General features: G+C 32.5%; 2 protein-coding genes and 1 long non-coding RNA gene across 4 annotated transcripts; 1 reads left to right on the forward strand and 2 right to left on the reverse strand.

The window, feature by feature from the left end:
* Positions 1–50,772: 50,772 nt before the first annotated feature.
* On the reverse strand, positions 50,773–118,204 carry LOC127721418 (perlucin-like protein). Of its 2 annotated transcripts, none has more exons than XM_052228141.1 (6): positions 118,054–118,204; positions 70,386–70,430; positions 69,988–70,014; positions 62,870–62,964; positions 54,892–54,976; positions 50,773–51,083 (listed from the first exon to the last, which is right to left on the reverse strand). In XM_052228141.1, the coding sequence occupies exons 1-6, from the start codon at positions 118,106–118,108 to the stop codon at positions 50,863–50,865; spliced, it is 528 nt and encodes a 175-aa protein (XP_052084101.1). In that variant the 5' UTR covers positions 118,109–118,204; the 3' UTR covers positions 50,773–50,862. The 2 variants fall into 2 exon arrangements, with proteins under 2 accessions (XP_052084101.1, XP_052084100.1); XM_052228140.1 differs by lacking the exon at positions 118,054–118,204 and adding an exon at positions 72,573–72,823.
* LOC127721421 (uncharacterized) lies at positions 87,325–95,892 on the reverse strand. The gene is made up of 3 exons (XR_007991247.1): positions 95,724–95,892; positions 87,790–87,834; positions 87,325–87,395 (listed from the first exon to the last, which is right to left on the reverse strand). It is a non-coding gene; the product is annotated as an uncharacterized LOC127721421 (long non-coding RNA).
* LOC127721417 (uncharacterized) lies at positions 98,766–105,929 on the forward strand. Its single transcript, XM_052228139.1, has 2 exons — positions 98,766–98,914; positions 99,466–105,929. The coding sequence occupies exon 2, from the start codon at positions 100,834–100,836 to the stop codon at positions 102,109–102,111; it is 1,278 nt and encodes a 425-aa protein (XP_052084099.1). The 5' UTR covers positions 98,766–98,914; positions 99,466–100,833; the 3' UTR covers positions 102,112–105,929.
* Positions 118,205–125,678: the final 7,474 nt, after the last annotated feature.

Below are 125,678 nucleotides of genomic sequence, written 5' to 3' on the forward strand. Positions count from 1 at the left end.
ACGATATCAAGTTTTCAGGAATTTCTTATATACAGTGTTTATAGCCTCGAGCCTCCTTAAATCAATATACATCGATGCTAAATTGATAACCTTTCAGAATAAGTTTATTCAAGAGATCAATGAGATAACTTGGATCTTAGCTATTCTATAAGATAATTTTGCGCTATTATCGTCGTTGCAAGAGTGTGCAATGTACTTCGGTCTATACAGAATATTTACTTGCTTAAATATTTAATCCAGTACAAATCGTGCTGCCACGAGATTTTATTTTCAAACGGTCCGCATTTGTAGAAATCAGTTATTTCATACTTCAAAAGAATGTTCTAAAATTGGAAGAATAGAAATGTCATGTATATTCTATCAAAATACACACGGTTGAGTTCAAACTTTAATTTCCTCAAGATATTTAGTTGTTTTGAGGCTTTTTTTCTATCATTTATATACCTACATGGAGTTATGTCCTTTCAGAACGATAAGTTATTCTTTTGAAGAAACAACACGGACAATACCAAGTTTCAATGAAAAGTGATTCAAGGCATAAAACAATGACTTGTGTCAAGTCATTATTTAACCCGATTATAATGCAAAGTTTAGTTTGTTTAAACATCATTTGATAGTTATCGTGTGTTGTTGTCAACTGTGGGTTTTCTATACATGTACAGTTCCCAATTTTAAAAAAATATTCATTAAAGGTTTTAGTCAGAAATATTTACTCCTTTACTCCATTTTTAAAATTGAAATGGTTGTGTTGTGCAAGAACACGTCTTTTACGCACAATTATATGAAAACAAATTATGTAATATTCCATCCTGATTCTTAATTTTTAAAGAAAAACTATATTGCGAAACGATAAACAAAAACGATTTTTCTGATTAAGTTTCTTTTAAATTGTTGAAAAAATAATGTTTTTTGCGGTACAAATGCCATAGAACCAGAGAAAAAAAAACACCGCCCCCTTTTTATAACATAATCAACTACTTACCAAGTTACTTGTATTTTTTCATATATCGAAAAAAAGTAAAATATCAAAAATACCAAACTCCAAGGAAAATTCAAAACGGAAAGTCTTATCAAATGGCAAAATCAAAAGCTCAAACACATCAAACGAGTTGTTTTATTTACTGCTTCATGTAATTACAGGAAAATAAAAAAAAAAAGAATAAACTGTTCAGTAATCACTAACATTTATATCTAGATTAGTAAGCTTTACTTCATTTAGCCGTTCGTCGTTGTAATGAGAAAATAATATCCTGCTGTAATGTGATAGGTTAAATGGGATGCAATTTCCTGCAAATCGTTGCAGAAAAATAATAATTTTTGACGGTATATAAGTCAGATACGTCAGATTATCGTAAGGAGGTCTTTCTTTGGACAATCCTGACACCCCAAGGTGTGTTATACGAACGTTATACCTTACAATATGCGTTATCTATAACAAAATTATTAGGGGTAGTTTACTCACAGTCAGAACTTAAGTAAACGCCAGGCTATCACGTACGAGAAGATATATATTGTGCCAGGTAATCGACGATGTTTAACAGTTAGCATATCCGTTAGTTTTAGTTTTACCGGAACATTTAACGGAGACATTAACGGGCGCGTTAAATACCGATGGCTTAAAATTAACGGAACTTAACGGAGATATTAACGGGTTCGTTGGTTAGTTCTTTCGTCTGTTTCTTATTTCGTTTGTCAATGCTAAAATGCTTAGCTAATGATTTTTTATTCCGAGCATTATATTTACAATTGGATTTATTATTATGAATAAAATGAAATATGGATTATGTCGAAACACCAATCCAAGAACTTGAAATAAGCAGATCCATAAAATATTAACTACCACAACTTTTAAACGTCTTGATGCACAATAAACCTTCAAATACATACACGATGCACATAGAACTCCAAGACAATAAAAAATCCAGAACTAAAAAACAATTTAGTTATGTTTGGAAATAAATCCATTTTAGTTCAATATCTGAGTATGCTGCGTAGACAGGTTAAAGATGAAGGGCTAGAATTGACCCCAATATTTTAATGTGTTTTTATGGATCATTGGATGCGGCCAAGGCTTTCCTCAAGCTGGTAGGCCGAAAAGCGCACAATCATTGTATTTAGACAATAACATAAAAGGCTTTAGAACACTACAATGTACTATTATGAAGAAAGTTTTTTTCTTAGCATTAAGGCTTTTGAAATCGATCTATCTAAGAACCAAATTGTGCCCCTTTTATATTACATGATTGAAATTCACATTGTGCCAAAGGTGAACAAATATGTTGTATATATAATGGAGCAACGTCTTTTTCATTTATCTCACTGAGAGTATAGTATCCCTTTTTAAAAAGGTAGGGATAATTTCCTCAGTATTTGTTTTATTCACAGAGGCAAATCTTAAAGTTGTAACACTCTATTGAAATTTGAATATTAAGATAAAATTGAGAATGGAAATGGGGAATGTGTCAAAGAGACAACAACCCGACCATAGAGAGTCTTTATCATGTACTTAAATCATTTTTCAACAGTTTTACCTATTACTATAAAATTAAAATATCATGTAGCGCTACAATTTGTTGAATGTAGTTACAATATGGTAAATGTTAAACATTGTTTAATGCTTTTGGATAATTTCACATCGAAAGAAGCCAAATAAATTTGTATTCGAAAGACAACATATAACTTTACTTCCAACAGAAATGTGGCTTTGCTAATGGATGTTCTGTTTTCCCCTTTTGAGAACAACTACATAGTATCTGTCAAAATTTCGGTTGTGGGCTACTTTTAGGCGTTCATAACTTGGTAACCTGTTTACAAATTAACTATTAGTTTGTTAGATTCGCAAAGTTCATACAAGGAGATGAGATATTTTGAATTTAGGTAAAGATTATATGAAATTAAAAAATGGCCTTAATGTGAAATGAATTAAGGAGAAATTTGCCATGCCATTTTGAGATCCCTTTCAGTCATTAACTTCAGTTGTTGATCGTTATAAAAGAATTCTCCAAAAATGTACTGCAATATTGCTTCTGATATAAATTTACCAGTAAATACAGTTTAGTTTTCAACAAATTATAACTTTGTTTCTAAATGAAAGGCAGTTATAGAAATCAAAATTTGAACTCACAACAATCTAGTTACAATGGAAGACATCAAAAGCAAACGATAATTATTGATTATGTAATACATGTATAGATTTAAGCTTGTAACACCTTTTTTGAAAGATTACAACATTGTCCCTGCTACACTGATCAACAAGGAAACAATATAAATTATCCGTAATCCACCACGGCTTCTAATTCAATCTTAATTACGTTAGTCTTCTCTTTTAGTTATCTATGTTTTTTAAAAGCAAAGTTAAATTCAGCAGTTTAATGACACTAAATACATAAAAATCTACATGTACATAATTGTATGAACCGACGATAACTGCTCACTCTGTTCAGACAAAAAGGTTTTCTGGTCTATTTTCATCACCTGGTTTACGATACATGTACTAATATACAGTACCCAAATCATTTATTTAAAGTAATATAGAACTCCGGTAAATCGCTAATTTAGACGGCTCGATAATTTCCCGGTTAACAGTAGTTGATATTTGCATAAGGGTATAATTGCAGATCCGAAAACTACATAAAATGATTTAAATCTATGATTTTTCATTTACCTTTCAACAAATGTGTAGAAATGTTATATAAATCTTTGTACAGAAGATGAAATAAACGCCCTTAGCCATATATGGCACAACGTTTTGGAATTTAATTTTAGACTTTTACTTTGTATTTGATTTGGATTTACGCTGATTTGATTCGAGCGCCACTGGTAGGTTTTGTATTTAAACTAAACCCGCCTCTGATGTACCAAATTAAGAATAAGGTATTTGTAATCTGTTTCAATTAGTGATGACATAAATAACATTTCCTTTCACAGTGAAAATTATCATTAAATCATACTCTGGGATAATTTATATTTGTTGATTTGTTGAATATCAAACTTCGTCGATTTCTTGGGTAAAGATGAACCACGAATTGAAATAATCAACAAATATAAATTGTCTCAAGGTTTCTATGAAAAACCACGAAATTCAATATCGACGAAGATACATTTTTCTCAATCCGCAAAAACAAATATTTCTTTGCGCTTTTCTCATCAAATTTGAAATACTTAAACAATATACTCTCTGCTTCACATCTTGATTTTCTCTTGAAACAGATGGTGTTAAAAACTGGAAATTTAGATATGTGAGATAGGTGATGATTTTTATTTTCCATTGTCAACTTCCAATCATACGATAGAAGCACACCGCGTGCCCTTGTCTATGTAGTTCATACGTGTTTCTCGTTTCTCGTTTTTATATAGATTAGACAGTTGGTTTTTCCGTTTGAATGGTTTTACACTAGTAATTTTTGGGGCTCTTTATAGCTTGCTGTTCGGTGTTAGCCAATGCTCCGTGTTGAAGGCCGTACCTTGACCTATAATGGTTTAATTTTATAAATTGTAACTTGGATGGAGAGTTGTCTCATTGGCACTCATACCAGATCTTCCTATATCTATTTACATATCCTAATTTGCTACGGTATCCCGGGGTTGGATCTCCTTTTGGTAATTTAACTTACAAGAGCGTATTATTTATTCAAATAAAATTGAGAACGGAAATGGGGATGTGTCAAAGAGACAACAACCCGACCATAGAGCAGACAACAGCCAAAGGCCATCAATGGGTCTTCAATGCAGCGAGAAACTCCCGCAAAAACTACTCCAGCAAGGTATTGACTAAAATTAAAATTTTGGCTAAGCGATTTCTACGATAGCCATCATTTATTGGTTGGATGTCTAAATTTCTAAATTAAAGACTGGCATATTAGTCCCGTCCTAGGTTTGGTATGCCAACCCCATTAATATGACGTTAGCACCAGTTTTCAAAGGTTTCAATCTTTCTACTGGATGTACTTTTGGAATTTTGTGAAAAAGAGGTCGATACTAGGAGGGAAACGAGAGTTGAATGTTTCACTATCGATGCTATCGCTCGAATTAGAGTAAATGCGACTGAATTGTTTTTTATTCAAGTAATTCTATGTTTAAGACCTGCTTATATTAGACTTGCAATGAACGTAGGAATGATTAATTAGGAGGGTTGTGCTCTGAAAAACTAATTTAGTTGTAATGTATGTCTGTGATGTATGTTTACACAATTTTTTTTTGTTAAAATAAATATTTACATATCTTTGATATTTAAGGTTTATATTTATTATATCTTTATTTTTAGAATACGGATCCTTTATAGCTTGACACGTCCAACTGACAATTGTATGTTTTTGAAGATTGTTAATGTTGACTTATTGGTGTATTTGCTTATCGTTTTCTATTCATAACTTTATATCATCTCGATTTCCTGTAAACGTTTTAGTAGATTGTAATGATGATGATCATTTATATGAATATGGCAATTGATGATACTCTGAAGTCTTATTAGAAGAGTATGAGGGTGGGATTAGAGTACTCAATTACTTTTTTTTCAAAACACGTTAATGATCAACATTTTTCATCGTTTGACGCTAATGGTACTCAACAAGTAACGTGTGACTGATGGCGACGAATTGATATACTAAATTCATAGAAATAGCAGAATAAAGGGGGTGTTTGACGATGGACGATACAATAATTTCCTGCTCTCATATATGTTAATTGACAAAAAAAAATCTTTTTTTCTTTCTAGGAAAATACTATTGTTTACACTTTCACCTTTTTAGTTTATAATTGATGGTTCATGCATGGAAGTTTTTTCAGAAGTATGTGTCGCTTGAGACAAGGACAGTTTCTTGTTCGTACATTACAATTAAAGTCAAAACAAATTGATATAAATATAGCAGAAACTCTTTAGGAATAGATCAAAAAAGTTACCGCATTGTTCATTCATTCTAAAGGAAATTTTAAATTAAAAATGGGTGAACAAGTTGCAATTGATCGTATATATAATCTACCGGGGTACAAAGAAGCATCAAAATTATGGAATAAAAAAATTGCTGACCTATTAAAAGCAAGAAGAAAAAGAGATATATTATTTGTGGTCCTGGTACAGTTGATTTGTTTATCATTGGCAGTTGCATCCATTGTCAATGGTAAGAATGTTTCAATCTTTAACATATTTTCAATTACTAGTATAGAAAACTTTTTGTTGTTTCAGGTGCACAACAAGTTCACAACCATTTGGCTTTACAGGGAACTTGGTAGGTTAAAAAACAACATATGGAAAGGCAATAGTATTTTTTAACATACTGAGAGATCCAAATATAGAAAACAAATTGGGATCAAATATGTACTGTTTTTACTTTAATAGAAATGATAATTACCTTATCTAAATTGATTTTTTTTCTTAGACATACTCTTGCAAATTGATATATTCTAAGTAGATATCTAAGTGTTAAGAAAAAAGACGAAATTTGGACTTATAGTGTTTCTGCATTTTATTGACAACCACACTCTTACTGTTATGTTTAAGCTCTAAGGCCACATTTCACGTAACACTGAAAGTTCTTATTTTTGTATTGTCATTGTCTTGCAGTGATGCTTATATTTGCAATCAAGATTAAAATCTATGTATTCCACAGAAGGACAGACGTCTTCACAATTGAATTAATAAATATCAAGGGAAAATATATATCAAAATAATATTAATTGAAGTAACAATTCACAAATAAGAGACACACGTAGTTAACAGATTGATGTTCAAATCTCATCAATCTATTCAGAAAGTTTAAATGAAGGTAAAAACAAAACTGAAGGAATTGCATTAACTCCAAATGGAACTAACTGGGGTGCAACGATGGTGTAAGCATCTCCTCCTATGCATGCGCCATCCATCATACGACTCTGCACTAGTCTAATTGTCAAAATAGGAAACAGGACAACATTTATAAACCTACAGACTTGACCGCTAATATGTCTCTAGATCTTTGGTCTGTACATACACCCATTAAAACAAGTAAGTATACAGATACTTCAGCAATTTCAATACATTAAATTATTACATTTATTTTCTAAAATCTATAAATATTAGAATAGTCGTTTGTATAATTCATACTCATTGTGTCCTATGCCTTATCTTCAAATAATAACGTTTTATCATTTTCATGATTCCTTGGACTGGCATTATTACATTTAAGCGCATTTACAATCGTGTTTTAATTCATCAAAATGTGACTTAAATGTATATTTATAGTAAATAAACACAATTTCTAAATATAAATAGACCAGGAAGATTACCAGAAAGTTGCCATTAGTAAACCAATTTTGATCTGAAACGGTTATTTTGATCTAAAGAGTCATGAAAAGACTAAATAAATTACTAAATCATTTTCTGTCTTTCGGTCAATTTTTAGACTGTTTCACTGTGGTAAATTCAGTACAGTTCATTCAATTTTCTTTTGATCTCACGCAGCTTTTTGGTAGATGACATGACACATATTTGTCTGAATGTGTATGCATAATATCTTAGCTCTCTGGAAATAGGTTTTTCCAAATTTTTCTCAACTATGTCTTAATTTTCTTAAATTGATCTTATATTTCTTCTGACAGGCAAAAGTAAAATGTACAAAGGTAATTATGTTCCCACCGAAACTCCTAAAACCAATACAAAGTACAAGAAGGCAGAATTCGTATTAATGTATAAACAAGACAAACATGGCCGTGGGTTACAATATTATTTATCTGTTCCGATCTCACACCGCTTTTTGATAGATGATATGACAAAAATTTGTCTGAATGTGTATGCATAATATCTTAACACTTTGAAAATGAGTTTTCCCAACTATGTCTTTATTTATTTATATTGTTCTTATTTTCCTTAACACTGTCTAAATTTGTCCCAACACATTCTGAACATTCTTAACTGTGTCAAAAAACTTCTGAATACGTATATTCGGAACTGGCCGAATGTATTCTGTAGTAAAAATATGTATGATTTTCTTTGCCGGGGAATTTCAAGTTATAGTTCATTTAAATATTTCAATATATATTAGCGAAACCCAATTTGCATGGTCTCTACCAAATCAGGACAATTCTTATGACCATTGTTTTTATTTAGAATCAAGAATTGAATTCAAATGCTCATGTTGTTTTATTTTTGTTTATTAGATTTAAACAATACATATATACTGATAGAAATAACCTGCGAAATAGAAATTTGATGGTTGTAAATCGTGAATAGAAAAATTGCATTGTCCCCTCCCTCGAAAGATGAATGGTTGTAACAACTCAGCTTTGCTCTATTACTATGATAAAAGTATCAAAAGTTGGCAGATGCCAAAAGAAGAAAAAATATTTAACATATTGTTTAAACCTAAACAAATAAGGGTCTGTAAAGACGAATTTAAAAGGTAGAAAATGTATTAAGATAACTTCAAAATATTCAGAATATTTTAGGGTAAAATCAGAATATTCAGAATCTGTTAAGAAAAAAATCAGAATGTTGAGATTCTGTTTAGACCAATTTAGAATGTTTAGAATTTAGTAAGAAGAATTCAGAATGTTAAGAATATATTGAGTGTGGGAATGTGTGCACTTATAACGTATTATAATACTAAATGTATTATCATGCGTTAAAAGTGCCAAAAAAAAATATCAAAAAAAAACTAATAACAGGTTTCAGTAATGACAAATAATCATCTATAATTATAAAACTGGATGAGCTAAGGGACTAACACAATTTGCAAAATATCAGATCAATTAATTATATTCAACGTTATATGTAGATGATATTAGTATATCATTCGGTTATTTAACATTATATTTTTATTGTGGATGCTTTGATAATATCCGAAGCCTATTAGCAACAATAACAAACCAACTGTGGTGTGTTTTAAACCTTCGAGAACTGAATTAATCATGCATTATATAATTTGTGCATGACTGGAAAAAATGAATTTCTTCAGAATAATATATAAAAAAATTAAAAAAGTCCTAATACTTTTAGAAGATATAACGAGTTCATTTCATCAACATTACAACCAACATCAAGTTCAATTCATGCTAAACCCTTAACTGTGTGATATAATAGAAAAACAAAGAATATGGGGTATCCATCCATGACACAAACGCAATACATGCACAGCATATAAAACACACAAAGAGCAAAGGAACAGCGCTTTTATTGCTGTTATTCATCTCAAAATCACAGTGAGGCCTTCAACACAGAGCAAACAAACTCTCACCTCACTGCAAGTTTTACACGGCCCCTAGCGGAATTCTTTGCAAAAATAATTTGGATAGACTTTGTAAGATGCAACACCGCCTAATCGGGCCCTGGCAAAATAGAACATACTGGAAAGTAGTACATATTTGAAACAAAATAGTTCCTTCGCATAGGTGTAAATCTAAAACTATGTAGCATATATTTTAGTACTAAAGGTATTAGACGAAAGATGAAGGACTGCTGATCCTTGTTACTTCTTAAGAAGAAAGATAAGAAGTTAGCAATATCCTTTAAATTTACGTTCCGCTACATAGATGATGTTCTCTCATGAAATAGTACAAAACTTGGTGACTATGTTGAACGTATCTATCCCATCGAACTAGAGATAAAGGATACTACAGATACAGTTAAGTCTGCCTCATTTCTTGACATAAATCTAGAAATTGACAATGTTGGTCGGTTGAAAACAAAACTTTACGACAAAAGAGATGATTTCAGCTCCCCAATTGTGAACTTTCCATTTCTATGTAGCAACATTCCAGCAGCGCCTGCATACGGAGTATATATCTCCCAATTGATACGATATTCCCGGGCTTGTATTTCCTATCATGATTTCCTTGATAGAGGATTGCTGCTCATAAGGAATCTATTAAACCAAGAGTTCCAAATGGTGAAGTTGAAATCATCCCTTCGTAAACTTTATGGACGCCATCACGAGTTGGTTGACCGTTACGGAATAACCGTTTCACAGATGATATCGGATATGTTCCTTATGTCGTAACTACAATACCCTTCCCTTTTCACGAATGTGACTTACCGACTATTTACCGGATTTGTAACAACTAAGCAACACGACGGGTGCCACATGTGGAGCAGGATCTGCTTACCCTTCCGGAGCACCTGAGATCACCCTTAGTTTTTAGTGGGGTTCGTGTTGCTTAGTCTTTAGTTTTCTATGTTGTGTCATCTGTACTTTTATTTGTCTGTTTGTCTTTTTATTTTTGGCCATGGCGTTGTCAGTTTGTCTTCGATCTATGAGTTTGACTGTCCCTCTGGTATCTTTCGTCCCTCTTGTAGAACACATATTTTACTGATAATTTTGAATAATACAAAAACGTATGAATGAATTCTAAAATTGAGGGCATATATTGCCTGTTTTTTAGATATGAAGTGCCTGGTTTGGTGTATCCAAAATTCTGGTAACTAGTGCAGTACGGTCTGATTTATAAATACAAGTATATTGATCCCGTTTCCATAAAATGTTTTGAAGTGAATAATTTACCGTGGATAGGAATGAGTACCAAGAATAGGTGGTGTGCGTCTTATTAAAATTTTAGTACTCAAACTGCCCTAAAATTGAGAGAATGATGTGGTATACAAAAGAGAAGTTATCTTAAGGATAAATACACCATAACTTTAAAATACAGAAGAGCATACATATCAAGCACGGGGAAACTTTCTACGGCCTCCACACTGCACGATATGCATTTAAGTGTTGCATACGATCAAACCAAGGTAGATATCCGAAACGGACGGATGAACGAACTGAAAGACGACGAACGTATGTACAGACACACAGACCAGAAAAGAAATTGCCCTTCCACTTTGGTAGGCGGGGCAAACAAATCTTTTATTTATATTTACGACCTTGTATTTTCTATGAACTATAACTCCAATGTAACATTTAAGTCGACCTGAATTAGCACTCTTTACAAAATCTTGATAAAAACATCAATCGGCGAGTTGTAAAGCGGACTTCTGTTAAGTATATGCTGATAATAACACCTGACAATAAAAATAGGTGAAGTGACAAGTACGTCCCATAACGGTCAAAATAAAATAAACAATAATCAAGGTGAAAAGACTGTTCTTATTTTATGTATTTCCTTTTCTTTTTAATTGCAAAAATCCCATCACATAGTAAATTTAGTGTATACTTATATTATGGAATTTCAAAGATATGTATCACATTAATGTATTTTTTAATATTATAAGTTTTCCTATTTGCATCGACAAGTTATCGATTTTTTTTCATAATTGTTCACCAAATGTGTGCGTTAAAATTTTTGAAGAGACGATTTGCACTTGTTTTAGAACACGTTATTAAGTAGCTTCCTAGAAAGTAAAAACCATCTAACAATGAAAACCTAAAAAGAAACGCAATTCGTAAATATCGATAATAATATACTTATTGGGCTGGTGTCATCAGAATGATTTTTTTTCTTGCTGTTAAATCATGGACTTGTTCGTATTAATGAATATATTTAATGAGCAGTTGCTATTACTTTCAATTAAGAAACGACAAGACATTGAGTGCGGCAAAGGTTAGTGTTATAGTGCATCCTATCAACTAACTATATAATAATGAGGTGAAAAAATAACGTGAGATATTTAATCAAACAAATGAAAGCCCTACCTTATACAATGATCAAGGGGTTTGTTATACTACCTTTTGTGCAACTCATGTGTGAATTTTATATAGAACACCCATGACATTATAAGTGACCGAACCAGTACAATGTTGTGATCAGGGGAGCAGTTCAAGGAACCATGTGATTGTATTTGACAGTAGTAAGTAAGAAATCTGTGGTCGTGTGACCAATAGATATAAGAAGATGTGGTATGAGTGCCAATGAGACAACTCTCCATCCAAGCCTGCATTGTAAGATTTAAGTTTTGAACTTTGAATGCTGATTTCAACAAATAAACACCTTTATTTACTAGACCTTTCTCTCTGTTTTACACCAGGAGCTAACAGTCATTTGACACAGGAGAAAAGTCAGTACGACAATAGTACGAAAAAGTAAAATAACACGAATAACCTTTTAAATTTTCCCATTGTGGTAATACTATACATGTAAGCTCTGTTTGTTAATCTCAACTGTTAAAGTATATCTTCATTGTAGATTTTTTCATTCCATCAAAAGTGTAAAACACATACCGGTATTAGTGAAGGCATTTGACCTAACATTCTGCAAAGTGAATAAAATTTTAATCCAAGAAGTAAATTTTTCAAAATTTATTATTGAATATGCAACTTCACCCTATCATGCTTATGATTCAACATTCAACAACGCTTGATTTGTCAAGTTTAACAAGGCCAATTTACAGTTATATCTACTTATTTCGCAGTCTTCAAGATACAAATTAGCACTATTTAGTCCGATCTGAGAAAAAAGTCAGGTGTTACTTAGACAAATTCCTGTTGGAGTTGAGTGTCACAAAAACAAACGTTATCCGTAATGAGGTGACGGAGAAAAAAGTTAAGAAAGATAGCAGTTACATATTTGGATAGTTTATGAACCAATTTTTATAGAAATATTAAAGTTATAAAAAATTTTGTTTGAAGTATTAACAATGGTTTAAACATGTCTATTTGAAAAATGGTATGCACGATACATTGTTTAAACAGGGCCGCAGTCGTTTTGTTTGAAGTGTTAACGATGGTTTAAACATGTCTCTTTAAAAGCTGTATTAACATTTCATTATTAAAACAGGTCCCCAGTTAGCTTCAACTGGTTTGTGACGTCATAAAAAAGTTGCGTAATTTCAGAACTTATCGGGATTTGAATAAATTGCGATACGGTCTACTAGAACCACATGCCTTAGGGCACAGGCAACGCCAAATAACATTTCCCGAAAAGGGGCTTCATAAGCCATATAAGTTTTGATACAATTTATGACACGACAGATTTATCGTTGAATATGCAAATTCACCCTATCATGCTTATGATTCAATATTCAACAACGTTTGATTTTGTCAAGTTTAACAAGGCCAATTCACAGTTATATCTACTTGTTTCGCAGTCTTCAAGATACAACGTAGCACTATTTAGTCCAATCCGAAAAAAAACCCAGACAACTTTGGAGTCAAGTGTTACAAAACAAACGTTTTCCGTAATGAGGTGATAGAGGAAAAGTTTAGAAAGATAAAATTTAAGTATTTGGATAGTGTATGAACCAATTGTTTTACGAAAATTAAAAGTTATAATTTTTGTTTGTTTGAAGTGTTAACAATGGTTTAAACATGTCTATTTTAACAGTTGTTTGAACAATACTTTGTTTAAACAGGGTCCCAGTTAGCTTCAACTAGTTTGTAACGTTACACAAAGTTGTGTCATTTCAGAACTTTTTTGGATAAGATTAAAAAACGATATGGTCGACTATAACCATATGACATAGGGCACAGGCCAGTAAAAAGTTAACCGATAAATGACATCTTATGAAAAAGGGCCTAACAAGCCATATAAATCATTAGTAGACGATGTAAAATACTTACTTTACTGTACATCCTTCTTTGTTAACATGCATTCTTTTACAATCTTTCGCGTATTTGCTGGTCCTTTTCTAGTGTAAAATAAGTGTAAAACAAGTGCGTAACTGCTGGAAAAGCTACTAAAATGAAGATCGTTATCTATAATTTTCGACTTGCGTTTGTTTGATAATAATATATTGTCTTTGTCTCCTCATCGGCACGAAAATGTTTCTTTTTCCCAAACGTATATGCATTTGCAACAATCAAAATTGAAAACAGACTTTATAAAGTTTAAAACAAAGTGTAAATTTTCAATTACAATTCTCTTATTTAAGTATTTTTATGTCGATTATCTATAAAAATCTAAATTAATCATAATTGCTAGTTACAACAATAAATATGACTTACGATATCATTGCGCAACATCCTATGTTTTAGTGCGAAAATTTAAACACCCGATCAGCCTAGATTCTTAAAAAACAAACGTAAAATAGGTATGGCAGACAGAAACCAACAAAAACTTGATGACCGGTCCCATTCTTGAAAAGGAGACAAAATAATATGAAGGGGATAAACAAAATATTTGCGAGACCTATATCCGCACCCTAAACTACAACAGTTACATAAAAACGCAACAGAAGCACAAATCAGAAAAAAAAAATGGGCATGACTCATCTTATTGGTACTGATCACAAAACAACAAACAAAGAGACAAGGACACATATCAGCTTTCAAAGAGTACTTGCAGTAAGCAAAAACAAGTTCGACGCCATATTATAGGTACTGAATACACCATGATTTCTCAGAATAAAATAATTGTTATGTGCTATTTCGACACGATTACAAGCTCATGTAGTCCGACTGATTTTGTTGAATTTTGTGTTTTAGGATAACTCTCATAGAAAAGGAGGATTCCTTGTAAAAACTGGCAATGCCGTTGAAAATTGGTTCTTGCAAACATATCTAAAAACTGGTGAGTAACGTTTATGCTATTGGTGAAAAACACAATGCACCAGTAAATTCTTGTATGAATATTCCTTTTTTATTAGTTCCAAAAAGAAGATCACATTACAGAACGAAGAAAATAGCGATACTAAAAAATATTGAAATTACAAGAATATACCTGCATATCATTTAATCTTACAAAAAATGGATTCTCCAGTCTAAGCAATTTTGAAACGTCAATCTAATGCAATTTGCCGCTTGCACGGAAATCGTTGCATGTGGAGTATACCACTGTACATGCTTTATTAGAATCCATGCGTGTGGACTTTCTTTTATAAAGAAACCATCCATAGCCATCGTATTGGATTTTACTGGGTTTTGAATTAAGAACAAAACGAGAAAGAATACATTCAATGATTCCCTAACATTGATGATTATATTTCAATTTCTTTTAAAATCTCTACACCATCCCTTGCGTTCTTCAAAATTTGCCTCCCTGTGGATGATTAAACCCTTAAAGAAGGTATTCTCCATATTAACATGTCTTAGATGCATGATCTTTTTTTATTAGTTGTTATTTGCTTTGAACTAGCTGTCAGTAACTGCGAGTATTCTCAGATCTGTACTCGGTGTCTTGTTTGTTGTGGGGATGTATAAGTACCCTACCACTTCCACTCTGTCTTTTTGTTAGATGTATTTCTGCTTTATATCGATCTGACGAGTTAAGCCCTTTTCAACTGATTTTTATAGTTCGTTCTTATGTTGTACTGTTACATCACTATACCAGGTTAGGGAGGTTTAGCGCCTTCAAACTAGTTTAACCCCGCCACATTATATATGTGTCTATCCCAAGTCAGGAGCCTGTAATTCAGTTGTTGTCGTTTGTTGCTATATATCATATATGTTTTTCGTTCATTATTTCATACATAAATCAGGCCGTTAGTTTTCTCGTTTGAATTGTTTAAATTTGTCATTTCGGGGACACGATTCTTAAAGAAAATCCCATTTTGTTTGGGAATCCGACAATTCATCGATTAACTATACGGACTGGTCATCTGGTGAACCTAACGATAAATTCAACAACGAGGATTGTCTTCAATTGAGTAATAGGGTGGACTATAAATGGAATGATTATCGATGTACATAAGTTAAATCGTATATTTGTGAGAAACAAATAAAAATCTTTATGCTCTACCCACATTTGCATTTACACAATACTTATTATGAAAGCTAAGTATCGTGTCAGTGATTTAACTATTGGTTTTATTTGTTAACTTTGTTTAAACCTAAGACCTGAGACCTGATGCATCGTATTGCCCAACTAAATGACCAAATGAAGAGCTTTAGAATACCGATCAATGATGTTATAGATTATATATGTGTAAAGCGCGGACCAATTGAGACAAAACTGGACAGATCATATTATTCATAGTAATCTGTAATCGTAATCGATTGTAATTGACTACATTTTTTACAAGTAATTTACAGTAATCTGTAATCGACAAAATTTTCAATTACATGTAATCGTTATTTAATCGATCACAGCAAAATGTGATTTGATCATCGATTATTTTTCGATTAAATTTCGATTACTTAAGTAAAAAAGATTGATGAGATATAACTTAGTTTAAATGAAAATAGACAGTTTTTAGTATAATAAAATAGAATGAATATATTTTATAATTTTATGACAAGTTCAGATCTGTTGTCTCAAGCTGTATTATGTTCCTATAGATTTCCCAAACTTTACTGTTACTCTAGCTTTTGAAACAAATGACTTTCAATTCTTGTCAATACTTAAAGACCTTTTATATTAGAAAAAAGAAATATATCAACATTGAATAAACAAGCTTACGTTATTTTCCTAATTTACATTGTAGTAAAAAGATTATTTGTATCAAAATTCACAAAGCTAAATTTTCAATAGGAGTTGGAGTTTTACTATAGAATAGATAAATATTTGATTCATCATACTTTTATGATATAAAGATTAAGAAAGGATACAACATCATATTGACAATGAACCAATGCTGATATAAAAATTAAGAAAGGATACAAAATCCTATGGACAATGAATGCATTGAAATTTTTTTTCCATAATTATAGATACAAGTATCACATTTGGACACTAAAAATATATATTGCTTATAATTTTGAAGGATTCTCAACTGCTACTTGTCTTTACTGATCAGATGAATGAACACTTTTAATCAATGATATGAAGACTTGTTGTCAGGTTATTAAAGATTGCATATTTTGGCTTTAATATTGATTCATTTATAGGGACTTTGCATCGGAATTAAACACATTTATTCTAAAACCAGTTGTTGGCATGACACGGGTTATGTTCTTCTCATATATTTTATGACGGTATAATACTAAACCCCTAACAGGAGGGATTGTGCCTGATATTCATATGATGAAGACATAATCTTTCAATCAGTTTAATTGAGGTCTGGAGCTGGCTTGTCAGTAACTGCTAGTAGTCTGTTGTTATTTATGTATTATTGTCATTTTGTTTATTTTCTTATATTTCCTATTCTGACATCGGACTCGGTATTCTCTTATACTGAGTTTTACTGTGCGTACTGTTGTGCATTTGTTTTTACTACATTAGCTAGAGGTATAGGGGGAGGGTTGAGATCTCAAAAAACATGTTTAACCCCGCCGCATTTTTGCGCCTGTCCCAAGTCAGGAGCCTCTGGCCTTTGTTAGTCTTGTATCATTTTTAATTTTAGTTTCCAGTGTATAATTTGGAGTTTAGTATGACGTCCATTATTACTAAACTAGTATACATATTTGTTTAGGGGCCAATTGAAGGACGCCTCCGGGTGCGGGAGTTTCTCGCTGCATTGAAGACCCATTGGTGGCCTTCGGCTCTTGTCTGCTCTATGGTCGGGTTGTTGTCTCTTTTACACATTCCCCATTTCCATTCTCAATTTTATTTTTATTTGTTTTGATTTCTTCCGAAGAAGTTACTGTATGAAGTCAGCCTCATAAGATCAAAGGAACAAGTCGGCAATGAGAGGTGCACAGTTGGTTCCCATGGGAATGTTAAGTGTTTGTTAAAAATACGTCCTTCAAACGTAACAATTATGTTGTCAATCAAGAAATCAAGCATCTTGATAATGTCAGTTTCAAAGCATTTTTTATTTGAATCAGAGTGATTTTTTACAAAGTACGATTTATCCCTCCCTAAGGCAAAATACTTGTATCTACGTTGGTCATTTCTTTTTATGAAACAACACAAGACCAACTCTTTCTATTTGTCTATTAGTTTGGAATGGGGAATACTTGTGTAAAATGTAGAAAAGTAAAATGTTTTAAAACTATTGCAAGAAGAAAGTGTCTTAGATTGAATGTCCTCTAAAAGATCTTTGGAATTTTAGTATCCACATCTGCTTCACGCAACTTCTGGAATAGGTAGTATATATAGCTACTCATCTTTGGTTGAAACTCCGAAGAAACATAGAACAGACCTATGATTATCCAGGATTTCCTCCTTGCTACGTGTCGTGGAGTATATGTTGAGTTTTCAAGTGAATTGTCAATACCTAATTCATTTATGAAGCAGTTTATGTAATATGATTTACACATAAAAACGATATTGTTTGGAGCTTTATCTGCAGGGACAGCACCATATTTTTCATGGAGGTATGACAGGTGTTTTGCAACATGTGGGTCTTTAAAGATTGATGTAGCATGGGTATTCATAGAACCATTCAGGTTTTTAATTCTGATTTGTATCAACGACCTCACAGCCTTAATCCATCCGGAAAGAGTATATACGTCTTCTTTCTCTCGTTAAACCAATTATCTGACATAATTCTTGACCGAATCTCTCAGTATTTTGAAGTTGTGTTTCCAATTGAGTGTAGGATCACGATATGTTGGGCCTTTGAATAATACATTTCGCAGATAAGTGTTATTGACAATGTTTACGTCACCAGTAGTGACGTGGCCAGTCGGATTATATATGAATGGATAACTAGCACAAGTGCAATCAGGAGGTTTCGACTTGAAGTCGTCAATATTGAGATCCTGCAACACGTCTTTGTAATAAAAAATTTGCAATTGGTTTGGTATAGGTATATGAATTGATAGGCACAGACTGATCTTTAAAAAAGGGATATATGTTTGAGTGTACTGAGTTTTGTGAAGGATATGTTGATGGCATCGAGACCTTTGTTGGCAAAAACAAGTTTAAGAAAGGGTCTTTTCTCCTTTTCATCTTTTCCAATGCAAACTGGTTTGAAAATTCATTGACTGGCAATATCCGAGATGATAGTTGTAAGTGTGTATTGGTTTGCATGGGGGTTTGTAACAGTGGTTTCCAAACATAAGTTGAAAAGAGAATGAAGTCTTGAAATAAAGCTTCGTGAATGTGACGAGTACCTAACGGCTTTTGTATAAATGGCAGCAGGTCATTAAAAGAGATATCATGGAGAGTATGTGATGTATAATGACAATGACCACGACTGCGTCTTCATTGAAGGGTAGAGCTGCAAATGTTCATCACATTCACCGAGCTACAAGTATGACTGGACAGAATACCTATGCCATCAATTTTGTAATTGTAACCACATGGTGTCGCAGATCCCAATTGTCGAATCCAGTAATCTTCTTTTTGTCTACAGAGAGGTGTTACAAAATGAGGATTGTGAGTCCTGTTCTATACTTTTTTCTATGATGCGAACTTGCATAGAAAGGATTGAATGATCAGGCTAATTAAAATGCTGGTAAACAATGTCATTTGCATTGTTGTTGGTGTCTGATCTATGGCCGCATATACGTTTATTAAGCCTCCTTTTCGTTTCACCGACATATACCGGTACCAGATGGATTTCAAATACTCCTTTATTTGTCACGCCAGTCCATGGACTTCTAACCTGACCGTTGCCATTTTGTGTTTATACGTCAGTGACATCATATTGATGGGGGGAGATAACTCGTGTAAAAATCAAGAGACTCAAAAGGTTTTTTTTACTCGTGAATTAAAGGGTAATCCATCGCACATTATTGATTTTCAGGGTATTTCGACATTCCTTGCATTAAAATGACAATTACCCAAAAGTATGGAACGCCACAGCTGTCTTATGTGGTACTCTGATATAACGTTATGTTGTTTTATTATTACTTGGTGATATTTTGTCTTTACATTATATGGTTTTGACATTACGTTATGATGTTATGATATAACTCAATATGGAATAGTCATTACTTCATGATATTTCGATATAACATGATATGGTTTCGTATTGACTTGATATAGTTTTGTCATTACTTAATATGGTTTTGTCATTACTCGATGTGGTTTCACAATTATTTAATGTGGTTGTGTCATTAGGCAATGTGGTTTTAACATTACTAGATGTGTATGTGGCTTAACGTAATGTAGTTGTTTCATTACATGATGTGGTTCTGTCATTCTTTGATGTGGTTATCACATTACTTGATGAGGTAAAACTCAGGTTCTATTTTTAAACCGATTTCCATATTTCTAATGTGCTTCGGATGAGTGTCGCTATCCATTGAGTTAACGTTCAAATTAAAGTTCGATTTGTTGTTCTGAGTTATTTGGTATGAAAAAGGGGAACGGCAGACAAAAATAAAAAAAAAAATTGATCATTTGAACATATACGAATATCAATATTTTATTTTTATAAATTGAATTCTCTGATATACCTCGCACTAATAGAAAAAAAACTTTTTGGAATATCTGTTCCACAGGTGACGACGAATATGTTCCAATTGTAGTAATCACAATCCCGTCCTCTTTTTCTCGAATGTGACCTACCGAATTAGACCAAATCAATCGGTTTGTACTTTCACGAATAATACGACGGGTGCCACACATTTACTGAGGTAGGATCTGCTTATACTTCCGGAGCACCCGAAATCACCCCCGGATTTTGATGGATTTATATTGCCCAGTCATACCGATCTATCGAGTTAAGCCAATTGCAACTGATTTTTACAGTTTTTTCTTATGTTGTGCTGTTACACTATTGTCCCAGGTTAGGGTTAAGGCTGAGCGCTCACAGACATGTTTAACTCCGCCACATTCTTCATGTGCCTGTCCTAAGTCAGGAGACTGTAGTTTAATGGTAGTTGTTGGTTCATGTTTGTCATATTTGTTTTTTGTGAATTGTTTTGTTATAAATTAGGCCGTTACTTTTCTCGTTTGAATTGTTTCACATTTCCACGTGGTGGCCTTTTATAGCCGACTATACGGTGTATTGAAGGCCGTACGATTGCCTATACTTGCTAAAATATACACTGAATAAAACTCTGATGGATAGTTGTCTCATTGACAACCATACCACATCTTCTAACTTTATTTAGATTTCTATGTTGTGTTTTGTATACTGTAGTATTGTTTATCTTTTGTGCGCTTACTATACCCCTCAGCCCTCTTTTCGAAAGCCCGAGTAAAAGCCCTCGATCATCGATAAAAAAATTTAAATACGAACTAATATTTAGTTCGTATTTTAACTCGAAATCTTAATCTAAATGAGACTCAAATTCGAAGTCTAACTCGAATTCTACCTCAAAAAGTGACTCAAATTCAAAGTTGAAGTCGAAATGTAACTCGAACTCTGCCTTCAAATGTGACTCAACACGAAACTCAATGCTAACACGAACTTTAATTCTAATTATGCCTTGAATTTTAACTCGAATGGTATCCCTAAATTTAATTTTAACTCTAACTGGATGGATGGCCACACTCATCCGAGGCACATTAAACATGGAAATTGGTTCTAATAATAGAACTAGTTTTTTCCCAAATGGTCACATGATTTTACCTCATCAAGTAATGTGATAACCACATCAAAGAATGACAGAACCACATCAATTAGTAGAACGAACACATCATGTAGTGTGAAATCGTCAAATGTTGAAACGTCATTATGTAATGTTAAAGCCATATAAAGAATTGGCAAATCATCATTACGAAATAACAAAACCACATCATGTAATGAAACAACTACATTACGTTAAGCCACATACACATCAAGTAATGTTAAAACCACATTGCCTAATGACACAACCACGTTAAATAATTGTGAAACCACATCGAGTAATGACAAAACCATATTAAGTAATGACACAACTATATCAAGTCAATACGAAACCATATCATGTAATATCGAAATATCATTAAGTAATGACTATTCTATATTGAGTTATATCGTAACATCATTACGTAATGTCAAAACCATATTATGTAAAGACAAAATATCATCAAGTAATAATAAAACAACATAACGTAATATCAGAGTACCATATAAGACAGCTGTGGCGTTCCATTCAAAATAGTTCATATTGATCCTGTACGAGTCTTCCTTCAGTCGATCGTGTTTTTCCTCAGTCAGCTTTTGGTGGTTAATTTAAATCGTTGGTTAATAAAGGTGTCATGCAATGGGTGTTTTAATATTTACCTTGTTTATTGTCCTCGTACAGTCGTATTGGGGCTCGATCAGCTGTTACTCCCCAAACCAATACAGGTGACCTCGATCCAATACCACTGTATTTGAACATAAAACAGGATAAATATGAAACACCCATTTAATAACACTATAAAAGGACCTGCCATATTGTGGGAGTGTCTTATATTTACTACATGAATGTATTAACTGTCACATTTGATAATAGATTATGATCATCCCAACATTATGACAGGTCATACAGTTATATTAGGAAGTAAAGAATATCACAGCACTAGTAAGAAATGTTAGCATAAGACAAACAGTTCACAGCAGAAGACATATCAAGTTTTGCCTATGCAATTATTTGTTTAACAATAACGTTTGACTTTAGATATGTTCAAATTTGTCTTTAAATCACGTTTTGGGTATTTGAAATTATTTGTGGAATCTAATGAAATACATGTTTAGCTTAAAATAATTATTTGTTCATTTTTTGTTTAAAATCTGAGAGCTAACAATATTGTCGGTTGAATAGTTGTCCTACTCAATAATAAGTCAGATAGGACAATCGATAGGAATAAGGTTGACCAGGTTGTTGTCCTACTCAATAATAAATCAGATAGGACAATCGATAGGAACAAGGTTGACCAGGTTGTTGTCCTACTCAATAATAAGTCAGATAGGACAATCGATAGGAATAAGGTTGACCAGGTTGTTGTGGTGCCATTTTTCTGTTACTCGTTTCCAAGAGACATTGAAAAAAAAGATAATCATTTGTATAAATGTAATCTTATGTAATATTTTGTGACACCATTAACTAAATGCGTCGATGTATGTATCATCCTGATTCAAACGAATTATTGCACAAAGTAATCATAAATAAATACATGAACATAAAACGAGTTTCTGTTCAACCCAAAGTTCGAATAATTTAAATAATAACACTTAAAAAAGTTATATAAAATCCTTTATTGCTTTGATAGTTTTCGTATTATTAACAACTATAAAATGATAGTTCCAAGTATATGCATTCCATTAATTATATCTACATTAGTTCAAATATGAATTAACTTTTTTTTTAATAAACGACTTTACTACTTTGTTTAACATTGTACTAACCAAATGATTTGCCAAGTACTTCCTTCATTTGACGCAATGTTCAAGTATACACTTTTATTAAGATGACATTTGAGGATAGTCGGACGTCTGTTCGGAAGTATGTGCCTCTTTGTTGCAATTTAATTCATTTATGGTTCGTGGAAAATTGTCAAACCTTTCTCAATGAATTTGAAGCTTAAATGAAATTTCTACAAAATAAGAAAAAAATCTTTTCTTCTTCGAGTACAAATAACTTAAAAGCTTAGGAAGTATGAAGACAGATTAAAGAAGCGACGTCAATGTTTAAAATGGATGAACACGTTGAGCTTGTCAACATTTTATTTTACAAACCAAAAACTTGCAAACCCGAAATGATATGCGACATAGTATGTAGAACAAGAAACTTGATGAAATCCATAAGTTGAGCATGTTGTTAAGAAAAGTGATTAATTTCAGGCTTTATTATAGACTAGTTCCTTTCTCTATTTGAACTGTACACGTATACCTAACAACAAAATTATTTTCATTTACATGTGTTTAAAGTAATTGCAAATGGCTGATATTTTTGTTTGAGCATATTGTTTTTCTTAAATTGTTTAACATTTCATAGCGATATAACATGTTACTTTTATTATTCTTCCCTTAGTTTATTTATTTTGTATTTCCATTGTATCATAGATCAAATATATTTGTTCAGTGTATGTTCACTGGTGTTAATATGTCCTTTGATTGAGTTAAGCCATTTCAGTTGATATCTTATAGTGTGTCTTTCTATGTTGTGATGTTTCACTATTGTTTCTGTTTGCACCTGTCCTAAGTCAGGAATCTGGTGTTCAGTAGTTGTCGTTTGTTGATGTGGTTCATAAGTGTTTCTCGTTTCTCGTTTTTTATATAGATTAGATCGTTGGTTTTCCCGTTTGAATGGTTTTACACTAGTAATTTTTGGGGCCCTTTATAGCTTGCTGTTCAGTGTGAGCCAAGGCTCCGTGTTGAGGACCGTACTTTGACCTATAATGGTTTACTTTTATAAATTTTGACTTGGATGGAGAGTTGTCTCATTGGCACTCATACCACATCTTCTTATATCTAGTTAATATGCATCTCACTAACACATGTAACATTTCAGTCTTTGTTTATGAATTTGAATAGTATGCATATTTCAGATTTTATTTTCATTTAAAGAATTTTGATACATTGAAATACATAATTTAGTTAATTGGCCTTAACAAAAAAGATACACTTTTCATTGACGGTGTTGGCTTCAAGACTTCGTAATTGTTACATCATAAAAATCTGTACGTGGACAGTAAAAAGTGCAAATTCATATACCGTATATGTCACTACAATACAATAATACAATAATGCATAATCTGTATATTTCAGTAGGTGTGTAAATCCTCGTTGGATGTTACGTCAAAATTTAGATTTCTAAGTCTGAGCTCTCGGATATCTGCTTAGCTCTATCAACAACACTCCTTAAAGACAAAGGCAGACGAGTGAGGTTCTACAACAGTTATGAGTAAAACCATCAATTCATTTTACGGTTTTTATTCCTCAATCGCGTATTCAAAAGTCTAATAAAATCAATGAAATCAACAGCATAACTACAACATCAACTTCAAATACTAATAGCGTATACATGTTATTTGTGTAAATTACAAAACATTTCTAAGAATGATACTTAACATTATTAACGATAAACATCATTTGGTTTGTCATTCAAATGTATGAGCATAACGCGGTACAAAACTTTTATTAGTAAATGATATAATCCAATAATGATACTTGAAACCAAAATACAACGTTCATATTACCTTTGCCTAACTGTTATCACAAATGTTATATATATTTTGAAGGTACATAAAACTGACTCGTTAAGTTAACACACATGGTATACTGTGAATCCATTATTTTTTGTGGGAAACCAAAAGAGAGGCAAAAGATACCAAAGTGACATTCAAACTTATAAGTCGAAAATAAACTGACAACGCCTTGGCTAAAACAGAAAAAGACAAACAGACAAACTACAGTCCACAAAACACAACATAGAAAACTAAAGACTGAGCAACACGAACCCCACCAAAAACTAGGGGTGGTTTCAGGTGCTTCGGAAGGAAAAGGAGAACCTGCTCCACATGTGAAACCCGTAGTGTTGCTCATGTAAGTACAAACCCGGTAATAAGTCAAATTTCGGTAGGTCATATTCGGAGGAAAGGGGATTGGATTGTAGTTAGGACAATTGGAACATATCCGTCGTCATCTGTGAAACAGATATTCCATAACGGTCAACCAACTCGTCGTGGATTTCCTGGGTAAAGGTGAACGAAAATTTTCATCTTTCGAGGAAATACACATTTTCTATTAGCTAGTATTCAGGTTTTGGTAAAACCACGAAATCAAATATCCAGGAAAATACAATTTTACATCAGGCGTACGAAAATAAATGAATCCACAGTAGCTATATAGTTCGAGAGATAAACACTTTATAATGAATTGTTTTTCTAAATATCATAAATGTAGACAATGAGCACTGTTTGTTTGTCAATAATATTTTTTTGTTCTGCATTATTATTTAAAAGGGGAAGTAACTATGTATGACTAACTGTAATTGGAACATAATTCAAAGGAGAGGCAGAAAACTCCATATGTATATTTCAAACTAAAAGACAAATTGGAGAGTTGGTCCTGCTTTGTTTCATAAACATGGATCATGGATCCAACTGTGCTCCTATTCTTGCTGATGTTCCTTTTTTCATATGAGGCTGTCTCCATACAGGAGCTTCTTAGCAAGAAAGAAAAGGAGTTAGCATTATATTTTCCGCTATATAGATGAAGTTATCTTACTAAATATTCAAAGTTTGATGACTATGCTGAACGCATCTATCCCATCGAACTTGAGATAAAGAATCCAACAGATACAGTTAAGTCAGCCTCACATCTTGACTTACATCTAAATATTGACAATGAGGTCGATCAAAAAAAAACTTTCCGACAAAAGAGATGATTTCAGCTTCCCTATTTTTAAACTTTCCATTTCTATGTAGCAACATCCCAGACTGCATATTAAGTATATATCCCCCAGTTGATACGATAAGTCAGGGCTTGTACTTCCTATCATGATTTCTTTGATAGAGAGTTGCTGCTCGCAAGGAAGCTATTAAACCAAGAGTTCTGAGTGATGAAGTTAAAATGATCCCTTAGTAGATTTAACGGACGCCATCACGAGTTATGGAATATCTGTTTCACAGGTGACGACGGATATGTTCCAATTGTCGTAACCTAAAATCCGACTCCTTTCTCCCAAATGTGACCAACCTAATTAGACTTATCACCGGGTTTGTAATTTATTGAGCAATAAGACGGGTGCCACATGTGGAGCAGGATCTACATACCCTTCTGGAGCACATGAGATCACACCCGGTTGTTGACGGGGTTCGTGTTGCTTAGTCTTTAATTTTCAATGTTGTGTTTTGTGTACTGATTTTTTTGGGGTCTTTTATTGGCATGGCATTGTCAGTTTATTGTCGAACTATGAGTTTGAATGTCTCTTTGGTATTGTTTGCCTTTAAGCGTTTAGTCTATACAAAACGCAGTAGTGTTCGAGTCTCTTTTTCAAACTCATAGATCGAAGAAATACCGACAACGCCACGGCAAAACAAACTAAAAATTATCGAAAGACAAACAACAGTGTAAAAGAAGTCTACAAATTGATGGAAATGAATAAACACAGACAACATACAAATAATTAATGGAAGGAGCTAGCATTAAGTGGTAAAGTGCATGAAATCTTTGGACAAATTTCATGTATGTATCACTATTTTACGATTCTGTTTTTTACAAAAATACATTATAAGCATTTCAGTTGATAGAATATCGATACGATTAATTTTCAATCATGCTTTTAGTTTTTTTCATTTGATTTGTATCTTCTTAAAACATTATTGAATATCGGGAAAACCTCACCAAAGATACGAAGTTTTTATTTTTTACGACTTTTAAGCGTTTAGTCTATACAAAACTCAGTAATGTTCGAGTCAAAACAATTGGAAAAACCAAATCAATTAAAAATTTGAAAAGCACTAAAAACAAAAAGTTCCAAAAAGTAATGCCAAATCCATTTAAGGCCATCTGTGCCAAGGAACAAACCCTTAGTATTTCGACTGCTTTTAAAGTTTTATGAACATGCAGTATAAAATAAAACAACAAAAATACCGAACTCGAAGGAAAATACAAAACGGAAAGTCCCCCACCAAACGGCAAAATCAAAAGCGCAAACACATGAAATGAATGGAAAACAACTGTCATATTCCCGACTTGGTATTGGCATTTTCAAATGTAGAAAATGGTGAATTGAACCTGGTTTTATAGCTAGCTAAACCTCTCACTTATATGACAGTCGAATTAAATCCATTATATTGACAACAATGTGTGAACAAAACAAACAGACATAATAGGTAAAAATGTCAAAAACTGGGGTACAATAGTCATTATTGTATTATAATCTTAATCACTATAAAAAACAAAAAAACTATGTCAACAAAGAAAAAGAAAAATTTCATATAGACAAATCACATAAGCAACAATGACAGTATAATTACAAAATAAAATGACGTATCGATAACATTTCATTTCACCACAGGATAGTTGACTACTTGACGCAAAAGATTTATAAAGTGTTAATTTCATTTACTTATGAAACTGTCGGGTATAAAACGTCCACCAGCAGGGGGATCAATCCAACGTTGTTAAAAATCATCAAAAATACACCAGCCTGATGACTTTGTACAGTATTCGCGTTGTTTGACTGGTCAGTGAAGCTCGAGTCAAACCAGTTGGAAGACCAATATACAACTTTTGTCCCTGATTTCACATAAATTAATCACATCGACCCGTGGAATCTTGTAATCTCATTTCGGACACACCTTACGATGTACTAGTAATCTGAAATATACATTTTTCTTGCGAAAAAGAGAAAATGACCCGAATCAATGAATGAAATTATGACATTTATAAGTAGATGTAGTAATAGAAATTTATATGGTGCTTATTAAAAAGGAAGTAGTGCTGCAAAATAAAGGCAACAGTAGTATACCGCTGTGCAAAAGTCATAAATCGATTGAGAGAAAATAAATCCGGGTTACAAACTAAAACCGAGGGAAACACATCAACTATAAGGGGGAAAACAACAGAAACACTGAAGTGAACAAAAAAACAAACGACAATGCAACACACACAGACACGAACTATAAGATAACAACTGCCATTTTTCTGACTTGGTACAGGACATTTTAAGAAAAAATGGTGGGTTGAACATAGTTTTGTGGCTAGCCAAACCTCGCGCTTTTATGGCAATATTAAATATAACACAAAAATGACAACATTACATGACAGGAATACAGTACAAATAAATGCAAGAACATTCAGGACAGAGAAATAAACAAATAAACAATATAATAGTACATTTCGAAATGCTAACCACAGAATAAAAACAAACACGTAAAACAACATAGGACAGCACACAAAAACAGCACAACAGAACCACGAACAGTCTTTCACACGACTGGATCAACGCCACAAAAGTGACGTCACAGGTATATTTCTAAAAATTTGATACAGTTCAAGATCAGGTTTGTAACTATGTCGTTTGATGTATTTTATAACAATTACAAGAATATTAATACAGGATTGTGTTAACTTAGTAATTAGATAATTAATTGTATTATCTAGCTATGTCGGTAAATCAAACTGTAAAACAAATAAATCGTGTACATAAAGTTGCTTTAAACTAAAATCTTATAAATGAACTGGGTGATTGATTATCTTTACTTTAACATACGAATAGAAAATAAAAAAAATAGAATGATAAGATATTTAACAATATCCGATCAGAATTACAAATACAACATCATCACTAAATACATGAATGTTGGATAAACAAATAACGTGGTACGTCTTATAACAATGCGAATTCACACTCAGCAAAACAGTCATATTCGGGAATATCATGTTCGGTACTAAAAAGACCAGACAACGTAAATGGTAAACCACAATCTAAGACGTGGTAAAAATGTCCTTAGTTAGTTTAGACACAGACACATCGTATGGATCAACAAATTCGGGATGGTGTCCATAAAATTTACCGAGTGTCATTTTTAACCTTTCCTCCTCATAACTTTGTTGGAGCAGTTTCTGCGTAAGGAGCACACTCCTGTATATGAAGTCCGTATAGTGTGAACATGCACGAGCATAACGTATCAACTGAGATATGTAAACACCATACGATGGGGCAGAGGGTATGTTACTGCTGAGAAATGGGAAATTGACAATTGGGAAGTTGAAATTGTCCCGTTTGTCATAGATTTTAGTGTGAAGTCGTCTATCTGTGTCAATATTGAGGAAAAGATCAAGGTATGAAGCAGTCCTTCTAGTATCAGTAGTATCCCTAATTTCAAGTTCACTGGGATATATGAGATGTAAGTATTGGCTGAAATATGGGCTATTCAGTGATAGGACATCATCAATGTATCTGAAAGTAAAATTAAAGAATTTCGCAAGGTGCTTTTTCTTTTTGTCTTTTAGAAGGTTCTGAATGAATTCAGCTTCATACGAGTACAAAAACAAATCGGCCAGTAGGGGTGCACAATTAGTACCCATTGGAATACCGACTGTCTGTTGAAATATCAATCCTCCAAACTCAACAAATATATTGTCGATCAAAAAGTCCAGCATTTTGATAATATCATCTTCAGTATATTTTCTGGTAGATTCAGTGTGGTTTTTCATAAAATAAGAATTATTATAACCCAACACAAGAAATTTGTATCTACGATTCCCATTTTTATAGAAAAAGCTCTGTTTAGTGAGATAGTGAAGTCGATCTTTCAATTGAACACTGGGAATAGTAGTGTAAAGCGTTGAAAAATCAAAGTCTTAATGTTGCTGCAAAATTGCAGAGATTGTGATCTAAGATTAAGCAGTAGATCGTTAGAATTTTTAAGAATCCACATCTGGTTAACACCATTGGCAGAATATATCTCATCACAATATTTTTGAAGGCCATCTTTTACTGTATAAAGAATAGTAGTCAGTACTTTAGAAATATGTTTAGTCAAACATTTTGATGATCCAGCTATGTATCGTTCTTTATATGGAGTTTTATGAAGTTTTGGTATCCAGTATAATGACGGTAAATTTTCTTCGTTTTCTTTGATGTTGATACCAAAAGAAAGAAGGACAGATGTGTGATTTTGTAAAATTTCATCCTTTGTAAATGATGTTAAAGAATATTTAGGATTATCGGTTGTGCTGTTTATTCCAAGCTCTGTTGTGAGACATTTCAAATAATGGCTTTTACATATAAAGACAATATTATTGGAGGCTTTATCTGCTGGAACAACGACATATTTGTCATGCAAAGAGGATAAAGCATCCACAACCTCCGGATTCTTGCAAGATTTTTATACAAGTGACTCTTATACGCATTCGTATTTATTCAACGTTCAAAAAGATTTGTGTAATCGGATGATATTGTGAGAACTTTTACCTTGAGAAATGACACATTCTTACTCCAACTTTGATTAAAGACAATTAAAAGATTCTTAAATCAAAATTTTGATCAAAATCACAGCATATTATTTAATATGTAAATCCTCTAAACCGTTATATATGCTGAGACGAATTCAAACAAGTTTGTATTATTTTTTTCAGACATAATATTCTTACTAAGGTTCAACAAGTATTTGCTTGTAATGTTTAGTGTCAAATCCTTAGAATTAAGATTACTCAAAGTTTAAATTTTTGTTTTTTTTTAATCGGAAATTGAATTAACTCAAATCATGGACAGAAACATGTGACCACATCGACATGATTACTGTGAATCAAATGATTCCCTACGCAAATTAATCTTCAATATGTTCGTGATACAGAATTAAGGTAAAGTCCATCACATTAAGACAGACCTGTAGTTGATATAAGGGATGTTTTCCCATAACCGTATCACAGAAAGAAGAAAAATGGTTTTGGATGTATCTCAACCTTACCTAATGATAAAGACTTGCACTTCATCCCCTCCTTAGATAGCTAATGTTGAAGACTTACACCTCATCCCCTCATTAGATAATTAATAATAAGACTTACACTCCATCCCCTCATTAGATACCTAATGATAAAGACTAACACCCTATGCCCTCCTTAGATACCTAATGATAAAGACTTACACCTCATCCCCTCATTAGATAGCTATTGATAAAGTCTTATACCTCAGCCCTTCCTTAAATAGCTAATGATAAAAGCTTACATCCTACCCCCTCCTCAGATACCTAATGATAAAGACTAACACCTCATCCCTTCCTTAGATACCTAATGATCAAGACTTTTACATCATCCCTTCCTTAGATAGCTAATGATAAAAGCTTACACTCCATGCCCTCTTCAGATACCTAATGATAATGACTTACACTTCATCCCTTCCTTATATACCTAATGATAAAGACTTACACCCCATCCCTCCTTAGATACCTAATGATAAAGACTTACACTTCATCACCTCCTTAGATGCCTTATGATAAAGATTTACACCCCATCCCTTCCTTGGATATCTTATGATAAAGACTTACACTTCTTCCCCTCCTTAGATACCTAATGATAAAGACTTATCTCATCTCCTCCTTAGATACCTTATGATAAAGACTTACACTTCGTCCCCTCATTAGACACCTAAAGATAAAAACTTACACCCCATCCCTTCCATAGAAACATTATGATAAAGACTTACACTTCATCACCTCCTTAGATACCTTATGATAAAGACTTATACCTCATCTCCTCCTTAGATACCTTATGATAAAGACTAACACCTCATCCCTTCCTTAGATACCTTATGATAAAGACTTACACTTCGTCCCCTCTTCAGATACCTAATGATAAAGACGTACACATCATCTATTCATTAGATACCTGATGATAAAAACTTACACTTCATCCTTTCCTTAGATACCTTATGATAAAGGCTTACACTTCATCCCTTCCTTAGATACCTTATGATAAAGACTTACACCTCAGCCCTTCCTTAGATACCTAATGATAAAGACTTACACCTCATCCCTTCCTTAAATACATAAAGATAAAGACTTTCACCCCGTCCCCTCCTTAGACACCTAATGATAATGACTTACACCCCATTTCCTCCTTAGACACCTAATGATAAAGACTTGCATCCATGCCCTCCTTAGATACATAATGATAAAGACTTATAACTCATCCCTTCCTTATTTACCTAATGATAAAGACTTTCACATCATCCCCTCCTTAGATAGCTAATGATAAAGACTTACACTTCATCCTTTCCTTATATACCTAATGATAAAGTCTTACCCCCCCCCCCCCCCCCCCCCCCCCCCCCCCCATGCCCTCCTGAGATACATAATGACAAAGACTTACAACTCACCCCCTCCTTATATACCTAACGATAAAGACATACACTTCATCCCTTCATTAGATACCTAATGATAAAGACTTATACCTCATCCCCTCCTTAGATACCTTATGATAAAGACTTACACCTCATCTCTTCCTTAGATACCTTATGATAAAGACCTACACCTCCACCCTTCCTTTGATACTTGATAATAAAGACTAACACTTCATCCCATCCATAGTTACCTAATGATAAAGACTTACACCTCATCCCTTCCATAGATACATAATGATAAAAACTTACGATCTGTCCCCTACTTCGGTAGCTTATGATAAAGACTTGCACCCCATTCCCTCCTTAGATAGCTAATGATAAAGATTTACACTTCATCCCCTCCTCAGATACCTAATGATAAAGTCTTACACTCTATCCCCTCCTCAGATACCTAATGATAAAGTCTTACACCCGTGCCCTCCTTATGTACCTAATGATAAAAACTTACACATCATCACCTCCTTAGATATCTAATGATAAAGATTTACACCCTATCCCCTCCTTAGACACCTATTGATAAAGCCTTACACCCCAACCCATTATTATATAACTAATGATAAAGACTTACACTTCATCCTCTTGTAGATACCTAATGATAAAGATTTACACTTCACCCTCTCATTAGATACCTAATGATAAAAACTTATATACAAATTAAGCAAGTGTATGATATGTCAATGTAATTGATTAATTTTAAATCAAAATAAAATAAAAAAAGTCTCAATTGTCAAAATGACTAAAACAATGATATTTAGTATGAATTGTTTTACATTTTGTCGTGGCAGGACCTTGTATAGCTTGCTATACGTATGGGTGATGTGCATTGTAGAAGGCAGTAATGTTTGCATAAAAGTTCTAACACCTACTTCATTTCGTGCCTGGTAGAAAATTGTCTCATTGGTGATTGTTTTACAATTCTTTTAAGTTTTAAATGATTGGTTGTGTTAATTTCCTAATTGATTTGACAACTGGACTTGACATTCTAAACCGGAAGTATCCATTTTCTATTGTTGTGCCTGCTTTTTTATTCCTGAGGTCGTTTACATCTAGTACGACGAAATATAATGCAAAAAAAGGATCAAAATCAAGTGCAATTCATCCCACCCTGTCCTTTCAACAAATATGTTGCGATTAAAAGTCAAGCGCTTTAGACATTTCTTTGTCAGTAAAATGTTATTGTAATCTTTTTAAACAAGATGAAAATAAAAAAGATGTAGTGTATGCTCTAACACAAGGATGCTCTGAGCCATATATAACATAACGTTTAGAATTGTTCGTCTTTACCTCAAAAACTTTTTGAAACAAGTCCTATTGACACTTGTATATCGTAAAAACTGTGAATGATGACTTCCAGATGTATTTTGATTATAATATGTGTCGTTGTACTATTTTGAATAACCAAGGAGTTCACACAATAACTTGAGGTAAGTTGACTAACAGGTAAAGCTTATGATTCAAAACTAGTAAATATTTTCCATGGAAGTTATTGCACCGATAATTGATTTATTAATCTAAAATTTCATTGAGGACAACGCCAGAGCATTGGCTAAACGAGAAGAAGTTGAACTTAACACTCTGTCAGAATGGGTCAAATCAATCAGGTCTCTGATAAAACGTCGCATTCATAAGTTGTAAAACTGTGTGAATGATAGACCAAAGTCCTTTTTCAGAGACAAAGAGGCTGTGAAATGTCTATAATCTCTTCACGATAAGTGTGTTGTTGTTCCTGTGGACAAAGCTTCAAATACTATTGTCTTTGTATGTAAATCTACTACGGGTGTCTTGTTAAAGAATTGGGAATAAATGAGCACTTCGGTAATCCCACATAAAAAAACATATCATTTGACAAGGATGAGATTTTGGCGAATCATAAGTCCTTCATGGCTTCAATGAAAATTACATTGAACAGCAAATCGGAGGACTTACCTTGTTTGTATTGGATACATAAGCTTCACAAAATTCCGTACAAACAACGGTACATTGCCGGCTCATGTTCGACTAAAAAAATGTCCATTAGATTGACAAAAATTCTGTCCCCAGTGAAAAAGGGTATTCAGAGATACTGTGAAACTGTTTACTCGCGTAGTGGTATTAACCATATGTGGATTCTAAAAACTCTAAAGAACTTCTGCATACTTTTAAATTTCGATCTTTTTTCTGAAATTAGGTCTATCAAAACTTTTGATTTTTCAACCCTGTATACCATCATTCCCCATGTGAAACTGAAAACTCGTCTTAAAGAAATAATCCACAATGCTTTTAAACATAAAAATGGTAGCATACGCTATAAATTTATTACTTTGGGATACCATACGGCATATTTTGTTAATAGTGAACAAAAAGGTAAAACATGCGACACAGAGGAACAAGTGATCAGTATGCTGGAGTTTCTTATTGACAACATATTTGTTGAATTTGGAGGAAGACTTTTTTTTACAAATTGTCGGCATTCCTATGGGAACGAACTGTGCGCCTCTCTTTGCCGACCTCTTCTTATTTTCATATGAGTCAGATTTCCTTCAGACACTTGTCAAAAACAAGAAGAAGATCAAAGAAGCCAGATCATTTAATTTCACATTCAGATATATTGAATGTGTTCTTTCCATAAGCATTCCAAACTTTTCTGATTAGATTCCATTAATATATCCCCCAGAACTAGAAATTAAAGAAACAATAGACACGGCTTCCTCCGTCTCATTTTTAGACTTATACCTCGAGTTTAATATACGCGGTCATCTCAGTATCATAATATATGACAAATGAGACTATTTTAATTTTGAAATTATCAATTTCCCCCACCTTAGTAGCAATATACCAACTTCACCTGCATATGGGATATATATTTCCCAACTTTTTCGGTATTTAAGAGCTTGCAGCTGCTACTCAGACTTTGTAAAACGTGTAGAAAGTTGATCAACCAGGGATATGTCAAAGAACGTCTCGTCCTTTTTCTAAAAAAAGTTCATCGGAAGGTACCAAGACCTTGTTGATAAATATCCCGTTTCTACCTTACAAATAATACACGATGGTCTTGAAGTATAGATTCTGGGTACTGACGTTGTTTATCATCTTAATAACGTGTTATAGTATCCTTTTGTTGTCTTTATGAATATTACTTTTACTGTTTAGTGTGTTTTTGGTGACATCCAATTGATGTGGCTCTGTACTTATACATACCGTCATAGTGTAATTGTTATATGTTAAAATATTTGTATTTTGCTAATGTACTTTATCTATATGCCTTTTTGTGTTTCTTTGTTACATATGACGTGGCTCTGTACTTACACATCCCGTTATTGTGTTATTGTGCTATGGTATATTTTTGTATTCTTGTCTTTCATTTTTGCTAGTGATTAAGATTATAACACAATGTTGACTGCTTTTCCCCTATTTTTGACATTTTTACCTATTATGTCTGTTTGTTTTGATCACACATCTTTATCAATATAATGGAATGTTATGCGACTGTCATACAAGTGAGAGATTTAGCTAGCTATAAAACCAGGTTTACATGTATGAGGGTGGGATTGAGGTACTCGATATTACAAATAACGGAAGCATTTGTTGTTAAAAAAACGTTAATGATCAAAATTATTCCTCGTTTGATCCTGTCTGTGCTCAACAAGTACCGTGTGACAAGAAGCGACGAATTCTTTCCCTTATAACATAAGAAAGGAAATGTTTGACGATGGACGGTATAATCCTCTCCTACCCTCATTTACATGTATGTCACTTTACAAAAGAAAATGTCCCAACGTGTCCAATTGAAAATGCTTTTGTTTAGACTTTCCGTAAATTAGAAAAACCTATATTTCAATTTAATATCAAGGGAATTTTCATACATACTGCGTAAAAGCTACAGCTAACATTTCAAACATTTATAAGAACAATTAAACAACTGAATAAAGACTTAACATAGTAGTTGAAAATGAGTGAACAAGTTCAACTGGGTAACATTCTAAATGCTGAATACTGGAATAAATCAGAACTTCAAAGTAGAGATAGTATAGAAACTAATGCGTGGAATGATAAACTTGCTGAAATTCGTAAAGAAAGTAGAAAAAGAGATTAACTAATTTTAGCCCTTACTGTGATATTTTACTATTTTACTATTTGAGTTATCTCCCCTTACATGGCTAGTTGACAATTTGATTCGAACAAACAAATATAGATGGTATTTGATAAATCAGTTTGAATAATGCAATAAATCACTTATTTTTCTGTATTCAAACAGACAGTCTAACCCATTAATTGCCAATCTGTCTCAAAATGTGCAGATTCAAGCAAAAAACTAGACCTATTGTGAACTGATATTTTACAACCCCAGATGGCGGTATACAGTAAATCTACTTTAAGATTAAGAATTATCGTTTCTCCTTTAAAACAAATGATTCCGAAATTCTGCTTTTACCCTTGTTATGTGTTTAAAAGAAATCATTAATCATTAACGAGAGGAAGGGGGGCAATGGGGGAGGGGGTCGAATTCTCAAATTTCCGACGAAATTACTAGTCATTCCCGATTCCCGAGAATAAACAGCTCAATCCCGAATTTCTGGAAAAAGGCCCGTCCGCCCATGATAAAAAAAAAAGCTTACCTTCCAAGTATATGACAACGACTGTAACTGCAACTGAAAAACTGGAAATTTGGGAATTCGATCCCCTCCACCCTTCCTCTCGTTAATGATATCTTTTAAACACATAACGAGGGTGAAAGCAGACATTTCGGAATCATTTGTTTTTTAAAGGAGAAACGATAATTTTTAATCTTAAGGTAGATTAACTGTATACCGCCATCTTGTGTTGTAAAATAGCAGTTCACAATAGGTCTACTTTTAAGACAGATTGGCAATTAATGTTAGACTGGTTGTTGGAAAACAGAAAAATAAGTGATTTTATGCATTATTTAGACTGATTTATCAAATACCAAATATATTTGTTTCTTCGAATCAAATTGTCTACCAGCCATTTATGGGGAGATCACTCAAATAGTATTTTTTTTTATAAAAGGAATGATAGAGAAATTTTCAATTTTTACTTGTAGCTAGAAAACAAGTTTGGTGACACCATTTTTTCTTTTTATTTCCTTAAAGCATATTTTAAACCCTAGTTTCTCATATTTTGTTTCAAACATCTATCTTATAGATTTCTTTTTATTCACAAAAAATGATTTTAATGAACAATCTATGCAAATTTTGGGCAACTTTGCACGACTTGTAGCTTGAAAAAAAAAGCACGGTGACCCATACATTTGATAACACTTTTGAAAAAAGCCTGAAAAAATATACATTTTGGCAAAGTATAAGAAAATTCTATCTAAGGAAATATATACCAATAATTCACCTTAAATCAGAAAAATTGATTAGCAAGACAAATAAGATCCATAAACCAGGTAACAATGCAAAAATAAATCGTTGAAATACGTCGTACATATGTTTGAGCAAACCTGGTAACCGGTTTGAATAAAATAAATGAAAGTTCACTTCATTCATACATAAAGAACTAGTAATGTTAATATGAATGTTATTTCTTGATATTTTAGAGTATACAGAAAAGAATTTGGAACTAGAAAAACAGATACAACAATTGGCATTGAATAATTCCGGTTTCAAAAGACAATCTCATTTGTCTTATCGATTAGGTAACTACAATACGTTTTTGAATCTGATGTTATTTTTTTATTATACTGGTTTACTTTTTAAATAGATTAATTCTCTTGGCGTAACGTGGGCTTAACTTATATAATTGTTTGTAATTTAAGGGAGTTTGCAATTTACTGGACAAACTAAACATGTTAAATGTACATTCTTTATTGGTTGCCTTATATTTTTATCTCAAAGCAAAATCAATTTAGCTGCACTGTGTATTCAACAAGTTATTATACAAATTATTCATGACTCTTTTTGCGAAAAACAATTTTGTCCGGTAAAACAAACTCAACATGCCAGGCTTATAACTGAGTACGCCAGATGCCCGTTTTGTATACAAAAGACTCATATGTGACGCTAGAATCAAAACGGTTGACAGGCCACATCAAGTACTTAATGTATCTCAATTCGCTTTTATTTTTATACCTTTTATATGAAAAACGTATACAGTACTGTCAGCTACATAAAAATGTGAAACAATTCAAACGAGAATTTAGTGTCCTAATGAAATACAATTTACGAAAAATAAAAATAACAGACATGAACCAACGACAACCACTACTATAGCATAAGCATTCGTTTAACTTTCGTATCAAACGTGATTGTATTTTCTGACGTGGTGTGGGAAATGGTATATACACGTGCAAGATTCCCATCTATATTTTGCATCATCGAAGAGTTTTAGTTTCTGAAGTTTTTGCAAAAATTTAACAATTACAAAATCGTATATTAAGAACATTGCCTTGGCCTTGTTGTATTATTGAAATTTTGTTAAAGAATGTCACCTTCTTGCTGCTTTCTTCTATCTTTGGTGAATGTTGTTTTAATATTCAAATTGAAGAAAAAAAAACAGACAACAGCATAGCCAAATCAGAATAAGACGAACATCCAAATCAAATGAACATTCACAATACACTACACAGAGAACTCGTAGCTTAACGTTAAGGGACAGCAATTACTGTTCATTTAGTGGGACCTGTATTATTACACAGTCATAAAAAGTCATATATTCATCTCGACAACAGAATGTTTACTAAATTAATCATATGATGACATGCTCTACATAATAATAAAAGGTAGCAGTGGCTGTGGAAATTTTCTTAAAGGTGAAAAAGTCTCTAGAGACGAAAAGGGTCTTGGTAGCCATAAAGACATTGCTGGTGATAAGGGTAGGCAAGGTGAAATAGGAAATAACGGCGAACACAGGGTTAAAGTGAAATTGATGACACAGGCTCTGCTTGAAGTAAGGGACAACTCGGAGATATAGGTGCATTATGAGGAAATGGTACGAAAGTATCAAATGGAGAAAAGGGCAAGAAAGGGACCAATGGGAGAAAATGGTGCAATAGGTGCAAAAGTTATGGCTGGTGACAAAGGTATAATTGGAGCTGAAGGTCCAGGTGGACAAAAAAGGGAAGTCGGAGGTAAAGGCACAGTTGGTGCAAAAGGTCCAATTGGAAACAAGAGTGTGGATGGTGAAAAGGGCATGATGGGTGAAATGGGCCAGACTGGTTTAGTTGGACCTACCGGAACAGAGTTTTGACTGGAGAAAAAGGACCAACTAGCGATAAAGGGCCGAAAGGAGAAATTGTTCTTGCTGGTCTAAAAGGTGAACATGGCGAAAATGGTATCAAAGGCGATAGAAGTTTAATGGGAAGTATGGGTCCAGTTGGAGACAAAGGACAAATAGGTCAGAACATCAAAATCACTTAAAATGAACATTAGAAGAACATGTTTTGTTTTCCATGTTTTCCAAAGTAATATATTAAATATTAGTAGTATAAAAAATATAATAGTATTTTGTAAGGTCGTATATGATAAAAGTTATTGTTTACTATTCCATTATAAAAAGTAAAATAACAAAAATACCGAACTCCAAGGAAAATTAAAAACGGAAAGTCCCTTATCGAATGGCAAAATCAAAAGCTTAAACACATCAAACGAATGGAAAACAACTGTTAACAGAAGGCTGCAGATCCATTATTAATAAATGACAGATCATTGTTTTTTTTCTTTGAACCATACGTCAAATATCTGATAAACAACTTATTTTGCTTGAATGAATGAGAAAGAAAAACACAATTATTAATACCAGTGTTCTATATCATGAATTTAAGACAGACAGCTAGATACCATAAACAAACTTTGTATACACAGGCCAGAGTCTGAGCTAGATTTGCTATTTGATATCAAAACTAAACTGACGAAAAAAGGTCATTTATTCAAAATCATAAAATGCAAAAAATACATTTTGCAAATAAAACATTTGACATAAAAGTTCATATTTAATATGAAATAATAATACATAATTAATACGAAATGACATCAACTAATATCATATCAATTGAATAAATGACATAGAATAGCAAATGTGGGGAGAAAAATCTGCCCCACAAATAAACATAATATACATATCTACTTCAAAAGATAACATTAAGGGAGGTATGTGGGTTGGAATTTTTAACAAATTGTTAGATAAGAATCACAAGTTAACACATCAAATGCTGATGATAAAAGGAAGTGACAACAACGCACTTACACGTGAACTCGTGCTGACCCCGCAAGATCATTGACCAATAAGAAAGATGTAATCTAATCATGCACTGTTCATAAGTGAAATTTCTCTGCACGTGAAAACATGTTATCTAATTTCAACAATTCATCGTTTGATTAAGTAGGACACTCTGACCCTTCGACCAGACTAGAGACATCATAAATTTACAGTATAAATAGCTCACTCTTTATTTAAGTCTTAGTAATAAACAATTAAAACAGAATTATCTTCTCTGCTGTCTTAAATTATTTTATTCAGCTTAATTTTCAATTAGCAAATAAAATTGGTTATATCTGGCAATTCTAGTTATTCTTTGCTAATTTGTAATGACAGATGACTTCATAGAAATCCACACAAAGAAACCGAAGAACATCAATTACTCGCTCTTTTTTTAATTTTTAATTGATCATACAAATTAACTGTTAATAAACATTTTAATTTTTCTACCCCGGGAATAGATTATCTTAGCTGAAATTGACAAAATTTTTCAAAATTCTTGGTCCTCGATGCTCTTCAACTTCGTATTTCATTTGGCTTATCTTGCTTAATTTTTTCGTACTTAATTTTAAGCTTAATATTTAGGACGAGTTTTTTTACTACTAGAAGATACATTTCAATGAATGTTTAGCCTATCAATGCACCCAGTCTCACACCGTTTGTAGTCATGATATTCCTTGTAATATTATCTTCACCTCGTCTTTTCAGTATAAACATGAACCTACGATACTAGTCATTACATGAGTAACACGACGGGTGCCACATGTGGAGAAGGATACGCTACCCTAACGGAGCACCAGATATCAACCCCGGTTTTTGGTGGGATTCGTGTTGTTCTGTCATTAGTGTTCTACATTGTGTTTTGTATAATGTAGTTCGTCTTTTGGTCGTTGTTTGCCTCGACATTGTCAGTTCATATCAAATTATGAGTTTCATTATCTCTTTAAAATCTTTTACCTCTCTTTAATATTAATAACTTAAGATGATACAGATGGATGTGAACATTTCTCCGTTTGAATAATTTGAAATATCATGTATAATGTTTTCATTTCAAATTACAGGAGCACGAGGACAAACTGGTGAAAAGGGACAACCTGAAGAATCAGGTATCATAATACATTGTAGATAATCATGGCAAACTGAATAACTTAGTTTTCTTTCAGAAATAAAATTTATTATAAACTTTGAGAGTTAAGTTAAGAGTTAAACTACAATTTAATGAAAACAAGGTGCGACAGTAACCGAATAAAAGTAGGTCATAACGGTGGCATTAACAGAGAAAGACTGCAAACAAAATAAAAAGGAAAACAATTAGAAAAAATCACTACTTTTGAATAATAATTCCGTTAGTTTTGTACTAAAGTTTGTCTTTTTATTAACCAATGAAAGAAATAACCTTCAAGGATTTGCTGTTATTCAAATTATAAGCGAAATATTGAACAACATTTTAGAAATCGTCTTGCTCAACGAGATTTAAGTTAGGGATTTACACGTGTTCGTCCGATTTGTAATACTGATAATTTACTGCACATCTTTTCCCCCTTTTAAATTCTTGTACCCAAACATTTCATGTTGTGATGATATACTTTTGAATTTCAAAAAGAAATACAACTATAAGTTTCATCTTATTCTTGCGAAAAATGTATTCTGGTTAGTAAATGCTGTTTTATAAAGACAAGTCTTATCCTTCTAATACAATGTCTTTGACGCCGTGTCTTTAAACAAAATGAAGTTAAAACATTTGTGTTTTTTTTCAAGCAAGACGATAACCTGTGGTTCCGGATAGGAACAGTTTATTGGAAGTTGTAATTACTTTCAATTCAGATCCAAAAAGGCATGGAATGATGCAAAAGTGAGAAGATTAGTATACATTGCTTTACGTTTCTGTATATTGACTATTGACGATGACGTCATTACTTATAGTTTATTCAATGATATGTTCTATTGCAATTTACATGTAATCCGATTGATATGTGCAGGTGCAATGAACTGATCCGTATATGTCATTCATATTTTTTCATCGAGCTGAGAAATTCAATGTAAAACAATTGTTTGAAAGACGTATGGCGCAATTATTACATAAGTGTTAAAACGTTACTACAAAAGGAGACAAATTTAAAACGTGGACAAGACTGGTATTTCAGCGTGAATTTGTGAACTTGCGTACGGCAGCTTAACAATTCACTTTTTGTTCACAGTTTAAAGACTATTATCTATATAACTTCACTGTTTATATATATTATAGATTAGATAGGTCAAAATCCAGGAACTAAGATTATGAAACCAAATGAAATGAAAACATAATTTTCAAAATTATCAAATAAAAATTTGATCATTTAAATAAACTTTGCAGTTTTGTTGCCTTTTTACAAGATTTGTTGGAGATAGAAAAAAATCAAAGCCATTACTTTTGAATTTTCCAACATAATTGGAATGTTGAAATCAAAAAAAGGTATGGTCAAGAAATTGAAAGAAGCACTAAACAAATAGTTATATGAAGAGAAGCTTAGTATTTTACCAGTACAAAACTATGGATAAGGTCAAATAATGATGATTTACCAAAGTTTAAACTTTGGTTATAATATCTGTTAGTGGACATAAATCATGATTGAAATGTTACGACTTGTAATGTAATTATTTGTTTCTGAGTATATACATTTTAATTTAATATCGATGAGACAAGGTGGTCGTAACTCTCCTTTATTATTTATATTGGAAGTAGTTGCTTGTAACATCCGCTTAAAATAGAAATGAGGGTGGCAATTACAATGGAAAACGACCATGAAGATGTTACACAAATAATCAATAAAAGAAACAAAATCAATTAAATCAATTGAAATCTTTCATAACAGTCGGTAAGTACAAAATAAAATTATAGTAAATACAGCTTACAAACCCCTATATATCACTACTTGAAAACCCCTGTTTACTATCTATTTTTCTAGTAAAATGATTTATTTTTTTTTGTTATTTATTAGCGAATATGCAATAACTCTGAGTTATTAAAATCCGAAAATGAATGGCATTTATACAAACTGGGGAAAACACAAATATTCTGATGAATTGCAAAATTAACAGAAACGAGAAGGAGAAGATATCCAGTGTGTGTGTGGGGGGGGGGGGGGGTATAAAAAACACAGGTAAGATAAACACATACAGTACCATTGTCATCAACATAAAGGACAAACATACAGTACAACACTTCTAAGAAAACTAAACACGAGACAGCACAAAACCAACACACACCAGGTGTGATATCTGGTGATTCGTAAGGGTAAGCAGTTCCTGTTTTACTAGGTACGGATATGGTTTTGTGCTGTATATATTCTAAACGGCATTTATATAAAAGATCATTTAAAGAAACATCATGAAGAGAGTTTGATAAATATGATGATAACTATGATTGTATCTACGCCGAGGAGCGAATAAAAAATATGTGCATTGAGGTGCAAATAGAAGGCCTATTGAAAATGAAAAAAATAATATTATCATTAAGCGTATTCCCTTTGTGTTTGGGTGATTTTATTTTCGTTTTAAAGAGATTTCATTGTGATATTTTTTTGAAATTTTATTGTCTATTTTTTATTGTAAAACATAATTTCTTTCCAAAATATTGTTGTGGTGCATAAAAACAAAGATTTAGACAAAACTGAACCCATAATAAATAATTAAGCAGCAATGTTTAGTTATAGTCTACAAAAACTTAACCCTGCACTCTTCGGTCAAATTCTGTTAAACGTTTACTTATAGATAAAAATCCAGGTCACGTGTGGATAGGTCTCATGATTCTGTTCGAGAATCTCGTTTTATATAGGAGTCCGACAATACAGTGCTAACATATACCTAATGGAACCCAGGTAAACCTAATAATGCTGGTGGAGAAGACTGTGTGCATATGAATTGTGGTGATACGTATAATATGAATGACATTCATTGTTGACATAAATTTTCATTTATTTGTGAGAAACAGTAACACAAATTATGCTTTTATTCTCAAGTTTTTACTCTGTAATATAATAAATGCTCAATAGTTATTCCTAGTTGATCAAATGCTTTCTTCTTCTTCAATATTCCTAGTTATTTAGACTATCATGAAATTTATAAAGTGTTGTTTTCATTCCCTTAATAATATGTTTGTTATTCTTTATTTCTTTCTCATATTGTAACCGGTCGTGAATGTCATATTTTAGACATATATTTCTATTATTTGTAGGTACGTTTTGGTCAAATATCTCTTTAAGTTGTATCTGTTTATACATCCCTAAATGAATGTTGGAGCAATCCTGAGTAAGCCCGAAAATTCCTATTGACGCACGAAGTTAATAAAATGTTATTTGTCATTTATTCATTCCAAATTGTGTATTTTATCTATCATAAATAGAAATCTAATTCAATAAAAACAAATCAATTACTTGCAAACAAGTTGAACATGACGAATAAAAAAAAACATTTAGTTTTCTAACATTCACAAAATAGTAAACTGTACTTAGTTAAAAGATCTGAATTGCCTCAAATCATGAAAATAGTGAATGAATAAAAAAAAATAGAGAAGAACAGCAATGCACACTGAGGTAATTGAAGGTAAAACCATTATAGAATATCCATCACAAAAAAGACTACAAATATTTTCACTTTTTGTTTTCATAATCCATTGTTTTCTTTCCTAGTTCAAGACATCATCGAATGCATCTAATCATCGGATGTTCGATTCAATCATGCGACCTGTTGGATGCCTTGGTTGTTCAAAAACGTTTTATTCTTATAAAGGAGGGTTTGCGATGCTCCATCTTTAGTTTTCTGTTTGATGGACTTTAGTTTGTCTTTTTGACTTGTTGTGTTCCATAATGAGCTCATTTTACAATGTTTACAGTATGTTCATACCTCATTTATCCAGTTGAAAAGTAAATCAATGACGGAACTGTGATTAGACTTGCATATTTCAGATCTCATATTTGCATTTTGTTAGATCACTGCCATATGGTCTGCATCAGCAAAGTTATTTTAGTGTTTCAAAACAAAAGGATTGACCGTTTTTCATAAGAAAATGGCCATCATGGTCATGTGTCAAGATTTTTGGCAAAATGTTAAGCAGAAAACGTAAAACTTTTTCAACGCATCAAACCTTGCTTCTTTTCGCGTTCATGCCATTTCTTAATTTTTTTCTCTTGATTTGAATCTTCTTAAAATATTACTGATATTTGAATGGATAGATAAAACCTGATTAAATATACAAGGTTTTTATTTTCTTACGATATACATGTATGCGCATTTAGTCTTCAGAAGACCCACCATCGAGGCAAAACAAATGGGAAACCAAGTCAATTATAAATTTGAGGAAAATTGAAAACAGAAAGTTCCAATGGGAAATGCAAACTCCAGTTAAGGCCATCTATGCCTAAGAACATATCCTTAGTATTTCGACTGATTTCAAAGTTTTATGAACATGCAGTAAAATTTCCGAAAAGTGACGTATCAATGATATGTCAAGTCAGCACAAGAGAGTTGACGTCTTGACGCCAAAAAATATAAAGTGGTATTTTCATAGACTATTGATACTGTCGGGGATAAAAAGTCCACCAGCAGTGGCATCAGCTCAACGTTGTAAAAACTAATAACAGTCTCATTACTTTGTACACAATTCACCACTTCTTGACTCGTCATTGGAACTCGAATCAAACCAGTTGGAAGATCAAAATACAACTGTTGCAACTAATTTCAATTGATTTTATTGACCAACAGGAATCTTGTAAACTGATTTCGGACATACCTGATGATGTAATCTGAAATATATATCTGTAAATAATGAAAAACACAATGACATTTATAAGTACATATGTAACATCCACCCAAACGTTATTTTGTTATTGAAAATAGGGAGACCGAAGGATAGTAGCTCTTTTAAGAATTAAAGTTCCACGATTTGAAGGAAAATTGGCACACGATTTCAAAGAAAAAGTGCGGGCGCTGCCCCATTTGAAAATTCTCTTGTCAGAACGCCAGATCACTGTATCAGATAGATTTCCTAAATTAATTTTGTTTTCATCTCTGTTATACTATGTACGTTTTCCACAGATATTAATATAGTTCTTCTGTTTGCCTATTGAATTAAAGTTGCACATTTAAAATACAAAAATGTAGCTTCAATTCACATTTTAAACATCTTCTGCAATTTTACGAAGTCTCCGTTTTGGATTCTCTTAGTTGACCTCATTATTTTCTTTTAATCTTGTGGAATTTGCCAAACATTTATCTGCGATGATAGCCTTTGATAGCGGTTTTTTTTCCTTTGGACTTGAGCAGAAACCCGACATCTATTGACTAAATTTGCCATCGACTCTACGGACGTCATTGAAAAAGTAAAATAACAAAAAACCGCACTCCAAGGAAAATTCAAAACGGAAATTCCTTTATCAAATGGCAAAATCAAAAGCTCAAACACATCAAACGAATGAAAAACAACTGTCATATTCTTTACTTGGTACAGGCATTTTCTTATGGTTTTATAGGTAGCTAAACCTCTCACTTGTATGACAGTTGCATTGCATTCCATTATATTGCTAATATTTGAGGACATATAAGTGCTTAAAATCTTGCGACATTATCTCGTCATAAACTGGGCACGTTTCGGCGGATAACAGTTGTCAAACACGCTTGTTGGAAAAGAATTGGACAGGTTTGGGCAATATATGATTTTGTGGACACTTCTGGGCGAAATAGACACGATTGGGGAGTAGACACGTTTATGGGGACCGATATGATTGAGAGTGATACACATACGCATGTAGTAATCGATATCTACAGTGTGATACACATCAAGGAAAAAGTGTTAGCAGATTCTTATACAAGTGACTCTCATATAAGATATCGTATTTCATCAACGTTCAAGGAGATTTTATGTAATCGGATGATATTTTAACATAAGCAACACGACGGGTGCCACATGTGAAGCAGGATCTGCTTAACCTTCCGGAGCACCTGAGATCACCCCCAGTTTTTGGTGGGGTTCGTGTTGCTTAGTCTTTAGTTTTCTATGTTGTGTCGTCTGTACTATAGTTTGTCTGTTTGTCTTTTTGTTTTTGGCCATGGCGTTGTCAGTTTGTTTTCGATCTATGAGTTTGGCTGTCCCTCTGGTGTCTTTCGTCCCTCATTTAAGACAGTACTGTGACCTTGTTAACAGTGAAATGAGACAATCGTACTACGACGTTGATTAGAGACGATTGAAAGTTGCTCTTATCAATACTTTGATCAAAATTGCAGCATTGTATTCAATATATAAATCAGCCGAACCTTTGTATACGCATCATTCTTTCTAAGAGACAACAAGTACAAAATGTTTAAGTTATATAAGTGTCAAATGCTGGAACGAATGACCAAAACCTTTCATTCTTAAGTTTTTAATTTGTTCGATAGCAAGCACTCAAGTTTAAGACAGTATCACACGATCATATCGACATGGTAACAGTAACTGTGAACCATCTAATTTTCCTGTGTATTTAATCTTTAAATATTCGAACAATGATTGAACTACCGCAAATAAGTAAATCCTATTTAGGCAGATATGCAGTTGATCAACGGAATGTTCATCACATGATTAAATAATAAAAATCGTTTTAAAAATATTTCAACCTCACAGACAGGATGAAGGTTTTTGCAGACCAAGTGCCATGAACATCAAAACTTGTATTTCATAATGTATAATTATCAACTGTCACATGAATGGTACACTTGATTGTGACTGACTGACTTATAGTGTTAAAGGGTGGCGAAAGATACCATAGGGACATTCGAACTCATAAGTCGAAAATCAACTAACAACGGCATGGCTTAAAAGAAAACAAAGGTGACAAGCAGTATTCGTGAAAAGACTTTCTATATTTGACTTGTTGAATCTTTTATTAAGTAATTAGAAATAACATTTTATAGATTTATTGCTTCAGAACATTACTGGATATAACTTTACAATAAAACACTCATACCTTACATATTGAAATCCACGGGTGTTTGAACACCTAACATGTTAACTTTACGACAAAAGAGATTATTTCAGCTTCCCCATTGTGAACTTTCCATTTCTATGTAGCAACATTCCAGCAGCGCCTGCATACGGAGTATATATCTCCCAATTGATACGATATTCCCGGGCTTGTATTTCCTATCACGATTTCCTTGATAGAGGATTGCTGCTCACAAGAAAGCTATTAAACCAAGAGTTCCAAATGGTGAAATTGAAATCATCCCTTCGTAAATTTTACGGACGCCATCACGTATTGGTTGACCGTTATGGAATAACCGTTTCACAGATGATATCGGATATGTTCCTTATGTCGTTACTACAATACCCTTCCCTTTTCACGAATGTGACCTACCGAATTAGACTATTTCCCGGATTTGTTATAACATAAGCAGCACAACGGGTGCCACATGTGGAGCAGGATCTGCTTATCCTTCCGGAGCACCTGAGATCACCCCCAGTTTTTGGTGGGGTTCGTATTGCTTAGTCTTTACTTTTCTATGTTGTGTCATCTGTAATATTATTTGTCTGTTTGTCTTTTTATTTTTTGCCAAGGCGTTGTCAGTTTGTTTTCAATTAATAAACAATTTTCAATGTTAAATTTTCTGCTTAAGTTAGTTTGATAGGAACTACCTGTGATAGATCAACGATAATTTCTGTAAAGTTGCATTACTATCAGTACATATCAGTTCGACGACTATTTCGGGGCCTTTCCCCATATTTCACGGTCAAGTGACTTTCAACTAATTAACAATTTGCCCCGGAATTTGTTCCATTTAGTAACAAAAGTAAACTAGTTATTGCTGAAAATGAGAAATAAGTTGAAATCAGCACGTTGACATCATTGTTTGATTGAATCCATCCATCAAGATATGGAGCAGACCTGCTAGTATTGTAAGTATCCCTAATCCTAAGTTTACTTTGATATATGTGATGCATACACTCGCTGAAATGAGGCTTATTGAATGAACGAACGTTATCAATACTCTGAAAAAAAGTTAAAAAACTCCTTTTGAATTTTCCCTTGACGGTTTTCTATGAATTCTGCTTCATATAAGAACAAAAACAAGTCGGTCAGTGTGTTGCACTATTAGCATTCATTGGAAAACCGACTGTCTGTTAAAATATCAATCAACAAACACATATGCTGTCGTGTCGATCAAAAAGCCTTGCATATGTATGATATCATCTTCAGTGTATATGTTGTTAAAATAAGTATGGTTCTTCGCAAAGGAATATTTATCCTTCACTTAAACAATGAATGTGCAACTACAATTTCGATTTTTTGCTGAACGCTATGTTTAAAAGAAACAATGTAGACGATCATTCAATCGAGCAAGCAAAATATTCGTATAAAGCGTAAAATAATAAAAGATTTGATTTGATTGCAAACTTATAGAGATTGTGATTAAATATTTGGAGTAGATCTGCAGATGTGTGTATGTTCCATTCCATAGTGGATACCGTTGATTGCATATACCTCATGACAATATTTGCAAAGACCATCTTTTACTGTAGAAAGACTCAGGTAGGAACGCAATAAAGATGTTAAGCCGTAAATCGTTCTTCATGTAAATATTTTTTAAAGTTTACGTATCCAGTATAAATACGGAAGATTAGTATCGTCCTTTTTACGTGTTTTATGTCGATACCTTAAGGAGAGAAGGACGGATTATTTATTTGCTAAAATCTCCTCATTCGTGAATGATGTAGTGGTATATGTGAAATTTACAGTTTTGCTATGAACATTAAAGTTTTTAGTTGGATATTGCTTAAAATCATTAGTCTTTAATTGGATATTGCAAAAACAAATATTAGTCTTTAGTTAGATATTGCAAAAAAAAAAAGCGTATACAAAATCAATACTGTTGTCTGCTGGAACAACAAAAATTAGTCACGAAAAGAAGATACAGCATCCATATCTTAACCAGGGGCTTCTTCAACGGACTAGATACCCGTGTTTTCATCGCCCATCGTATATTTGAATGTGCTACGGAATGAATGACCGAACAGCTTAGACCCATTCAGGTGTGTTCTGTTTTGGGTTTTTTTTTGCATCGAGCTTTATCCATTTTCTGTAAAAGTCTTCAACTGCATCTATCGTAAAAATCTACATCTAGTTGATGCCTAGAGATTCCTTGTTTAAAGGGCTAAATCGGAATATACAAATAAAAATGTTGGTAAAATAACTGACATATTTCTGTGATGATACATATGGTATTATTATTATAATATTGTGTAAATGCAAATGTGTGTAAAGCATAATGAGTTTCATTTTTTCTCACAAATATATGATTCTCTATTTGAACATTGATAATCATTCCATCTGTAGTTAAACACATTCATCACTAGTACACAATCCTCGTTGCTGTTATCGTTAGGTTCGCCAGGACTCCAGTCTGTGAAGGTAAGATTTGTATTGTCGGATTCCCATAAGAAATTTGATTCTTGGATAGAATCGTGTGCTCCAATCCAAACAGGATATGAACTTTCTGAAATGAAATAAAAATGGAATTCAAATATCAGGAGAGCCATACAAAATATCGATTAAATGATTAACTTAGTATATTCTATCATTAATAGCTGTTGTGTGTTCGCCTAAATTTACTTGTCTATCGACTCAATGATTATCAGTTGAGTTACGTCATTAATGCTTGAATTTCTTTCTTTAAAAATTTGCTTAAGGCGAAATATACGTAATTGCACGCCTCTAGCGGATTTCGGGATGAAAAACGTGGGTCGTTAGTTACGCGAGTAATCTCCCTTACTCAAAGAAAGGAAAAATTGCACACGAACGAGAAATTACTTCGTGTGGTCTATCACGAATCCAAACAAGTATGCTTGTGCTGTCTCAAAACTTCAAAGAAATTACCAGAATGACTCCAATCAGAAATCTGAGTATCCTATCGTTAGTTAACATTACTCTATTACCACTATTGTTGTTTTAGACATGCAGGAGAGGGTACACAATACGACTTGTGTTTATATCAACAGAAGGTAAAAACGCCGAACAGCAAAATTATAACCAAATAAACAAATTTTTAATGCCCTTGAACATTTTAGGACATAATTTATATGAATATAAAAAGTTAGCTGCGGAACCGCAGTTCTTAGGTCCTTATGATATTTTTTAACAATTTGTGGACCATAGCTGCGGAACTGTAGCTCTTATGTCCTTTTGATATGTTTTGACAATTTGCAGACCATAGAGGTAGAGGTCCGCAAATTGTAAAAAAAATATATCATAAGGGCCTAAGAGCTACGGTTCCGCAGCTTATAAAAAGTACGAAGAACCCAACGGGGTAATCGACCACTAGTGGAAAATTTGCACGATAACAGAACAAAGACAACAACCAAAAAAAAAATCATCAGATCCCGAAAACATTACACAGAAACTAATACTTGAGCACTCTAATATTTATCTCAGAATAATTAAAAACTATGTCATTGAACTCTCAGTTTTCAACTATATTCAGGTGCAGAACATAAACAGGTGTCTTCTATTCCGTCCGCTATTTTTTTTTTTGGAAAAGTAATGTGACTCTTGTAACTACAATTTAATATTTGGTTGAATGAGAGGTGAAATGAGTTAAGACTCTTACATTTTGATAGCATTTTAAAGACTGGATTTTTTTTTAAATTTAAAAACCAATTGTATCCAATTTTCATAAACTCTGCAGAAATACTAAATTCTACTACAAGGCATGTTTAACGACCTTGATTATCCATGAGCATCGCGCACAGTCAGCTGTATTTTATCACCTAGTTCAAATTTTACAACAAGAATTCAGGAGCCTGTAGTTCAGTGGTTGTCGTTGGTTCATGTCTGTCACATTTGTTTTTCGTAAAATGTTTTGTTATGAATCAGGCTGTTGGTTTTTTTGCTTGAATTGTTTCACATTTTTATGTCGGGGCCTTTTAAAACCAACTATACGGTATAGGTTTTTCTAATTGTTGAAGGTCGTATGGTTGCCTATACTAATTGCTTACATTCACTTCTTTTAAACTATGGTGGATAGTTGTTTCATTGGCAATCATACCACATCTCCTTATTTAAATATTATATTAATAGAAAAGCAATATATACAGGCAAAATTTGTATAGCACTACACTAGGCAAACTTGTATAGCATTACATTATGAACAGTCTCCTTGCATTACACTAGGTACATTTGTTTATCATCATACTGGATACATTCTCATAACATCGCATTTGGTACATTCTTATAACATTACACCAGTACATTTATAGCATTACACTATACATAATGCTATAGCATTACAATATACACAATGCTATGGCGTAACACTGAGAATGATCCTGTAGTAAATGAACTAGGTACATCGATCTTAAAGTATCATATTAGGTAAATGTTTTCGTTTCGAATACGCATAAAATATGTTCTACGGGAAGTTATATAAAAAAACTCCGATCAGATCTATTTTGTTAAAATGTGTATGTGGGTTCTTCTTTTGACCTTATTTCAGCCATAACAATTCTCAAGATGATATGCAGATACAGTTTTCTTATTTTTTGGAAGCCGTGTATGTGGATATTTAACAAATAATGCTACAAGAAATATTTTTTTTGTTACTTAAACTCAATTCAACCAGAAACATTACATCAAGCATTGTCGTGTAGTTTAAAGAAAAGAAACTTTTGAAGAAAAAAAAAATTGCAGAGTTGTGTCACGTGCATGTTTGTATACCAGACAAATAAAATGGGTTTTGTTGTAGACTATATTGCGCACAATATCTTGAATAGCATCAGAAATGGTGAGGATGAAAAGATGCAGAAAATTAGGTTTACTTTTTTTTAAATACAAACATGCAGAAATAAGATTAAAAAAGAAGTGTTTACGCGATCCCAATATCATAACCGAATAATCAAATATGTATAAAATTATTCTGTCAACTCTGTGTTTACCGGGACAAATTCAAACTCGAGTTTTGATTCATAAAAAAAAGACAATACAAGCATTACAAAAAAGGTGTGGATAATTGTGAGGACAATTGTAATTTAGAAAAGATGGAGTTAAAGCCTACAGTAACCTTCTTTCACTTGCAGTACATTTAATTGCCAATTTGAATTTTTTTTGTCGGTTTATTTCCTTATCAATTGATTACGCTTGAGCATATGCAATAATTAGGAAAATGGGTGATACACACTCATGATTGTGAAACGACATTGTACAGTGTAATAGCGTTACCGCGTAGAAGTTGTGGCGACGTTACAGTAGACATCAATAACGTCGTCGAATATTTAAAAAAAATTCCGCTAAAATCAAACTTCCACAGGATATAGCTTGAAAACTAGCACGGTTGCTTAGGACTTTCTTTGCACCAATGCATTTGTCGTTCATTTTTGAATCGTATATCAATTTTTAAACAAATTCTGTGGACCAACATCATAGAAAATCGTGATTATGTAAAAAAATCTGCCGATTTTTATGATTTATACTATGTATCCTTTGTATTTTTGGCGTATCGTGCTACTAATCTTAAAAGCTCGTATCTCAAAAACAAAAACGGTTACCCCCTTTTTTATTTTATTTTGATTTTATTTTCTGGTGTATTTTTACAAGCAAAATCCATATGTGAAATTTAAAATAAATCTGTAGAGTAGTTAATTACGTACACTTCGCCTTAAGGTGACTCTCTGTAATTACAAATTGTTTGATTCTTTTAGTTTCTTACAGTATGTAGTATACTTTACTTTGCCTATTCTTGTTACAGACCAACGTTTCGAAATCTTCTTTAGGTTGCGTCCAAACAAAATGGTATGGAGACTGGCTTCATCAGATTCTAAAAATGGCTGATATAAGCGACTCTCAAATTAATACTTTTTTATTTCTATACTTGGAATTTTTATGGAGGAGACCAGTTTTTTTATAGGGAATGCAAGTAAAGTTTTTGAAATACATTGAAATATCTTCAGCAATATTAGGGATTCTCGCTTCTGTTGTTCTAATACCAAACCCATGTATCGTGGAGATGGGTGATTTCTCAATAGGAATATTCAGAACTCAGTGTTACTAACACAGTGGTACCTACACAATATAACAATTTCTGTGCCAGCCACTCGTTGCATTTGATTGAAATTTTAAAATTGTTTTATCAGCAAAATACAAGTTTTGATATATAAATGATAAGCAGGTATTTGTTTAGTGATTTCATCATGTTCAAGATCCTGTTATGTAGTTTTATTTTTTTAGATTGAAACAAAAAACCATAACACATATTCATACACATATTTGCTGATGCATTGCGTTTTTTCAATAATATTTTAAAGTTAACTCACCGGCTTTTAAATATGTTTTTAAGAACCAATTTTCAACGGCATTGTCTATTTTTACAAGGAATCCTCCTTTTCCATGACAGTCATCCTAAAACACAAAATCATACTTAAATAATTTGACTTCATGCTAACAATCTTATGGAAATAGCTTAAAGCAATTAATAAAGTGTGGGAAATCATGGTGTATTGTTAATTTGTAATTTGTCTTTTAACTAGATTTGAGTAACTGCGTGTACTCTTTGATAAATGCTTTTTGTCTTTGTCTTTTTGCTGTTTTGTGATTTAAACTACTGATCTGATGAATCATACCCTTTCCATCTGATTTGTGCTCTAGTTGTAGCTTTGGAGGAGGATTGAGGGATCATAAGTTTGTTTTATCCGCTTCACATTCATAATGTGCCCTTTCTAAGTATGAGCTAGGTAATCAAGTTGTCATTGATGTCTGTCTGCCATACTTGTTTTCCGTTTATTGCTTCAGTATCAATGATGCTCTAATGACTTGTTTTACAGGTTTTGTCATTTGGGCAATGTACAGTTAATTGTATAGTGTATGCCCTTTGCTCATCTTAAAGGCCATCCAGGGACCTGTAACGTTTAACATCTTTGTTGTATGGTTTTTCGTTGCTAGTTGCCGCATTTGTAATCAATCCACTTCTCCTTGTTTTAAATAAAATACATGCAAACATTGACACCAATTTATAGATGAAGACATAGGACTAAGCGCATAAGTGCACATATCACATTTAGCGTTGCATATCAAAATAAACATAGACACAACAATTGATGAACATGTAAAATATACATTAAACAAATGAATAGTATTACGATTGAATGCATCAATCGATGACAGTTAAGATTATGATGGAACATATAAACCGTTTCGTATTAATTCACGTTTTTCGAAATATCTGTTGCATATCAGATATCATGCATTGATAACACGAATATCCCTTCAAGCATTAACATCTTCGATATGTTGGATATGTCTCATAAACAAATCAATTTTGTTTATAACATCTTTAATTAACAATAACAGCTTTGATTACCTTTTGAAAATGCCATACAAGTATTATGATCAGGAAAGACATACTGTATAGGTTTAGAACGGGTCGGAAATAAAAAAAAAAATAGGAACCCCAAAAAGCAACAGAAGTTTTCATCACATTTAACAATTATCATTGTATATTTTGGATCGCAAATAAGAACTGTCTATTTTCATAATGTAAACCAAAAAATGTTTGACAATTTGAGATTGAGTAGAAGACCATCATTAAAAAATCATTAAAAAAAATGAATAACACTTCAGTTAGAAAGCTTTTTATTTATTTATTTATTTATTTATTTATTTATTTATTTATTTATTTATGCGTTAATTTATTTATGTGTTTATTTATTTATTCATTTATTCATTTATGTATTTATTTATCTAGTATTAATTAGTTATTCAAATGAATGAATACATAAATTAATAGATAAATTAATGAATGAATGAATGTATAAATGAATTAGTTAATTAATTATTTAATTCATTCATTCATTCATTCATTCATTCATTTATCTATTTATTAATTTATTAATTTATTTATTTATTTACTTATTGATTTATTTTTTTTTCTATTTATCAATTTATCTATTTATTTACACGTACTATCAAAATTGATTATGGAAATGGGGAATATGTCAAAGAGACAACAACCCGACCAAAGAGCAGACCACAGCCGAAGGCCACCAACAGATCTTCAATGCAGCGAGAAAATCCCGCACCCGGATGATGTCCTCAGCTGGCCCCTAATTAAAATTGTGTGCTAGTTCAGTAAAAAATGGACGTCACACTAAACTCCAAAACATATAAATGAACTAAAATTAAAAAACATACAAGACTAACAAAGGCCAGAGACTCCTGACTTGGGACAGGCGCAAAAATGCGGCGGGATTAAACATGTTTTGTGAGATCTCAACCCTCCCCCTATACCTCTAGTCAATGTAGAAAAAAAGAAACACATAGCAATATGCACAGTAAAACTCAGTTTAAAAGAAGTCCGAGTCCGATATCAGAATAGGTAACAAAAGAAACTAAGCAAAATGACAATGATACATAAATGAACAAAGGACTACTAGCAGTTACTGACATGCCAGCTCCAAACCTCAGTTAAAATGATTGAAAGATTATATCTTCATCATATGAAAATCAAGTACAATCCCTCCCGTTAGGGGTTTAGTATCATACCATCATAAAATATATGAGAAGAACATAACCCGTATCATGCCAACAACTGCTTTTAGAATAAATGTGTTTATTTCCGATTCAAAGACCCTATGAGTGAATCAATATTAATACCAAAATATGCAATCCTTAATGACTTAACAACAGTATCGTAACCATATCCTTTCCGAATAAGTCTGTTTATTTAAACATACAATGTGGATATCTATTATTTTGCATAATTATATTCTATGCCGCCATTTCTTAATTTATGGTCAACAAAGCATAGAAATAAACGGTGATAAGATATGATATTTCCCCGATTCATGAAGTTGTAATATACAACTGCTATACGTAAGCGAGTAAAAGAGATCGTTTCGAAGGAGAGCCTGAATCATTCGGTCCTTATTTTGATGTAAAAGAAGTCCAACTCAGACAAAATCATAGTGCTTTTGCTGTTTTTTTTTTTACTAAAATTTCAACCCACATTTACTTGTCCAAGAAGTTTTAATACAACTCTATGGTTAATGTGCTACATTAAATGCTCAGTGACGATTTTTAGAATTCAGAGTGCTATTTATAGTTGTGAGTGACTATCGGGACATCATGTGTCAAACTACAAGATGTTAAAATAGGTTGAGAATTGGCACGTAGAAAGGTGATACGTGTACAATTTTGGATAAACCTGGTTCTCTTGAAGTTGAACTTTAGGTTATAATGGTTTGTCATAACGGTCAGTTAGTGCATACGCACACTTTTTTAATAATTCAAGAGAGTTATTACACCATTGAGTACTAGTGTATTGTTCCCACAGAATATTAAGACCCCCTATTTGACAATATCTAATCCAGATGTCTTTAAAACAAGATATTATTTTTGATTTTACTATCTGAAAATGCTATATGTTCCCTAGTATTTAAGTACTTATAGATACCAAAAAATATATGTATCACTGCCAATGAGACAACTAACCATAGACCAAAGTACACAGATATAAGGATTATAGGTTATCGGTACGGCCTAGAACAATGAACAAAACCAATAACGTATAATAAGCTATAATATGCCCCGGAATGTTAGACAATGTAATAGAAAAAGCAACTGCCTGATTAATCCTTATGAACGAAAAACAATTTTGGTGAACAGGCTTTGACCAGGCACATAACGAATGTATCGGAGTTATCATGTTTGTGAGCGATAATCCCAACCCGAACCTGTGAAAGTGATGAATCAACACAATGTGAGGACAAAATGTAAACATAAAATGGAAAGGGCATGACTCATTATATCGGAACTAAACTAAAAACAAATAAAAGGACAACCGACACAAAATATCGATCTTTGCTGAAAACTAGTTCAATGTCATATTTTAACCAATAAATAAATAGTGAATTTAGCTTTTTATCTTCATTCTTGTCGAGCATGGTCTTATATGTCTCAAATTATCAGTTGATAAGTTTATCAATCATTAAGAAACTAAAGTTTCAACTCCATTGGGGAAGTTGGGCCTTAGATTGATTTGATATAAATATTCTTTTTATGTCCCCTGTTGTATATACTTCCTGGCGTAGTGAAGTAAAAGAGGGACGAAAGATACCAGAGGAACAGTCAAACTCATAGATCGAAAACAAACTGACAACGCCATGGCCAAAAATAAAAAGACAAACAGACAAATAAAAGTACAGATGACACAACATAGAAAACTAAAGACTGAGCAACACGAACCCCACCAAAAACTGGGGATGATCTCAGGTGCTCCGGAAGGGTATGCAGATCCTGATCCACATGTGGCACCCGTCGTGTTGCTCATGTTTTTTACGAATCCGGTAAATAGTCTAATTCGGTAGGTCATATTCGTGAAAAGGGAAGGGTACTGTTGTTACGACATAAGGAACATACATATCCGATATCATCTGTGAAACGGTTATTCCATAACGGTCAACCAACTCGTGATGGCGTCTGTAAAATTTACGAAGGGATGATTTCAGCTTCACCATTTGGAACTCTTGGTTTAATAGCTTCCTTGTGAGCAGCAATCCTCTATCAAGAAAATCATGATAGGAAATACAAGCCCGGGAATATCGTATCAATTGGGAGATATATACTCTGTATGCAGGCGCTGCTGAAATGTTGCTACATAGAAATAGAAAGTTCACAATTGGAAAGCTGAAATCATCTCTTTTGTCGTAAAGTTTTGTTTTCAACCGACCCTCATTGTCAATTTCTAGATGTAAGTCAAGATATGAGGCAGACTTAACTGTTTCTGTAGTATTCTTTATCTCTAGTTCGATGGGATAGATTCGTTCAACATAGTCACCAAATTTGTATTGTTTAGTGAGAGAACATCATCTATAGCGGTACGTACAGTTAAAGGATATTGCTAGCTGCTTATCTTTCTTCCTAAGAAGTACTTATACATCTTTGGCTTTCCAGTTTACAGTTCGATTGTACCTAATCCAAAAAAGGCTTTATACATACTAAACTCATAAAGAGTTATTTTCATGTATAAAACATCACCTGAAAACAGATAAATAGGGAGTAACAATGGATAAACATGAACAAAAAAATCACTTTAGATATTTGTATGTGATGTCTTGTATCGATACGCTCAACGATAAACTAACATGTGATACTCAATATAACAAACCTCTGATTGTATTTTTTATGTTACGTAGAGAAGGATTTGTCTTATAACAGTATCTCCAAAAAAAAAAGTCCAACCCAAGACCCATGGCACTGTAGATCGTTGATCTGAACACTGTGCGAAATGAGATCTTCACTTGCACAACTAGTGGAAAGCGATTATTCATCTACTTAGTAAGGGAAAGCACCCCTACATTTCCCATCTCAATAGTCTGTTATCAGATTGTAATTACTGTAACTATTAACCTTGGCCTGATTTGTTTTGTGTGGCCTTATAAGATGAGCTGCGTCGGATAGAAATCGACCTGATGCAAATCAATATCAATACATCTGTTAACCTATTTTGGGTTGAAAAAATCTCTATTGAAAGTCTGTAACTGTTTGAAAGCTGTTATAAGAAAAATCTACAAAACAGACAAAAATTTATCTTTTATTTCGTATTTGAATGTTCCAAAATCAATTTAAGTCTTATACATGTACATGTATACGTACACTTGCATAAGGTCGATTTCTATCTGACACAGCTCAGATGGTTACATAATTGGGCTGTGACCTACTTATAGTTGTTTACAAAATAATGTTATTGTGCAGTTTGGAAATCACTGGAACAATCGTAGTTACTGATTGAATGATTAGAACTTTCTATTTGACTTACATACTAATTCCAGAATGATCATAAACTTATAAAGAGTTCTAGAAGTTTCCCTTCTATAGTGTTCTAGAAGTTCCCATTCTATAGTGTTCTAGAAGTTTCCATTGTAACTATATATACAGACGCTGAAATGTACTAATATTCAGAAATACATAAATATTCTCAGATGATCTCTGGAGTTGTTGGATTGACACTTTTATTTACGTTAACAACATCATGCTAGTTCGTGAAATAATTGGACAAATAAATATTCCGTTGAATTCCGTTACAGTTAAGGGAAGAATTCCGGATAAAGAAAAAACTTTAGGATCGGACATGCAGATATTTTAACAGTTTAGTTGACATTTCTATTTGTATGTTGACTTCAAATTTAAGGTGATTTCTGGCCTTAACAAGTCTTTATACCATACAAAGCGATATTCGCTTTCAAACCCATTCTTAACTAAACCAATCTCTTTATTCTCTTCAGGTTAATCTGTTTGAGTACCCAGTATAATAACAGAGCCTGATTTGTCTTCAAAGTTCCCCTATACCGGTCGGGTGTCAACCCGGGACACCTGGTACAGAAAGTGATCGCTATACCAACAGAGATAAAGAGGTATTCCGCTAGCAAAGCTAATTCAGTGCGGTTACATATCTACTAAGTCAGTGGAAGTACCGCTACATACACTTTAAGCAAAAACATATGTCTTAATACACATTGATAAACATGATATATATTAAAAAATGAGATAGTTAGGTTATATTGAAAATTTAAAATGAAATGAGTTTCGTACATGCGTTTGAAGAAAAACAATCTTTTACTCGACAAGATTATTTCACTTTCAATTAGCACATCACATAAAAAAGAAATAAGCTAGTTATACTCCTTATTAATTACTAGTTTTGTGGACTCTTTCAATCGAAAAAGAAAATAAATGAGTGGTCAATATGGCTTTTTGAAAGAAAATGAATTCAACCGAGCGATAAAAAAAATATTTTGTTTTCATATCACTCGTATCTTAATCCTTGGACTGATCGTCGGTTCTCCTCGATTTATTCTCTGACGCATGAACTATTGACGTTAATGATTCCACCTCAATTAAATATTTGCATATAATTAAGCATGCAGTCCTTAACGTTGCAAGCAGATAAACATGTATAAGTTGCTACCACAGAACCATCTAAATGGTTGAAATGTCTGACTTTATATGTAGATCTGTATTCAAATAATTCTGTTTAGTAGGAATGCTTATGATATATGGATGGGATGCAACATATGTGAATTTTCAACTAATCATATATCTGATGTATACAATTTAAAAGGTATGTTTCTAGTTTTTAAAGTCGATAAATGATATTCAAATTTAAAAACGAACTCAGAATTATCAAGGAAACAAAAGTGACTTTTTCAATGTGCATACATGCATGTATAGGAATGATCCTCTTTACAAAAAAAAATGTTCTTATTGATACCCAATGAACTCATCAGTGAAGCTCGAATAAAAAAAGTTTAAAAGGCAAAGAACAATAGTTTTTATAGAAGTTGAAAAGCATCGAGGACTCAAAATTAAGTAAGTTTTTGCCAAAAAACGCTAAGGTAATATATTCCTGGGTCAAAAATCAGTAGTATTTTGAAAAATTTCAAAGTTTTCTAAAAAGTTAATTTATAATGATCATAATATCAATGACAATTCATAACCAAATGATCCTGTTGAGAAGGAAAGCTTCTAATATGTGGATGGGATGCAACAGTTGTCAACACTCAACTATTCAGACATCTGATGTATATAAATTGGTGAAATGTATGTTTTTAGTTTTTTAAAGTTGATAAATGATATTTGAATTCAAAAAGGTACTCAGAATTATTAGGGAAATAAACGTGACTTTTTCCAATGAACATACATGCATTAAATAAATTGAACGTGCATTTATAGGAATGATCCTTTTTACAAAATTGTTACAATTTATACCTAAACGAGGTTGCTGTTTCTGGAGTGTACATATTGAACCAATGGTTCTTCATGGTAAAGTTGCAATTATCTTACAGAAGCAATAATGATTGGTTGACCTTCATTGCATTTCTGTATAACCGATCTATTACCACGGATATATTTCACTTGTCGAAACAATTTCATGGGACTCATCACATATTGTTTATTTCCCACAAGCAACACGCTAGTGCAGCGGAGACTACTAACCCTCCGGAACACATTAGATTGCAAAAATTATTGCTGATGTTCATGTTGCTCGATCTTTGATTTTCTGAGTAGTAGTTATGGGAGTGGTGTTTTTTTCTGTTTTTCTCTGACTGGTGTTTGATTTCCCCCTTGGTATATTCTCCCCTTTAAGAAATGTATAACGGGCTGTTTTCATTGTTTTCAAGCGATGTTGTTGACTAAAAATGTTCTTAAGTCTTTGATACTTTGGTTGTAATATTTCACTTTGATTGTTTGGCCCATGCTATGATATATTTATTCGATTTGCAGCACCATTAGACTTACCATTGCCGCATGCCATGTCTTTTTGTATCTGAATTGAAAGTAATAACAACTGCCCATAAACTGTTCCCATCCATCCGAACAAGTCAGTTGTTTAACTGCAAGAGAATAAAAAACATTCCAGTGACACTTTCCTCGTAAGTATACAATTATCGGTTGATATTATACTTAAGGAATTGCGTTTCTTATTAGGATTTTATTGTTAGAGGGTTTCTGCTTACAAGAAAGCTACTCTCGTGTGTTCTTCACTGTTCGTCACAAGTATAAATCGTCTCTTCAACGGTTTACGGGCACATGTGGTTGACAATTATAAAACATATCTTTTACAAGTCGAATCAAATAGGACAAAAATCAAAATATTAGGATAATCCTTAACTTGATACATACTTATGAAATTCTATAATGTTGTAAGTTAATCGACTAATTTTCTTAGTATTATATGATGGGATTTTGAAAAATAGAATTACTATATTGAAATACATAAAAGTACGAAGAATATTTTATTTCGAATATTATCTTATTATTATTGTTCTATTGGACGTACATGTTATTTTGGCCTGATTTTTTAAAACGAAAATATTAATATATTATTACCAGCATATATACATGTAGAATAGAAGTCCCATTCCCTACGAAAAATACTTACGAAACGCCGATTATGAACTTTTATCATAATTTTCCAAAGAGTGATGACTCATGTCGACTTAAATATTACACAGTTGCTTATATTTTGTTAATACATGTGAAATGCGAGGTCGTTAATAAAAATATAAGATTTATTGGTCCTTTACACGATAGTAGAACGACGATATGTTTTTCGGTTCGTGCGTCCATTCATCAATTCGTCAGTAAGTCTGTTCACCCGTTTGTACTAGAACAACCATATATAAACGAAAGTAAATAATATTTTTTTTTCAAATTGGTGGAAATTTTCAAAACGGCCGCCAATAAGTAAAAAACGAACAAAACGGAAAAAAAGGCTTTGTTCTATTGAATTGCACTTTGCAGTTCATACGATTTCTGGGGATTGCGTATCATTGAGACATGGTTGCTGCTTGCAAGACAATTCAATCAAGGGTTCCACAAAATGGAAACATTTGACTGTTTTAGGACGCAAATGGGATTAGTTTGACCGTCAAGTACCATCTGAGTCACAAATAACTATGGATATGCTCCACTTGTGTTTGTCGCATTTTTTCTCTTTCCTCGTTTGTAACATCAAGATAATTAACAAATACGACTTAACACCGAATTTCCACTTGCAACGAGTAACAGCACAAGTGCTACCAGTTGGCCAGAGACTACTCACCTTTCAGGAACACCTGCGTTGACCCCTAGTTTTGATGAAAAGGGGCTTGTGTTTATGATTTCAATGTTGTATTATTTGCTCTTTTATTTTTCAACGTCTGTTCTTCACCAGTGAATGTCTTGTTTATCCATCGTACAAGCATGGGAAACCTAATTTCATTTAAAACGTTAACATTTGGTCACGTTTTATATAATTTACAAGTACCGATGGTTTTCGTACATTTTTTAAATTTTGTGATAGCAAGGGTTAGAAAAGAGACATTTATAAATCCACTATTGTATGATACATGCCTTATTACTGGAAATGACTCATCAATGTATTTAAACAAGAGCACCGGGGCAATTGTCGATGTGGAACAGGAACTGTTTACCCTTCTTCATCACCTGAAATAATACCTTGGTTCGTGTTGTTAAATTTTTAGATGTTTGCCTTGTGATTTTTTGACATGTGTTAGTTCTTTTGTCGTTTTGTTTTCATTGTGTTATTGGTTTTTAAGTGCCAACTAAGTATTTTCTCCATCTTTTTTATCATCAAAACAACAAGATATTTTTACAACAGTATTTTCATCATGTTGCTCATTTAGTCTTTTCAAGCGGATTGCCCAACTTTAATTAAAAATGTGTAATTTTACTCATCGGCTGGATCTACATTTACCCTTTTCAAATTACGTTTGTAACACTTGAACTGTATAGTTAATTGGCATGATATCGCGTACTAGAAGCCTTAATTTGGATGGAAAAATGCAAAGAACCAATGTATTAACAATATAATGGAATATCTAAACACCAAGATGGAACATTCTCTTGATGATCTCACATCATAATATCCAGTTCAATCTTTAATGTTGCAGACCAGTTGTGGTCAAGACGATATAACAAAAATATGAACTCCAAGGCAAATGCAAAAGGGGGGAAGTCCATAAAAACTGAAAAAAAATCAAAAGCCATCAGTCAACGGAACAAGTTAAATACAACTGCCATATTCTGGACTTGAAACAGGCATTTTCCGAAGAAAATGATGGGTTAAACATGGTTTTATAGCTAGCTAAAACTGCCACTTGTATGGCAGTTGTTTATAGTTCTGTTATACTAGTATTGACAAAATTGGTGAGCAACCCAAAACAGACATTATACGTTAATGTGACAATGATTGGAGTATCAAATTCCCTCTTATTACTGCATTCTTTAAATGTTACATCGTTCTCACCAGGGTGGTGTTCCTGCAAAGAAATTATGTCAGGATCTTTGCATATGAATGATAAATACACTTGCTGCAACCTTATGACAATGTCTTGTTTAAAATGCTTGAGAGACTCTAAAATATAATCTGCTATTTTTGAAGTCCTATGTTTCCTTGATTTAACACTTGTCAAGCCCCTGTTTTCTAACCAATCACACAGGAATCTGTTACCATTTTGCGAAAGCAAAAAACGACTGATAACAAGTGATAATTGATATATGTCTGGGAAAAAAAACACATTGCTAGATTATATTTAATGGAATGTCGAATGGTTGTGACAGATTTAATCTCTACCGGAAACATTGGCCAATGCGAACGGATAGATAAAGCCGGGCAACCATTTGTCCTGGCTCTTCATAAAGGTACAAGGACATCATTCGTAAATATAAATCAATATGCAGACATCTTATACGTTCAGGTATTTCACATCCAATATTTTATGGTAATATTCTTTACAAAGAACAAAAATGTCGGCATTCATCTCAAAAGCTAACCAAACCTTTAAACAGACTTATTCGGAATAGATATAGTTACGATACTGTTGTCAAGTCATTAAGAATTGCATATTTTGGTATTAATATTGATTCACTCATAGGGTCTTTGCATCGGAAATAAACACATTTATTCTAAAACCAGTTGTTGGCATGATACGGGTTATGTTCTTCTCATATATTTTATGATGGTATGATACTTAACCCCTTAACGGGAGGGATTGTACTTGAATTTCATATGATGAAGACATAATCTTTCAATCAGTTTTATAGAGGTCTGGAGCTGGCATGTCAGTAACTGCTAGTAGTCTTTTGTTCATTTATGTATCATTCTCAGTTTGCTTAGTTTCTTTTGTTACCTATTCTGACATCGGACTCGGACTTTTTTTAAACTGAGTGTTACTGTGCGTATTGCTATGTGTTTCTTTATTCTACATTGGCTGGAGGTATATGGGGAGGGTTGAGATCTCACAAAACATGTATAATCCCGCCGCATTTTTGCGCCTGTTCCAAGTCAGAAGTTTCTGGTCTTTGTTAGTCTAGTATGTTTTTTAATTTTAGTTCAATTATATGTTTTGGAGTTTAGTGTGACGTCCATTTTCACTGAACTAGCACACGATTTTATTTAGGGGCCAGCTGAGAACCACCTCCGGGTGCGGGATTTTTTCGCTGCATTGAAGACCCATTGGTGGCCTTCTGCTCTTTGGTCGGGTTGTTGTCTCTTTGACATATTCCTCATTTCCATTCTCAATTTTAAGTATGAAACGCATGTTTATGAAATAATCAAGCATTTTGTTAGTATTATGGATATATGCATATCTTATTCTATAGTAAGAATTGTTAAATATACATATAAAATTATATTAAGTTATAGGAATAATACGAACAGTTGTGCTGTCGAATGATATGTTGGTTAAAGTATTAGAGAATTTAAGGTAAATGGATATATTTCAAAGCACAAGCTTAGGGTTATCACAAATTTACAAATTTAGATTAAGAAAGTGTTGATATATTGAAATCATCGCACTATGTAACGCTTTCTAGTCTTGTTGTCAATATTGTCCACGACTGCTGTTGTAAAACAATCAGATTTCGCGGGAGAAACCAAATATTTAATGCTGAATGTTTCATAGATGAAATCTTCTAGTACTGTAGATACATGGATAATTGGTTCATAAATGAACGACAAATATAAACTGTACTTTTTGTCACTAAGAACCTCCTTTTCTGGTCCTAGCATACAGTAGGTCTATATACATTAATAGATGGTTCAAGTTCAGTTGAATGTAATATGAAATGAGAATACAGCAACAAAACAGAAGTAAATTCGAAATGGTTAGCGTCGTGTTTGCCTCAATGGAATACATCGACTGATCTGAATATTTGGCCGACCGATTATCAACTAATGGTTTTAATGATTGTGGAAAGGACGTTTGTCTATATCTTATCTTTAAGGTTCCTTTGAATATATACCTTGTTTCCATAATGTTTGTGAACTACCCGCATGCGTTGCCTCTCTACCATACATGCAGATTGTTGGCGTTACCATTTAATTGCTACACCACAATAATCATTTAAGTGACGAAGCAAGAACCTGCCTTGGTAATGACCTGGCAAGACTGAGTTTACTGCAGGAATGCAAACTTGTAGATCCTTACTATGTCCTCATCCAGTTGATCATAAGCAAAACTGTTCGCGTCGAGAATTACACATTCTAATTAAGTATAGATTACATATTAGAATAACACCAGTGTCTATACGTGACCCCTCGTTGTAGACTACTGTTCTGCAAGCATGTAACCGTAATTACGTTTTACTATATTTTCCTCGCAAATTTTTTGATGTTTGGTTTTAGTATATTAATGTGGCATACACTTGGCATGAAAGGACACTTAGTTTAACTGAAGGTACGTTAAAACGAACTTTGTAACCTTATAAAAGGGATGTTTGTTGATTTTGATATTGTTATGGCGGCCATCTTGGACAAATCCGTAATATTGAAATTTCAAATATGGTTCAAAGCTTATATTGTTCGAAACACCCAGCACTACTACCATGCCACATTTGACCTCGTATTAGTGGTATCTGTTGATTTTGATATTTTGTGGTCGTCATCTTGAAAAAAGCCGCCATATTGAAATTTCAAGGTAGGTCATTGTTTAAAACACCGAACACTACTACCATGCCACGTTTTGTGCTTTTATGATCAAACTCACAATGCTGTCACCAATCTACAGGACTAACTCCTCAGCGAGAAAAACGCAGGCATGATATATGGTAGCATTGTTGGAATGTCCTATATTTCTTTCTTTTTATCTGAGAAGACGTCTAATTTTGAGCGTCAACCACGGGTTTGGAACACTTTGGAGAGATCTCGGCTATTCTTGTTTGTATAGACGGTGTTGCAACTTACTTAGATTGCTTGAATGTCTTCCTTTGTCTCATGCATCACCTATACTAGCGATTCCTTCTGCTTAGGATCAGTTCTCTTTACAAACCTCATTGTATGTATATCATGTTATGCTGTTGATGTTACTGAACATAACAAATCATGTTAAACACTCCATAACGTTGAACGGTAATGAGCGCTGTTGAAAGTTATGTTACGCTCTATGTTGAACGCTGTTGAATGATTTTGAACGGTATGGATCGCTTTGAAAGGTGTTGAACGTGTTTAACGCGTAATCGCTATTGACTGCCCCAACATTAATGACGTTTCTGCTGAGGCCCCTAGCATTTATGGTCTCTAGTAGTTCAGCTCTGAATACCGCGCCCTCCTGCTGAGGTTTGGTTTGGTTGACGTTGGTTGATGGATTGATGTCCTCTGATTTTCATTACTCTACATTGTGTTTGTTGAATAATTACATCAAGCCTGTTTTTCATGTCAGCTTACCATATATCATTATCAACATCAATGCTGTATATGCTGATGATAGTTTCTGTTCCTCATTAACAGCAGAATTATCTGCACTGTTCGATTGGTTTCCATTCACGTCCAGGCACATGCGTTTGTCTCAAGAAACCTGGCACGTTGTCTTTGGAAACAATGGTCGCAAAAAACTACAAGTTTTGAAAATCTACTTCATAGGTAAGCAGTCATCTCCCTGTATAACTGGATTAAGTGTTCTGCAGATTACCTCTGACAACTATCTAATATAAAAAAAGGATGTTCTACTGCTTGAAATGTTGGTAAAGAAAAGATGCGTTCGAGAGAATGTGACCATCAACGACCGGCGACGAAGTATTGGAACGTCCATCGTTTGCGGTTTCAAGTACAATTTGTTTGCCACTACTGGCAGCGGTTTCATGAATAAGGTGTTCAATAGTTTGCCCGTAGAGATGCACCAACAAGATTAGCACTTTACGGACCTGGGACGATAACGTTAACTTCTGAACGCAGAAGGAACACTTTGACCTTGGTCGATGCTGATCAATAGATCTGGCGGCAAATCAACGTTACCTCCGACACGGACAGTCGTAATTAAATGTGCAAAAAGAACATGCTCGACGAGCTCGATCCTACGTTAAAAAAACAATGTGTGTGGCATCGTCAGATCTTTCATGTGAAACAAGGTACGGTTAAGCTTATAAATTATAAGAAAAAAAAATATCATCGATCGGATCAACAAGTCAATAATCTATAGCATCACAAACCCGCCCGACATAAGTACAATGAATGTCAATTGATTGTCAGTGCTATGAATGAAACTTATACACCAAAATTCGTTGACATGTGCGCATTGGCCAGAGACAACAAGGGAGACACATTCATCTTGATAAGTTTGCTCCTGAACAACGCTGTTGAAATTTAATTTACAAAGACCGACTAGAAGTCGAGTATCGTCAAAGTTGTAACCATTGAATGAATAAGAGATCTTCTATTACTTCTTTTGTAAAATCTACGCGCACGTACATCGATGATTTGAAGGAGCTCGTCTATCAGTACAAAGCCATTAAAATTAAAAATTATATATAAAAAAACGACCTCTAATAGGATTTCAACGACACTTAGAATAAATATTTGTGGGGGTCGAACAGTGAACTTCCTTCGAAATCTAAAATTGCGGAACATAAGTGTGTACCTGATTCTCCTTGTCTTCCTTGTTCTCCTACAATATAATATGAAATATTCAACCAATACATTTATATCAGAACTTGTGATTCCTTAAGCATAGATCATATATTTTTGTTCTCGAATTATGAAAACTTAATAACCTAAACCAAAGGTATCTTTTCTTTAATTCAAGGTTTTGCATAGATAAATGTAATATAGAAAATAAATAAGTTATGTTAATCTTTTAAGGAGAATAACATTGTTATGCCTAAACAAAAAAGAACAATATACATGCCAAAAGTCGAAAAATGCCAAAGTATAAGTATGGACAGGATGCATGTAGGACGTCGATAAGAATTCACTTTTTTGAGAGTACGAACAATGCACTACACTCGAAATCTAAAATGGCGGATAACTACTTTGTACCTGGTTCTCCTGGGCTTCCTTTTTCTCCCTTTTGTCCATGTTCTCCTACAATTTGATATAAAATATTCAACCAATACATTTACATGTATATCCGAACTTGCAGTTACTTAAGCGTAGAGCATGTCAACTATCGACATGATGGTGTAGGACCAAAAGTGTTCATAATTGTAAAGCCTAAATATAAAGTTATTTTTTCATTCATTTCTTAAAAAAAAGTATCAATAATAGAACCCAAAAAACAATTTAAAAGATCTAAATAAGTAACTGTTTTATATTGATAACCTTTAATGAGGGCATCTCCATTCGTGGGCTCTTTAAACATCATCACGGTATCATCTGACTTAATTGATGATAAACTCACAGGTTAATCTTTTTCTTTAAATCAACCATTGCGATTTTATTTGATAGCTTTTTTTAATTCAAAATAGCATATTAAGAAGTTAAATGTAGCACATTTTGAAACCAAATTATAAATAGTTATTATTTAGAACTAAATTATATACTGAAACATAAGTATACTCCTCACACACACAAAAAACGATGTGTTTACACTTATATATCAATTGTTTGATCTTAACCACATATATATTGTTTAAATTTTCCAAATAATATTATACATGTACACCAAAAACCGAATGGCTACTACACGCCAGTAGTCTCTTAAAACCATTAATATTCTCAATTCGAAATTAAATAAACATAACTCTACTTAAATGAAACATTTAATGTCTCACAAGCAGCAAACATCAGTAATACACTTTTATTGAGTATATGCGGAATATTTAGATACCCTCTGAGTTCATGTTTAAAATTAGTTTGCAGGAACAGATACATCCATGGTACTTGGTATTTAGGTGCATCATGTACCAACTAACATGATCCAAACCTCATAGTTGATACCCTTGGTTAAGTTTAAGGTATGTACAAATGTTGGTCAAGTTTATTTATCAAATACTAGGTTGGCTACAATCATGTTACTTTGTATGAGATCGGTCTCTTGAGGGGTCGAAAAACAACCGACCCTATCAATATGTTGGTTTGTCTTTCTTTGTGTTTTCTTTAACCTGGTCAAGTTTTATGCTTTATTTCTCGAATACTATGTAACTTACTATCGTGTGACTTGACGAAGTGAATCATGAAGAGTTTGACAGCACCCAATCCTAAATTAAACACTTATACTTACATTTCACATGATAAGTAGAAATAATATTAACACCTGAACCACATCATACATACAACACTTAACATAATAATATAATTAACACAGGTGTACACACATTAATTTACTGTAACTATTTTGACATGTATATGCCTAGTCCATAGTAATGAAGATGTAAACTTGTCTTCACATTCACTCTTAAAAAAAAGAAGCAAATGTCACAATGATTAGGAATATAACATACAGAGAGAGGTCAAATTTGGGTTGTGGGTTATTTGTTGTTACAGAATTAAGCCCCTTTATTAATGAAAAACAAAATCGTTTTGTTATTCAAAGAAATGCAAACCTTTATTTGCTTTTGCCAAATTTATTTCCAAAGGGTTGTTATGGTGGCATCCATGACCTTCAAACAAATCCTATCCTTTTTATACACCGTCTTAAAAAAGTAGTTTCCGATCCAAACATTTGGTGCGTGCACCAATAAGTTACTTGTTTTTTAAATTCATATATGTTGAAATCTTACCTTCAGTAGAATAAATGGTTATTGTTTGCATCACTGTAAGAAGTGTATGAAAATACAATAACAAAAACTGGAAGTGTAAAGTGAAAAGTTACGTTTGACCTAACGTATAGAAGTAAGTGTATGCTTTTAAAAACGTCGGAAACATAGGTATTCCCAAAGATCTATTATGTTGTATTTAAAATAAGATATCTTTTAAAATAAATTAATTTCAGAGAAAACTTTACTACAAAAATCGATATATTCATAACTATGGCTATGATAAAATCATTTGCAATAAGGTTCATTTTCATTTCTATTCAATTGAAAACAGTACAACTTTTATATTATTTGTTTCTCTGTATTTGGATGAGTAGCCTGTCAGCTATACGATTGTCTTTCCATATATTGTTATTTTATCTACCATGTTCTGTTTTCAGCCAACTGGTTTATAAACATGTTTGAAACTTTGAAACAATAAATGTGTTCCCATAAATTGAAAATAAGTTAAAGATTGAAATATCCTTACCATTGAAATGCATGACAATGAATGCAACTGCCACTGATAAACAAATCAACTGCATTACAATCAAGAGCACAAATAATTTATCTCTTTTCCTTCTTGCTTTGTAAAGGTCGGCAAGTTTATTTTTCCATACATTAGTTGGAATACTATATTCGTGGTTTGCTGCATTCTGGTCTTCTATTCGTTGTTCATATACGTTATCAACGTCACCCATTTTGAACTAAATATTTCCTTTAGAATGAACTAAAAATACAGTGACGTGAAGAAATATTCCTTAAGAGTTTCAACTATATTTAAATAACCTGTTAGGCTTTAACATGTTTACATGATACAAAACATTTAACAAATCTTTATGTCAGATGACACATACTTAGGGTCTGGGAAGGGGGTCCTTCAATTCTTTAATCTTTAAAGTTGTATACCATTTTCCTGTATTCTTTATTTATTGTAACATCATTTTATATTCTTTATATTTCAACACCCCGATATTCTCTTTTTTTTATTTGTTTTGCCTATTTGACTCTATTCTTAATTTTGATTGCCTTTTATTTTGACCTTTTTACCAATTATTTTTTTTTCTGTAAAATTGATCAAGATCCTCATACTTACATTGTGTGTAATACATTCTTGAGTGAATATTAATTGTAGTCTTAAAAGGTGCATTTCCTTGAATGAATACTTTAAAAACAGTTCCGCTTCATCTGTTTGAAGTGTTGTTCGTTCGAAGCTCTACTCTGGGTTTACAATCATCACGAACTTTCAACCCTTAATTACTGAAAACCAATGATATATGGATGTCTAAAAAAGAAGGAGCATTAAAACTAAAACAGACTTAAAAAGAATATAAAAATATTATAAGATCATGATTGCCTTTGTGATTTCGGACCGTAGTTTCCAATGTTTTAATTTATTTGATAATGGATAATTTAAGAAAAGCCAATTTATAAATCATGCCAGTACTGACGCCCTGATTACTGAGTCAAAGACACCTTCACGAACTAACAGTGCTTTAAATCCATTGCTAGTATATGAAAAAAAAAAAAATCTTTTGTACATTTGATACGTCCTAGATTTACCTCCATCAAGAACGCTCAAACCAAATTTAAAAAAAATGTATATTTCAAAACCAAAAAATTTGGTCATAATTTAGAATCTAGTTTATACCGTATAGTAAGCTATAAACGACCACCTGACTGGCAAAAACAGAATGCATGTATCATGCTTCATCAAGTTTATGAACGCTCACCTTGCTCCCTTATACGAGACAGTGGTGTAACAGCACAACATTAACACAAATTAAAAAAAATCAGTTGAAAAAAGGCTCATTAGATCGACACTAAGCACTATAAAAAACATTACCTAAAAAGTCGAAGACACAAGCTACCAAAACAATAGTAACCGCATTTTAGTTACTTTTTTCTTTCTTACATACACATTACTTCATCAAAAGACACTTGAAAATCTAAAACCAAAAAAGCATCGTCTACGATCCAGGACATTGAATTCCATTGTATTCATATCGCGTAATATTTTTGTGTTTTTCGACATGAAAAATTGATGGCATATGGTACAATTCTGTAAATGCAAATGTAATCAATAAGGAATTTATTTTTTGTTCGATAAGATTATCCTGCAATTACATACAAAATTTATAAAAAAACACTTTAAGAATGTGAGGCGTTCGACATGAGCTTTTCTGGATTTACCTTCATCAGGAACGCTCAAAGTCGAATATTTCAAAGCCAAGGATGCATAAGAACCGAAACAGGTAAAAAGCTAGATGACCAAAAAGGACCTAACATAATAGCCAAATCCACCAAAAGTCAACTCTGACTTAGGGGATTTGAACCCTTAGTTTCTTAAAAGTTTTCAAATTCATAATAAAATTTCTCTAATTATATTCAAATTCTTAAATATCCATAAATGTAAAAACAAAACAACAACGGAATACGTTCAACCATCCACGCTGTGATATAGTCGACGTTACCGCTATTAACTGATTTTGATTGCAATTAGACAAAATATGAATTAAACTTGTTAATATAATTATTAGTATGAACAAAGCATACGTGTGACCAAAGTAATTAAATTTTTTGGTACATTGATCATTGTAAAAACAGCTAAGATGTTCCTGACACCCCGTCTACCAGTCGCAAAGACACTCAAACACAAACACTTTGTACTTTCTCAAGTGGTATCTAAATTATTTCGAGACAAACCACCAGATATGAACGTCTGTTAAACGGATTTTTATTTTTACTATTTTTTGTCTATTACATGAAAATCGTTCCGAACACATCACATCAGTTTACTTAAGTGTTGTTTTCACTTTCTAGCAATGGTTAGATATTGCTACTGTTTGACACCAAGTCCTCAATGAAATCATTAGCACATAGTCTATTTGTCGGATAGCCATTGTTTCTGTATTTGAATGATTGAAATAAATAAGAATATGTCAGTTTTTTTTTTATATTATTCAAATTCCAATGTATGTTATATTTATAAATAATTACATACTATTACTGTTTCATTACAATCCGTTATATTGATTGCCTTACAGCAATCTTGAGACACTATGATATCAAATTTTATTTTAACAGATTTTACTGCACGTGCTATCAGTGACAATGCTAGAACAATGCGTAAAAAAACAAACGAAAAGCTTGATATCATAACTCTTATTTCATGGTTGTAGCATAAGATTATAAATTATCAGAATTGAATGCCTCTTTTTATAATTTTGTAGGGTTGTAAACTCGTGTGCACATTTTTAGAATGAAGCGTTTCTGTGCTTCATAAAAAATGTGCTTCGGTCAACAAATGTATACCCCTATCGTTGAATGGTTGTATCGGACACAAATAAGGCTAAGTAAGAAAGACGTCTGATTGTAATGAAACTTGTATTAGAACTAAACAGAAGGTAACGTCAGACAAGCAGTGACGTCGTATACACAAAGAGCGGTAACACGAACATTTTTTTCTGTGCAATCCGAAACAACCTCAAACCCTAATTTCATTATAAAAATAAGCATTCAATTCTTAAAATAATCATAATGATTGGGAAACTTAAAAAGATAAACATGAGTATCATTATACCGATACCTATTTACAAAATGTTTATAATTGGTAACCCTAATGTAGATGCAAAACGTAATCAATTTTTAAGAAGACAATAAAGGCCTCATACAAAAAACTGAAATTTTTTACAATAGTAATAAAAATTAAATTACAAACAATTATTGTAAATGCATTGGAAAACCTGTCTTCTAGATTTATTAATTCCCTGATCATTGTACGCTGTGCGAATGTTTGATATATATTTATAAGTTTCGATGATTAAATGAAAAATATATAAAAATGATAATAGACAACATGTTTGTTTTTCGTTTGTTGTTTCGCACATACATTAGGCCGTCAGTTTTCTCGTTTGAATTGCTTTACATTTGTCATTTCAAGACCTTTTAAAGCTTACTGTACGGTATGGGTTTTGATCATTGTTGAAGGCCACACGTTGACCTATAGTTGTTAACTTCTACATCATGTGGATGCATCTGCAATTTGACTAGAATTTATAATTAGAAATTTACGTATCTTTTCGGGACTGACAAAAGTAATTTGAAAATTTATTAAAAAAAGAAGGTGTGGTATGATTGCCGATGAGATAACTCCCCAGTAGTTTGGTCGTTGACATATGACTTTCATCTCGTATTATTTTAATTTGCTTTATTTGTTTATGAAGTCACATTTAAAAACTATTGAAGCGTACAATGTCAATGAAAAATTGATACTTTTTTGCTAAAGGACAAATCAGCTAAATCTTTATAAATAAAATGAAAATAACGCTGTATAGATTGTATGCGTTCGAGTTTATCGGGATCAACCTTTATCCAAAACGCTAGAAACCAAATATTTGACAGCCACGGATATATAAAAATCAAAACATTTGATGAGCTATATGATCAACGGGACCTAAAATTACGACCAAATCCATTTGAATGCAGTGTAAACTTTGCCTGAAAGTATTGTCATCTTGTATATTACGATGTATCTTTAACATGCCATGAGTGACACTTTGTAACGAATGTTTTCATCGAAAATGTTCTTATAAGAAAATACACAAAAATCACTGCAACAACCATGTAAATACAAATCTGCTGCACTAGTACAAAGGTTGACATTAAACTATCTCTACTTCTACTCGCTTTATGTATTTCGGCGAGTTCGCTTTCTCTTTTTTGGACGGTGATGTTTCTTTTCCCCCTTCTTACGTTGTTTATATTTCACAATTTGTTCGCTATGTCTGTGTCTGTAAACGCGTTTCATGTTTCAATGAACGGAATTTACGTATATCTTGTAAACTATTAAATGAGAATGTCGCAAAGTTAGAGCAAAAATTAATTTAAATTTTTACCAAATGTTTTCATAGACTTTTTTTCAAAAGTAAGCTGCACCTGTAGAAATCTTATTAAAACGGGATATCAAATCACAATTTGTACGTCGATGTTGTTTGTAAAGACCGTAAGTTTAAATAAATCCATGAAACCGATTGATCCTTTAAATAACCTTATTCTTTATGCTTATCAATTTAGCATCGTGGTGAAATATTTAAATATTGTTTTAATCGGTAGTAACATTGATTTTGCTTTCTTATAAAAACTCAAACATAACTATATACTTAATGTATACGTAAAATTATGAGTTCTCATAATCCTTCACCATGTTTTCTTATATTTTGTCATTGCACAAGTCAATGCGACTCTCAGACTGGTTATGACGCCTTAGCAATAACTCCGTTTGATATGTATTATAAATACTATATTCTGGAAAACATGATCGAGTGATTAGTTATAACTGGTTTTGAACTCACTTTCAGGCGAATACTCATTACTTTGTGTCTTTAGTATTATTCTCGTTATTTTGGGTTTTTTTGTTTGTTATTTTAACGGGTATACTGCCTTAATCCATTTGCAACTGATTTGTATAGTTTGTTCTTATGTTGTATAATTAAGGCGATGTCCCCGATTAGAAGGGGTGTTCAGCGCTCACAAACATGTTTAACCGCGCCACATTCTTTCTGTTTGAAGGAAGTACTTGGACAATTATTTGGTGTATCTAACAAGTAAATGAAGTCGCTAAAAAAATAATCAATATATAGAATACTTTTCTTCGTCTGAAGTATGTACATCAAAACATTTTCTGCGACATTCTCATTTTTTCTTTGGCAAGGGCTATCATAATTGCTTACATCATTGCTCAAGTAGTAATTTATATATCAGATCATACATTATTGTTTAGGCTACACAGAACTAAAAAAATGATTGGATGTTCAGGCAAATTAGTATCGCGTTCATTTAAACAAGTACACATACAACCATTCTTTTAAATGTATATACAAGTTGATCGGAATTTGTGATGTGAAACACATATGCCGCCATTATAAAAGTTTACGTAATATTATTATATTTTCCCTTTTATAATAATTTATTTCTTACTATTCACAAGCATTTTAGAATTTACATTGGTTGATTTATGTTACCTTCAGTTTAGTGGCAAACATTTCTCTGCAGAAGACATTTCATTGGAAAATGATAATTGACAATTGCTAGAAACAGAGTTTTTCCCATACATTTCATTGAACTCATTTATTGAAATTCATCATTAAAATTTCTAACTGGCAGACAATGATAAGAAAGCTGTATTTTTCCAGTCAGTAAATAACTTTTATTAAAATAATGTATTTTTTATTAAACATCAATGCATCGTGCTCTCTTGCATTACCTATTAATAAACAGTAAATTAAGAGAAAATGAACATTTTATCCTAGCTCGTGATTGAATTGGACAACAATTGCGCTTCTGAGAACAAAACTCTGATGTCATACGAAAAATATCGTTTCAACTACAGAAACAGATATTACCGGTTCTAATCGACAGTTGTATTAAAATTGCCACAATGAAGAAGATATTTAGGCAGCACTAGTTGACCGATGTTCAAATCTCAAAATTTAATAGATTAAGAAGACACACACACACAAGAATCTAACAAAAACTGAGCGAATTACATGAACCCCGTAGTAATCGAGATCTTTCTATGCATGCATTGCCGGCCATACGAATGCACAATCAATGAAAATTTAATAATTGGAAATACGACACAATCGGTTAAATTACAAGTCAGATGATATTTTTGGAATCTAAAAATCTGACACTACGGACACATGTCGCTAGTGAGTTTAGACACAGACACATCGTAGTGTTCAGTTCGTGATGATGATGGTGAAACATATATAGTGTCGATTTTAGTCATTCTTACTTATAACTCTGTTGAAACAAATTTTTTGTATGGAACACATCCTTGTCATTACAGTTAGTTAAGTGTTAACATAGCATTATGTATTCAATGTTTATACGTCATAGAACATCGGGTAGAGGACATGTTTCTGCTGAAAATGAGAAATAAGTTGAAATCAGCACGTTTGACATTATGTTTTTGGTTGAATTCATCCATCAAGATATGGAGCAGACCTGCTATTTTCGGTAGTATCCCTAATCCTAAATCCACTTTGATATATGTAATATAAACACTCACTGAAATGAGGCTTATAGAATGAACCGACGCTACCCATACATCTGAAAATAAAATTTAAAATTCCTATTCATTTTTCTTTGACTGTTTTCTATGAATTATGCTTTATATAAGAACAAAAACAAGTCAACCAGGATGGTGCACAAAACCCATTAGAATACCGAATGTCTGTTATCTGTTAAAATATCAATGAACAAACACATATGCTGTCGTGTCGATTAAAATGTCCTATATTTGTATGATATCATATTCGCTGTATTTGTTGTTGGAATACGTATGGCTTTTTCACCAATTAAGATTTTTGCATCAACGTAAACAAGGAATATGCAGCTACAATTCCCATTTTTTGTAGAAAAGCTATGTTTAACAAGACCATATAGACGATCATTCAATTGAGCATTTGAAATATTTGTATAAAGTGTAGAAAAAATTAAAAATTTGATATGACTGCAAAGTTATAAAGACTGTGATCAAATATTTGGAGTAGATCTGCAATATACCCCATCACAATATTTGCAACGACCATCTTTTACTGTAGAAAGACTGTTGTAAGAACTTTATAAAGATGTTAAGTCGTACATCGTTCTTCATGTAAATTTCTCTAGATTTTGGGTATCCAGTTTAATTACGGAAGATTAGCATCGTCCTTTTTATGTTAACGCAAAATGAGAGAAGAACGGATTTATCATTTTCTAAAAAAATCCACTCATTCGTGAACGATGAAGAGGTAAATGTGGAGTTTACAGTTTTGCTATGAATTTTAAAGTCTTTAGTTGGATATTGCAAAATGTGATTTTTGTATTATATAAAATCAATACTGCTGTCAGCTAAAATGAAATCAAATTTGTCGCCAAAAGAGGATAATCATCTATATTAAGGGCATACGATACAGTTTTGATCCCATATTGAAATTTTGATAAAAATTTGCATGTAGGCTATTTTTTACCTGATTAAATCAAATATGTAATAAAAAAAAATATCACTTCATGTGATACTTTTTGAGTAAATTGAGGTTCAAATTCCAGATATTTCCTCAAAATACGGATTTATGGACATATTTTTCCTTTCGATAGAAATACATAACTTTTTTGTTTTAAACGATAAATATTGCATAAATTTGTACATTTTATTTTTACAAATAACTCAAATTTCTCAAATGTTCATGAATGTAGAAAAAAACCGTCATTTTTTGCTGTATATTAATCAAATTTAAAAAAATTGCACTATTTACGTTTTCATGAAAATTGGTACACATAATCTTCTTACGTAATCAAACCAAATGTCATTTTAAAAAAGAGGGGTCCATGAACTCGTTTTCAAGTTAAATCAGTTTGAATGATAAAAATCAGCCGAAAACTGCATCTTTTCCCGATAAGTCAACGTTTGACGTCGCGAAAATAACAATTTACGTTAGCAACGTCATTACCTCCCCTGTAACTGTATCGTTTGCCCTAAAAACTCTGGGCTTTTTGATTGGGTTAGAAACCCGTGTTTTCATCACTCATCGCATATTTAAATGTTCTGCGGAATGAATGACTGAACAGCTTACATCATATAATTGTGTTCTGTTTTGCGTTATCTGCATCGCGCTTTACTCATTTTCTGCAAAAGTCTTCAACTGCATCTATCATGAAGTTCTTCATCCAGTTGATGCGCTTAGGATTTCTTGTCTTAAGCTAAAACAGAATATACACATAAAAATATTGGTAAAATAACTGACATATTGCTGTGATGATATATACGGTATTATTAGGATATTATTAAAATGCAAATGCGAGTGAAGACTTTTTCTCACAAATATATGATTCTCTATTTGAACATTGATAATCATTCCATCTGTAGTTATACACATTCATCACTAGTACACAATCCTCGTTGCCGTTATTGTTAGGTTCGTTAGGACTCCAGTCTGTGAAGGTAAGATTTGTATTGTCTGATTCCCATAAGAAATTTGATTCTTGGATAGAATCGTGTGCTCCAATCCAAACAGAATTTGGACTGTCTGAAATGAAATAAAAATGAAACTCAAATATCAGGAGAGCTATCATAAAATATCGATGAAATGATCAAATTATTATATTTTATCATTAATAGCAGCAACGTATTCACCTAAATCTACCCGTCTATTGACTCAATGATTATCAGTTGAGTTACGTCATTTATGCTTGAATTCCTTTCTTAAACAATTTGCTGAAAGTGACTTTCTACATTTACAAATTGTTTGATTCTATAGGTTTCTTACAGTATGCATTATACTTTACTTTGCCCATTTTTGTAACAGACCAATATGTAGAAATATTCTTCATGATGCGTCCAAACAAAAGACGAGCTTCATCAGATTATCAAAATGGCTGAAATCAGCGACTCTCAAATTAATACCTTTATTCACTTCTTTATTTGAAATATTTATGGAGGAGACTGGAATGCAAATTTTCAGTTTTTACAGGGAATAAAAGTTATTTTTTTTAAAGAAATGTATCTTCATCAGTATTAAGGAATCTCGCTCCTTTTGTCAAAATACGAAACCCAAGGATCGTAGAGATGGGTCGTTTCTCATTATAAAAAAAAGTTCACACGCATTGGTACCAACACAATATTACATTTTCAGTACAAGAAATTCCTTGCATTAGATTGAAGTTTTAAAATGGTTTTATCTAAATGTTTTGATAGATAAGATGATTTGCAGGTATTTTGTATGATTTCACTATGTTCAATACCCTGTTATGAAATCTTCTTTTTTAGATTGAAGCAGAAAATCATATATTCATACAAATGTTTACTGGTGCAGTGCGTTTTTTCACTAATATTTTAAATGTAACTCACTGGATTTTATATATGTTTTTAAGAACCAATTTTCAACAGCATTGTCTATGTTTACAAGGAATCCTCCTTTTCCTTGACAGTCATCCTGAAACGCAAAATTAAACATATATATATCTTGACTTCATGTTTTGGGAGGAGGATTGAGGTTACGTTTTTTTTATCCCCGCCAAATTCATAATGTGTCCTTTCCAAGCATGAGCCAGGTAATTTATGGTTTTTGTCTGCCATACCTGTTTTCCGGTTATTGCTGAAGTATTAATGAGGCTGTTGGTTTTCTCTAATAACATGTTTCACAGGTTTTGTCATTCGGGGCAATTCATTATATGGTGTTTAACATTTGCTCATTTTGAAGGTCATCCTGTGATCTGTAATGTTTTACATCTTTGTCATTTGGTCTTTCGTTGCTACATTGTAGTTATCAGATTTGTAATCAATTCATTTCTTTTTTTTAAATAAAAGCAAAAAATGACACAAATTTATAGATGTAGACCTGGAACTAAGTGCGTAAGTACATTTATCACTTTAAGCATTGCATATCAAAATAAAGATGGCACAACAATTGATGAAAATATAAATACACGGGAAATACATGAATATTATTACGATTGAACGCATCAATCGATGACAATATTGATTAAGATGTCACGTATGAACCGTTTCATATTAATTCACGAATATCCCAACAAGCATTAAAACCTTTGATATGTTAGATGTTTCTCATAAACAAATCAATTTTGTTGATTATATCCGTAATTAACAATAACAGCTTTGATTAACTCTGGAAAATGCCATATAAGTAGAATGATAAAAAGTAGCGGAAAGGCACGTTTTACTGTATTAGGTGAGAAAGGTTAATTATTAAAAAAAAATATGGACCCAAAAAGGAAATTGAAGTTTTCATCACTAGAGACAATTGTCATTGTTTATTTTGGAACGTAAATTAAAACTGTCTTATTTCCATAATTTGATCCAAAATGTTCGACAAATTAAGATAAAGTAGAAAAACAATATTCAGAAAAGGAAAAGCACTTCATTTAGAAAGCTTTTTAAACATCTGTTATTTATTTATTTATTTATTTATTTATTTATTTATTTATTTATTTATTTATTCATTCATTCATTCATTCATTCTGTTCATTCATTCATTCATTCGTTCGTTCGTTCGTTTGTTCGTTCGTTCGTTCGTTCGTTCGTTCGTTCGTTCGTTCGTTCGTTCGTTCGTTCAATCATTTTTTCTATCATTCATTCATTCATTCATTCATTTATTCATTCATTCATTCATTCATTCTGTTCATTCATTCATTCGTTCGTTCGTTCGTTTGTTCGTTCGTTCGTTCGTTCGTTCGTTCGTTCGTTCGTTCGTTCGTTCGTTCGTTCGTTCGTTCATTCATTCATTCATTCATTCATTCATTAATTCATTAATTCATTCATTCATTCATTTATTTATATATTTATTTATGTATTTATTTATTTATTTACTTACAAGTACTAATCATGCTAATGTTTATATAGATCTGGATATCTATTGATTCGCGTACTTTTATCAAATACCGTCATTTTCAAGGCAACAAAAGAGGGTAATAAACGGTGGTATGCAGTTATTGTGTTTACCCGATTCCTGAAGTTGTAATATTCCACTGTTCCACGTAAGTGAGTAAAAGAGATCGTTTGCAAGGCGACCCTGAATGTTGTAAAAGAAGTCCAACTCAGACAAAACATAGTGCTTTTGATGTTTTTGTTGACTAAGACTAGCAAAACAAATTTTCATACTGACATTTTTGTAATGTAAATTAAATTTAAACCAACTTAATTTAGCCAATTTACTTTTCGATGAAGTTGTAATACAACTCTAGAATTAATGTGCTAGATTAAATGCTCAGTGACGATTTTCAGAAACCAAAGTGTAATAATAAGTAGTAGGTGACTTCCGGTATATCACGTGTTAAAATACAAAATGTTAATATAGATTGCGAATATGCACGTAGAAAGATGATACGTGTACAATTTTGAATAAAACTTGCCTTCTTGAAGTTGAACTTAAGGTTATATGTAACTTGTTATAACAGTCACTTTGTGTATACGAAAAGTTTTTATAATACATTGAGTAATATTATATTGTTCCGGCAGATAAATAAGATCCCCTACTTGACAATATGTAATCCAGATATTTTACATCTGTCCAGATGTCTTATACACGAAATATTGTTTTTGAATTTACTATTTGAAAATGCGATATTTACTTAGTTAGTTTTTAAGTATATATAGATACCAAAATATATATGTATGACTGCCAATGAGACAACTAACAATATGAAACAACTTAAAAGGAAAAATAAAACCAACTGCCTGATTAATCTTATAACAATGAACGAACAATAAATTTGTAGGAATGGCTTTGGCATAATGAATTTACCGGGTTTTATCATGTTTCCGAGCGGTATCCTCCCTCTTGAACCTGTGATGGTGGTGAATCAACACAATGTGAGATCAAAACGTAAAAATAATTTAGAAAGGGCATTAATCATCAGATCTGAACTAAAATAAAACCAAACCAAACAATATGACGTATCAAACTAACAATACTCTTTTTTGCTAAATTCTAGTGCAATTTTATATTTCAAAGAATAATTAGATAGCAATTGAAGTATTTTGTCTTATTTATTGTCTTATATGTCTCAAATTCGAAGTCTTTTAAAAATAACTCTTTACCAGTCGGGGTCGAACCCAAGACCAATGGCACTGAATATCATTGGTCTACAAACTGCAAAATAAGAACTTCACAATCACAACTAATAGAAAGCGATCGTACATCTACTCAGTAAGTGAAAGCACCCCTACTTTAACCCATCTGAAGAGTCTTTATACCAAACAAATCGATATCCGCTTTCAAACCCATTCTTAACTAAACCAATCTCTTTATTCTCTTCAGATTAATCTGTTTGAGTACCCAGCGTAATAACATAGCATTATATGTCTTCAAAATTCCCCTATACCGGTCAGGTATCAACCCGGGACACCTGGTACAAAAAGTGATTGCTACACCAACAGAGATTAAGAGGTATTCCGCTAGCAAAACTAATGAAGTGCGATTAAGTATATACTCAGTCAGAGGAAACATCGCTACATACACTCTAAGCAAAAACAAAATGTATAAATGCACATTGATGAACACGATGTATTTTAAAATTGAAATCTTTAGGTTATATGAAAATTAAAAACGACAAGATTAATACATAAGCTTCATACATGTGTTTGATTCAAAAAAAATATTCTCTTTCACGATAAGATAATTTTACTTTCAGTTAGCACATCAAATCAAAAATAAAAGAAGCACGTTAAACTCGTTATTAATTCCTAGTTATTTCGAACTCCTTCCATCGAAAAAGATAAGAGAATGAGTGGTCTATCTATGTCTAATTTTTGTTTAAAAATAAGATTGTTTTAAATAGTTTTGATGAAAAAAATTAATGAAAGGAAATGAATTCAACCATGCAATTTACAGATCTAAAACCTAAGACTGATCTTTGGTTCTCCTCGATTTTTTCTGACAAATCATTGTCAATGATATTACCTCAATTAAATCTTTGAATATAATTGAGCATGCAGTCCTTAACGCTGCAAGCAGATTAACAAGTTGAGTTGCTACTACAGAATGATCTATATGGCTAAATTTTCTGGTTTTATATGTAGACCTGCATTCAAATAATCCTGTTTAGTAGGAAAGCTTCTAATATATGGATAGGATGCAACAGTTGTCAACAGTCATCTCTATTCAAACATCTGATGTATACAAATTAGTGAAATGTATGTGTTTATGTTTTCAAAGTTGATAAATGATTTTTCAAATTTTAAAACGACATGAGAATTATCAAGAAAACAAAAGTGACATTTTTCAATGTACATAAATGCATAAAATAAATTGAACATGCATTCATAGGAATGATCCTTTTTATACAAATCGTAATAACTTATACATAATAAACTCATCATAGTAACCAGGATTTTAAGTTTGTACGCCAGACGGACGTTGTCTAAAAAAGACTCATCATAGACGCTCGAATCAAGAATAAAAATGCCAAATACAGTACAAAGTTGAAGAGCATTGAGGACCCTAAATAAAAACAAAACGAAGTATATATTGAGCAAATAGATCTTAATGGTAAAGTTGCAATCATCTTACGGAGGGAACGTTGATTAGTTGACCGTCGTGACATTTCTTTATCACCGATCGATTACCACGGATTTTTCTACTTGTAGACACATGCAATCTCGATTTTTGTCCTTTGCTGTGACATCTCCGATTCCGATAGTTGTTTCCCAAAGCTGCTTGCTAGTGAGGCAGAAACCCTCCGGACCACATTAGTTTACCTAAGATACTGATGATGTTCATGTTTCATAATCTTTGGTTTTTTTCTGATTAGTTATTTGGAGAGTTATGTTTTTCTGTCTTTCTCTAATTGGTGTTTGATCTCCCCTTTTTATTAGCATATCCTTCACATCTAATACTTATTCTCCCCTTTTTATTAGCATATCCTTCACATCTGATACTTATTCTCCCCTTTTTATTAGCATATCCTTCACATCTAATACTAAAATCAAAACTGCACAATATGAAAATTATCGTCTGTAATACTTCAGTGGATATGTTTAATGCATACGTTATTTTGAATCGATGTCTTAACAATTCAATCGCTGACATTCACATTTGTGTTGGATTAAACATGAATTTTATTTTTTATTTTCTTTCAGTTAGGGCTTTTTATTAAATAACAAAGGTGACCACTTTCTTAAGTACAGGGATTTTTGCAGTGCTGTTATTGGTCGGTAAAACAAACATTCATTTTCAATCTTATAATGGAACAGCCCTTATTCGACGTTTTCACGATACTAGCACACGTAGACATTCAAAGATTTATAAAGAAAATAGAAGTTATATTTGTCGTTGTTTTTCAACTGTGATTTTATTTAATCTTTCGAGAAGCTCGTTGAAAATTAAACTCTCAATTGCTGTGTTTGGAAATAAACATTTCAATTGGTGACATGTGATAATAAATATTCGAGTAATGACATAAACAAAATTATTCAAGAGGCGACTTTTGAGAACAAAATATGTTTTAAAGTCGACGTTTTAAATCACGATGATGATTCGACAAACGATTTATTGATAAAGTAGGAGTAAGGTAGTTTATCCATATCCTTACAAGAGATGTGGTAGACTATAAATTCTCTTTGGTCTTTCAAAATGTTTGTTTTGATATTACACTTCGAATGTTTGGCCCATGCTATGATATATTTATTTGATTTGCAGCACCATAAAACTTACGTTTGCTGCACTCCATGTTTCTCATGATCCGAATTGAAAGTAATAGCAACTGCCCATAAACTGTTCCCATCCATCCGAACAAGTCCATTTTTTTCCTGCAAGAAAAAAAATATTCCTGTGACACCTTCCGAGTAAGTATCTAATTATCGGTTGATATTATACTTAAGGACTTATTATGATTTCGTTGTAAGAGGGTTTCTGCTGATGAGGAAGCTACTCCTTCGTGTGTTCTTTACAAGTATAAATCGTCTCTCCAACGGTTTACAGACATATATGGTTGACATTTATGAAACATATTGTTTACAAGTTGAATCAAGCAGGGAAAAATCATAATATTTGGATAAAGCATAACTTGATACATATTTATAAAATTCTATAAAATCAGTTAATTCTCTGAGGACTATATTCCGAAGGGGGGAGGGGGGAAGGGGGGTGTAACGAACAATGAGTTTGACTCGAAATCTAAAATTGCAGAAAACTATTTTGTACCTGATTCTCCCAGTCTTCCCTGTTGTCCCTTTTGTCCATGTTCTCCTAAAATTTGATATGAAAAATTTAACCAATACAACTAGATCAGAATTCCTTAGGCATAGATCACATATATATATATTTTTTTACGAACTATGAAAATTTAAACCCAAAATCAAAAGTATCTTTTTATTTATTCAAGATTTGTTATAGATGAAATATGAAAAACCAAGATAGTTAATGTTCATAGTCAAAGAAGGATATACTTTGTTATGTCTAAAAGAACAATAACAAAATACATGCCAAAAGTAGACAATTTAAGGTTTGGTAATGCTAAAATATAAATATCGACAGCATGCATGTAGGACCATGAGTGTTCATAACTGTACAGCCTAAATATGAAATTATTTTTTCATTTCTTATAAACAATATCAATTATAGTACCAACAAACACAATGTAAAGGTCTACATCAGTAACTGTTTTACATTGATAACCTTTCAGAATAAGTTTATTCAAAGGATCAATATTTTATGACCGCATCTACATTATCCGGCTCTTTAAACATCATTACCGTAATATCTTGCTTAATTGATGATAAATTCTTACGTTAATCATTCTCTTCTAATCAACCATTGCAGTTTTATCTGATATATTTTTTTTAATTCAAATAGCATATTAAGAAGTGAGATGTAGTAATTTTGAAACCAAATCATAAACACTTATAATTAAAAATCAACTTAATTACTGAAACATAAGTTATAATCTTAAAAAAAAATCGAATTTTTTACACTATTATATAAATTATTTGATTTTAATTACACTGAATATTGTCTCAATTTCCAAAGAATATTAAACATGATTGTCAAAAGTCAAATATTAAATTAACTTTTCATCTATTTTGGTTTCAGAATGTGTAAATTTAACACCACAAAATCAATTAATACGATCATGGTATTCGGAATTGTTCATTTTTACCTAAGGCATTTTATTTTTTCAAATTATCATCATATAATGTGTTATTTAAGTTAAAGTATTCCTGTAGCTTCGAACATTTTGTCAAAAGAATGAAAACTGATGAATTGGAAAAATTGTTTTCTTTAATCAATGAAGTAATTTTAGAAAAACTTTATACATTTGTTGAAATCGTCCAAGAGAAAAGCTGTATACATTATCAATGTTCACATTGTCAGAAATAAGCTAAAATTTATGTCTTAATATAGACGGAATTTATTTACAAATTTTTAAGTATATACTTAAGTGTTCTGTAATATATAGACGTAAAACATATAAAATTGAAACATAATTGAAATCAAATACACTTTTTTGACAGACAGATAAAGATAACCTATAAACACAGGTACTACACACTACAACAAAACTATCTAGATAAAAATCAATCTCTAAAAGGATAACAACAACGCCTAGAATTAAAATTTGTGAGTAAACGAACAATGAACTTCACACGAAATCTAAATTTGCGGATAAGTATTTTGTACCTGATTCTCCTGGTCTTCCTTGTTCCCCCTTTCTCTTTCTTTGGTCTCCCACAAATTGCGATTAGAAGTTCAAAATGTATATTTCGGTATTACATGTATCACCACATAATATGTAATTTAAGTTAAAATATCGTATAGCTTTGTAGAGTTTGTCATAAGAATGACAAATCTTAAACATTTGAAAAAAATGTTTTCTTTAAACAATGAAGTAATTTTAGAAAAAAACTATATACATTTGTTGAAATCGTCTAAGAAAAAAGCTTCATTAATGAACTCAAATTTACATACATTACAAATTTTTACAATATCAGAACTATGCTTCACGTCATATTATAGCCTTATTGTTTTTTTTTACAGTTTTTAAGTTTATATTTATGTGTACTGTAGTAAAAGACGTAAATCATATAAGATAGATACAAAACTTAAGTTAAATACAAAATGTTGACAGACAAAGATAACCAATAAACACATGAACTGTAAACTACAATAAACTTCCTCGACCAGGTCATGGGATGTAGGAAGTATATTTGTAACGATAAAAGAAAATCATACTCTTTTTTTTTTCTATAATATTCTCGATAGATTATTTAAACTGACTTCTAATAGAGTTCAAATCTCAACTAAAATAACTGAGTTCTTAAATTTGTGCGAAACTGAACATATTTACGCAAAATATTTTTACACGAATCCGACAAAATCTTCAAAACATCAAAACACTTACTTTGGGATATCACCAATCATGTACTTGATGTATCAGTTATTATATGCTTTGAAATAGCTTCAGTCACTTAAACTTGTACTCTTAGATCGATACTTCGAGTCTTTTGTTGGCATAGTAGTTGCTTAGTGTCGCCCAAATTAGTATTGTTTCATCTTTGAGAATATGAAGGAAACTGCACACACATTAAAACCCTGTTTACTTTGACTTACCTAGCATGAAATAAGTTACAGTCAAAACTAAGCCAGCAGATTAAAATGACACTGTTAGTGCCAAAATGAAAGAATAACCTCATGACACATTCTAATAACTGCTTATTTATGCTCGTCTTCACGTCCGAACTGTTATTATTCTGTATTTGTTTTATTATAGGAAGCCATTTACATTTAACACTCAATATTTTATGAATCACTAAATGTTGTATTACTAGCTTCCTATGAATTTCTAATAGCAATAATGACGTATTACATGTCAATAAATGAACAAATAACCATCATAGTTTTAAAGTTTTGAAGAAATACAATTTGATTCGGGCTTCGTAATTATTACTTAATCGTTACTGTTTATCATTAAATTTTACATCTAACGATATTGTTGTTATGTCAGGTTAAATATTTATTATGTGATTATTATTATATTCATAAGATGCCTACCGATATCGCCATTGCTAAAATGTATGATTCATCTTTCATGAAAATATGTGTTAGGTATACCAAAGCCGATTTTTCAAGGACGGAATTAACATATTCAGCCAATGTTTCCTTTTAAAAGTACTAACAAAGGACGTTTAATTGCTCGTCTGAATGTTTTGTGTAGTTTTGTTTCAGACAGTAGATTTTTCTTCATCCCATTATTCTGACGCCCCACTAGTCTTATATTTCCATTGTTCCAAGACATCACTAGCCTGGCAACCCATCGTTATAAAAAGATATCACTAGTCCGACACCCCATTGGTACCAATATTTTACGACATTCGAACATTGAGACAACAATTAATATCTCCTCTGTCAAATATATATCATTGTTTTTTTTTTTTTTTTTCTTCTGTATTAGCATAGACACATGATAATATACTGCAGTGGTCAACAAGACTTCAGGCTGACCTGTTATAAAGAATGCAAGTTTTATGAAAAATATAGAACAAATTAGTACATGTACATCTTTACTTCGGAAGTTTTTATGTACATGTATCAGTTCCCTTATTTCAAACCGAAATAAATGTCAAAAAGGATAGTGTTGATAAACACCGGCGGAAGATACAAAGGGGTCATACACAACTCTTAATTCGAAGAGGTACAGGGTCATGTTATTATTGTAATGCATGAACCTAGTGTGCAATATAGTTGATCCGTTGCTTAAGTATAGCTAGAGAAAGAGAAGTTAAAAAAACACATACACGTATAATTTCAGGATCTTACCTTAACTTATTTTGAAGCATTATCTGTAGTGAAAACAATCTATATGGCGAATACAAATTTGATTTGTTGATAAGTTGTTTAATTCTTTTCATTAATATGAAATTTCTTATCCAAATAATATTATACTAGTGGTACTTGTCTTTAAACAGTACCTTCGCACAAGCCGGGTTTTGAACCCTAAACCCATGACACTGATGACCAACTGATATAAAAGTTTTTTAATAAGTGAAGCCAATGGAAGACTATCATATATTTACTTGCTACGAAAAGCACCCTTACACTTCCCCACCTCGAAACTCTTCATACCATAAACGCGATATGCGTTCAAACTCATGTTTAACTAAATCAATATCTTGATTCTCTTCGGGTTTATTTATTGGAGTGGCAATAATTGAGAATGATTTTGTCATACAAAACTCTTAATTCGAAGAGGTACAGGGTCATGTTATTATTGTAATGCATGAACCTAGTGTGCAATATAATTGACCCGTTTCTTAAGTATAGCTAGAGAAAGAGAAGTTAAAAAAAACACATACACGTAAAAGCTCCATTATACCAGCTAGGGTTCAGCCCTGGACAACAGGCACAGTAAGATATCGACAAAACTAAATATGATGGTTGTATTGAAAATTTACAATGAAATGTTTCATGATTCTTTCACACGATAAGTTGATGTTACTCTCAATTAGAACATCACATAATAATGAATAAGCCAGTAAAGGCAAATTCTATCAATTTGTCTATTTTTTCCGGACCCTTTCCATCGAAAAAATAAATTTGTTTCAATAAAAAAAAAAGAATTTTCCTCTAGCGAGCAACATGAATTTTCAAAAGGTTTTTGTAAACAAATAAATGCAAGGAAAGGGATTTAACCCAACAAAAAAAATGCATCTTAATTCTTCGATTTATAATTTGTGTTTTAACAACATTAACGATATCCATTTAACTGCACCGGTTGCACATTTTGACAAACTTTTTGAAAATCCAAACCTTATTGAAAAATGAAGAGCTGATAAATTTAAAAGAACAAAAAGTATAGCCAAAGCTTTTCATGAGAGAGATATATTCCTCAATATAAAATATTTTCAGAAACTGTTGTATGTTCATGCCAGCAACGACAAACTGGCTACTGGACTGGTGATACCTTCGAGGATTAATAGTCCACGAGCAGAGTTATTGACCCAGTGGTAGTTATAACATTAACGGTGTCAACATGGTCAATTGTACTGGACCAGATGCACATTGACTGGGCTGTTGATACCCTCAGGGACTTACAGTCCGCCAAGCAGATATACCGTGTAGACCCATGATCTCGGATGTACCCCTGGTATTTTCATAGCATGATGATGGCTAGTGTTCCTAGCATTGAAGGTTATTTTCGCAAATCTCATCAGTCATACAGCTGGGTTATATCGGCGATACACATATATTTGTAAACCACGGTCATTATCGTCTAGATTATACATTGTTGATGTGGATACGGTTTCTATCCACTTGTAACCGTTACTGTTTTTAAAAAGAACATAGCTTCCTTTATACATGGCACCAGTGTAATTGAAGGTATCGCCATAAGGCTCGTGTGTATCATGTCGTTTTATCATAATTTCCCTGTGTTTTCCTGAATCGCTATCCGTATACAAACACCTCGTCTCCATCGAAGGTAAAGAGTGTGTACCAAGTGAAGATACCATAAAAGTTATTATGCAATCCGGATGAGCAGTCGGCGTTTACTGTATACTGAGTTGTCGATACTGCTTGGCCCGTATTTCAAACAATATGTAAATAGCTTCTTCCAAAGAAAATTGATAAGCAAACTAATCAGGCAAGGATTTAGCTGGCATGAGATCTGGTAGTATGGCTAGAATGTCTTCAATTTTTAATTTGTAGGCGCTAAATTTTGTGCCTCGACCATAAATTTTGCAGACTTAAGAGAGGTCTCGAATAATAATTTTCTAGACGATGTTTGCTTGGATGTCTTGCGTGGTCTCATAAATAACCTCTGCTAGCGCTTCCCGCTGCTTATGGTCATTTGTTTGCAGAAACGTCTTTGTATCTATGTCATGTTATGCTGATCAAAGCCCCATCGTGCTGAACAGTGTTGAGCTCTGATAGCACTTCATAGCGTTGAACAGTGTTGAACGGTATCATGTTGCACACTACCTTGCATTACAATGTGTTGAACGTTGTTTAATACTCCATAGTAGTGTACGGTGCTGACTGCTGCTGTATGTTAAACCTTTCATAGTGTGTTGAACGCTGTTGAACCGTGTTTAACGCTATTGAATGTTCAACAGAATTCAACGCCGTTGAATTTTGTTGAACGAACTCCTAATAGCTACTTAAAGCCGCCACTGAACTATACGTACGTTACGTTGACGACCATACAGTTTAAATTTCCCTGGTACCTCAGCTCTGAAAGCTACTAGTCCTTTAAGTACCCCATTTACAGCAGGTTGTTTTACAATCTTTGATATGTTTCCTTTCTTGTCTACGCTTCCAGTACAAACGTCTGATGAATTTGTCTCAAGAAACATGGTACAACGTATTTGGATAAAAGGTTCAACAGCAATCTTTTCAAAACACTTTATTGGCCATTGGTCATCACCCTTTATCAGTCAGAAACGCTAAACGATCGAGAAAATGTGACCGATAACGTCCGGCGACGAAAGACTTGGATGTGCACCGTTAGTAAAGATCAACAATTTTTCCCTAACACTTTACCGGAATCGTGCCGATATTACACAAACATTACACAAACGCAGACAGATCACTTGAACATTAACTGATGTTGACAAATAGAGTCGATCATGCATTATCTAAACAACAATGACTAGGCCACTTGAAACTCTGTACATGCTCGACTAGCTCGACCCTATCGACAACCCTACAGTCAAAGAAACAATGTATCGTGATATCAGTAGTTGACAAAACAGATAATGGCTAGAAAATAAATGTCTAGATAGACATAAACAATATCGGGTAGTGCCATAGGGTTGAGATGTGAAGCACTTAACAATGTCCTGGTTTTAGAGAACATATTACTAAACCTTTCAGTTTTCTATATAGTTATTTGGACTTTGGCGTTCATTTTGTCTTATCTTTTAGACACAATAAGTCCTTCTTTAATGATGAACATGTTCCGTCTAGGTTTCTCGTATTTCATATGTCATTTATGTATATCAAATTCTGTTTGTCAACAACTTTGTTCGAATCATCTTCATACATTGATTTCTTGAAGTCCTTGATATTTCCCCCTTAGTTTTGTGCTTTTCATTGAATGTGAAATACATCATAGTAGATGTAAAACATTTATTACAGGTAAAAACAATTCAAATTATATATTGTATATTATCTGCATAAATCATTCACGACGTCCTGTTCATTCTGAAAAAATGGTAATTACTTTTATAGGATTGAGAAGTTGTATGTTTCATGTTGAAAGTTGCGTTATGAGGTAGCAGGTTAAAATGCAACGTCGGTCTACTAAGCAGGCTATACGAATTAATCAATTTACGAAAATATACGTGTATATAATATTTGTAAAGAGTTTATGCTGACCAGCCGTTTGATTTTTATGACATTGGTTTGATTTATAGTTGTCGAAAACTCCACATCGCCATCTTCAGGTATATAATTGATATTTCATCGATAGGAAAATTGCATGTCTCAAGTTAAATAATGTATTGAAACTCCCTTTAAGAATGTCTTAAGTATTTTTGCGAAGTCAATGGTTTTTCAAACCTTTGTACAACCCAAAATTTAGAAGTAATTTTGTTTGTGTAGATCTTGTTTGCCTCTATATTTGAATTTGGTTTCCGATACCTTGTGTCATTTTTTCTCAACTCACTAGCAACATCCTGGTGAAAGTTTTTTCTCCGAAAGTATTACTAGCCCTGTAGTCACCAATCTATGTTAACATGAATTATCTTTGATTTGGTTATAATTATAAATTACCTAGAGCCTGTCCATCATATGATATGGGTTTGACGGTGTACATGATAGTGGATGATTTATATCAATTTCAGTGAAAACTTTACGACAAAAATCGATACATTTAGAACTATTGCTAAGATAAAAAAAATCTTTTGTATTAAGGTTCCTTTTCATTTGTATTAAAGTGAAAACAGTTCAACTTTTTTACTTTTTGTTTTTTTTCTGTATTTGAATGTATCAGCCTGTCAGCAATACGACTGTCTTTCTATATATTGTTATTTCATCTGCCCTGTTTCATTGTACGCCAACTAGTTTATAAATTTTTAACTTTGAAACAATACATGTGTTCCTATAAATTGAAAATAAGTTATAGATTGAAACATCCTTACCTTTGAAATGCAGAACAATGAATGCAACTGCCACTGATATACAAATCAACTGCATTACTGTCATGACCACAAATAATTTATCTCTTGTCCTAATTGCTTTATATAGGTCAGTAAGTTTATCCTTCCACGCATTAGTTGGGATACTATATTCGTGGTTTGATGCATTCAGGTCTTCCATCGGTAGTTCATATACGTTATCAACTTGTTCATTCATTTTTCTAATTAAAATTTTCGTTAGAATGAACTAAAATTATATTTACTTGTATACACGTTCCTTAAGAGTTTCACCTATCATGCCTATATCTAAATACATTTGTTTTAGCTTTAACATGTTTCATTGTAATGAACGTAATATAACATTTTTATGTCAAATTACACATATTTGAGGATCTGGATGGGGTCCTTCATTTCTTTATTATTTAAATTTGTACACCATTGTTCCTTGTTTATTTTCAACATTATGCTATAGAGAAAGTCAAAATAACTGTCCGTTCATGGGAATAATAAAGCGGAGGCCCCGTAGGATAATTTTCTGTTTATTTACCCCGTGATGTACCCAATAATCCACAGGCAAAATTTAAGATCCAACTTACAATCCATTCACTTAAGGAAGTATAAATGAACAGTAGAATGATTACTATAAAAAGATCTTGAATTAAGTTCATCCAAAATTATGTTTTTAATCATTGGATACGCACATCATTCCTTATAGAGATGTTGCAGAACTGAAATATTTGAATACGTATACGTATCTAAGTATCCATATAGTGCGATACAGTTAAAATGAGTATTTTTTTTTGTCTGACCCGATGACTCGATCAATGTATTGATTGAATCAAATAGTGGTATTTTGCCAGGTGTACTAGGTTTCGACTTTATGCATAATTTTTATGCAAAGCATTGAAGTACTGAAGAATGATATTTATAGATATAAATCAGAACAAAATGTAACTTCGAGATTCGAGTGTACCTTACTACTTTCGAGTGCACTTTTACTACTAAAGAAAACCCCCTCAACTTGTGTAGTTAAAAAATTCTGCCGTTTCCTATGTATTAATACATTGAGTAAGATTCTAGAGAACAAGATCATTTACTAGGCATTTTCACAAGACAAATCTAGGCGAAATGTTTAATTATCCTACTTGGCTATTTATAATTCATGCAGGCATGCAAACCTGGACCATTTTATATCGTGCAATGTGCTACGGTACATCTTTATGTAGTTAAACAATGTGTGAGTATGTTAATTTGCTTACTTATCCCTAAATAGTTACTGTATTTGTCTGACGGAATTCAGAAAAAAATTAAATCGTCTTTAAATTAATTAAATATAATTCGTAACAAACAACTGATTTTGGTAGGTCATATCATTTTGGATCTTAAAAATGCATACATAAAATTACATTGAAATAAGTTTATTCATAAATGAAAGAGATTGCTCTGTTTAAAGCATTTACTCGTATCTCTGTCCCGGCAACAGCATTAAAAAAAATACTTAAAATTGGTTATAACCTTATCATGTTCAGAAAGTCAGGTACACCTTTTATTATTCAAGCGTGTTTGGGTCGCCTGTTTCGTCTTTTAAATATATAATACAGAAACAAAGAGTATATCATCTCGCTTCAAATTCTATTATTTTTATAATTTACAGCTAAATTAAATTAATATTCAAATTTCATTTACTAGAAAACAAAATATATGAGTCAAGTGAAATATCGCTGTAATGAGTCATCATAACAGGGTAGGCGTGTTTGAATATACAAATAACCTTGTGCTAAATTGTTAAACGTCTTATTGGCAAAGGCATTTCATTTGACTAATTATTAAAACAAATTAAATGCAGACTAATTATATTTTTTTTACTTTAGAATAGAAGTCTGACATTCATCCCTTTCTTCCCTTTTTATGCCGAAAAACTTGACGAGCCTTTACTGTTGGATCTTAAAAATGTCCTTTTTATTAATGTTTTCAGTAACTTCTAGCCTTCAACTTTAAAATGTTCTTGTCCACCCTTTTACGAAATATTTGTACAGTTTTTACGTATATTTTTCAAAGCAAAAACTGATTTTTGTCAATAATAATCTCTCGTCGTTGAAAAAAAGGTTTTCGCTCTACAATTCACAAGGAAACAAATTCTTTATCCCAGTGTACCCTACCTTACAATACCTACCTATTTGATTTATTGATAATTTTTGTACGTCTTCAATAATGAAATATTTTCCACTAGACATTAAACAAATAACAATCAATCATGATATATACATGATATAGGTATCTCTGTATATAGTGGGATTTACTGAATTTAAAGATTTGTTAGTAAATGAACAGATATATAAGGCTGTTGATTTCTTGCGCTTTAAAATGTTGTGCTTAAAGGGAGCAATTACGTTTTGCTCTCCCTACCATTGAGAGTTATGTTACACACCTGACACACCACCCTATGTTCCATTGTCTGTTTTTATATTGTCCTCCTTTTTAAAGCGGTTCATGTTGATTTTAACAGCCCCCCCTATTTCACTCACTTCAGAGATTGAGTTATACGTCAAATAAGTCCTGGGAATATTCCATTTTACTCCACGTACTATGTACAACATTTGATTGGTTGAGTTAAACAGTAAACTTTGTGGATACAGCGGATACGTTAGAGGAACATTCCATTTGTGATGCTGTTATTTCATTGGTTGTTCTATACGTATAAGAAGCTTCAGAGGAAGGTTCCATTTTATGTGTCGTGCTTATCAAGCGGACCTTGCTCGGATTCAATTATTCGTCATCTGATTGGCTTAGCTATACGTATATTGGTTTACAGAAACTTTTCCGGAATATTCTATTCTAAGTCTCTACGGACTGATATGCAATCATTCTTGGTTTATGATTCACTTGATCAATTTTTGAATGTTTAATATAATAATCTGCAAATTAAGCGTCAGAAATGTAAAAATAACAGAATCTTAAACATGATTCTATGTTTGATAACATTGAACAATGTTGAATTCAAACATGCCTTAATTCAAAAGTTAAGAAAGTTGAGCACACTGTCATGTTTCCGGAAATGAAACGGAGTTCACGTCTTTGTTTTTTTATTTACTGGTTATATACACTTATTTTTATATCCGGCACGTTTGGTAAATTTGTTAAAGCAAACTTTTGTACAATTTCTCATGAAATTTGTAACTTCACGACACCAAAGCGTAAGTTAACTTGTAGCATATTTTTCTTTATATATGTATAAACCTTTTCTGACAAGTATAATATTTTTAAGTCTTTCTAAACAGTTGACAAACATTCTTTTTGGTCTTTTTTACATGAATTGTTTATCATACTTTTTTTTACATTAATTCTTAAATCCCGCGTGCTGATTTGTATTTCCTTTGCTTTGATTAAGATGTTTTCTCTTGAAAAGTATTTAATTTGCGTTTCTTTGTTATTGTAAATTATTCACTTCGATTCGTGAAAAAAGGCGACTATTTTCTACTGTAAACCTACAAGCACATGTGCTACTGTTTTTTTAATGTAACCGAATTATTTGATTGCATCTATTATGAACTTTGAATTTGCTTAGACTATTATGATAATCATTGTATGGCACAAGTTGAATATTGAACACTTCATTTAACAAAAGAAAAAAGATGATTTAAAACCAAATATTGTGTTTTTAGTATTGATAATTTATTGTGTACTGTCATGCTAAATTTTTGTAATGCTTATTGTTAGTAAGAATTGCTTATTTTGTATTTTTCAGTTTTTCACCCTCTCCGGAGGTTTGTTTATCAAGTAAAGAATTTGAAGTTTTATTAGTCTTTCTTGTGAGCCATAACAGTGAAGAAGCTTCGACCAGTTGTGACAATGGCAACCTACTTAGAACTAAAACAGCATGAACAGATAGACGTCACTCAGATAAAACCGAGTCGTTCAGTTTCAAACCACAGTCACTTATCAAGTAAATCTGATATATTAATCAAAAAGCACAATTAGAGACGAAGGTTAAATACAGTGCAAAGCAGGCTAATTTTATAAGACAAAAGGCAGCCCTAGAGGCAGACTTAAGTATCCTGCAGATTAGGGAAGACACTGAGTTGTTAGAGTCCGAGATTAGGATATTGGAAAATGAGTCCACGGTAGGAGAGGATGACGATTTAGACTTTGTATCTGAAGTTCAAAAAGAAAGAACAAAAGAATACGTTCAAAATCTATATATACCAGTTACGAAACCAATTGCAATAGTGAATACACCAGAACAGCAATCTGCACAACTTAGCGCATTTGCGAATGCACCTACACCATATGTGCCTCCTGATGTTAACAACAATAATTCGCAAATTGAACTGTGTAATTTGATCACAAAGATGATGACTCGGAAGGATATTGTTTTATCACGACTTGTCAAATACAATGATAGCCCTTTTCAGTTCCTATCTTGGAAAGAGACATTTAAAGATGTTATGAAAGAACTAAGTGTGACTCCTTCAGAAGAGTTAGATCTTCTCATAAAATGGCTTGGTCCAGATTCAGCAAGACAAGCGGAAAGTATCAAAGCTGCCAGTGCTAGTGACCATGTTTGTGGTTTACACAAAATTTTGAACCGCTTGGATGTTCGGTATGGAAGTCCAGAATTGATTGAGCAATGCTTGAAAACCAAACTTGCTTACTTTCCGAAGTTAACCAATACTGCCAAAGATTATGAACGCCTGTATGAATTATATGACATATTATGTGAAATCCAATTTGTTAAAAACAATCCACAATATTTACAAGTTCTCGCTTATTATGACTCTTCAACTGGCGCTAATCAGATCGTAAATCGTCTTCCTCATAATTTACAGGAAAAATGGTCAACAGAAGCTATAAAATACAAGAAAAGGCACAACATGTTGTTCCCGCCATTCTCATTCTTTGTTGACTTTACTTACGACATGGCAATATGGCGTACAGATCCTAGTTTTCAGTACGCTCCTCAGACGAATAAACCTTCTAATCCTGCTAGTGTGCAATCTAATTTGCGTGTATCTACTAGAAAAACTGATGTATCCACAACAGATGAAAAGATATTTGTCCTATTCATGGCACAAATCACGATCTCAATGAATGTAGAGCCTTCCGTCAAAAGCCAATGATTGAACGTGTGGACTTGTTAAAGAAAAACAGGCTTTGGTTTCGTTGCTGCAGTCTTAAGAAACATTTGCAAAGAAGCTGTAGGGAAAATATACATTGTAATATTTGTCGAAGTTCAAAACATCCAACAGCTTTGCATATTTATCAACAAGACCAAAACATAGATACATATAATGGCTCTCAATCTGTAAATGACTGTGAAAGTGAGAAGATTCACGAAGGGGAGCTTGATAACACATCACATGTATCAGCTATTTGTACAAAGATTTGTGGAAATCCGTTGAGTAGTAGCAAGTCTTGTGCTAAGATTTTGCCAATTTATGTTTACCCAAAAAATAAAACACACATGGCTGAGAAAGTATATACAATCATAGATGACCAAAGTACTCATTCATTAGGTACATCTAAGTTTTTCGATATCTTTAATGAGAATGCTGAACATATCAATTTTACATTATCATCATGCGCAGGCAAAGTATCTAAAATGGGTAGAGTAGCAAGACATTATACGATTGAAGCGTTAGATCATAGTACTTCTATAAACATTCCATCACTAATTGAATGCAACGACATACCAAACAACCGTGATGAGATACCATCACCAGAGGTGGCAGCTAGTCATGCTCATCTTAACAACATAGTGTCGCACATACCACCTATTGACCGGAATATCAAAATTGAATTACTTATTGGTAGAGATGTGATTCAAGCCCATCACGTTCTTGATCAACGCTTGGAAGGTGACAACTTGCCCTATGCTCAAAAGTTGCCATTAGGGTGGGTGATCGTAGGAGAATCTTGTCTCGGACAGATTCATCGAACTGAAACTGTAACTGTAAACAAAACTTTCATTTTGCCAGATGGACGCACCTCTCATTTTCAACCTTGTGCAAATGCGTTTACTGTAAAACCTGAATCTATCTTTGAGAGAACACCCTACGATAAAACTATTGGACCTTCAATCGAGGACAAATTATTTATAGATTTGATGGATTCTAAAGTGAAACAAGGGTCAGATAATCGGTGGACTGCACCTCTTCCATTTCGCCAAGACAGACCTGTGTTGCCTAATAATAGAGTACAAGCAGTGCAGAGAGTTAATTCGTTGGAACGTAGTCTTCGCATGAACCCTAACAAAAAAGAGCACATACCTGAATTGATGAATAAGATGTTTGTGAACAAACATGATGAGAAGGCACCAAATCTACCCATAGGAAATGAATGTTGGTATCTTCCCTTCTTTGGTGTATATCATCCCAAAAAACCTAAAAAGTGAGAATTGTTTTTGATTCGTCGGCTAAGTTTAGCGGAACTTCATTGAATGATGTCTTAATAAAAGGACCAGATTTAACAAACAATTTATTAGGTGTTTTACTTAGATTCCGTAAAGAGGCTGTAGAAGTGACAGCAGACGTAGAACAAATGTTTTACAACTTTAAGGTAACAGATTCACATAGAGACTATTTGCGTTTTGTATGGCACGAAAACAATGAAATTCATCGCCCTCTTATTGATTACAGAATGACTTTACATGTTTTTGGGAATAGCCCTTCTCCCTCTGTTGCCACATATTGATTAAGGAGAGCAGTGCAAAATGCAGATAATGACATTCAAGACTTTGTTTATAACAACTTTTATGTTGATGATGGGTTGATATCATGCCCAGATGTTGAGTCCGCAGTTGATCCTATGAAGCGTTCTCAAAAGGCTCTTGAAGATGGTGGTGGATTACGACTCCATAAAATTGTGTCGAATAGTAAAGCCGTTCTTCAAAGCTTCCCATCGGAAAACTTATCTTCTGACCTCAAGGACCTGGACCTTGGATCTGAAACTCCTCCTGTACAACGCAGCCTAGGACTTTCATGGGACATTTCTGTTGATCAATTTACATTCAAAGTGTCTTCAGAGAAAAAGCCGTACACTTGCAGAGGTGCATTGTCGGTCATTAATAGCATATTTGACCCTATTGGTTTTGCGTCTCCAATTACAATGAATGGAAAACTAATTCTCCGAGAGATGATGTCTGAATCTGAACCTGCAAATTGGGATGAAGATCTCCCTGATCATTTGAAATGAATTTAAGATGGGTAAATTGGGTATCCTCATTGGTTCATCTTCAAAACTTACAAATACCACGTAGATATTCAGATATATCATTTTTAAACTCTACACATTTGGAGGTTCATGTATTCAGTGACGCGTCAAAGGACGCGATAGCATCTGTGGCTTATTTGAAATTGTTTGGTGAGAATAAAAGTGAAGTCTCCTTTCTGATGGGAAAAGCTAAAGTGTCGCCAGTACACGGCCACACAATACCGCGTTTAGAGTTATGTGCAGCTGTCCTATCAGTTGAGATTGCAGATACTTTGAAAGAACAACTCAACTTAGACTCGACTTGTTTTCATTTCTATACTGACAGTAAGGTCGTTTTAGGTTACCTAACTAATGAAACACGTAGATTCTATGTTTATGTGAGCAACCGAGTAAACCGAATAAGAGCATCAAGTTCTCCAAGCCAATAGAGCTACATTTCAACTGATCTGAACCCAGCAGATGTAGCAACAAGAAGCCTCAATACTGTAGATTTACCCAGTTCAGTCTATCTGCAGGGACCAACATTCTTGAGTCAAGATTCAGATATTGGAAAACAAATGTATCCACTTGGCAACCCAAATGATGATAAAGAAGTCCGTCCGTCTGTAGTGACTAACAAAATTGACATTAATGAGGAAGTAGGATTGTCAAGCAGGTTTTCCCGGCTTGCATCTTGGAAAAGTCTAGTGAGAGCTATTCAGTTTCTTAAAGCCTTTATTAGAAAGCTACATCAACAGAGTCCACCTTCTCGACAAGAAGTGGAACAATTTATCTTTAAAACAGTGCAAGCAGAGGCATTTTCAAATGATATCAATGCAATTAGTTCTGATAGTCAGTTACTTCCTACGTCAAATTTTTTATCGCTTTCACCTGTGTTAGACAAACATAATATTCTTAGAGTAGGTGGACGTATAAGACATGCAAAAACTGTTGAGCTACATCTTCAGCCAATAATTATTCCAAAGAAACATCATTTAGCTGTGTTACTGACGCGTCACTATCATGAATTGACATGTCATCAAGGCAGACACATGACTGAAGGAGCCTTGCGTTCAGGAGGCTTTATGGTTATAGGCAGTAAAAGGTTTGTTTCTACAATCATCAGACAATGCGTCACATGTAAGAAATTGCGAGGTCAGTTTAAAGTACAAAAGATGTCTGACCTTCCGGAAGATAGACTCACTCCAGGACCTCCCTTTACTTTTATGGGGATTGATTCATTTGGACCATACCAAATCATCCATAGAAAAACTAGAGGCGCATCAATCAATCAGAAAAGATGGGCAATATTATTCACATGTTTGGTTTCTAGGGCGATACATATTGAAGTCATAGAAGAAATGAGTAGCGCCAGTTTTATCAATGCATATCGTCGTTTCATTGCTATCAGAGGATCTGTTAAACTTCTTCGATCAGACAGGGGAACCAATTTTGTTGGTGCAATACAAGATTTAGGAATCACAGCCGAATTCATTGAAAAGGGCCCTGTTGATATAAGGCTATCACAATACGGAACTATATGGAAATTCAACCCTCCGCATGCTTCACATTTTGGTGGATCCTGGGAAAGGATGATAGGTTTAAGCAGAAGGATTTTCGATTGTATGCTCATTCGTGAGAAAAATAGACTTGCACATGAAATTTTAGTTACTCTAATGGCAGAGGTCAGTGCTATTGTGAATTCAAGGCCGTTAGTATCTGTCTCTACTGATCCGGATAACCCGGAAGTATTATCTCCGTCTATGCTCTAAACACACAAGAAAGGACAGGATGAACAAACTATGCTACAATTTGGAACTAAGGACATGCTACGTAGTCAGTGGAAGATGGTTCAAGGACTCGCAGATGAATTCTGGTCAAAATGGAATAAAGAATATTTACATACACTTCAAGTAAGGAAAAAGTGGGTATTGCCGATAAAGGACTTAAATATAGGAGACATAGTTCTCATGAGGGACCGAGAGTTACCAAGACCACAGTGGCCGATGGCAATAGTAACCAAAGTTTTCCCCAGTGCCGACAGGAAAATCCGAAAAGTGGAAATTCGAACTATTAGAGACAATAAACCCAGTTAATTCATTAGACCAATTGTTGAATTCATTCCTCTCGTTCTTACTGATCCAAAATGACAGTCAGTTATTTTTGCAACTTTATATATCTTCTTGTTCAGTACATGTATATTGCTAGATAAGCATAAATTTTGTATTTTTTGTGGTGATTTTCTAAAAATCAGAAGGGGAGTGTCATGTTTCCGGAAATGAAACGGAGTTCACGTCTTTGTTTTTTTTTTCTACTGGTTATATACACTTTTTTTTATATCCGGCACGTTTGGTAAATTTGTTAAAGCAAAATTTTGTACAATTTCTCATGAAATTTGTAACTTCACGACACCAAAGCGTAAGTTAACTTGTAGCATATTTTTCTTTATATATGTATGAACCTTTTCTGACAGTATTATATTTTTAAGTCTTTTTAAACAGTAGACAAACATTCTTTTTGGTCTTTTTTACATGAGTTGTTTATCATACTTTTTTTTACATTAATTCTTAAATCCCGCGTGCTGATTTGTATTTCCTTTGCTTTGATTAAGATGTTTTCTCTTGAAAAGTATTTAATTTACGTTTTTTTTGTTATTGTAAATTACTCACTTCGATTCGTGAAAAAAGGCGACTATTTTCTACTGTAAACCTACAAGCACATGTGCTACTGTTTTTTTACTGTAACCGAATTATTTGATTGCATCTATTATGAACTTTGAATTTGCTTAGACTATTATGACAATCATTGTATGACACAAGTTGAATATTGAACACTTCATTTAACAAAAGAAAAAAGATGATTTAAAACTAAATATTGTGTTTTTAGTATTGATAATTTATTGTGTACTGTCATGCTAAATTTTTGTAATGCTTATTGTTAGTAAGAATTGCTTATTTTGTATTTTTCAGTTTTTCACCCTCTCCGGAGGTTTGTTTATCAAGTAAAGAATTTGAAGTTTTATTAGTCTTTCTTGTGAGCCATAGCACACACCTTTTATAATACATGAGGCGTGTTTGAGTTAACTTTATGGATACGTCAGAGGAACATTCCATTTTTTATGCTGTTATTTCATTGGCTGCTCGATACGTACAGAATCTTCTTAGAAAGGTTCCATTGTATTTGTTGTGCTCATCAAGCGGACCTTGCTCGGCTTCAGTGTACTCGTCTTCTAATTGTGTTATCTATACATATAACGGTTTACAGAAACTTTGTTCGGAATATTTTATTTCAAGTGAAATATATTCATTCTTGCTCAGAATTTCACATAAAAAATATGTGATGTGATGTTTGTATGGGCATTAGGTGTGTTGGAGTTAATGCTTCCTCCTGAAAACATGGACTTATAAATTTAGGTTTGAATCTCACAAGAACGGAATATATAATTATATGAAACAGCATTCTGTTAAATTACAAAATCTTTCATTATCAGTTTCTGCTAAATTACTCTGACACTAAACCATTTTTAGGTCGTTGAATACTTGTTCGAAGTTCTTAAATCTCTCAATATATAAGCTGTGAAAATAGTGTATTTATTTCATAAATAGCTGGCACACAAAGCTGGAGGTATACTAGACAAGGGACAATACCGTAAAACTTCGACTTATGAGTTTTGAATGTCCCCATGGTTTCTTCCGCCGTTTTTTTAACAGGAATATTTCTGTTTAAATTTCATAAATATTTACTTATATGGTGAAGTTGAGTTTTATGAATCTTCCAAATAAAAAAATTTAAAATCCCGATTTTCATATATGGTAGCTGAATATTTCATATATATATCTACCCTTGACCAAGATAATCTACATTCATATTCAGATGATGGTATTTAGAATTAAGAATAGATCATCTGACCAGTTTCTGTCACGGTCAACTTGTTTTCCTCATTACTCATGTTACTGTTTATTTGCCTTGTTAAGAAATTTTTAACGTTAAACTTAATTGCGGACGACTTAACCACTTAAGCAAAGATTCTGAAATTAATTGTCAGAGGTCGTATACAACATAAATGAATATACAATGCAAAATAAGCAACGTAATTTAAAAATCTGATTTTTGATAATTCGTTTTAGAAGATTGATAGAATTCAAACGGTCTATTCAGGAATTTTTCAAACTTCGCTTTAATCGTAAAAAAGTACAACAAAATACTACTTTAAAACAACACTTTTCGAGTGGTACATCTTAATTTTACAGAACTTTACTCCTTCATGTAAGGACAAGGGAATGACAAATTCGTGAATATAACGAATACATGTAATACTCATTTTAGCATATTCACAAATACTTCATTATACGTTCCGTCATATACGGATACGTCCTCGATACGCGAGTTCTGCAACAGCTCTTCTAGTGGGATTGAAAGGATATTTATTTGTGTTTTTAAGTTTTATTTCGGGAGTGAAAAAAAAAATAATATTTATGCATATATGCTTATGGATTATGTGTGTTTTCCGTTTGACAAATACTATATTGGATGTAGAATCGTCTAAGAAAAATTAAATGGTACAACCAGAATAAATTTCCAGGTATGTACAAATGTAACACTTTAGCCTAGGTTATTTCACTGATAAGGCTGTACTCGATTATAAGTCATTTCGGAAACAAAATATCAAAGGTAAAATAACAAAAATACCAAACTCCAAGGAAAATTCAAAACGGAAAGTCCCTTATCAAGTGGCAAAATCGAAAGCTCCAACACATCAAACGAACGGAAAACAACTGTCATATTCCTGACTTGGTACAGGCATTTCCTTATGTAGGAAACGGTGGATTAAACCTGGTCTTATAGATAGCTAAACCACTTACTTGTATTACAGTCGCATAAAATTCCTTTATATTGACAACAATCTGTGAACAAAACAAACAGACATAATAGGACAAAATGTCAAAAATAGGGGTACAACAGTCAACATTGTGTTATAATCTTAATCACTATAAAAACAAACAAGTATGTCAACAAAGAAAAACTAAATGGCATATAGACAAAGCACATACGCAAAAATAAAAGACAAGATTACAAAAAATGACCATAGCACAATAACACAATAACGGGATGTATGAGTACCGAGCCAAGCCAAACGGATATTAGCAAAAATGGACTAAACAGTAGAGGTTTATAATTTACGAAGACAAATAAAAAAAGACTATTACACGTAATTAAGATGATAAAGGACGTCAGTACCTAGAATATATACTTTAAGACAATCATGTATTATTTGTGAAGTTGTTGGGAAATATGTATCAACAAGGCCTTGGTATCTTCCGATGCATTTTTTTTTAGAAAAAAGACGAGACGTTCTTTGACAAACTCCTGGTTCATCAACTTTCTGCTCAGACACTGGTGACATTTTATAAAGTTTTAGTAGCAGCTGCAATCTCATGAATACCGAAGGAGTTGGGAAATGTATACCCCATATGCTGGGTTGAACTTTGTATATTGCTACTAAGGTGGGGAAAATTGATAATTTCAAAATCAAAATGGTCTCGTTTGTCAATATGTGATTCTATATTTCAAACTATTCTATTAAATAAAATAAAATTAAACAGTATTTCAGGCTCAACCCAACATTTTTCTATCCCTTTGCTTTTTACAACGAATACAAATTTTATGCATTTTTTAGGTGAGTCTTAAAAAGCAATCCATGCAAACTTAAAGTAGTTTTCATTCTTCACTATTATCAGATAGGAATGAAAAAGGTTTTAAAAAAATTTCACATGATTAAAAAAATTTCTTAACTTCATTTTTATGTCTTTCATAAAAATGAAAAAACTACGTCATTTGCAATGCCGATATATCTGTAATATTTTCCACTTGACATATAACAATAACAGTGAAAGAATTTTATTATGTTACGCGTTACTGTCGAAAATTGAATACAAACCGCGCCCAATATTTAACAGAAGCCATACCCCTCACATTCTATAATCATTTGCACTATATTCAAATTATATATAACAACGAACATTTAAAAAGTATCCGAATACACCATTTTGATCATTTCAATTCCTTGAAATATTCGTTCTCTTAAACCACAATATTACTGCAGAAACTTTCAGAATAATTCTTCTGTTTTTAATGTATAAACTTAAATGCAACGAACGATGTTTGCTGTACATAATCAAAACACAACATTTTAAATTTCAAGGGGATGGGTTTCTAAACGATAAAATCAAAGCGAAATCATTAAATGAAATACAGTTTTTCTCTAACTTTCACTACTGAATAATGTTAATTGTTGTACGATTTTAGTGAACTCTACACTATATTTTATACGATGGAATTACGACTCGCATATACAAGATGTTTTTTTTATAACGAGATACTTAATGTTCATTGTATTTCTACGATCCGACCTAAAAAAAAAAGTATAAGTCGTTTTACTAAGTTTTCATGTTCATTCAATATCGCGTTACTCTTTAGAATTTATTTCATGGGTGAATACTTTTTTTTAAGAAAGTGCCTATGGATATATCCAAAGGGCAAAACGTCCGGATGAACGGAGATGAGCAATAGAAAATAATTTTTCATTTCTGAAAAATAATAGAGAGTTAAAACAAAAGATGTACGTCACAGGTGTATTTTAATCTCTATTCTTTTATATTGTATTACCACATTATTCTCTATTTTTCTTTTTGCCTATTTGTCTCCATTCTTTATTTTGTTTGCCCTTTATTTTGCACGTTTTGTCAATTATTTGATATACAAGCATCCGTATATCATCTATCTAGACTACAAGGTTGCCATATTATCTTCGATAACCACATGAATTCTACACATATAACATCAATAAATAGTTTATATTTGTTAATTAAAAGCGAAGCTCAAGATACCAAAAGGGACGTTCAAGATCATAAGTTGAAAATAAACTGACAACGCCATGGCTAAAAAAGATAAAAAAAAAAAAAAAAACAAGCACACAAACAACAGTACACAAAATACAACCCGTCGTGTTGCTCATGTTAGTACAAACCCGCTAATAAGTCTAATTCGGTAGGTCACACTCGGGGAAAAGGGGACTGTATTGTAGTTTCGACAATAGGAATATATCCGCTATCATATGTGAAACGGATATTTCATACCGTAAAATAAAACTTCACCACTTGGAACTCTTGGTTTAGTAGCTTTCTTGTAAGCAGCAACCTGTATCAAGGACCGTAGTTTCTTTTTCTTTTTTAATTTATTTGACAATGGAGAATTAAGACAGGTCAGTAATGAATCATGCCATTACCGACGCACTGATTACTGATCTAACTGTTCACTCATTACATTGAATACATTCTGCGGTATAAAATAAACCATTCACGACACAAGTTTAGTTATTATGCTTTTTGTATTCAATAATCTGGAAAGTCTATTGCTATCAATTCTCGTTGTTTTTTTAGAGTTTAAAACAAATGCAACTGTTTCACCAAAGAATCAATGTAACCTGTAGTTGTAGTTGTTCACACGTTAGTCATTTTGGTCTTTGGTTTATAAATATCGGATTTGTTTCACGCTGCTTCTGATAGATCTCTTTACAAACATCTTTGAATCTTAAGCAAAAGAGTCAATCTGGCGACAACGTTACATCGGTTAATCAAAACTCTGTTTACAACAAGTACCTGCTTGACAAGCTCAACACAATCGACAACCGTACTATGAGAGAAACAATGTATCTTGGCATAATCAGATTCTTCATCAACAAGGTATACTACTTCATTTTGATCAGTTACAGCGGAAACACGACGTGGACCTTCAGACAGAACATAAGTCGAGTGTCGTAAAAAACTGGAACCGAACTAATGAATGAGAAGATCTTCAAATACTTATTTGCAAAGTCTACACCTTGTCGATGATTTAGATGAGCTCGTTCACACACCATAGTTTATAAAAGTTCAACATTAAAAACCAATCACTGATAAGCTAACAACGTCGCCATCAATATACATTTTTGAGGGTTATGGATAATGAATTTTCATCGATATCTAAAATGGCGGATAATCAATAATGTGCCACATTCTCCTGGACTTCATTTTTTCCTTTTCTTGGTCATGTGCTCCTACAATTTGAAACAACACAGTCTTTCAATTAAATTCGAATATTGTTAAACATAAATGAAATATGAAAAATCAAGTCGGAAAATGTTCAAAGTGGTCACAGAGGATAGACAATATTGTGTCCAAAAGATAGTACAACATACATGCTAAAGTCAAAATAACTGCTTGTACCTAGAAAATTAAAGATTTATTAACATGTTCTCTAAAACCAGAAGTTCGAAGTCCTCTACATCTTATTCCGAGGTCATTTCCCGAGATTTATTATGTTTAATTTAGACATTTATTTCCAACATGTTCAAGCCATAACCCGTCTTGACAAAAATTTTGTAACAACCATCTTCATACTTTGATTTCCAGAAGTCCTTGAGGTGTTCTCTTTAGTTTTGTGCTCTTACCGAAAGGAAAACATCTTAGAGTTGAATCAAAATAAATATTATATGTAACAAATAATTCCAATTTATATTCTGTTTACTCCATACATATGTTTGTTTAGCCCAACAATATGAAATGTTTGTATTTGTGTAGATTCTGTTGGATGTGCATTATTTTTTATTTACGGTCACTTTCACGAATCGGTTGACAAAACAATGCATGCCTCTCAGTGTTAGAACTTTGAAACCAGAATACTCGTCTATTTGTAAATTAAACCGTATTGTCCAACTCCCTATTGTTACATTTTGACTGGAATTACATTCGTATGACGGGTATTGATTGCATTGACTACCCTTTTGACATTCCAAATCTTACTCATTCAGTTCTGTTTTCAGCCATAAATTGTACGTTCAGAATGGATTTATAAGATTTATGAGATTCAAATATCAATCCGTAAACTAATGTTGGTGTTTTTATTAATTTTTACTTAAAATTACATTGATTTTGATCTAGAGAAGAAAAAATGTTGTTTTTTTCTTGATTGTAAATCTATATTTAAATAAAAGACGTCGGAGTATTGATAACACTTTAAAAACTATTACTTGTAAAGTGAAAAGTGTTACTTTTAAGCTTAATCATAATAGCTAGTGCTTGTTTAAAAATGTATAGAAGCATAGTGTAAACCAAAAATTCTAACTTTTTTCTCTCAACATTTAGAGATCAACCTAAAAGATATATCAATTGCAAAGAAAACTATAGGAAATACATCTATACCTTCATTTTCATGTCTTAGTTAAAATCATTTACAAAAAGCTTTATTTCCATTTCAATTAAAGTAACAAAAAAGAACTACTTCATATCAATTTGCTTTTGTATTTAAAATATATCACTGTTAGAGGTGTAATACCACCAAATCATAGTACGTCACATCCAGTTGCATACGAACAGATTCGAAAAAAAATATTCCCTTGAATTTGACAGTTGTAGGAAATCAATCCTACATTTCATTGCAGTAAACAAATTTCTGTAGTTTATGATTACAACTAGTAAAAATTGTGAAGCAATAAGAAAACAATAATTTTAAACTAACACACCATAGATACCAGGATTAAAATTTAGTTCGCCAAACGCGCGTATCGTCTACAAAATATGAATCAGTGACGCTCGAATAAAAAAAAGTTAAAATAAAAACTAAATAAAGTACGAAATTGAAGAGCATTGACAACCCAAAATTCCGAAAGTGTTTGCCAAATACGGCTAAGTTAACCTATATCTTGGTTAGACAATCCTCAGTATTTCGGAAAATGCAATGTTTTGGTAACAGTTAATTTAAAAGTATAACCATATCAATGATAATTCATGTCAACATAGAAGTGCTGACTACTATGCTGGTGATACCCTCGTGGAGGAAACCTCCACCAGCAGTGGAGTCGACCCAGTGGTTGTAGATAAATACATCAGTGATACCAGGATTTAACTTTTATAAGCAAGACTCGCTTTTGGTCTACAAAAGATTCATCAGTGACGCTCGAATAAAAAAAGTTAAAGGACCAAAAAGACACATTTGAAAACCTCCTAAATTTATGAAATCACTGATCATTGAACACCGTGTTGATGCATTATATATTTACAATTTTCGACGATTGAAAGGAAAACTTGTAAAATAAAAATGATAAGCATTTTCAAGTTATTGTTGCCTGTCCCGAAACGATATGTTTATTTTTTGTTATCGATTCTATTAAAGTTTTTGGCCTAGTAATGTTCAGTATGCGTGTTGCAAATTTTAGCTTCTACTCTATTTATTTGCAAAAATAAGACGTTATGATATAAGTTACCTTGTATTTTTTTGACGACGGTGATTTTGATTTTCATACATATTTTTATTAAACATTGCTAAAGAAAAAGTACAACTCTCTTCGGATTTCAAATCAGTTTCCTTTTTCTTTTCGGACTTTTTTCTAGGGACTTTTGATTTATTTGTACAGAGAATAATTCCCACAACTTTGATTGTAATTTAAGTGATTTAAGTTGACATAAGAAAATAAAAGATATGGTATGCGATTCAATTACAAAAAGATTTTCTGTTGATATTATCATTATATATTAGAATACAGCTACATGATTTACTTTTCTTTCGTATGCTACATATATGAAATAAGTGTTTTTACTTTTTTATCATTAACTTCTATCTCTTTTATTTTATATAAACAAAGGAGGTGGTTTCGTAAGAACAATAGTTTTACATTTCCTTTTGAAGTACTTTTATTTTCTAGGAACGTTTCAAATAAATATACTAAAGTTGTTTTTATATATAGCCAACCAAGATAAATCAAAAAGTAAATCGAATTTTCTCATAATCATAGAAGAATAAACCTGTTCGCCATTATATAACTACTGTGCAAATATATATTTTTTCATTTCCAAACTTATAATACAAATTTGACTTCATAGGGCAATACTTCTTTCTTAGACTTTTCTATAGTGATTTGAGGCAGTTTAATGTAAATGATATATCATTTGTAGATGTAGAACTGATGTAATGATTTTGTCTGCTAAATTGTAAGTTATCATTTTGAAGGAAAGCATCCTGTAAAAGGGAAGCTTAATGACTGTCCTATAGATTTCGTCCCTTTTTGGGATATATCACACAAATAAGCCTCCCTGTTAAATGTTCTACATATACTGAACTTCGTAGAAACTATTTAATGAAAATAACAATTTATGGATTCAGAGTGTAATTTTAAGATATGTTCTTTTTCCTGTTTAGAATTAAGTACTTGGTTTTTTATTTGTATCTTCCTAATTTATTTATGGGAGTTGAACATCGGTATATTTCACAATGGCACTTGTAATAAAGTATCTATTTCGCCAAAATTAATTGCCTGTAAGTGACTGTGCAATGTAAAGATAATTCGCGTTATATTAATTTCCGTGTGATGTGATGTTATGTGAATGTTTATTCCTAATAAATCTACCTAACTGACAGGGTTCCAAGAGCAATATAACTGTATGCAGTTCATTCCAATGTACAAGAACTACACAAATGGCTCGTTGGTTTATTAAGAGGGACAAAAAAAAATGAATAGTTTTATTTGTACACCAAAAATAAAGACGGAAACAAATCAACGATCTTTATCAGAATACATAATTTAATCATTTGTTTGTTTTCGCTGTGCATATATTGTATTACCTCCTTTTTTGGTCCTAGCATTCAGTAGGTCTATATACATTTAGAGATGGTTTAAGTTCAGTTAAATGTAATATGAAATGAGAATAGAGCATTAAAACAGAATTAAATTCGAAATTTTCAGCGTCGTTTTTGCCACGATGGAATACATCGACTGATCTGAATATTTGGCCAACCGATTATCAACTAATGGAAAAGACGTTTGCCTATATCTTATCTTTAAGGTTCCTTTGAATATATACTTTGTTTCCATAATGATTGTGAACTATCTGCATGCGTTGCCTCTCTGCCATACATGCAGATTGTTGCGGTTACCATTTAATTGCTACAAGAACATGCTCGACGAGCTCGATCCTACGTTAAAAAAACAATGTGTCGCGGCATCGTCAGATCTTTCATGTGAAACAAGGTACGGTAAAGGTTATGAGTTAAAAGAAAAACATATCATCGATCGGATCAACAAGGCAAAAATCTATAGCGTCACAAACCCGCCCGACATAAGTACAAGGAACGTCAATTGATTGTTAGTGCTATGAATGAAACTTATACACTAAAATTCGTTGACACGTGTGCATTGGCCAGAGACAACAAGGAAGACACATTCATCTCCGGAACAACGCTGTTGAAATTTAATCAACAAAAAACAACTAGAAGTCGAGTATCGTCAAAGTTGTAACCATTGAATGAATAAGAGATCTTCAATTACTTTGTAAAATCTACGCGCACGTACATCGATGATTTGAAGGAGCTCGTTTATCAGTACAAAGCCATTAAAATTAAAAATTAAATATCAAAAAACGACCTCTAATAGGATAACGACACTTAGAATTAGTATTTGTGGGGGTACGAACTGTGAACGTCCTTCGAAATCTAAAATTGCGGATAATAAGTTTGTACCTGATTCTCCTGGTCTTCCTTGTTCTCCCTGTTGTCCACGTTCTCCTACAATATAATATGGAATATTCAACCAATACATCTATATCAGAACTTGTGATTCCTTAAGCATAGATCATATATTTTTGTTCTCGAACTTTGTAAACTTCACAACCTAAACCAAAGGTATCTTTTCTTTAATTCAAGGTTTGGCATAGATAAATGCAATATAGAAAACCAAGATAAGTTATGTTAATCTCTTAAGGAGAATAACATTGTTATGTCTAAACAAAAAAGAACAATATATATGCCAAAAGTCGAAATACCAAAGTATAAGTATGGACAGGATGCATGTAGGACGTCGATAAGAATTAACCTTTTTGGGAGTACGAACAATGCACACTCAAAATCTAAAATTGCGGATAACTACTTTGTACCTGGTTCTCCTTGGCTTCCTTTTTCTCCCTTTTGTCTATGTTCTCCTACAATTTGATATAAAATGTTCAACTTATACAATTACATGTATATCCGAACTTGCAGTTACTTAAGCGTAGATCATGTCAAGTATCGACATGACGGTGTAGGACCAAAAGTGTTCATAACTGTAAAGCCTAAAAATAAAGTTATGTTTTCATTTCTTAAAAAAAAAATATCAATAATAGAACCCATAAAACAATTTAAAAGATCTAAATCAGTAACTGTTTTATATTGATAACTTTTAATGAGGGCACCTATATTCGTGGGCTTTTTAAACATCATCACCGTAACTGACTTAATTGATAATAAACTCACATGTTAATGTTTTTTCTTCAAATCAACCATTGCGATTTTATTTGATGGCTTTCTTTAATTCAAATTAGCATATTAAGAAGTTAAATGTAGTACATTTTGAAACCAAATTGTATATAGTTATTATTTAAAATTAAATTATATACTGAAACATAAGTATAATCTTCATACAAAAAAAAACGATGTGTTTACACTATTATATCAATTGTTTGATCTTAACTACATATATATCGTTTAATCTTTCCAAAGAATATTATACATGTACACCGAAAGTCGAATGGCTACTACACACCAGTAATCTCTTAAAACAATTAATATTCCCAATTTGAAATTAAATAAACATAACTCTACTTAAATGAAACATTCATTGTCTCACAAGCAGCAAACATCAGTAATACACCTGTTTTGAGTTGATGCGGAATATTTAGATACCCTCTGAGTTCATATTTAAAACTAGTTCGCAGGAACAGATGCATCCATGGAACTTGGTATGTATGTGCATCATGTACCAACTAACATGATCCAAACCTCTTAGTTGATACCCTTGGTTAAGTTTTAGGTCTGTACAAATGTTGGTCAAGTTTATTTATCAAATACTAGGTTGGCTACAATCATGTTACTTTGTATGAGATCGGTCTCTTGAGGGGTCGAAAAACAACCGACCCTATCAATGTTGATTTGTCTTTCTTTGTGTTTTCGTTAGCCTGGTCAAGTTTTATGTCAAACTTTATTTCTCGAATACTATGTAACCTACTATCGCGTGACTTGGCGAAGTGAATCATGCAGAGATTGACAGCACCCAATCCTAAATTAAACACTTATACTTACATTTCACATGGTAAGTAGCAATAATATTAACACCTGAACCACATCATCAATACAGCACTTAACATAATAATATAACTACCACAGGTGTACAAACATTAATTTACTGTAACTATTTTGACATGTATGTGCCTAGTCCATAGTAATGAAGAAGTAAACTTGTCTTCACATTCACTTTTAAAAAAAGAAGCAAATGTCACAATGATTAGGAATATAACATACAGAGAGGGGTCAAATTTGGGTTGTGGATTATTTGTTGTTACAGAATTAAGCCCCTTTATTAATGAAAAAAGATCGTTTTGTTATTCAAAGAAATGCAAACCTTTATTTGCTTTTGCCAAATTTATTTCTAAAGGGTTATTATGGTGGCATCCATGACCTTCAAACATATCCTACATTTTTTATACACTGTCTTAAAAAAATTGTTTCCGATCCAAACATTTAGTGCATGCACCAATGAGCGACTTGTTTTTAAATTCATATATGTTGAAATCTTATCTTCAGTAGAATAAATGGTTATTGTTTGCATCACTGTCAGAAGTGTATGAAAATACAATAACAAAAACTGGAAGTGTAAAGTGAAAAGTTACGTTTGAGTTAACGCATATAAGTAAGTGTATGCTTTTAAAAACGTCGGAAACATGGGTATTCCCAAAGATCTATTATTTTGTATTTTAACAAAGATATCTTTTAAAATAAATCAATTTCAGAGAAAAGTTTACGACAACAATCGATACATTCAAAACTATGGCTTTGATAAAATCATTAGCAATAAGGTTCATTTTCATTTCTATTCAATTGAAAACATTACAACTTTTATCCTATTTGTTTTTTATCTGTATTTGGATGAGTAGCCTGTCAGCTATACGATTGTCGTTCCATATATTGTTATTTTATTTACCCAGTTCCGTTTTCAGCCAACTGGTTTATAAACTTTTTTGAAACTTTGAAACAATAAATGTGTTCCAATAAATTGAAAATAAGTTAAAGATTGAAACATCCTTACCATTGAAATGCATGACAATGAATGCAACTGCCACTGATAAACAAATCAACTGCATTACAATCAAGAGCGCAAATAATTTATCTCTTTTCCTAATTGCTTTATAAAGGACAGCAAGTTTATTATTCCATACATCAGTTGGAATACTATAATCGTGGTTTGCTGCATTCTGGTCTTCTATTCGTTGTTCTTATACGTTATCAACGTCACCCATTTTGAACTAAATATTTCCTTTAGAATGAACTAAAAATACAGTGACGTGTAGAAATATTCCTTAAGAGTTTCAACTATATTTAAATAACCTGTTAGGCTTTAACATGTTTACTTGTAATTCAAAACATTTAACAAATCTTTATGTCAGATGACACATACTTAGGGTCTGGGAAGGGGGTCCTTCAATTCTTTATTCTTTAAAGTTGTATACCATTTTCCTGTATTCTTTATTTATTGTAACATCATTTTATATTCTTTATATTTCAACATCCCGATATTTTCTATTTTTTATTTGTTTTGCCTATTTGACTCTATTCTTAATTTTGATTGCCCATTATTTTGCACCTTTTACCACTCATTTTCTTTTCTGTAAACTCGATGAAGATCCTCATACTTACATTGTGTGTAATACATTCTTGAGTGAATATTAATTGTAGTCTTAAAAGGTGCATTTCCCTGAATGAAATAATTTAAAAACAGTTCACCTTCATTTGTTCGAAGTGTTGTTCGTTCGAAGCGCTTCTCTGAGTTTACCATCATCATGAACCATCAATCCTTGATAACTGAAAGCCAAGAATATATGGATGCCTAAATAAAGGGGAGCATTAAAACCAAAACGGACTTAAGAAGAATATAAAAATCCTTATAAGATCATGATTGCCTGTGTGATTTGGGACCGTAGTTTCTAATTTTTAAATTTATTTAATAATGGATAATTTAATAAAAGCCAATTTATAAATCATACCAGTACTGACGCCCTGATTACTGAGCTAAAGACACCTTCATGAACTAACAGTGCTTTAAATCCATTGCTAGCATATGAAAAAAAAATCCTTTGTAAATTTGATACGTCCTGGATTTACCTCCATCGTGAACTCTCAAACCAAAGTTTTAAAAATGTATACCTCAAATCCAAAAACATTGGTCACAATTTAGAATCTAGTTCATACTGTATAGTAAGCTATAAACGACCGCCTGACAGACACAAACAGAATGTATTATGCTTCATCAAGTTTATGAACACTCACCTCACTCCCTTATACTAGACAGTGGTGTAACAGCACAACATTAACACAAATTATAAAAATCAGTTGAAAAAAGGCTTGACTCATTAGACATGTTAGATCGACACTAAGCACTATAAAAAAAATTACTTAGAAAGTCAAAGGCACAAGCTACCAAAACAATAGTGACCGCATTTTAGTGACTTTTGTCTTTCCTACATACACATTATTTCATCAAAAAGACACTTGAAAATCTAAAACCAAAAAAAGCATCGTCTACGATGCAGGAAATTAATTTCCACTGTATTCATATCGCGTAATATTTTTGTGTTTTTCGACATGAAAAATTGATGGCATATGGTACAATTCTGTAAATGCAAATGTAATCAATAAGGAATTAATTTTTTGTTCGATAAGATTATCCTGCTATTACATACAAAATTTATAAAAAAAAACACCTTAAGAATGTGGTGCGTTCGACATGAGCTTTTCTGGATTTACCTTCATCAGGAACGCTCAAAGCCGAATATTTCAAAGCCAAGGATGCATAAGAACCGAAACAGGTAAAAAGCTAGATGACCAAAAAGGACCTAACATAATAACCAAATCCACCAAAAGTCAACTCTGACTTAGGGAATTTGAACCCTTAGTTTCTTAAAAGTTTTCAAATTCATAATAAAATGCCTCTAATTATATCCAAATTCTTAAATATCCATAAATGTAAAAACAAAACAACAACGGAATACTTTCAACCATCCACGCTGTGATATAGTCGACGTTACCGCTATTAACTGATTTTGATTGCAATTAGACAAAATATGAATTAAACTTGTTAATATAATTATTAGTATGAACAAAGCATACGTGTGACCAAAGTAATTACATATTATGGTACATTGATCATTGTAAAAACAGCTGAGATGTTCCTGACACCCCGTCTACCAGTCGAAAAGACACTCAAACACAAACACTTTGTACTTTCTCAAGTGGTATCTAAATTATTTCGAGACAAACCACCAGATATGAGCGTCTGTTAAACGGATTTTCATTGATACTATTTTTTGTCTATTACATGAAAATCGTTCCGAACACATCAGTTTACTTAAGTGTTGTTTTCACTTTCTAGCAATGGTTAGATATTGCTACTGTTTGACACCAAGTCCTCAATGAAAACATTAGCACATGGTCTATTTGTCGGATAGCCATTGTTTCTGTATTTGAATGATTGAAATAAATAATAATTTGTCATTTTTTTTTTGAAATTATGCAAATTCCAATGTATGTTATATTTATAAATAATTACATAATATGAATGATTCATTACAATCCGTTATTTTGACTGGCTTACAACAATCTTGAGACACTACGATATCAAATTTTATTTTAACAGATATTACTGCACGTGCTATCAGTGACAATGCTAGAACAATGCGTAAAGAACAAACAAAAAGCTTGATATCATAACTCTTATTTCATGGTTGTAGCATAAGATTATAAATTATCAGAATTGAATGCCTCTTTTTATAATTTTGTAGGGTTGTAAACGTGTTGGTCGTGTGCACATTTTTAGAATGAAGCGTTTTTGTGCTTCATAAAAAATGTGCTTCGGTCAACGAATGTATACCCCTATCGTAGAATGGTTGTATCGGACACAAATAAGGCTAAGTAAGAAAGACGTCTGATTGCAATGAAATTTGTATTAGAACTAAACAGAAGGTAACGTCAAACTAGCAGTGACGTCGTATACATAAAAAGCGGTAACACGAACATTTTTTATGGGCAATCTGAAACAACCTCTTACCCCAATTACATTATAAATATAAGCATTCAGTTCTTAAAATAGTCATAATGATTGGGAAATTTAAAAAGATAAATATGAATATCATTATACCGATACCTATTTACAAAAGGTTTACAATTGGTAACCCTAATGTAGATGCAAAACTTAATCAAATTTTAAGAAGACAATTAAGGCCTCATACAAAAAACTGAAATTTTTTACAATAGTAATACAAATTAAATTACAAACAATTATTGTTAATGCATTGGAAAACCTGTCTTCTAGATTTATTAATTCCCTGATCATTGTACGCTGTGCGAATGTTTGATATATATATATAAGTTTCGATGATTAAATGAAAAATATATAAAAATGATAATAGACAACATGTTTGTTTTTCGTTTGTTGTTTCGCACATACATTAGGCCGTTAGTTTTCTCGTTTGAATTGTTTTACATTTGTCATTTCGGGACTTTCTAAAGCTTACTGTACGGTATGGGTTTTGATCATTGTTGAAGGCCACACGATGACATATAGTTGTTAACTTCTACATCATGTGGTCTTTGATGGGGAGTTAACTCATCGGCAATCATACCACACCTTCTTTTTTTTAATAAATTTTCAAGTTACTTTTGTCAGTCCCGTAAAGATACGTAAATTTCTAATTTTCAAATTCTAGTCAAATTGCAGATGCATCCACTTTCTGTATATATTTACATTATGAATGTTGAAAACTGTAGCTTTCCAATAATTCATAGCAAAAAAATACATTCTAAATTGTACTTACCTTGGCTTCATAACGACGACGATTTTTATCAATATCAAATAACAGATGAATAAAATTGAGAATGGAATTGGGGAATGTGTCAAAGAGACAACAACCCGACCAAAGATCAGAAAACAGCCGAAGGCAACCAATGGGTGTTCAAAACAGCGAGAAAAGCCCAAAACACGGAGATTGGTAACCCTACCGAAAACTTAATAAATATGTAAAATTGTCTTACTGTTGTTTTCATATCAGTATGCTTTCTCCCCTGAATTCATTTGGATCTGTTGGTCTATTGATTACAAGAAGTGTTGTTCATAGTGTCGTAATATGTTACAATAGAGCTATACATGTACGTCATTTTTCTAAGCTATGTTAACAACTGATTTCCCCTTTCTTTATCAGTAACTTAACATTACTTTTGTTTGATATTAACATGATTACAAAAGGTGTTGTGATATTTATACAATAGTTTGTTTTTCCTTTTGACATGATGTATGTCACTCTGACATTTAAAAATAGTAAAGATACTGCTATATGTAACAATCAAAGATAACAAAATAAATAAAAAGCATTTTACCTGATTATCGGAGTATAGTAAATAGTTCCTAATTATATATAACTACCGTGCAAAGATAAAACTTCGTCATATAAAACCTATGATGCAAATCGGATAGTATAGGATACAATCTCCTAATAACATTAGCAATCTCTACAAAATTGGTCACGGTATTTAGACTTCAATGCGCCTTCCAATATTACATAAAATAACAATCTGACAGCGAAGTGCACACATTCTCAAATGTATATTTGTAATAATCTTTATTTATTGGTCACGTGGTTTAAGACTTAAATACGATTTCGGTAGTTCGGTCGTTGACATATGACTTACATCTTGTATTATTTTAATTTGCTTTATTTTTTTTTGAAGTCACTCTTAAAAACTCTTGAAGCGTACAATGTCTATGAAAAATTGATACTTTTTTCTAAAGGACAAATCAGCGAAATCTTTATAAATAAAATGAAAATAACACTGTATAGATTGTATGCGTTCGAGTTTATCGGGATCAACCTTTATCCAAAACGCTAGAAACCAAATATTTGACAGCCAAGGATATATAAATATCAAAACATTTGATGAGCTATATGACCAAAGGGACCTAAAATTACGACAACATCCATTTAACTGTAAGGTCAACTTTGCCTGAAAGTATTGTCATCTTGTATATTACGATGTATCTTTAACATGCCATGAGTGAGACTTTGTAACGAATTTTGTCATCGAAAATTTTCTTATAAGTGTAGGAAATTGCTAACCATTCAAATACACAAAAATGACTGCAACAACCATGTAAATACAAATCTGTTGCACTAGTACAAAGGTTGAAATTAAACTATCTCCTTTTCTACTCGCCTTATGAATTTTTTTTTATTTTTTTGTTTTTTTTTGTTTTTTTTTTTGTTATTTTCACCGGTATATCCATTTACAACAGATTTGTATAGTTTGTTCTTATGTTGTATAGGTAAGGTGATGTCTCCGATTAGAAGGGATGTTGAGCGCTCGCAAACATGTTTAACTGCGCCTCATTCTTTCTGTTCCAAATCAGAAGCCTGGAAATACATTGTTGTCGTTAGGTTATGTCTGTTGTATTTGTTTGTTTGTAAATTGCCTTCTATCCTATACATAGAAATCCGTTTGGCTTCAAATTCATTAAAAATTATTTAATACTTTCAACTATGTATAAATGCCGAACGCCTCAAGCGACATATATTTCTAAAGAGACTTCCGAATATCGTCAACTGTCATTTATTTAAAAGTGTTCTACGTAGAAATGTTGTGTTTATTTGCAGGAAGTACTTGGACAATTATTTGGTGTATATAACAAGTAAATGAAGTCGCTAAAAAAAAGAAGAAAAAACAAATCAATATATAGAATACTTCCCATCGTCTGAATAGTGTACATCAAAACATTTTCTGCGACATTCTCATTTTTTCTTTGGCAAGGACTATTATAATTGCTTACATCATTGCTCAAGTAGTAATTTTACATATCAGATCATACATTATTGCGTAGGCTACACAGAACTGACAAACATGATTGGATGTTCAGGCAAATTAGTATCGCGTTCATTTAAACAAGTACACATACAACCATTTTTTAAAATGTATATACAAGTTGATCGGAATTTGTGATGTGAAACACATATGCCGCCATTATAAAAGTTTACGTAATATTATTATATTTTTCCTTTTATAATAATTTATTTCTTACTATTCACAAGCATTTTAGAATTACATTGGTTGATTTATATTTCCTTCAGTTTTGTGGCAAACATTTCTCTGCAGAAGACATTTCATTGAAGATTGATAATTGACAATTGCTAGAAACAGAGTTTTCCCCATACATTTCATTGAACTCATTTATTGAAATTCATCATAAAAATTTCAAACTGGCAAACAATGATAAGAAAGCTATGTTTTTCCAGTCAGTACATAACTTTTATTAAGATAATGTATTTGTCATTAAACATCCCTGCCTCGTGCTCTCTTGCATTGCCTCTTTATAAACAGTAAATTACGAGAAAATGATTTTTTTTGCTAGCTCGTGATTGAATTGGACAACAATTGCGGTTCTGAGAACAAAACTCTGATGTCATACGAAAACAATCGTTTCAACTACAGAAACAGATATTACCGGTTCAAAGCAACAGTTGTATTAAAATTGCCTCAATGAAGAGGATATTTAGGCAGCACTAGTTGACCGATGTTCCAATCTCAAAATTTAATAGATTAAGAAGACACACACAAAAGAATCTAACAAAAAGTGAGCGAATTGCATGAACCCCGTCGGAAGGGAGATCTTTCTATGCATGCATTGCCGGCCAAACGGATCCACAATCAGTGAAACTTCAATAATTGGAAATACGACAAAATCGGTTAAATTGCAAGTCAGATGACTTTTTTGGAATCTAAAAATCTGACACTACGGACACATGTCGCTAGTGAGTTTAGACACAGACACATCGTAGTGTTCAGTTCGTGATGATGATGGTGAAACATATATAGTGTCGATTTTAGTCATTCTTACTAATAACTCTGTTGAAACAAATTTTTTGTATGGAACACATCCTTGTCATTACAGTTAGTTAAGTGTTAACATAGCGTTATATATTCAATGTTTATACGTCATAGAACATCGGGTAGAGGACATGTATTTGCTGAAAATGAGAAATAAGTTGAAATCAGCACGTTTAACATCATATTTTTAGTTGAATTCATCCATCAAGATATGGAGCAGACCTGCTAGTTTCGGTAGTATCCCTAATCCTAAGTCCACTTTGATATATGTGATATATACACTCACTGAAATGAGGCTTATAGAATGAACGAACGCTACCCTACATCTGAAAATTAAATTTAAAACTCCTATTCATTTTTCTTTGACTGTTTTCTATGAATTATGCTTAATATAAGACCAAAATAAGTCAACCAGGATGGTGTACAGTACCCATTAGAATACCTACTGTCTGTTGTCTGTTAAAATATCAATCAACAAACACATATGCTGTCGTGTAGATTAAAATGTCCTATATTTGTATGATATCATATTCGCTGTATTCGTTGTTGGAATATGTATGGTTTTCACAAATTAAGATTTTTTTCATCAACTTAAGCAAGGAATATGCAGCTACAATTCCCATTTTTTTTGTAGAAAAGCTATCTTTAACAAGATCATGTAGACGATCATTCAATTGAGCATTTGAAATATTTGTATAAAGTGTAGAAAAAATAAAAAAATTGTTATGACTGCAAAAGTATAGAGACTGTGATCATTTTTGGAGTAGATCTGCAATATACCCAACA

The sequence above is a fragment of the Mytilus californianus genome, unplaced genomic scaffold (genome assembly GCF_021869535.1).
Source record: "Mytilus californianus isolate M0D057914Y unplaced genomic scaffold, xbMytCali1.0.p SCAF_12, whole genome shotgun sequence".
NCBI classification, from domain to species: domain Eukaryota; kingdom Metazoa; phylum Mollusca; class Bivalvia; order Mytilida; family Mytilidae; genus Mytilus; species Mytilus californianus.

Excerpts from the sequence above, each read along its gene's own strand:
- LOC127721418 (XM_052228140.1), bottom strand. The coding sequence starts at position 72,783 with ATGGGTGACGTTGATAACGTATATGAACAACGAATAGAAGACCAGAAT. Across the intron at positions 70,431-72,572 it reads CATTGTCATGCATTTCAATG|GAGAACATGGACAAAAGGGA; the intron begins GTAAGGATATTT and ends ATCAAATTGTAG. Across the intron at positions 54,977-62,869 it reads AGACATGGCATGCGGCAATG|GATGACTGTCATGGAAAAGG; the intron begins GTAAGTCTAATG and ends TTTGTGTTTTAG.
- LOC127721417 (XM_052228139.1), top strand. The coding sequence starts at position 100,834 with ATGATTGAACGTGTGGACTTGTTAAAGAAAAACAGGCTTTGGTTTCGT.